The following is a 112,266-nucleotide window of genomic DNA, read 5'->3' as shown; positions in this document are numbered from 1 at the left end:
CTGCACTCCCTTGAACAGGCATTCATTTCGACGCATCCAAATAGACCATAAGACTGCTAAAGGAATGGCTCTCAAAATTTTCCTTTCCAGCTTCTTGAAGCACCCTGCATCACACCAAAACAACAAACTCTCAACTGTCCCAGGTAAAACCCATTGAATTACCCACCATGACAGCATGGCCGACCAAATTTTCCAACTAAATGGGCAGTGTAACAGAACATGAACCACTGATTCATTCTCAGCCTTGCAAAAACAGCAAAGAATAGAGGCATTGCTACTAAGCACTCCAATTCTCTGCAGAAAAACAGCAGTCTTCACTTTGTGTTTCCATGCCAACCAAGGTTTTAAAAAGTGGTTGCGGTTGCCGTAATGGTTGCGGTAACCCAGTAGTGGTTGTGGGGTGTAAAGGTCGTAGCGTAACGGTTATGGTAACCGGAACTGTGATTTTTTTATTTTTCGCACAATTTGAAAAAAACTTACCGATATGCATATTTTTTTTTTTTTTTCAAAATCACATTTATTGGGATTTAAAATAAATTTTGATCAAATTTTGTTAATTTTTAAGTAAGATCCAATATATTTCATATTTTCAAATCACTATAAAATAAGCTTTTTACATTTTATTTTAATAGTTAATGATTTTAAAAATAACTGATTTTAAATATTTACAAATTATTTTTTATCAATATTTGAACTAACTGAATAAAAAATATTCACAATTATTAAATGAAAAGATTATAAAATAAAATTTGTGCCATAAATTTATTATAAAAAAAAAAGAGTTTGGATCACTTGAATATTTGTTCTTTTTTTGTAAGGTTTTTTTTTTTTTTTTTTTTGAAAAAAAAAGCTATTCAGAATATTGTAAAAGGGTGTAACGGTATCTAACGGACTGTTACCGCTGTTATGTAACACCAAAACGGCCGTTACACATGTGAATTTCTGTCATACCGCTATAGCGGCCGTAACGGGTAATGGTAACCACCACAACCAGTACGTAAACGGTTGTGGCCACTTTTTAAAACCTTGATGCGAACCATCCAAAACCTTGAACTTTGGGGGGAATGGCCTATCAGCAAGCTCCAGCAGTATTGGAGATGCTGAAATTAAGAGGTTTGAAAGCCTTGTAACCTCCAAAGACATTCAAATAGATCTCTTCTGAAAATCATACGCAGCCTTATAACAAGCACAAGGATAGAAAGCAAGAAGCTAACTAACAACACTGTCATCAAACAAAAATCCTTGGGAAATCACATCAGGAAGCTATATTATTCCACTCTTAGATTTGATTATCCTAACCTCATGAATATAGAGCATCAAGTCAGTGGTGGACAAGCAAGAGAATCCCGAATTTGTCTTTGTCCAAAAGGCCACTTGAAGCTTCACACCATCAATAAGTTTTTCCCAGCAGATTTGTTGCTAATTGAAAATAAGATTATTTCTAGCTTTCCATAGGTTCCAGCAAGCACTGAGAAAATTTTTACGTTGGATTGGATGGGGCCACATTCTTCCGAAGAAGTTTGCAATTGTCCTTATCACCACCTAGAGCAGATTCAAAGTGCTTGTAGAAAGATTTAACAGAGAAAATACTAAACTTGTCAATTTTCCACTGAAAACTATCACTACTCGCAGGTTGGGGGAGAAAATTGTTTAAAAGAAGGAGAAATTCCTGAAGCTTTTCATGCTCCCATACAAGTAGGTTCCTCTGGAAGAGAAGGTTCCAAGATGGGCCAATCATACGATTGCTGAAGAGAGGGAGAAAAGTAAACAATATAGCAAGTGATCTGTTACTAGTCCAAGTATCAGACCAGAAGAGAAGATTTCTAAAGTCCTCATTGTTAGAGAAAATGCTAAGAATGCCTTTCCAAAGTCTAGAACAGTTAGAAGAGTACTGAAGGTCAGTTGGGAACCAACTATTGATCCTCAAATTATTCTTCTGAATTACCACTTGCTTTCATAGTGTTTGTTTAGTCATAGGGAATTCTGCTGAATTGTTCTCATACTTTAGTGATGGAGCTCCATTTTACAAGATGAAGTCTTCTTCTCTCATCATTCCCCCCCTTCCCAACAAAAATCTCCTTTGTAGCTTTTCTAACTCATTGCAAACAGATATTGAGGTTTGCTTATTGAGTTATTTATAGTTTACTAGTGACAATGTACATTGCACGTGGCATATAAGCTGATTTGCAAATTGTTGGCGTTTACTTGCCCGATTAGAGCAAGAAATTAATTTTGAAATGTTAATTCTCCATTCAAAAATAACTTACAAAAAACCAAAAATAAAAAAAAAACTCCATGAAGAACAAATGGTTCATTAACAATTTCAATTTTTAATCTTTACAAAAATCTATCTTGTTTAATGTCAGAATTGAGATTTTAAGATTATTGCAAACTCCACCATGTAAAGTCATAACAATCATCGTTGTTGTAGCAAAGATATCCCTAATAAAATGTGGGAATACATTTGGCGACAATTTCTTATTCATCACAACTAATTGTGAATTACTGCCTATATTTGAATCTAGAAATACTTGGATTATTCATATAATATAATATATACACCAATCGAGTCACAAATTTACAAAATTACACATAAAAACGATGATGTATAATATCAAAAATCCATCCACATTGTCTAAAGATTTCCACTTCGTCAATCAACCCATTCTAAATTCCATGGAATATGTAACATCTGCATAGGGTGTAAATTTGGCCCAGCCCACCCGGACTCGGGCCCGGGCCGGCCCATGTTGAATCTCGCTAGCTCCCACCAAAATTCGGGTCGGCCCACAGGCCAAAATTTTAGGCCCAGACCCGGACTCGGGGGGTCTTCTGGCCTTGGGTAGGCCGACCAGTGGACCTAGGCCTAAGGCTTGAGCTCGGGCTTGGACAAGGCTTAAACATTTTTTTTTATTTTTTTCACCAAAAAATTATTTTTTTTCCACCAAAAATAACATTGGGTCTTGGACAGACTGGGTGTCGGGAAGGGTTTTGAGCGGGTCGATGGACCGGGCCCACTAGCCGGGCTTCAAAATGATGGCCCAAGCCTGGGCTAAGGATCCCATACTGGGCTAGGGCCCATGCCTAAGCCCAGGGTCCCAGGCTGGGCTCGAGCCCGGGCGTAATCAGGTCATGCCCACCCTGAGCCGCGGACAGGTTTTGGGCCGCCCACAGGTCGCGTGTCATTTTTACACTCCTACATTTGCACATGTAGTAATCTAAGCTAGGATATAATATAAACATGATGAGATTAAACAAGAAAGAAACATCTGAACATATCTATTTATAAAAAATATGACTTAATGATATAATGAAATAAAACTTGACAAATACATTAATAATTTTTTGGTTTGTTATAATTGAAATTTATTGACCAAAAAGCCAAATCTATTAAAACGTAAAATATTTTGTTTAGTTGCCAATAACTTAACAAATTCCGTTCACGTTGGAGATTAAATTGATCTAACATAAAAAAATACATTTTAAAAAAACTCATATAGTGTCTATACTAGACAATAAAATCAAAATCTCTGTAATCTTTAGAAAATATTGACTTTAGTTAGAACTGTTTAACCCTCCGTTGCACCTACAGAAATATTTTTAGGTGGCTTGTCTAATTGACATTTAGGGTTTTAATCATGGTGAGGCAACCGACCCATACGAAGGGAAAGAATGGAGAGGAAAGGCCATTAAGTAAGATGGATTTTTTATATATATTATTATTAGAAACCAGTGTAACACAATGAAAAATTAAATTACAAATTTGAACTTTTTCTCTAGAATTATCAATCTAGATTTTGGTGGGTTGATTGGAAACACGTTGGAAATTAGAATATATTGCTTCACGATGAATCCTTGTGAATTTTGGGCCAATTATTTCGTTAAAAGCATGATGTAAAATAATATTTTGTTATAAAATTCGGTGATATAAAACAATAAAAAAAATTATGAGGAGTAGCAATTTTTTTTTTTTTTTGCTTTACTTTTACACATCTTTAAAAGGTGAACTCGTCATGCAGCCAACATCATTCTAACAAATTCCTTGTAATCAATCAGACCATTACCATCCAAATCAGCATCGCTAATCATCTGCTCCACCTCTTCATCAGTCAGCCTCTCTCCTAAGTTGAACATTACATTTCTCAACTGCCAACAAAATGAGAAAAACATAATAATTAATAAGAAAATACAAAGTAGGTAAAATATGAAATAACTTTGCAAGTAAGTGAAAAGAGTTCAAAATAATTCCAAAAATATAAAGGTGCAAGTGCTCTTATGCTCTTACGCAAGTAAAATTTATTATCTTAACAAATGTTGGTCACCAAGGGAAGAGATCCTTTGCGGAGGTGGTGGGCGGGACGAAAGCAGGATCGAACACAAACTGTATCATCAAAGCTTATGAGGAAGGCAATGGATGGTTATATGAAAATGTAATAGCAAGGCTAAAACCACTCCATGCTGTGGAAGATTTTAAGGCAAAACTAGTAAGAAGAGAGTTTAGAGAAATAACAGTAAGAGCTGGTGGTGGAAGACATCTGGTCTTAACATTCCAATCAAAGGAGATCATGGAGGAAAAACTTTTGATTATGAAGAACTGGCTCAAGGAATGGTGTGACTCAGTCCTCGAATGGAACCAGGGGATGATACTTGACCAATAAAGGCATGTTTAGCTTAGCTACTATGGAGTTCCATTAAATTTGTGGAGCTGCCACACCTTCAACAATATTGGCAAGGTATGGGGCATAGTGACCCGTTTGGATGAGGATACTTGTAACCTAAACCATTTCCAATGTGGAAAAGTGAAGATTGCGACAACATGTATGGAAACCATTAACCAAATCATCAACTTAGAATGCAGGGGTACTTTCCATCCAATTAGGGTATCTGAGAAACAAATTATTGTCATTAATGATATGAAGATGCATGGTCTTTGCAATTCATTTGAAGGGAACTATGATGGAAGTGGAAATGTTAATCTTGAGGAGGATGACAATCAGATTACAGACAAAGGGAGTAAGCATGAGGAAGGTGATGACCATGTAGGCATCCTTGAGGTGGACAAGAAATGATAGCACATGATTGCAGTAATGACATAGCAGAGGATGCTCTGCTCAGAGACACTTCGGTGGTAGCTGAATCAGTCATTCAAAATGTCATGTCAGAAGAAAACGGCTATGCATGCAAGGAAAGCTCATCAAGGCTGCTAGTAAGTTCCAAGATGAGACACGTTGATGGAAGTGGAAGGGTCGATTGTGAAATTCAAACATCTAGCTTTATCAAAAGCTTTAGTGGAGCTGAAGATATGGGCCTAGGGATTAATTTAGTAGTGGCCCTGCAATCGGCCCATGAGTATAATGTATCAGTTGTGGCTTCAGCTATTGACCATTTGGTCCTTGGCCTAAGTAGGCTAGACAATCACATTGGGTTGGACCCTATGGATCTTTGTACCCCGCTACCACATACTGCACCAATTATCCCAAGTGTTGGAGATTTGGGTCATCTTCAACGATGAGGGTCACTAACTCAGCCCCAACTAGTTTGACTCCATTACACTCAAAGAGGAAAGCAATGAAAACCAAGCAGCAGCAGATAAAAAGTATTCAGAATGGATCTTCAAGATTTGGAAAACCACCATTAAACCTAAGAAAAGGAGCTATCTTCAGATCAGCAGTAGCTGCAATTTCACTCTCAATGGCAAGTAAGTCTAGCAGAGGAAAGCTTGTCCTGTTTGAAGCAAAAGTAACATTCGAAATAGGCAAAGCTCTCGGCATTGATTTTGAATGGAAGGATGAGGAAGTAATTAGCAAATTGAAGGAGCTTGAAGGCAATGATCTGGAGAAATTTAGAGCAAGGGCTGGGGATGCCAACTAGGTAAACACTGCCAGGGGACTAAGTGTGCAAACCTTGTCTACATGAAGATACAGTCATGGAATATGAGAGGGATTAGCAGACCAGAGAAAAAGAGAAAGATTAAGAAAAGTATTTCAGAACGAAAAGTAGATATCATCTTAATTCAAGAGACCAAGAAGTCTGAGGTCAACTTAGGTCTCATAAGATCCATTTGGCCTAGTGATCATTTTGAGTTCATGTCAGTTGATGTTGTTGGTAGAGCTAGGGGTTTATTGTGCATTTGGAATCCAAAGATCTTACAACTTTCTACTTCCTGCTGCAATCACAATTTCTTGTTGCTGTCAGGTACATTATTCTATAGTTTTGATTGCGTCATTATTAATGTCTATGGTCCTAATGATGTGGCAAAAATAAAAGAGCTATAAGATGGTTTAGTAAAGCTTAAACCCAGATTCCTAGGGCCTTGGTGTATGGGGGGGCCATTAACGAAATTAGGAATTTAACTGAGAAAGTTGGATGCTCCAACAGAGATAGAGGCATGAGGGACTTTAACACTATGATAGAACAAATGGAATTAATAGACATACCTATACTTGGGAGGAAGTACACTTGGTGCAATTCTCAGGATAGAGAAAAAATGAGTATAATTGATAGATTCCTAGTTTATCATAAATGGCTGGAAAACTTTAATCGCAAACTCTGGGGTCTACCTAGGCAACTGTCAAATCATTGCCCCATTATTTTGATGGAGAATGATAGGGATTGGGGCCCTCGACCATTTAGATTTCTTAATGCTTGGATTTTACATCCTAAGTTCCTCACTTTTGTGAAGCAAAGCTGGTCTGAAATTAATGTTCAAGGGTGGGCAGGTTATAAATGTCTCATGAAATTTAAAGCTCTGAAACAGTCATTAAAACAATGGAATGTAGAGGTGTTTGGGACGATTGAGTCCAGGCTTAAAAGTATTGAGAAGGAAGCTCATGGCCTTGATTTGTTAGCTGAGGAAAGACCTTTACTGGCCACAGAAATTAGTAGAAGAAAGGAAGTTAAAAGAGAAGCTTGGAGATTGAGTAAAATATTGGAATAGATCTGGTTGCAGAAATCTAGACTAAATTGGGCTCTCAAAGGTGATAGAAACACAAGATTTTTCCACATCATGGCTTGTAGCAGAAATAGTAAAAACACCTTGGGCTCACTGCTTGTTAATGGTTCAAGGATTGAGGAGCCAGTGGATGTGAGGGCTGCAGTCCCTAATGATCATTTTGTCAAGCTTTTCTCTGAATCTTGGGGTATCAGACCCAAACTATCTGGCCCCTTTAAGAACAAGTTGTGGATCATCTACAGGGTGAATTCACTAAAGAGGAAATCAGGCATGTCATTATGAGCTGTGAGGGTAATAAAGCCCCTGGGCCGGATGGATTTAACTTGGCATTTTTTAAGAAATGTTGGAGTATTGTGAAATCTGATGTGCTTAATTTTATGAGTGAGTTTCACCGGAATGCATGTTTTGTTGCAGAATTAATAGCTCATTCATTACTTTGATTCCTAAATCCATTAGCCTTTTTTCCCTTAATGACTTTAGACCAATTAGTTTGATTGGTTCCTTATACAAAATTCATGCCAAGATGTTATCTAATAGATTGAAAATGGTTATGCCCATGACATTGGTGAGGTGCAATCCGTTTTTTTAGGTGGAAAGAACATACTTGATAGGGTTTTGATTGCCAATGAGATAGTTGATGAGTGGCGAAAATCGAAGAGTAAAGGTATAATTCTCAAATTAGATTTTGAAAAAGCGTTTGACTCAGTTAACTGGGAATTCTTATTTCCCATGCTTTCCAACTTTGGATTTGGTGATAAATGGATAAAATGGATCAAAGCCTGTGTGTTTTCTGCCAAGATTTCAGTACTGGTCAATGGATTACCAACTCCTGAATTCCATCCACAAAGGGGTTTAAGACAATGTGATCCTTTGTCACCTTTCCTATTCAATATAGTTGTTGAGGCCCTTAATATCCTGATGTCTAGAGCAAAAGAGTTGGGTTTTTCAAAGGGAGCACAGGTGGGATCTAATGGTTTTGCTATTTCTCATTTACAATTTGCAGATGATACCATCTTGTTTTGTGAAGCTAGTTGGGAGGAAGTGGTGAACATCAAAAGAATTCTAAGATGCTTTGAAATCCTCTCAAGAATTAAAATTAATTATCATAAGAGTATAATCAGTGTTATTGGGGTGAATGAGGGATTGTTGAATAATTTTGCTTCCAGACTTAATTGTCTTCATCATAAGCTTCCCTTTAAATACTTAGGGCTGCCTTTGGGAGCAAATCCAAGTAGAAAAACCACTTGGAAACCTGCTATTGAGAAGATCAAGTCGAAACTGGCCTCATGGAAGAAGAGATTGCTCTCCTTTGCTAGAAGGTTGACCTTGATTAAATCTATTTTTGTCCAGTTTGCCTACTTACTATCTTTCTCTGTTTAGAATACCTATTGGAGTGGCTAAGGAGATTGAGAAATTGCAATCATCTTTCCTCTAGGGTGGATCTGATTTAAGAAGAAAAATGCACTTGGTCAAGTGGGATGTGGTCACATTAAACAAAAGATTTGGTGGATTGGGTGTGAGAAGAATTAGTATTATGAATGTTTGCCTTCTCCTAAAATGGTTGCGGATGTTTGGGGCTAAAAATCACTCTTTATGGAAGGAAGTAATTTGTAACAAATATAATTTAAGAGGTAGCAGTTGGTTTCCAAGTTTGGATGGTAGTGGTTCCAGAGTTTGGTCTGGTATAATCAACACTGTACTATCAAAACCAGATATCCATAACTTTTATCTCAATAATTCCTTAATTATGCTAAGTGATAGAATGAGGGCTCTATTCTGGTGGGATAAATGGGCAGGCAATGTATGTTTAAAGGTGGAATTTCCTAGGCTTTTCTCATTATCAAATGATAAGGTGGGTGTTGTTCATGACTATTATCAGAAAAGAGAAGCAACTGATAACTGGAATCTTGGCTTTAGAAGAGCTTTACTGGCTTGGGAGGAGGAAGAGGTGAATAGGTTGTATGCTTCCCTTAGAAATGCTCCTGCATTATGTAGAATCAAATCTGTACGAGCACGAAATAATCTTCTCGTATAATCCTGTTGATCAAGTTTGCAATCCTCTAAACGTCGTCGCTTTACTCCCTGAAAACAAAAACATGAGCTAGTCGGCAGGTGTGTGCCGGATACCTCTCCGATGCCTAAGTCAGAAAAATAGACAAATGGTCAAAAGCTCTATGTATTCGAGGATCAAATTTATGTTACCTCTCCATAGGTTATGTTGTGAGCTTTTATAGGTTTCGCGTGGCTCAATCCTAGTAGGACTCTTGTTCCTCCACTTAGAGTCCTCCTAGGAATCACACTCCTAAAAGATAATGTTTATCCTTCAACACCCCCCTCACTACTTAAACCAAGTGAGATGGTTTTACCACAGTTTGGACAATAGTATGACCGAGCTAACACTATCTCTTTCATACTTAACCCAGTGCCTCTATATGCCGCATGTAGCTCGGCTCATGTTCACTTGTACCTCGGCTTTCTTCTATTTGGATCAGGCTGACTGCAACAAGCCTTGACCGAGCTAAAAAGGTGAGGTCTAGCTTAAGAAGCCCAAGCACCTCGGTTCTGAATACTATGACCGAGCTAATAATCACCATCCCAACCGCGGTGACTATAACCACTTGGACCGAGCTAACCACTCTAACACCATGGTCCACTTCACTAAGCCATTTTTACCTCGGCCCACAAAACGGCCCATTACTACGCCTGGGCTTAGCTCGGCCCTAATGCACATATAAAACTCCCTCTCAATTGCCCCTTAATTCTATCTGCCAAGCATGATTTGGGATTACCTTTCTACCTGCCAAGCTAAAAAGTAGCCTTCAACCGAGCTAAATTCACGCCGGGCTACTAATCTGTCCAATCAAAACGTCTTTTCAGCCGTTGTATAACTGAATTGTTTTCTCTTCCATGGACACGTGGCTAGTTCTCATTGGCCCAGTGTAGCTGTCACCGCCGTCTTCGTATTCTGAAAAATTTGAACAGTCCCGCATTTTTCCTTCATTTTATACAAAAACCCTATGTTTTGAACCCCCCATTTCCATTATTCATCTTCTCTCCCTCGTTCGTTTGAGCCTCCATTTTTACAATCACAGTACCTGCAAATCCTGTGCTCTCATCACCATCTTCGTGGTTTCTGATCTACGTCCTCCCGTCTTCAAAACGTAAGTAGCTCAATCGTCTATTTCTTTCCATTCATTTCGCTATGTATTGTAATACATAGGATAGTATATATGTTTTTCAAAAACATTTTCTTGTAGTTTCCATGGGAAATGACCACTTTGTTCCAAAAACCATGCAATAGACCCACTGGATCCACAGTCAATCTGAGAAATGACGTTTTTTATCCAAAATATTATGTCAACCGAACTAGCAATCTGTTTGCATTTAAGGTGTGTACCCAGCCGAACTAGATTAAGTTTCAATCGGTCTAAGAACCTTCTGTTTCACTTAGTCGTGCTAGGGAACTGTATTAGGCGTGCGTACTACCAAACTAGAAAGCCTTAACCAATGACCGGGCTACCACTTGGGCCCAACCAGCTCTCTGAATTAATTAAAACCGAACCAAGAATGTCGTATCCTAAGCTTCAACCGGGCTAAGAACCTCTCGTACCACTTAATCGAGCTAAAGTCCTTCGCTTTAATCCGAGCTAAGGACGGATGATATCCCATGTAGCCGAGCAAGGACTCCATTTATTTTGCCTTTGTTTCTTTTAACAGGGTCCAACGATCCGTGCTTAACACTTTTCCTTTTCACTTTGCAGACTTAGGTTAGCGAGGCACACCTTTGCACGCTCAACTGAGATACCGAAGGTCATCTCAACACCGAGCTAAATTATACATAATTTAAGTCCACATAAGGAAGTACCAATTTTTAGTGAACTCTCTAGGGGCCATAGCCGAGTTCCGAAAGGATTACCACATTCCAGATGACGTCCATCTTTCCCTGGCCGAACTAGACACAACCCTATGGGGAAAATCGGGCTTCTTACCTTTTACCGTGCTATCCATTGTTGAAGCCGGCCTCCGATTCCCAGTTCAACCACTCTTGTGCGAATTCCTTAGGCAAACTAGGATATGCCCAACCCAACTTAGCACCAATTCATACAAAATAATAAACGGCATCGCCGAGCTACATCGCCGGCTTGGCCTCAACCAGAGAAAATAATAAAAAACACCCCAGACAAAGATGTCAATGACGACGACTTTTTCTGGGTCTCTGGTAACTTCGAAGATCAGGAAGCCCAAATACCAGGAGACCGGATCAACTGGAATAAAGGAGTAGCCGGTATAATTACCTCGGCCTAATTTTGTGCTTTTTTTACTATGTTTATAAGTTTTGCACCGTGCTAACCGTTGCTTTCTCTTTATGCAGATTTGAACCAACTAAAGCAGCAATATCAATACCCCAATCTTGAAGCACTACATGCCGCACTCCGGTACCGCAATCGAGGTTGGGCCGAGCTACTCAATTTTAAGCCGACCTACAAATATAACAGCAGGAGGAAAACCAGGGTGACAGATTTCCTTTTAGAGCCATCACCTGAACCTGATCCAACCCTTCCCCAAATCAACCTCATCCCATTAACTGCAGAACAAGAAATGGCCAAGAAGAGAACCGTTAGGGCCCTTATCACCGAAACAAATCAAGCCAAGGTACCACAAGCCGGCCAAACACAAGAGGTCGTGGTAGCCCTTCCAACCGCTCAGCCTTCATCATCTCGGCCCAGCAAGCGTGCTCGGATTTCCACAACCGAGCCACGCCTTGTTGACGAGGATGAAACCATGCTTCCTCAAACCACACCACCAAGCCCACAACCTAAGCGTTCTAACCGGGCTAGCTCCTCTGAGTGGGCCCCGAAATTATCATACCAGAACCGAGCCATTCGAGACACCGATTCAGTGGTGGCAGACAAAGACCATACGCTTGCCTTCAACCTGGCTAAGAGCGTGTGCCTGCCCCCTGACATGGAACACCATGACTATCTCACCGAACTTAAAGCCATCCGCTCGGCCACCAAATCGATGGTGCTGGTGAGTACACTTTCCTTCGTTTTCCCATTTTGTGCATCTGTTTGCTCGATTTTCACTCGAAATTGCTTACCGCCCTCTTACAGGCTATGTAGAAGAAACATATTGCACATAAGCATGTGCTAGAGCTGTGCAAGATGACAAGGCTGGTTGTGGCTGAGGCCGATAGCAAGACGGCCGAGCTAAACGAAGCCAAATAAAAAATGACCAAGCTTCAGTCAGAAGTCGCCCGACTCACTGGGCTAGTAGATTCAGCGGAGCCGGACAAACAAAAGGCCTTGACCAAGCTGAAGGACCATTATCTGCGTGAGCTTGCTAAAGTCAAGAAGAAGAAGAACGCTGAGATAACCGAGCTTGAGAAGAAGATGGAAGACGCGGATGACCGCGGTTACAAGAAAGGCGAAGCCACATACATCTTGCAGTGCGAAGCTGCTAAAGATATTTTCTTCAAGTGTGGGTGGAAGGCAGCGGTCTTGAAGCTCGGTCAAGGGGATGAAACCAAGGTATTCCAGAATCCCCCTCCTCACTTCATCTCGAGCTACATGGCGGAGTATGCTAACGCCATTCAACAAAAACTTCTTCAAGTTGAGGAAGAAGAAGCATCTCCTGAACCCAACAATGCCCCGGTTGTCGCCAATGATCCCGTTGTTCAGACAGCTCAGGTGGCGCCTCCGGTGGAAGACTTGGTTGAAAATGTAACTATGCTACCTATTGAAACCGGGCTTCGAGTTGATCTAAACGCGGATCTTGACGACCTTTTTGCTTGATCCTGTATTTTCTTCTTTTTACTTTTGGAAAGAATGTGTAACCGGGCTAAAGTCCCACTTCTTGTAACTTGGACTTGAATTTTGAATGAAATCTTCCTTTCTTTTGTTTGGTCTGTTCCATACCTGCACTTATTTTTCAACTGTAATTTGTATTCAGTATAACATTTTCTGGCCGAGATACTTACCTCAGTCCTAACCTTGTAACCTATTTGGTCATACATGCCAACCACTTCAGCGCAGGTTTTTATCTCGGCTGAAGAGTACTAGAAGTTAGTTATTCCAGCCAACCACTCTTCTGCCTAGATCCTTATCTCGGCTGAAGAGTACTAAAAGTTGGTTATACCAGCCAACCACTCTTTAGCCTAGATCCTTATCTCGGCTGAAGAGTACTAAGTGTTGGTTTTTTCGGCCAACCACTTCAGCCTTGATCCTTATCTCAGCTGAAGAGAGCTCAAAGTTGGCTATTCCTGCCAACTTAGAACTAAGTGTTTGGCTATCCCTGCCAAACTTCTTTAACCTAGATCCTGATCTTGGCTGAAGAGAGCTCAAAGTTGGTTATTCCTGCCAACTTAGAGCCAAAGTGTTTGGTTATCCCTGCCAAACTTCTTCAGCTTAGATCTTGATCTTGGCTGAAGAGAGCTCAAAGTTGGTTATTCCTGCCAACTTAGAGCCAAAGTGTTTGGTTATCCCTGCCAAACTTCTTCAGCCTAGATCCTAATCTTAGCTGAAGAGAGCTCAAAGTTGGTTATTCCTACCAACTTAGAGCCAAAGTATTGGTAATTCCTGCCAACCTTCTTCAGCCTAGATCCTGATCTTGGCTGAAGAGAGCTCAAAGTTGGTTATTCCTGCCAACTTAGAGCCAAAGTGTTTGGTTATTCCTGCCAAACTTCTTCAGCCTAGATCCTGATCTTGGCTGAAGAAAGCTCAAAGTTAGTTTTTCCAGCCAACTCCGCTTTCATTACCCCTAGCTCACTAAGACTATTTTTACAGAAGAAAACAATTTATGCCGAAAAGAAAACTACTTGTTTTATTGAAAAAAGAAAAACTACAAGTATGTTTAAAGAAAAGCTAAAAATAAAATAGTTTGAGATTGGCTGTGTTCCATGGCCTGGGAATGGCCTCGCTGTCTCTATCTTCCAAGTGGTATGCCCTCTTTCCTGGTAAACCAACCACTTTGTATGGACCTTCCCAATTAGGTCCTAGCTTGCCATCTCCGGGTACCAGAGTATTTCCCATTACTTTGCGTAGCACCCAATCTCCAATCTTGAATTACCTCAGATGTGCTGTCTTGTTATATTTTCTAGATAACTCTTGCTGGTATGAGGCGATGTGAACCAGTGCGCTTTCTCTTTTTTCTTCTGCAAGGTCGAGCTCCAATGTTATGGCTTCTCCATTTAAGTCTGGGTTAAAATTTTCACTTCTAATAGTGGGGAGGCCAACTTCCAGTGGGATTACTGCTTCCATGCCATAGGCCAAGGAAAAAGGTGTTTCTCCAGTAGACCGCCAAGGTGTGGTACGGAAAGCCCATAAAACATGCGGGAGCTCCTCAACCCACTTGCCTTTTACTTTCTCCAGCCTTTTCTTCAATCCATCTAAAACGACTTTGTTTGATGCTTTCGCCTGGCCATTTGCTTGGGGGTATGCTGGTGTAGAATTGTAGAATTCTATCTTGTACTCTTCACAAAAGCTTCTAAAAATTTTGTCATCGAACTGAGTGTCGTTGTCTGATATTAAAACATTGGGTATGCCGAATCGAGTGATGATATTCTGCCAAACAAATTTCTTCACATCTTTCTCTTTTATTGAGGCGAGTGCTTCTGTTTCCACCTATTTTGTAAAGTAGTCTGTTGCTGCAAGAAAGAACTTTCCGTTGCCAGGCACCGTTGGAAGTGGTCCCACTATGTCCAAGCCCCACATTGTGAAGGGCCATGGGCTAGTCAATGGTAGAAGCTCTCTAGCTAGTTGATGTATTTGGTATGCGAACTTCTGACACTTCTCGCACTTCTTGACATATTTCTCTGAATCTGCTTGCATGTAAGGCCACCAATATCCTTGCGAAATTGCTCTGTAAGCCAATGATCTTCCCCCTTGGTGGCTTCCGCATACGCCTTCGTGTATCTCGAACAAGAATGCCTCGACCTTACTGGGATGGACACATTTCAAGTAAGGTCCTGTGAAGGATTTTTTGTACAAGGCCATTGATAGAAAGAGCCAAAATCGCTGTGATTTTGCTCTGATCTTGTTGGCTTCTTTGTTCTCTTCAGGTAAGACGCTGTCTTTTAAGAATACTATAATGGGATCCATCCATGAAAGGCCTAGTTCGGCGCAATATACCTCAGTTACTTTGGGTTCTTCAATGCTTGGTCTTCGTAGGAAGTCGATCAGTAATGGATGTGGGATGGATGTATCTGTCATCGAAGCAAAGCCTGCTAGTTCGTCTGCTCTACTGTTTTCTTTCCGACCGATCTGCTCTATTCGCACCACTTCGAATTTCATGATTTCCCTTCTGACTAACTCTTGATACTTTGCCATCCTCTCATCTTTTGCTTCGTAGTCGCCTGAAATTTGGTTTACTACCAGCTGGGAGTCACTGGAAACCATTAGCTCAGTAGCCTGCATGAAGAGTGCTTATTTTACGCCTGCTAAGAGTGCTTCGTACTCTGCCTCATTATTTGATGCTGAGAAGCCAAGGTTGACTGCTTGTTCCACTACTAGGCCATCTGGTGAGATGAGGACTATGCCAAGTCCTGCACCGTGCCTGTTGGATGCTCCATCCATAAAGAGCTTCCACATTTCTCCAATGAATAACTTCCAGCAAGTTGAGGGGTTAGATGATGTCTTGGGGTCATGCGTGTTGTTTTCTTCCAAGTCCCTAGTTGCTGTTGGGGTTTGCTTTTTATTATCTGGCTGCCCCAAGTCTTCACTTGTCAATGAGTCCTTACTGGGAATGGCATGGTTTCTTCCTCCCTCTTGATCTTCAAGCCTGTGTGGTTTGCAATGTGGATAGGTATCCTGAATTAGGGGTTGCGCATTTCCTGCGGCGCTTTCCGTCTCTATTCTTGTCGTACTAGTCAAGTCAACTGGGCAGATGTGATGACTTCCTGGTGTGAATTCTGCCACAAAGTCTGCCAAAGATTGGACTTTTATTGCGGTTCTGGGTTGAAACTTGATATCAAACTGTCCCAATTTCACTACCCATTTCAAGATTCGCCCAGAAAAGTTCGCCCTCTCAAATAAGGCTTTTAAGGAAAAAGCAGTTAGGATGATTATGGTGTGGGCATGGAAGTAATGTGACAGCTTCCTTGAGGCCATCATCAAGGCTAAGGCCAGTTTTTCCAATGGTAGGTACCTGGTTTCTGCGCCTAGCAAGGTCTTGCTAACATAAAAGATGGGCAGGTGTTAGATTCCTTCCGCTCTGACCAACACTGCGCTGACTGCGTGCTGTAAAACTGCTAAGTACAAAAAGAGCTCTTCTCCAGGTATTGGGGTTACTAGCAACGGTGGAGAAGACATGTACTCTTTCAGGCTTTCTAGGGCGCGGTCGCATACTTCATCCCACTCAAACTTGGCCTTTAGCGCTTGGAAGAATGGTCAACATCTGTCTAACAACCGACTCATGAACCGGTTGAGTGCGGCTGCTAGGCCAGTGAGATGCTGCACCTCCTTTACTGTGTTGGGCCTTTCCAGGTCTTGGATTGCTTTGATCTGAGAAGGGTCTGCTTCTATACCTCGGTTAGTCACCAAAAAGCCTAGGAATTTGCCCGATCCTACACCGAATGCACACTTGGATACATTTAGGCGCAACTTGTTCTTTTTCAGAATCTGGAACATCTTACCTAGGTCCCTGAGATGGTCCTTCTCATCCTTGCTTTTGACCACCATGTCATCTATGTAAGCCTCAATTATTCTGCCTAACAATGGTTCAAACATCTTGGTGACCATCCGTTGGAATGTTGCCCCTGCGTTTTTTAGGCCAAAGAGCATGACCTTGTAACAATATAATCCTCTAGGCGTTGTAAAGGATGTGACCTCCTGATCTGGTTCATACATAGCGATCTGATGGTAGCCTCTATACGCATCAAGTGACCTCCTGATCTGGTTCATACATAGCGATCTGATGGTAGCCTCTATACGCATCAAGGAAGCTAAGTCGATTGTGTCCTGCCGTCAGGTATACCAGTTGGTCCATCCGTGGTAGAGAAAAACTGTCCTTTGGGCATGCCTTGTTGACTGTTTTGTAGTCCACACAGACACGCCATTTTTCGTTCTTCTTTGGCACTACTACGGTATTAGAGATCCACCTGGGATAGTGCACTTCTCTGATAGCTCCTGCCTCCAGCAAGTTTCCTACTTCTTCCACCACTATCTCGGCATGGTGGAGTGCTAATCTGCGAGTGCACTGTATAATTGGTCTGGCAGTTGGGTGGACGTTCAGTTGGTGACAGATGAAGTTTGGGTCAATGCCATGCATATCACACGGCGTCCAGGCAAACACTTCGATGTTAGAGGTTAAGAATTCCATGACCTCTATTCTCTCAGTGCTGGACAAGGATGAGCCAAGCAAAAAGAAATTTTCTGGGTCTTTTTCATCTATTCTTACTTGTACCAAGTCTTCCACTGCCTTTTGTTCAGCTGTCTTGCCAACATCCGGAAATAGTTCATTGATTTCTGGCTCTTCGACCATCTGTACAAACCTTTTTGCAGCGCGGCTACCATTTACTGTGACGATGCACTGTTTTGACATAATTTGGTCTCCAAAGACCTCTTCAATTACTCCGGCTTCGTTGGGGAACCGCAATACTTGATGGTAGGTTGACGCTACCGATCGCATGGCATGTAACCATGTCCTTCCCAAAATTATATTGTAAGCGGAAGGGACTTTCAATACCCAGAATTCCACCTGTTTTGTCATGGTTCCTACCTTAATTGGGAGGATTATCTTGCCCACTGGCCACTCTGGCATTGAGTTGAATCCAATTAGGGGAGATGTTGCAGGTGCCATGTCTTTGTCCTCCAGTTTCAGTTGTTTAAAGGCTTCGTAATGCATTATCTCACATGAGCTTCCTTGGTCAATCAGAATACGCTTAATGTCGAAATTCTTGACGCGTAGAGTGACAACCAACGCATCATTGTGCACTTAATACCTGCCTCAAGTGCTCAGCCTTTTTGATCATTTCCCTGAGCTCACATACCCACTCAGGTTCGAATACCCCGTGTATTACATTAATCACGCCTAGAGGTGGAGTGTCGACGGGCATCCCGTTTGGGTTGTTGTGGTTCTGGGGGGCTGGCTGCATCCCTCCTTCTATGTATTGGTCCAGGTGCCCAGCTGCCACTAACTCCTCCAAATGCTGCCTCAACGGCATGCAATTTTCAATGCGGTGCCTCTTTTCATCATGGAGGGTGCAACGGGACCTCTCATCATAGTCTTTTTGTGCTTCTCCTAACTTAGCTGGCCATCGGACGAAACGTTCGTCACGTATCTCACTTAGGATTCGGTAGATTGGTTTCTTGAACACTGTAGTAATGGCTGTGCGAACTCTTAACCTCCTTTTGTCTGGGTCTTCTTTGTTAGCCCGTCTGTCTCGCCCATTCCTGCTTGTTTGTTCTACTGTGTTGACTTTTGCTGACGTCTTTTTATCTGGTATTGCTGTTGTGCCAGATTTCGCTGTAGCACGGGCACTGTCTTCCTCCACGCGAATATGTTGGTGCACTCTCTCCATTAAGGCCTCCATCGTGAGGGGCGGCGTCATTGTAATTGAGTCCCTTAATTTATTACCGACTGGCAGGCCCCATTTGTATTGTGGTATGGCGAGGTTTGTAGGGCAATCCCCAATCTGGTTGAAGGTTTCCCAGTAGCGACTATTGTAGGATCTCAATGTCTCCTTGTCGCCCATGTCAATGGAGAGTAGCTGGTCGATCTCTACTGGTGTCTTAGTGTTCGTTCTGAACCTAGTCACGAACGCCTCTGCCAATTGTGCCCAAGAGGCGATGCTGCCTTCTTGTACTTTCGAACCAGGTTAGACTTAGGTCGCCAACGCTGGATGGGAACAGGATACACATCAAGGCCTCATTCCGCCGGTATACTGCCATAGCTTGGCGAAAGTGGCGAAAGTGCATGTAGGGGTCCGTCTTCCCCTCATAAGTAGTAAATTTGGGCTGGTGAAAGCCTGAAGGTAGCGGTGCGTTCTCTATTGCCAGAACGAATGGCGAGCTTTGTAACCTTGCTAATACTTTGTCCACTGGTTCATAAGCAAGGCGCGGCATTGGCATTCCTACCTCAACGCTTCCATGCGTCCGAGGGGCCAGCCGCTGAAGGGCTGAAACTCTGCGCGGGTTACGTTCCCTGGTATCCTCCTTCTATCGAGCCCTTTCCTCAAGCACAGTTCGTAAGTCAGATGATCTAGGCAACTCTGTGTGCCTAGATGACGTCTGGTGCGTGTGCGAGGGCCTATAGGTGCTTCTCTCAGTACACGACCTCTCAGTTCTCATCCTCTCAAACCTGGAGTAACGAGTCCTGGTAGTCCGTGATTGAGTGTTGCTTGTTCTAAGACTCCTACTTTCTGCTTGCGATGGTGTGGTATGCCTACCACGATCTTCCAAGTGGCGAGGAAGCGTGTTGTCTTTACGCTCATCTCCTGCCGCCACCCCTTTTTCCTTTTATCTGGTGCTTCATTGACTCCATGTCTATCGCCATCTTCCTTATTAACTCATCATGTTCCTTCACGCGATCCTCCAGAACTTGAGGGTCCATCATCCACCTCTGTCTTTCAGAACTTTGAGAGAGACGGGGCTGTTAGCCTGCCTCCCCCTTGCATCCCTCCGGGGGTTCTGTCGCTGGGGTTCTAAATCCGCCATGGGAGGGATAGAAGGCAAACCTTTGCGCCTCCCACCCCCCTCTGGGGTTTGTCCGTCGATAGCGGATTGTGGCAAATCTTTATTGTACGCCATTGCTTCCAGTTAGAGAGGAAAAACTCAATCAAGAGGTTTTGTTCTTTCTGGAATTCCCATAGACGGCGCCAATTGTACGAGCACGAAATAATCTTCTCGTATAATCTTGTTGATCAAGTTTGAAATCCTCCAAACATCGTCACTTTACTCCCTGAAAACACAAATGTGAGCTAACCGATGGGTGTGTACCGGATACCTCTCCGATGCCTAAGTCAGAAAAATAGACAAATGGTCAAAAGCTCTGTGTATTCGAGGATCAAAGTTATGTTACCTCTCCATAGGTTATGTTGTGAGCTTTTATAGGTTTCGCGTGGCTCAATCCTAGTAGGACTCTTATTCCTAAACTTAGAGTCCTCCTAGGAATCACACTCCTAAAAGATAATGTTTATCCTTCAACAGCCCCCTCACTGCTTAAACCAAGTGAGATGGTTTTACCACGGTTTGGACAATAGTATGACCGAGCTAATGCTATCTCTTTCATACTTAACCCTGCGCCTCAATATGCAACATGTAGCTCGGCTCATGTTCACTTGTACCTCAGTTTTCTTCTGTTTGGACCAAGCTGACTGCAGCAAGCCTTGACTGAGCTAAAAAGGCGAGGTCTAGCTTAAGAAGCCCAAGCACCTCGGTTTTGAATACTATGACTGAGCTAATAATTACCATCCTAACCGCGGTGACTGTAACCACTTGGACCGAGCTTACCACTCTAACACCATGGTCCACTTCACTAAGCCCATTTTACCTCGCCCACAAAACGGCCCATTACTACGCCTGGGCCTAGCTCAGCCCTAATGCACATATAAAACTCCCTCTCAAAATCAGATAGCTTATTTTGGAATGTTGATTCTTCAAGACTATTCAGTGTGTCCTCAGCATATCTTTGGTGGGAATCTTCTCTTGGGTATGCTCAGTGCTCAACTAATATCTTATGAAAGAACTACGCCCCTCCCAAAGCCCAATTTTTTGGATGGTTAGCTTGGCATAGTAAGGTTAAGACTGCCAGCTTCCTCTGTAGAATTGGGATTCTAGGGGATAATACCAATTAGACTTGTATTTTTTGTCGAAGTGAGATTGAATTTGTGGATCATATTCTTTTGTTTTGCCCATTTGATTGGCTGATTTGGTCTAACCTTGTAAGATGGTGGTGCTTTCAATGGGTCATACCCGGTTCTGTGAATGGGTTACTTCAATGGTGGTTTGGTTGAAGGATGAAAAAGCTATAAAAGAAAATCTGGTTGGCTATTCCTTTTGCTGTCCTCTGGTCTACTTGGAAACATAGAAACGAATGTGTGTTTAAAGGTTCTCAACCAAATCTAGAGGTGCTCTGTGATCTTGTTAAGGTGAGAGTAGCATTGTGGGTTAAAACTTCATCCCCCTCTCTGGTGTTTTCTATTAATGGCATGGTGTCAAACCTGCAACAGGTTCTGTTTTGCATTAGATATGGTGGCTGAGCTTGTGTGGAGCTGACTGGAGGTGCTATTTCTTTTTTCTTTTTTGGTTCCTTTTGAGGCTGCTGGCGAATAATTGGATGGGTTTCTTGGTGCCAACCTCATTGGGAAGAATTAGCCCATTGATGCTCTTTGCTCTCTCTTTGCTTTATTGATGTTTTGTGTATACATCTTGTACCTTTCATTGCCATCAATATAGTCTCTTTTTTGCAGATCAAAAAAACGTAATATTTTTGTAAAAGAAATATGAAGAAGAATTAACCTCATTGGGCGATATGTAACCATCTTGATCCTTGTCAAATACTTTAAAGGCTTCTTTTAGTTCCTCTTCTACTTCACTTTACTATAAATATAAACAATCACAATTAGACATTATTGTTGGCTGCATATTTTGTACAAGCCAGTTACAATTTGACGCGTGGCAAAGTAAGGGTAATATGGGGAGCCATTCAAGTCTTCGATCCTGATCGTACACGTGGCAGTTGATATTGGTTGCTATGAGATCTGAGTAGCAGTGAATCAACAAAGAGATGCAAAGTGGTGTAGCTTCAACGGTTACTCATATTCAAATTCAAAATCAAGAGGGAAGCCTAACTACAAGTGATGGCATAGTGGAGCTAAGTATAAGGCAACATGATCAGCGATCATGGAGGAACGATTCGACGGTTAGAAGTACAGTTCGATGGTCATCCTTGAGAAGTATAAATAGCAGAGAAGGCCCCAGAAAAAACCCCCAGACTCAGATCCAAGAAACCAGTCTTACTTTACATATTTCGTTCCAGTTTTTATATTTCCTGTTCTTTACATTCCTGTACTTTAAATTCCTGCACTGCACTTCATTCATAGGAGTAGTTTCAAGTAGATTGTCGCTGTAAACCTCTACGAGGCTGAGTTTGGATCATTGTAAGTTTTTTATACTAATGAAATGCTTCAATTGCTCTTTATTTAACTGTTCTTGTGCTTAAATTCTCCTAAATCAAGCTACCAGTAAAAGTCCTCTTCATTGAGGCTGAAAGAACTACAACACGATCGTCTGATAATTGGTTGGCAATCAAAATTCTGTAAGGACTGATTAATCCTTGCTGGCACGCTCATGATTACAAAAATAACCTTCGAAAGCCAAAAAGCCAACATATATTTTTGGCACGCCCAGTGGGACGCATTTAAAATGGCTAGACGTAGAAGACAAGGAGAAAATGAACGCTTGGAAGAAGGCGTGGAAGGAGAGGTAGAGATACCTAATCTAAAGGATAATGTGATAACACATCCTGTGGAAACTCCTATTTTATCGGAACCTCTATGGTCGAACAGACCAGTACTTCAGAGCAAATACCATTTGTTCATAATATTGGACGAGACCAAGGAATTGGACCATCCACTGTCCCATCAACTCAGCCAGTGAATCCATGGGGTGGCCTAGTAGATGCCATGGGACAGCAATTAATAAACACAATGGAAAGGTGGGCAACATCCTTTTTGGATCGAATGAATAACCACCAACCAACAAATGCAAGACACATGGAGGAAGTAAATGTCCTTCAGCAAAGATTGGCTAGAGATAAACAGCCTATGCAAGTTAATGGACATTGTAGACGTCCCCGAACGCCCCGGGAGGGTTGGTCCCGTTCTGTTCATTTGGGGTCACTACAGTTCGGACTCTTAAATGTCACGGTTCTTAATCTGAACCAAAGAGTCCAAATCCGGCAAATTGTTTTGAGAAACTGATTTTTGAAAAAGTGCCAAACATGGACTGCTTTGCCAGATACAGAGTCGCCACCTAAATATTTTATTTTGGGAAATTTAGGAAACCCTAACTCGGTGCCAAAAGGCCACGTGTCCGTCATCACCAAAGTTGCCTCGGCTCGGGAACTTGGGTACGATTGGGGAAGGTCACTTCGTGAGCACCCCCGCTCGCCCGGTCATAGACCGGCCTCTACTAACCATGATATCAATTTTTGAAAACATTGTGAGTTCTTATTCCGGTTATTAGCCTAGGTTACTATGTGATGCGCACAGCATACAAGTATAGATCGGGTCGCCTGAATTGGAACGAAAACATTTCATGTTTGTTTTTGAAAGAGGGTTTGCTACCCGCAGGTAGGCTTTAAAACTTTTGATGATTTATTCCAATTTAAGTAACCCAACCTTCACCCACAGGCATTCAGGCAGTTATATCAGATAAGCACATAGCCTCATGGTAAGCATGCTATCATGGCATTCACTCACACGCATGCAGGGATGCTAAAGCATAAAAACTCACCGAGTACTCCAAGCCAAAATAGACACTTATTAGAAATCATGCATGAATCCTAAGTATACAGAAATGCCTAATGCAACACATGCAAAATGCAATTATAGTAGGCTCGGCTATTCTAAGATGGCATATGAAATGTTACAACTATCATGTATTCAATTTTGAAATTGAAAGTACAATGCAGTTAGTATGATGCGCCGAGCCCGGTGCATGCAATACAGATGAATGATGCAAACATGTTGTCATACTGTATGCTAATTTAAACATGCCCTAATCTAACCATCAAAAGCGGATAAATAAAAGGGAGAAAGACGTGGGGTTGGAAGACATACATCACACTCACCCACACTTATTACAGTTGTGCCCTCACTCGGAGGGTCCGAATAAATATACATTCCAAATATTACAGTCCCGAATAAAAGAATATTACAGTCCAAAATATTACAGTCCGAATAATGTACAAATTCCTACTTAATTAATGAATTAACTAAGAAAGCTGTAAAACTGGCGTGCAAGCCAGGGACTGCCTCGCTTCTGACATATGATGTATGTTAGGCTGCTTTGTGCGGAAATCCACCGGGATGCCCCAATTAGCCTCTGTTTATACCTTTTCTTGAAATGCTCGCCAAGTCCCGAAAAGTTGCTGATTCTTCGTTTTGCTGCAACAGAGAGCAGGAAAGGGGCATAGCAATGTATTTGCACAGATATATGCATGTCTCGATCCTCGTGCCACCAATCACGCATACCGAGGTATGATGGCCGAGGAGTCGAATTGCACAATTTAATATAGGATGAATGCGCATGAAGACAGCTAAAACCTAACTCCATCATGGATAATCCGGAGTGTCGGTGACTGGGGAATTGAGACACATTCCGTCACTCGGAGTACGAAATGTACCTCGTTTCCCGTGCCCGGGCTAACTCCTATTCCGGACACGATGCAATATGCATGATATGCATGAAATGCAACTAAGATACAATCCTAGTAAGCACTATGCTATGGAATGACAGGCCTCGAAATGCGTGCACACGGGCACGCAAACCGAGAAAATGATAGAATGCAATCCAAGATACAACCTAGTATGCACTATGCTATGAAAATGAGATGCCTCGAAATGCGTGCACACGGGCACGCAAACCGAGGTGATGGAATACGCAATGTAAATGACTAAAATGGCATGGAAAAGGGAACATGGACTTACACTAACATGAGAGAGCCTCAGCCACACTCACATAAGAAGCCGGTTGATGAAAATGAAGTGCCTCGAAATGCGTGCACACGGGCACGCAAACCGAGGCGATGACATACGCAATGCAAATGACATGAAAACATGATATGGGCTTATACCAACATGACTGAGCCTCAGCCACACTCACATAGGATGCCGGCGGATAAAAATGGGGTGCCTCGAAATGCGTGCACACGGGCACGCAAACCGAGGCGATGATAGAATGCGATGTAATGACATGGCAACATGATATGGGCTTATACCAACATGAGTGAGCCTCAGCCACACTCAGATAGGATGCCGACGGATAAAAATGAGGTGCCTCGAAATGCGTGCACACGGGCACGCAAACCGAGGCGATGATAGAATGCGATGTAATGACATGGAAATGGCATGCAATCATTCTAATGGAATTTCAGCACTAACATATCGGGGAAAACAGTCCCGAAATGAGGCGAAATGATACCAAATGTATGGAATTGTCCCGAAATGCGAATTTAGGCACCCGAAATGGCCTATAGCTATGCTAAACATGCACAATATGGACATGCAATGCAAAGACAGAAGCTAGACAGTCCCAAAAAAGGCACTTTCACAGTTATAAACATGGCCAAACAGCAAGCATAGGTATGGCAAAAATGGCATGCAAGAATAGGGGCCAAGATAGGGGTAATGAAGCAAGTGATATAAAAAAAATCCAAACTGAAAAATTCCCTTCTACAACACTGAAGAGGGACCAAAAATATGAATATTTACAGTTTATGGCAGCCTCAAAATCAGTATACAAACGTGATAGAAATGTGATGCAAAATAAGGCTCAAAAGTGGCTATAACATGAGGTATGCAAAATAATCACCAAACAGCCAAAGACCCTTGATAAAACATGTAGAATGGGCCAAAATAAGCACTTTTTCAGAACTGTAAAATGGCCAAAAACAAAATCATGGTAGGCTAACTAAACATGCAAGAATGGGGAATAAAAGAGAGATATAACATGAAGTGGCATATGGAGGTCCCAAACCATGAAATGACCTAAATGAAAAATTAAGAATGGACCAAAATAAGGACATTTTCAGAACTGTAAAATGGCCAAAAACATAAGCATGGTAGGCTGCCATTGCATACAAGAATAGGGAATAAAAGAGAGATATAAAGGTAGGTATAACATGGAAGTCCCAAATAGTGTTGAGCCCTTCTTCAATGTTGAAGAGGGGCTCAAAATAAGCCTAATATCAGTTTACAACATGCTCAAAAACAGATTACTCATGGGCAAAAAATAGCATGCAAAATTATGACATGTAAGAGGATCAATGAAGCAAGTGTATAATGAAGCAAGTGTATCATGGAGGGCTCAAACAGGGTTGAGCCCTTAATGAAAAGTGAAAATGAGCTCAAAAGAGAGCCCTTTTCAGTTAGGGCCGGAGCTTGAAACAAAAAGCAAGTGGGGCTTACAAATAGATCGAGAAAAAGGGTCAAAGTGAAGAAATGTTACTCACCCTTGAAGACTAAGACTTTTGTTGATTCTTGGACCAATTTGCAGCTACTTTAGCCTTTGAGATGCCTTCCTTGTTGCTGGAAATGAGGTGGTGGTGGTAGAGCTTGGTGGTGTAGAAGAAATGGTGCTTAGGGACTTAGAGATTTTTCAAGAAATGAGAGGTATGGAGATGGAGTTGTGTATGGAGGCTTGAAGACCAAATTTTCTAACCCCAACAAATGATCTAGCTTGCTTGTTATAAGGGCCAAAGAAGGGGTGTAAAGGTGGGGGAAAAGGAGAGTAACTTTCCCCCACAAAATATCCCCCGGATAAAGATCTTTTCTGGGGGATAAAGCTCCACAGCTGTAAAGTGCACAGTGCAAGGAGCTCGGCCGGCCTGGTACTTTTGCTGCAGGTGGCCGGCCGGCCACACCCCCTAGCCGGCCGGCTAGGGGTCAAAAAGGTCAATAATATTTTCTGGCCGGCCACCAACTGGTGGTGTCCTCCTATCTGTGTACAACACAACCCCGTGGTTAAAAGTCCAAGAAAGTGGGTCCAAGGGGTTCAACATTAGCTCGGAAAGAGGGGTTCAAAAGGGTCAGGTGGAATTACTGGCCGGCCACCAACTTTTAGGGTCCTCTCATGTGTGTACATCACAAATATGTGGTTCAAAGTTCGAGAAAAAGAGTCCAAGGGGTTCAACATTAGCCCGGAAGGAGGGGGTCAAAAGGGTCAAGTTGAATTAATGGCCGGCTATGAACTTTTAGGGTCCTCTCATGTGTGTACATCACAAATATGTGGTTCAAAGTTCAAGAATGTGGGCCCAAGGTGTTCAACATTAGCCCGGAAGTGCGAAAAACGGGGGCCGGAGGGCGTTGGAGGATGTATAACTGGTTGCTGCAACAATTGCTGGCCTCCCACCCTTCAGTGACCTCCCCGGTGATAAAACAGAGGTACCTGCCAAAAATGAACGAAAACCGTTGTAAAACGAATGCTCGGGGACCAAAACGCGCAGTTCGGGGTCCCGAAAATGGGCTGTTAAGCACCGAAAGTGGCGTTCGGCCACGAACTGGGTTTCTCAGCCCCCAGTGTCCCTCAAAAGGGAGAAAATAGGAAGTATGCCAAAAATTAGAGCAATAGGAGATGGTTAAGCGGTCCCGAACCAAGGCACACGGCCTACGGTCCCGAAAAACCGGAAACCGGACTCCGAAATGGGCAAAATGGCCTGCGGCCACAAAATGTAGCCTACGGACATTGAGAGATGGTCTACGGGACCTCTCCCTTCCCTCAGGAAAAGAAACAGAGAAAACCGAGTCTGGTTCGCAAACCGAGACAAGGCACAGAAGAGGGTTCGGAAGTCCAGAGGCAGGGCTCACGGCCGCGACTCTAAAACTTCTGAACAAGCACATTATGCAACATCACCAAGCGCTCAATCGGTGACGTCTGAGTCTTAAGGTCGGTCAAAAATGGGGTGTCTACAGTTGCCCCTCTTTGACAGAACTCGAAAGTCACAAGTGACGGGAGTGAATGTCAAAGCCCAGAGACGACCCATTTTTGACAAGGTCGAAGACTTAGACAAACATACGGGATAAACAGAGATGTGCCCGCAGGCATGCCCGCAGGCAGGGGGCAAAATGCAAATGATACGCAAAGAGCCGGAGGTAACCCAATGATCATGCAAATGCAGCAAGCTGTAATGAAGCAAGTATTCGCAAATAGATGCAACAGTTTTAAGCAAGAATGCAAAGCAACAACTACATTTCATGCAGTTAAGAATGCGGAGGATTATTCAATCCCCGCCATGTCTCACACGGAGAAGATACGATACCTGCGTGATTCGTCTGGTCGCACCAGTCTCAATTGAACCGTACATACAATATCGTGCCTGCAAAAGAGAGAAATTGCAACAAGTACAATATGCTACCAACATATATTTAATGTGATTCCGAAGTTTGACACACGCAGTGCCGGCAAGTGAATGCATCGCAATGCAAGAGTGGAACATGCGTGACAACGTATGCTCAAACATAGAGGTATGCCAATATCAAGAAATGTGCATGTTAATGCAGGTATGCTCATGAGAATGCAAGATAATGTGACACGAGCATGAATCAGGGTGCCCGTTTGTCATGAAACAACGAGTACGGAAATGCGTGTTTCGACGAAGGTAACTCAATCGCGGCCTCCTATCCGTTTCCCGGAAAGGCTACAACTCATTCAAAAAGGATACACTTTGATTTCGATGAATGATGGTGAGACATATGTCAGAACTTGAAGCTGAAGTCCCGGCGGAGCTATTTCGCGACCGGAAGTGTACTTTTCTTGAACTTTTTCAGGTCTCGGGAACTCCGATCTTCCTCAAAATTTGCAGAGAGCTAGGTGGGCATGTGGGGAACATGGCCGGCCGTTCATCTTCCCAAGGGGAGGTGGCCAACCGGTTTCTCATAAAGCAAATAGCTGGCCGGCCAGCTTTCCAAAAAGCAGATAGCTGGCCGGCTAGAAAAGGGGGCCGGCCGGCCATATGCCCAGATCCGAGGGCAGTTTGGTCTTTTTCACCTCCTTCCTTCATGCTTCTCCAACCAAGACCTTGAGCCTATAAAAGGCAGCCGAGGCCCCTTCCTTTCTTGCCTCCTACAACATTTTCTTCTTCAGATCTGAGTTTCACACGCATTTTCCAACGCCCCGTGCAAATTGTTTTCGCAAAAACATTCAGTTTCAAGCACTTTGAAGCGATTAAATTCCGGTTTCGGAGCTTCTTTTTGCATTTTCGCCACTTGAGGTAAGTTTGTCTCAATATTTGGAAGACTTTCTCGGGAGTTGACTTTTGTTGACTTTTTATTTCCCGAGAGTTGACTTTTGTTGACTTTTTCCAATTTTGGCTCATTTTCGCTCATTTTTGCTTCTTTTGCAGATTCTTTGAAAATGGCGGGCAATTCTCCCCACGGCGGAGGTTTTCCAGGTGCCGGAGATGATTTCGATCCCATGACTCTACCCCCGAGGACCCGACCTTTTATTCCCGGGAGGTACCGTCCGCCAGCACACGTCCTCCCTCGTGCTGTCTTCCGTCACTTCACTAACTTTGACGAGCGAGCACCCGTGGATCTGCTTCTCCGAGAGCCGGAACATCACCTCTCTCATGAGGCCCGAGAGGTATTTACTTCATTTTCTGTATTTTTCCTAGATTTCGCACCTTTGCCATGCTTGAACACGCAATTTAGCTTATGACATAGTACTTTGCTTGCATCCTGAACATGTAGTTTCAACACTCGAATTTCTGAACACTTGGCTCATTAATTAATTGCGAACACACAGCCCACATTAGAACACACGGCTCAAACACTGATTTGTCGAACACACAGCCCGAATTCGAAAGTGAACACACAGCCCACACTTTACATTTTCTGAACACACAGCCCAGATTAAATAGTGAACACGCAGCCCACACTGATAGAAAGTTGAACACGCAGCCCAAACTTCAAATTTTCTGAACACGCAGCCCAGATTAAATAGTGAACACGCAGCCCACGCTAGTTAAAATTTGAACACGCAGCCCAAACTTAAAATTTTCTAAACACGCAGCCCAGATTAAATAGTGAACACGCAGCCCACACTGATAGAAAGTTGAACACGCAGCCCAAACTTCAAATTTTCTGAACACGCAGCCCAGATTAAATAGTGAACACGCAGCCCACACTGATAGAAAGTTGAACACACAGCCCAAACTTCAAATTTTCTGAACACGCAGTCCAGATTAAATAGTGAACACGCAGCCCACACTGATAGAAAGTTGAACACGCAGCCCAAACTTCAAATTTTCTGAACACGCAGCCTAGATTAAATAGTGAACACGCAGCCCACACTGATAGAAAGTTGAACACGCAGCCCAAACTTCAAATTTTCTGAACACGCAGCCCAGATTAAATAGTGAACACGCAGCCCACACTGATAGAGAGTTGAACACGCAGCCCAAACTTCAAATTTTCTGAACACGCAGTCCAGATTAAATAGTGAACACGCAGCCCACACTGATAGAAAGTTGAACACGCAGCCCAAACTTCAAATTTTCTGAACACGCAGTCCAGATTAAATAGTGAACACGCAGCCCACACTGATAGAAAGTTGAACACGCAGCCCAAACTTCAAATTTTCTGAACACGCAGCCCAGATTAAATAGTGAACACGCAGCCCACACTGATAGAAAGTTGAACACGCAGCCCAAACTTCAAATTTTCTGAACACGCAGCCCAGATTAAATAGTGAACACGCAGCCCACACTGATAGAAAGTTGAACACGCAGCCCAAACTTCAAATTTTCTGAACACGCAGCCCAGATTAAATAGTGAACACGCAGCCCACACTGATAGAAAGTTGAAAACGCAGCCCAAACTTCAAATTTTCTGAACACGCAGCCCAGATTAAATAGTGAACACGCAGCCCACACTGATAGAAAGTTGAACACGCAGCCCAAACTTCAAATTTTCTGAACACGCAGCCCAGATTAGAGTTTGCATGTAGCTTATTTCACTTCATCAGCATACAGCCCATTTCATCTCATTGGCACACAGCCCATTCATTTCATCGGCACACAGCCCATTCATTTCATTATTGACACATGTATTCATTCTGAATGCAGGTTGGTTCCCGCAGCGTGTGGGGGTATGGTTCCACCATCGCGCGGGATTGGTACGCCGAGCTCCCGGAGGCCGTCCGAGACTTGGTAGATTTGGCAGGATTCGGGCCTTTCTGCGTCGGGTTGTCACGTTGTCCTGCCAGGAGGACACTGATGGCAGCCTTAGTAGAGAGATGGTGGGACACCACCAACTCTTTTCATTTCTCTGCTACCGGGGACATGACTATGACCCCTTTTGACTTTGCTGTGTTGACTGGCTTAGACATAGGAGGTTGGGCCATCCCCTACGATGAGGATATGGGCGAGTGGGAGGCCGCTTGGATGTATCTATTGGGGGCTCGCCCGCCCGTTGACAGGGTTTCTGGGAGAGTCCGATACACTTGGTTCTCTTCCCACTTCCGGCGGGCGGAGATGGTGCCTGAGACTCCCGAGGAGACGGAGCAGTATGCCCGTGGTTTCCTGATGTTCCTCTTCGGGACTACCCTGTTCGCCGACAGAGGGAACACAGTCGGGCTATACCTGCTGAGCGCTCTGGTTGACCTATCACAGGTCAGTCGATATGACTGGGGTGGCGCCGGCCTGGCTACCCTTTACTTTTATATGAGCGCGACCTCCCGCGGGCGGGGCGATTTACTTGGCGGCTACTGGAGAGCCTAGGAGGTACTTTTCTGTCCCCTTGATTTACATTTCTGCTCTTCATTACTTGTACATTGCACACACAGCGCACTTTTACAGTCTGTATTTTGCTCTCAGCATTTCGTACTTACATTCTGTACTGTTTTTCTCAGCTATGGGTCTATGTATACTTTCCATCATTAGCCCCAGAACTGGAGGTGGCAGGGATTCTCATGACCCTATACTCACTGGTGTTCGAGGGCCCGCACCGGCCGAGACCTCGAGAGACCCTCCTTAACCTGCGACAGTACTTTGACACTGTGCGACATTCAGAGGTACCTCAGAACTTTCAGTTCCTTTCATTTTCACCTTTGATTTGCTCTGTATATTCTCGATTTCTGATTGGTTTATGCATTTATCATCCGCAGATCACATGGCAGCCCTGGGTGTCCCTGGGTGATGGTCTCCGACTTCAGTATACCGGAGCGTCGGACATCTCCCAGTATAGGGTCCTGCTCGAAGGGCCGGTTGGCAGGGCATGGTTCCTGGGGGAACGCTTTCTGCGCCAGGTATGGGGATATCTTTCTCAGGATCCTCCCGCAGTACCCCCAGTCAGTATGCGGACTGCTGATAGGCTCTCTTACTCGGAGGTAGTCGGCGCCATGCTGGGTAGTGATGCTTTACTATTTATTGAGGAGGGGGACTACGCCACTTACCGTCACATATATTTGATGCCTCCATTGACGGGAGCTCGTATCCCGATGATGAGACCTGCCGGTATGTCATCCTCGGGCCAGGCCCGGGCTCGGGCTGCAGACGCCCCTTCTACTAGCAGGGCTGGTACATCTAGAGGTGGGAGTAGACCGGTTCCTCCGACTCCGTCGATTTATCCTCATCCTGGATGGCCAGATATGCCTACTGAGTTGATGGCGTGGCAGTATGGGGCTATCTCTCCGACCCCGATCCCGCTAGAGCCTCCGATGCCCAGTGATCGATACGCCATTGATCCTGACTCACCGCCGGTATGCTCCACTGTTTTTCATTCATCGTTCAGATGTTTAGACATTCTTTTGTTCACTGATGATTATGAACTCATTTTTGCAGCCATCGCGAGGGTACATGGAGGAGGTGGTTGGACTGGTGGCCACACTCGAGGGCATGGTCCTGCGTAGGGAGGCACAGTTGTCTGTCGCGGGCATTCAGGTACCCTTCAGTTTTCTGGCATTTATCATACTTCTGATGACATGCTGATTTCTACTGCATCGATAGACTACTTGTGTAGAGCACATCTGACACACACCCCACTTGTACACTGTATTTACATGCACCCACTTCATGTAGCCTTTGCTTGTATCTGCGTCTGATGTATATATTTGGACTGATGTATTTGAATTGAACTCTTTGTTTTCAGATGCCTTCATGGTCCGGTCAGCCGCAGGCCAGGCCACCTGGGCCTCATTGGGGAGCTGGGCCATCTGGGCCTTTTCATGGAGTTGGGTCACCCGGGCCTTTTCAGGGGGCGGGGTCATCTCGGCCTTCCCGAGGAGCCGGGCCATCTAGGCCTTTTCGAAGAGGGTCTGTCCGCAGACGCAGGGCTCACGTTGTAGAGGTGGAGCCTGATGAGGAGGAGGAGGATGCTGAGGAGGAGGAGGAGGCTACCGATCGTCAGTCAGAGACATCTGCTGAGGAGGGGGGCTCCGGTTTTGGTTCGGGGAACAGAGGCGAGGCTGAGGGGGATCCTGAGGATGACAGCTCCAACTCAGATGATGATGATGATGGTGCGGAGATTGTCCCGCAGAAGAGGATGAGGAGTGCTTCTCGTTCCCGCTCCCGAGGACTTTGATGCTATTGTTTCCTGTTTTATTTTTCTTTTACTAGTAGTTTGTAGCACTTTGCACATTGTTAGGCAGTTTTATTTTTTGTAAAACTTGTACCTTTGTTTGTTGTAAAGCATGATGGAATGAAATAGCTTTTGAAAAGGTGTTTGTATTTTAAACTTTAGCATCGTATCGCATCAATTTATTTCGCACAAAAAAGAAATTGAATGAGAATGTGCATTGTGTAATCACCAAGTCAGGTAGTGAACCGACACAACAAACTAAGCAACTCAACTTACTAAGATATAACAGAACCTTTAGCAAGTTTACAACTCGATAAACAAAATGCAACAATGCAAATAAACAAGATTTTAAAAAAGATTGCTTGAACAGAGCGCAATGACTCAAAAACACGAAACACGTCCGCTCGACAAACAACTCGATAAGCAAAACAACAACTCGATAAACAAAACTCAACCACAACAAAGTGTACTTCTGACGATCTGGGCATCGGAACGCATCCGAAACGGAGGGAGATGAAGGTCTTTGACTCTCCCGTTGCATGGAAATGCTTGAAACTTTCCCTCGAAGAGTAAAACAGGGCCAAGGGGATACACTGCAGCATTGCCGGCCCTCTTTGGGAGCCGGCCGGCCATTTTTGTGGAGAGAGACAGCTGGCCGGCCAGTTTTGTAAAAAGTGAATGGCTGGCCAGCCAGAAAAGGTGGCCGGCCGGCCACTTAGTCCTGCAGCCACCAGATTTTTGACACGTGTCCCCGTGAATAGTGTTTTTCCTTCTATAAAAGCCTCAACATCGGGAATATTCATTTCATCTTAGTTTTAGACAAAGATGGAGGCGTTTCTCGCAGAAAATGTCACATCTTGGATCTCTTCTCTAGATGGCTCGGAAAAGCTGAATTTTCGGGGTTTCGGCTTGAATGCACTATTCATGCTGAGCCGTACTCCGCTACAGCTTCCTTTTCTCCATGCCGTGGCAAGGTTCTGGAATCCAGTGACGCACGTTTTTAGCTTCGGCGGCCAAGAGGTATGTCCCACTTTCGAAGATTTTCAGGTTTTGATGGAGTCTGAATGCTCTGAAGTGATCTTGCCCCAACTCCGTTTTGGCCATGCTCAGGCTTTAGAGCGGATGTGTGGGCTCACGGCGCATGACGCTCGATCTCTGATTTGCAGTGGGGAACTGGACATCCTCGGCTTGATCCATCGTTTTTCCGACGCCGGTGACCGCAGCAACCATTATTGGCAGGGTTTCCGGCAACACGCCCTCTGCTTATGTTTGTTGTCTCACTTTCTGCTTTCCTCGGGCTTCGGCGGGGCTAGCATTCGCCTGATTGAAGTCGCCCAAGGTTTGAGAGAAGGGAAGAGCTGTATTGCCATGACCTTGGCCGAGACACTGATGGGCTTAGATTCTGTCTATCGCCGGGAGGCGACTAGGTTTGCTGGGAGTCCACTACTGCTGCAGGTAATGTTTCCCACCCGACCTTACATATATATTTGCTCACATCACTCGGCCCTCAGGCTCGGTTTTTCTCACAAAACCCTTGTCTTACTTTTCTCTCATCGTACATCTCTCTGTTCTTTATTCTCTCATTTTCCATCCCTCCCCAGGTATGCTTAATGGACAAGTTGCAAGTTGTGGACTCTTGCCCGGCCTATTCAGCTCGAGGCTATTTCTTTCGGCAACGCCTAGTCAATGCTCTTGACGAAAGGTGGTGGTTCGATTGGATGTGCAATTTGTCCGCAGACGGCATTGCTTGGCGTTGTCCTTGGCTCAACCTCCCGGCAATGAGTTATAGTATGTCCCGGCTGATTGGGATCCAATTGGTTGGTCTAACCCACTGCGTATTCTATTTTCCGTTCCGGTTCCTGCGTCAATTTGGCCATGATCAGATCTGCCCACCGGAGGGGATTGAGTACCCAGCCGATTTCCCGATCCGGGGGGCACAGCTTGCCCGATATGCCACAGCATAGAGGACTAGAGAGCTCCTGGCCCCTGCTTCCACTTTCAGTTGCACCTTGTCCGATGAGTGCTTGGATTGGCTCAATGAGGAGGCACAGGTTGGGCCTAGCTTGGCATCAGATGCTTCATCCAGCTCTGGGAGGGGACGTAGAGATACTTGATTCAACTATGCCCCAAATTTATTGCTTATTTAGCATTTTCAAGTTTTCTTTATGAATGTACTAAAAAAAAGCAACCTCGATTGTAATGCAAGAGCAGGAGAACTCAGTTTTAAAATCAATGAAATTGAAAGTTGTGGTACTGAAAATTTTCCGCTTTTGGTCCAAAAATGGTCTTAGTCGTAAAAAGATTAATTTGAACAAAGTCGGCTTTTATTAAAACTTTTCAAAACTATTTTCGATGTGGATCAGAATTGGACACGCCGAAAATTTGTCACTGAGATGCACAACCCCAGATCCCTGCAACTGGAAAGTTGCCCCTAGTCTGAAGAACAATGCGGCACTGCAAAGCAACGGAAAGTTGCCCCTTGTCTGAGTAACTTTGCACCGTCGCGGCAACGGAAAGTTGCCCCTAGTTTGAACAACACCGTACCGGAGATCGCGATAAATGCTGATGGATAAAGATGACTGAGATGATTAAAATGGACAGAGTTGATCGGGGAAGAGTTTATGGCTGAACTTCAAGGTGAAGTTGCCTACGTATCCCAAAGATGGGAATCAAGCCTTACGTAGTTCAGGCTCGGGTTCACTCGAGTATTTTCACTCTCCTTTTGCGCTCTAACTTTTGCCAAGGCCGCCCTTTGCGGGTTTTCAACCTTGCGAGCTCAGTTTTTATATTTTCTATTTTTTGTGCCCTGACTTTTGCCTAGGTCGCCCTTTCGGGTTTTCGGCCTAGCGAGCCTCTCAAGGATAGTATTTCTTCAACTTGTCCATATTGATCGGTTGTGAGAACACCAAGCCATCTAGATCCATCAGAACCACAGCCCCACCTGACCAGATAGCTTTGATGATGTAAGGACCAGTCCAATTGGGTTTGAACTTGCCCCTTGGGTCGTGGATGGAAGCTCGGTTGTCTTTGAGCACCAAATCTCCTTCTTTCAGATTCCTGGACTTAACCTTCTTGTTGAAAGCCCGGGCAATTCTGCGTTGATAGCCTTGGATGTGGTACAGTGCTTTCAGTCTTCTTTCATCAAAAAGCATGAGTTCTTCGAATCTGCTTTGCTGCCAATCTGCTTCGGCTATCTGGCATTCAGCCAATACTCGTAACGACGGAACCTCAACCTCAATGGGTAGAACAGCCTCCATTCCGTAGACCAATGAATATGGAGTTGCTCCAGTAGAAGTTCTGATTGAAGTCCTGTAGCCCCACAGAGCAAATGGCAGCTTGTCTGGCCAATCCCGATAGGTTCCCACCATCTTCTGCAGTATATGCTTAATATTCTTGTTGGCGGCCTCAACTGCTCCGTTGGTCTGCGGCCGGTATGTAGATGACTTATGGAAAGCCACATTGTATTTCTCCAACAAGTCTATCACTTCTTTCTTGAAGTGGGAACCATTATCTGAAATTATCTCGTTTGGTACCCCGTAGCGACAAATGATGTTGTTTCTGATGAACTTTGCGACGTGCGACGCCTTCAACACCGCGTATGATTGGGCCTCGACCCACTTTGTGAAATAATCTATCGCTACCAGGATAAACTCATGCCCGTTTGACCCTTTCGGGGTAACAGCTCCGATCACATCAATTCCCCAGACTGAAAAAGGCCATGGCGAAGTCATGTTGTACAGTTTTGACGGCGGGATGTTCATGCGATTTGCATGAATTTGACACTTGTGGCATCGCCGAACAAAGCTAATACAATCCTCCTCCATGGTTGACCAGTAGTAGCCCTGTCTGAGGATCTTTCTGGCCAGCATTACTCCATTCATGTGTGCACCGCACTCCCCCCCATGGATGGCTTCCATCAGGCGTTTTGACTCTTCAGCTTCTACACAGAGCTTATGCATTCCCAGATGACCCCTTTTGTAAAGCTTACCCCCGCAGATAATGAACTGAGCAGCCATTCTTCTAACAGCCCTCTTATCCTTGGCATTTGCCCCTGGTGGATATGTCTCCTTTTCCAAGAAGTTCCAGATGTCGTAATACCAGGGGTTGCCGTCTTGAACCTCATCTATGGCGGAAATCGACTCGTATGCTGGCGCAAACTTCTGATCAATAATGACTGGACGCATCCGGACTCCGGGCGGGATGTCTATCATAGAAGATAGAGTTGCTAGTGAATCTGCAAACCTGTTGTTCTCTCTTACGAGGTGGGTGAATTTTAGCTTCTCAAACCGAGGAATTAACAGATCCAAGGTTTGGTGGTAAATTATCATCCTTTCCTCCTTGACTTTCCAATCTCCTTTTGCTTGAGACACAACAAGGTTTGAGTCCCCAATGACGTCCAACCGTCTTGCCCCTAGTTCTAGGGCTGCTTCCAGGCCAACAATACATGCCTCATACTCTGCTTCATTGTTGGAAACTTTGAACCGGAGCTTAAATGCTAAAGGGATACGGGAATCATCAGGTGCTATTAGCAACACCCCTATCCCATACCCATACTGGTTTGACGCTCCGTCAAAGTACATCGTCCAAGTTTCATCTTCGACGTGCAGAATGGCTTCATCTGGAAATAGACACTCAAACGCTTCATCCCCTTCAACCGGGTGGTCGGCAAGGAACTCCGCTACCGCTCTACCTTTTACTGACTTGCGCGTTACATACTTCAAATCAAATTCGGAGAGCAACAGCAGCCAACGAGCTAGCCTACCCGTAAGTGCTGGTTTCTCGAAAAGATATTTGATGGGATCCAAACGCGAAACCAACATTACAGAGTGGGCTAACAGGTAGTGCCGCAGCTTCCTGGTTGCCCATACCAAGGCCAAACAAGCCTTCTCCAGCGGTGTATAGCGGGTCTCGTAATCCAGCATCTTTTTGCTCAGATAGTAAATAGCTCTTTCCACTTTGTCTTCTGACTCCTGCGCGAGCATGCAGCCCATGGTAGTCTCAGTTACCGAAAGGTACAGTATCAACGGTCTCCCTGGCTCTGGCGGTGACAACACGGGCGGGTTCTGTAGATATTCTTTGATCTGCTCAAAAGCTGCTTGACATCGGCCGTCCCATTGGAATTTCTTTCCTTTCTTCAGGAGACCAAAAAGTGGTTCACAAGTCAAGGTTAATTTAGAAATAAACCGTCTTATGAATTGCACTTTACCCAGAAAGCCTCGCACCTCCTTTTCAGTCCTTGGTGGTGGCATTTCTAAGATGGCCTTGATTTTGGAAGGGTCGACCTCGATGCCCCTTTGTGTAATCAGAAACCCTAGCATCTTCCCTGCTGTAACACCAAACGTGCATTTCTGGGGATTCAGTCGCAGCCGAAACTCTTTGATCCTTTGAAAGAATTTTTGTGAGGCGGTGTAGTGGCCCTCTCTATCTTTGGACTTGACAATCATGTCGTCCACATACACCTCGACCTCTTTATGGATCATATCATGCAATATTGTAGTTGCTGCCCGTTGATACGTAGCTCCAGCATTTTTCAACCCGAATGGCATCACTCTATAACAATATGTACCCCACGGGGTAGTGAACGCAGTCTTCTCCCGGTCTTCGGGTGCCATCACTATCTGATTATAGCCTGAGAAACCATCCATAAATGAAAGCAAGGCGTGTCCTGCTGTGAAATCCACCAATTCATCAATGTGTGGCAAGGGAAAGTCGTCCTTCGGGCTGGCCCTGTTCAAATCTCTGAAGTCTACACAGACCCGAATTCTGCCATCCTTCTTTGGCACCGGAACAATATTGGCCAACCAAGTTGGGTATTCAGATACCAGCAGGAACCCTGCGTCAATTTGCTTGGTGACCTCTTCCTTAATTTTGAGGGCCCAGTCCGGGCGAATCCTTCTGAGTTTCTGTTTGACAGGGCGGGCCTCGGGATCAAGAGGGATCCGGTGCTGTACAATCTCAGGATCAATTCCAGGCATGTCTTCGTAGGACCACGCGAAAACATCTTTGAAATCTTTTAATAAAGCGACTAAGCGCTCGCGCTCCTCTGAAGACAGCGTGGACCCGATCTGGACCAGCCGCGGGTCCTTCTCAGTACCAACATTCACAGTAGTGATTTCATCCATTAAAGGTTTGACAAATATTTCCTGCTCTTGATCAATTAATCGTTGCAAAACTGGGGGAATTTCTCCCTCGCTGTTTTCATCAAAATTTTGAAAATCCTGATTTAAGCAATAAATCAAAGGCACAGAAAAATACTCGGAAACCACATCCGTATCATTCTCATTAAATATTTTCAAGCCGTCAGATTCCTCTGTTACAACAGACTCAAAAGAAAATGAAAAAGACGACCTAGACAGGACTGTGGTATCCGGGTTATCACCCCCAGGAATACCGGACTCAGACTCAGTCGAGCTGGAATCTGATTCCGACGCAGAAGATTCGGTAGAATCAGATTCCGGCTCACTACCTGACCCGGTGCTGCTAGATAAAAATCCTTCTTCATATTGCCAGATGAGAGAAGGTGCGATAGATGCATCCAAGATCGGCGCTGGAAAGCCCGCAGCTATTTCATCTCCAATCACAGAAACCGAAGAGTTATCCCCCAAGCACTCTTGGCCGATCGGAGGATCTGATAGTAGACTCGCCAGTGCTACCCCCATTTCAAGCTCTGTGCTCTCAGGATCCACTGCTTCACATTGCTCAACTTCAGTTGGTGGGTCTGTCTGCGCTTCGGCAACGTCATCCCCAGATAATTGTATGTCGAAGAAGATTTCAAAACCAGGCACGCGCATCCCCTCCGCGTTTAGCCATGGCTCCGGGAAGCCGCAGAATGGAAAATCTTCCCCCTCCCGGACGAAGCGTCCGTTTAGGGTACCCCAGATGGGCCTGTGCATTAACTCAAATGGCTTCCCAGCCCTCTTTGCCTTGGCTCTTCCGGCCATTTCTTTTCCTTTCCTCAACCAGTCCTCTTTGGTGGGCAGATAACCCAGTCCAAAGGCGTGAGGGTTGTGTGGCACTTCGGCCAACACTGAGACGCCCTTCCGGCCACTTCTCCCTAATCCCATCCCGGGGGTATGTTTTAGCTTGTTCATGAGGTAGATAGATTGAGCACTAACATACATACCCTCATTTACAGCCATGACATTCTGCACCACTTGAGCCTCGGCCAAAGTGAACCCCGACAAAAACACATCCTCCGTGCCGTGCTCGATCTCCAAGACAGGTGTAGACACTTCCGGCGGCGGATGGATTGATGAATTCCCAAAAACGATCGCTACCCCTTTCCCATGAGGGTACTTTAGCATCTGATGTAGAGTGGAAGAGACTGCTTTGACCTGGTGTAACCACGGTCGCCCCAAAAGTAGGTTAAAGGTTGCGGGAACGTCCAAGATATGAAATTCGATGCTGTGTTGTCCTGGACCAACCTTGGTTTGAATTTTAACAGTCCCCATCACTTCTCTGCTGGTATTGTCATATGCTCTGATCACTTGGGTAGTTAGGACGAAGTCCGCGGGTTTTAACCCGATTGCATATGCCGTTCTGGTTGGGCAGACATTAATCGCAGACCCGGTATCAACAAGTACCACCGGTATGCACTTATCTCTACATTCCACAGAAATATAGAGAGGTTTGTTATGATTTGTGCCCTCAGGCGGTAGTTCCTTGTCCGAAAAGGTTAATGTCGGGGAACCTCCTCCCGGAAAAACCAGCCCAACCAGCTGTTCAGGCGTGGTGTCTATGGAGAGCTTGGACTTGTCCATAGCAGACAGGACAGCTTCCCTATGTACTCGTGATGCCATTAGCAGTCCCCAGATGGAGATGTCTGCTTGTATCTTTTTTAACTGTTTCAGCACAGCTTCATCTTCAATCTGCTTCTCCTTCTGTTTCTCCGCTTCTCTGTCTTTCCCGGATGCCTCGGGTTGGTCTAGGTGTGGGGGCTTGAAGTACCGCCCACTTCTTGTCATGTGATCCACTTCATCAAGATACCAAGTATCATCCGGCTGGCCACTTCCCCAGTCTTCATCGGTGTGGGCAAGACACAAGTCGTCATCTTCCCACCACATTCCGCTGGCAGCCAACAGACACCTGTCTGGCTCCGGTCCACTCGTACTCTCAGTGCTCTCTGTCCATATGCTCGCAGCATTGTCTGTCTTCGTGCACACAGCACTTTCAGTCCCCTCAAGGCCCTTTGCCTTTCTGGGTCTCTCAGCAGCCTCAAACTTTTCTTGTTCCAACTGCATCAGTACAGCTGGTTGTTTAACAATTCCTGTATCTACAATGCCCATGTCTTGAGCGGAATTCTTAACACCGGCGCTCTCCGGCGATACAATTTGACTTTCGGCCATTCCGGCCACAACTGATATCTCTGCCCCTGCCGGGCTCTGTTTTGGTTGGGCTTCCCCCACTACATCTGGTTGATCCTCAAGCCATCCAGTGGCCTCCGCCGATTCCTCATTGTCGAACCAGTTGATTGACGCATCCCCTGGTTCTTGGTCATTGAAAAATTGCAAGTTGGCAAAGTCCTCCTCTACGGCTGTCAGATCATCTGCCCATAGCCCAGATCCATCCCCTCGGATCATGCACAGTTCTCCTGTCTCGGGAAATTCTACACTTAGCCCAATCTGGCTTGTTGATAGGATGTACTTGCTTGGATCATAGGCTCCCATAGCAAAACTCTGCCCAGTCCCAGATTCAGCAATCTCATTCTCCTCCAAAATCTGCCCTGCCCTGTCTTCGATGGTCACCACCATCGGTTCTGGTTGGGTTTTGGAGATGTCCACCATGCACAAGAAGTCGGTGCAATCGGGGAGGAGCACCTCCGGCTTGGGTAGGTGGGTGGGCGTAATATAGATGCTAGGATCGTAGGATGCGACCCCAGTCTGGATAAAATTAATTCTGTTAGGAGGGGGAGGTTGGTTATGTGGTGGGAGAGGGTTGGTTGTGACATTGGGTTTATCAGGAGACGCTATCACCTGTTTGTCAATAAGATCTTGGATCTCATGACGCAATCTATAACAACGGTCGGTGTCGTGACCGTGTTGTTGGTGATAAGCGCAGTACTTTGACGGGTCATAAGAGGGGGGGAGTGGATTCGGTAATGGCTTTGGCTCTAGGGGTTTTAAATGACTTTTTCTAATCAATATTCCCAGAACCTTGGTCAGGGGCATGTATAGTGGGGTGAAGGTTCTTTGGCCCCGAGGTTGGAATCGGTTGTTTTGTGTGTTGCTTCCGGACGCGCCGGAGAATGGTGTGGCAGTCATGGGCCTTGGAGGGGGAGGGGGAGTGGTGGTGACCATACTAACTTCCGAGGCTCTTGTATTTGCAGCGCCACTCGGGCCCGCATTGTTGTTGTGGTTGAAAGTCCTCCTCGGTTGTTCCCTGTCGTGGTCAAACAGCCCTTGTTTCATTGCGTCTTCGATTTGCACCCCCATATCATGTAAATCTGCGAAAGTAGGGAAGGGGACTACAATCATCCTCTGCATCAACTTGGGGTGGAGATTGCGCACAATCATCCGGATTGGATCTTTGTCAGTGGGCCTTAGAGTCATCGTTGACGCCTTTGCCCTCCATCGGATCACAAAGTCCGAGAAAGATTCCTTGGGCTCTTGCCTTGTCGTTTCAAGATCACGGGTTGTGATCTCGATCTGAGTGTTGTACGAATATTGCGCGACAAAGGCCTCAGCCATTTCATCCCAATTCTTTTTCACTTCATCTTGTAATCTTGCGTACCAATGGGAGGCCACACCCGACAGGGTTCGGCCGAATAGTGAGAGCTTCTGTGGTCGTGTTAGGCCCGTTGGCCGCAAGACATCTGCAAACAGTCGGATATGGACCATGGGGTCGCCGGTCCCGTCAAAGCGGTCGATTTGTGGCATTTTGAACCTATCGGGGAGTGTTACGGCCTCCTCGGTATATCCATCTTCGATATCCGGCATAGCCTTGACCCCTTGGGATTTCTTGAAGAGTTTCTCCAGTTTGCTCAATTTCAGAGCTGTATGATCAACCTCGACCTCAAATGGAGAGTCCGGGTGATTGGGTGTATGGACCTTGGACAGTTGTGGTGGAATCGGGGGCGGAGCTGGCCCCGTTGGAAGACTCGTGTCCTCTTGTAAGTTTTGGATGGTCGGCACAGTATTCTGGATATTTGGAGGAGCGTTCTGAACAGCAGGTGTCTGCTCAGGTAATGGAGCCCCTGCCGGAGGAGGAATTTGTTGTGAAGCAGATGCCTCACTCTGTTGTTACAGTCTAGTAATCAGTTCAGCCTGTTGGGCCATGATTGCGGCCTGCTGTTTGGAGAACTCCGCTTGACGGGCGGCATCATCGTGCATCTGTCTCATGCTTTCCTGCATTTGGCGCATTAAGGCCTCCATCCCTGATGTATGTTGCTGATCCATCTGTCTAACTGGTATGTCTATTTCTATAGCAGTAATTGAGACCTCAGTCCTACAGTCCTCTGATGAAGTAATCCACTGTTCTGACAATCGCTGTTCTGACACATTGCGCTTCCTCGGCTTTCTTCTGGTTACGGGGGGTAGAGAATGGAACACTGGCTGTCCGTCGATTAGATCCTCAGATCGATGGAGTCGACGACCTCGTATCCAAAGTGCTTGGGGAATGCCTGTTGGGTTGGAAGCAATTGTGCTAGAACTGACCTAGCAAAAGATAAGTAAAGCGAAAAGGAAATAAATAAACAGATAAACGGACAGCATAACAGCTTAAAATAAAATGCATGACACACAGTCGGGCATAATCAACACACAGTCAATAAGCTGAATACACACTGTCCTCAAACACTGATTATTATCCCTGTATCACTGTCTCCTAAAACAGAATCTGATATCCGCAGATAACCAATTTTCAAATACTGGCTGATGCCCGCAGGCCTGATACCGAAACTCATGTACTGAACTAATGCCCGCAGGCCTGATACTGACGATACTGAACTGATGCCCGCAGGCCTGACGCTGTCAATACTGAACTGATGCCCGCAGGCTTGATACTGTCAATACTGAACTGATGCCCGCAGGCCTGATACCCAAACTCATATACTGATACATGCATTCCTGTAGAGACGCACTCTAAAGCACATAACAGATAAGTGAGAGCCAAAACACCCCTATGTTGGGGGAGGGTTTCCCTGTCCTATTTTGTCAGGAGCTAGGGTTTCACTACGCACGCAGCAGTTTTAAACAACCTATAAACGGGTAAGCAACCTGTCCTAATTTGGAATGGTCACTATGGATCCGAATATGCACTAGGTCGAATGGTCAAAGAGGGTGCCCCGGTAAGACCGGGGTTTGTGTTCCCATACTGGCAGAGCCCACAACTGGTCAGCCTTATGGTCATGCCTTGACAAGACAAGCCTCCGGCAAACCGTTCAGGAATAGCAGATGGCAAACACGGTGTCCTAGGCGCACCAATGCAAATGCAATGCAAAGAAACACACAAGTGTAGTCAAAAACAGATATCATGAGTTCGAGTCAAGTTCTCTAAATCCCCAGCAGAGTCGCCAGAAACTGTAGACGTCCCCGAACGCCCCGGGAGGGTTGGTCCCGTTCTGTTCATTTGGGATCACTACAGCTCGGACTCTTAAATGTCACGGTTCTTAATCTGAACCAAAGAGTCCAAATCCGGCAAATTGTTTTGAGAAACTGATTTTTGAAAAAGTGCCAAACATGGACTGCTTTGCCAGATACAGAGTCGCCACCTAAATATTTTATTTTGGGAAATTTAGGAAACCCTAACTCGGTGCCAAAAGGCCACGTGTTCGTCATCACCAAAGTTGCCTCGGCTCGGGAACTTGGGTACGATTGGGGAAGGTCACTTCGTGAGCACCCCCGCTCGCCCGGTCATAGACCGGCCTCTACTAACCATGATGTCAATTTTTGAAAACATTGTGAGTTCTTATTCCGGTTATTAGCCTAGGTTACTATGTGATGCGCACAGCATACAAGTATAGATCGGGTCGCCTGAATTGGAACGAAAACATTTCATGTTTGTTTTTGAAAGAGGGTTTGCTACCCGCAGGTAGGCTTTAAAACTTTTGATGATTTATTCCAATTTAAGTAACCCAACCTTCACCCACAGGCATTCAGGCAGTTATATCAGATAAGCACATAGCCTCATGGTAAGCATGCTATCATGGCATTCACTCACACGCATGCAGGGATGCTAAAGCATAAAAACTCACCGAGTACTCCAAGCCAAAATAGACACTTATTAGAAATCATGCATGAATCCTAAGTATACAGAAATGCCTAATGCAACACATGCAAAATGCAATTATAGTAGGCTCGGCTATTCTAAGATGGCATATGAAATGTTACAACTGTCATGTATTCAATTTTGAAATTGAAAGTACAATGCAGTTAGTATGATGCGCCGAGCCCGGTGCATGCAATACAGATGAATGATGCAAACATGCTGTCATACTGTATGCTAATTTAAACATGCCCTAATCTAACCATCAAAAGCGGATAAATAAAAGGGAGAAAGACGTGGGGTTGGAAGACATACATCACACTCACCCACACTTATTACAGTTGTGCCCTCACTCGGAGGGTCCGAATAAATATACATTCCAAATATTACAATCCCGAATAAAAGAATATTACAGTCCAAAATATTACAGTCCGAATAATGTACAAATTCCTACTTAATTAATGAATTAACTAAGAAAGCTGTAAAACTGGCGTGCAAGCCAGGGACTGCCTCGCTTCTTACGTATGATGTATGTTAGGCTGCTTTGTGCGGAAATCCACCGGGATGCCCCAATTAGCCTCTGTTTATACCTTTTCTTGAAATGCTCGCCAAGTCCCGAAAAGTTGCTGATTCTTCGTTTTGCTGCAACAGAGAGCAGGAAAGGGGCATAGCAATGTATTTGCACAGATATATGCATGTCTCGATCCTCGTGCCACCAATCACGCATACCGAGGTATGATGGCCGAGGAGTCGAATTGCACAATTTAATATAGGATGAATGCGCATGAAGACAGCTAAAACCTAACTCCATCATGGATAATCCGGAGTGTCGGTGACTGGGGAATTGAGACACATTCCGTCACTCGGAGTACGAAATGTACCTCGTTTCCCGTGCCCGGGCTAACTCCTATTCCGGACACGATGCAATATGCATGATATTCATGAAATGCAACTAAGATACAATCCTAGTATGCACTATGCTATGGAATGACAGGCCTCGAAATGCGTGCACACGGGCACGCAAACCGAGAAAATGATAGAATGCAATCCAAAATACAACCTAGTATGCACTATGCTATGAAAATGAGATGCCTCGAAATACGTGCACACGGGCACGCAAACCGAGAAAATGATAGAATGCAATCTAAGATACAACCTAGTATGCACTATGCTATGAAAATGAGATGCCTCGAAATGCGTGCACACGGGCACGCAAACCGAGGCGATGGAATACGCAATGTAAATGACTAAAATGGCATGGAAAAGGGAACATGGACTTACACTAACATGAGAGAGCCTCAGCCACACTCACATAAGAAGCCGGTTGATGAAAATGAAGTGCCTCGAAATGCGTGCACACGGGCACGCAAATCGAGGCGATGACATACGCAATGCAAATGACATGAAAACATGATATGGGCTTATACCAACATGACTGAGCCTCAGCCACACTCACATAGGATGCCGGCGGATAAAAATGGGGTGCCTCAAAATGCGTGCACACGGGCACGCAAACCGAGGCGATGATAGAATGCGATGTAATGACATGGCAACATGATATGGGCTTATACCAACATGAGTGAGCCTCAGCCACACTCACATAGGATGCCGACGGATAAAAATGAGGTGCCTCGAAATGCGTGCACACGGGCACGCAAACCGAGGCGATGATAGAATGCGATGTAATGACATGGAAATGGCATGCAATCATTCTAATGGAATTTCAGCACTAACATATGGGGGAAAACAGTCCCAAAATGAGGCGAAATGATACCAAATGTATGGAATTGTCCCGAAATGCGAATTTAGGCACCCGAAATGGCCTATAGCTATGCTAAACATGCACAATATGGACATGCAATGCAAAGACAGAAGCTAGACAGTCCCAAAAAAGGCACTTTCACAGTTATAAACATGGCCAAACAGCAAGCATAGGTATGGCAAAAATGGCATGCAAGAATAGGGGCCAAGATAGGGGTAATGAAGCAAGTGATATAAAAAAAATCCAAACTGAAAAATTCCCTTCTACAACACTGAAGAGGGACCAAAAATATGAATATTTACAGTTTATGGCAGCCTCAAAATCAGTATACAAACGTGATAGAAATGTGATGCAAAATAAGGCTCAAAAGTGGCTATAACATGAGGTATGCAAAATAATCACCAAACAGCCAAAGACCCTTGATAAAACATGTAGAATGGGCCAAAATAAGCACTTTTTCAGAACTGTAAAATGGCCAAAAACAAAATCATGGTAGGCTAACTAAACATGCAAGAATGGGGAATAAAAGAGAGATATAACATGAAGTGGCATATGGAGGTCCCAAACCATGAAAGGACCTAAATAAAAAATTAAGAATGGACCAAAATAAGGACTTTTTCAGAACTGTAAAATGGCCAAAAACATAAGCATAGTAGGCTGCCATTGCATGCAAGAATAGGGAATAAAAGAGAGATATAAAGGTAGGTATAACATGGAAGTCCCAAATAGTGTTGAGCCCTTCTTCAATGTTGAAGAGGGGCTCAAAATAAGCCTAATATCAGTTTACAACATGCTCAAAAACAGATTACTCATGGGCAAAAAATAGCATGCAAAATTATGACATGTAAGAGGATCAATGAAGCAAGTGTATCATGGAGTGCTCAAACAGGGTTGAGCCCTTAATGAAAAGTGAAAATGAGCTCAAAAGAGGGCCCTTTTCAGTTAGGGCCGGAGCTTGAAACAAAAAGCAAGTGGGGCTTACAAATAGATCAAGAAAAAGGGTCAAAGTGAAGAAATGTTACTCACCCTTGAAGACTAAGACTTTTGTTGATTCTTGGACCAATTTGCAGCTCCTTTAGCCTTTGAGATGCCTTCCTTGTTGCTGGAAATGAGGTGGTGGTGGTAGAGCTTGGTGGTGTAGAAGAAATGGTGCTTAGGGACTTAGAGATTTTTCAAGAAATGAGAGGTATGGAGATGGAGTTGTGTATGGAGGCTTGAAGACCAAATTTTCTAACCCCAACAAATGACCTAGCTTGCTTGTTATAAGGGCCAAAGAAGGGGTGTAAAGGTGGGGGAAAAGGAGAGTAACTTTCCCCCACAAAATATCCCCCGGATAAAGATCTTTTCTGGGGGATAAAGCTCCACAGCTGTAAAGTGCACAGTGCAAGGAGCTCGGCCGGCCTGGTACTTTTGCTGCAGGTGGCCGGCCGGCCACACCCCCTAGCCGGCCGGCTAGGGGTCAAAAAGGTCAATAATATTTTCTGGTCGGCCACCAACTGGTGGTGTCCTCCTATCTGTGTACAACACAACCCCGTGGTTAAAAGTCCAAGAAAGTGGGTCCAAGGGGTTCAACATTAGCTCGGAAAGAGGGGTTCAAACGGGTCAAGTGGAATTACTGGCCGGCCACCAACTTTTAGGGTCCTCTCATGTGTGTACATCACAAATATGTGGTTCAAAGTTCGAGAAAAAGAGTCCAAGGGGTTCAACATTAGCCCGGAAGGAGGGGGTCAAAAGGGTCAAGTTGAATTAATGGCCGGCCATGAACTTTTAGGGTCCTCTCATGTGTGTACATCACAAATATGTGGTTCAAAGTTCAAGAATGTGGGCCCAAGGTGTTCAACATTAGCCCGGAAGTGCGAAAAACGGGCGCCGGAGGGCGTTGGAGGATGTATAACTGGTTGCTGCAACAATTGCTGGCCTCCCACCCTTCAGTGACCTCCCCGGTGATAAAACAGAGGTACCTGCCAAAAATGAACGAAAACCGTTGTAAAACGAATGCTCGGGGACCAAAACGCGCAGTTCGGGGTCCCGAAAATGGGCTGTTAAGCACCGAAAGTGGCGTTCGGCCACGAAGTGGGTTTCTCAGCCCCCAGTGTCCCTCAAAAGGGAGAAAATAGGAAGTATGCCAAAAATTAGAGCAATAGGAGATGGTTAAGCGGTCCCGAACCGAGGCACACGGCCTACAGTCCCGAAAAACCGGAAATCGGACTCCGAAATGGGCAAAATGGCCTGCGGCCACAAAATGTAGCCTACGGACATTGAGAGATGGTCTACGGGACCTCTCCCTTCCCTCAGGAAAAGAAACAGAGAAAACCGAGTCTGGTTCGCAAACCGAGACAAGGCACAGAAGAGGGTTCGGAAGTCCAGAGGCAGGGCTCACGGCCGCGACTCTAAAACTTCTGAACAAGCACATTATGCAACATCACCAAGCGCTCAATCGGTGACGTCTGAGTCTTAAGGTCGGTCAAAAATGGGGTGTCTACAGACATTCTAATGGTCAAACTAGTAATCAGAGTCATGAAATACCACCACCTCAGTCTTGGTACGAACCCATTTCGAGGCCTAGAGCAGGCCAAAATGCCTCAATGTTCAACAGTGAAGCCATGTAAGTTGGTGGATCTGGCCCAGTACAAGAAAATGGCATAACAATGGTTCCAAATCCCACATTCGAAGCCATACCTGGCACTAGGGGGTACAATAATCCCTTATTCAAATTTATACCTGAGGGGTTGGACGGTTTTCCCACAAATGGAAGGGATACAACACCTGTTCCAGCACCTTTCGTAGGTCCCTTCGCAGGACAGGCTCAAAGAGGTTACCCACACCCCCAACAGCAACCTGTACCACAGGGACAACCAGTCCCAAATGTACCACCCTATGGACCAAGAGGACCACAAGCACAAGTTTGTCCACCAAATCCTGTGTTTGTTCCCCCAGTAGTGGTTCAGTAGGCACAAAATATGGTCCCTAGGGACCAAATTGCTGATATAGTTAGGGAGATGTGTGGACCAATGGCTCGGGGGGTCCAAACTCCCTGTGTACAGAAAACCATACCCAGAATGGGTCGACAGGGTACATGAATACCCAAGGGGTTTCAGGATACCAGATTTTGTCCTTTTTTGTGGGAACGGAAACCAATCAACAGTAGAGCATATTGCTAGGTTTGCTACTCAATGTAGTGAATTTACCAATTATGACTATATGAAGTTGAGACTATTCCCAAACTCTCTAACTGGGGGAGCATTTGTATGGTACATTAACCTTACACTTGGTTCCATCCAGACTTGGCAACAAAGAGAAGAGGCATTTCATGCCCAATTCTTCCAATCAGAGCCAGAAGTTTCTATGGCAGACTTGGCAAGATTGAGTCAAAGGCCTGAAGAGAAGGCTACTCAGTTTAATGCCAGATTTAAAAGGGCTCGAAATAAATGTAGGGTTATCTTGCCAGAGCCAGAATTCGTAAGATTGGTCCAAAATGGCTTAGAGTTCAGGCTTCGAAAGAAGTTTGACTCAACCGAATTCAGAGACCTGATGGAACTGACCTATAAGGTGTTTAGATATGAAGCATTACTAGAGGAGGAACAAGATCGAAATAATGCATCGTACAAGACATACTACAAAGATCCTAACTATGAAATTGATGCAGCAGAGATTGTAGGGAAAGAGCCTATGATCTGTGAAGCATTAATTCATAAGGATACGACAATTGACCAGCAGTTTAAAAAGAAAGATCTCCACAAGAAGTATTCTTTCGATTTAACTAAAGCAGATGACATTTTTGATCATTTGCTTGCGGCCAACTTCCTTAAGTTACCAAAAGGGGTTAAAATTCCATCTCTTGATAAACTTAAAGGAAAAGTATATTGTAAATGGCATAATTCTTAGTCTCACTCGACTAAAAACTGTGTTGTTTTTCGAGACAGGATCCAAGAATAAATTCGGAAAGAGAGTTTGAAATTCCCCGCCAAAGTTGAAAAAGCCATGGGGATCGACAGTAATCCATTTCCAGAAATTGGAGAGGTGGCAGCCAATGTCATTATGCCAGATTTTCAGAACTTGTCTTTGAAAAAATTGGAAGAAGTCAATGTACAGATGTATGTGGCCAACCAGACAGCAATCAAGAAAGATACTAGAAATCTACCAGCTATTGGACAAGATTTCTCACACCAAAGGGAAGACTCTGATGAAGAAGCACTGGATGATGACTCCCTAGAGGCAGCCGTAATGCAGAGGATGTGTCCCAGGTGCAGACTGAGTTATAAGTAGTTGAAAGGCCTTCCAGTCGATGGGAAGCAATATTACAGGGATGTGCAGAGGCGTCCCAAACCAACCAATGCTTATAATAAAAGGTTGTATCCAACTAATGTTAGGCAGCAGCCAATAGTGGTTGAGCCTGCAGTTGATAGAATGCATGCTAAAGGCAAGAGGCCCTTATATGAGTCCAGGCCACCTAACTACTACAGAATGGAGAGCAGTCATTCTAAAAAAAGACTGGAGAAGAGTTCAGGTTTTAGGATCAAAGCCAGAGATTGGCCCCTTAGACCAGCCTCACGGAGGGTAGAAAATGATCACCTTCGTCGAAGGCCTGAATCAGGCTCGAAGCTTGAAGTCAGGGCCAAGCAATTGCCTTCACAGTCAGCTTCGAAGATGGCCTCGAAGGAAGAAAAGGACAGCTCAACATCTGGGTCAGTAAGTTCGTGGGTACCTGGGGTTCCAGATTGGTTTGTGATGCAGAACAAACCTAGAGGAGTGCCTACCCAAAGGAATGTTGGAAACCAAGGTAGGATGGTTAAGCCTCCTTTAGTAGCCCCCAACAAATGGGTATTGCTGAAACACCCAAGAACGAAGGAACCAGATATGGTCCTCGTAATTTCCAGATCACAAAGGAGGAAAATTCAGCGTGGGTACACCCAGTACCAGCAAGACCTGAAAGAAAGTGGAGAGAGTTCTTCATTGATCCAGACCGAAGGAAAGAAGAATCCAAAGTCAGACCATACTCCAAAGCCAACTCTACAAAGCAAGGTGGGTTGCAGCAGAGAACAGTTGGCTAAGGTTCATTCTGAACTAAGAGTCAGAGAGAAGGCTAGCTTAGCAGGATTGGAGAAAGCTCTGATGGAGAGTGGTAGCGAGACAGAAGAAGAAATTGGCATGAGCCAAAAAAAAGAAATGGTGGAAGAAGAAATGTTCGAAGCCTTCATGGCCGAGCAAACATTTTTGGTTGAAAAACCAGACAAGGAAAACCATTCGAAGGAACCTGTTAGCAATGAAGTGCCAGAATGCAGCATGCAGGATACTTCTGAGGTAACTGCCCAAGGTAGCCAAGAGGGGAAACAGGTACAGCCAGTCATCCAGTTTGGCTCGTTTCCTCCAGTATCAGTAAACATGGTACACATACTACCGCATGAATGCCAAGCTGGAGATGAGAATCAAGAGGGGCAAGAAATTGACCCAATTCCAATCTCTAGTGAAGACTCATAAGCGAGTATGGTACAAGATAATTCCGGAATGGTTACCCTAATGGAAACTGAGTATGAGAGTGAAGAAGTGGTAAGTATTAACCTCTCGTATCCTTTTGAATATCCCTCGAATTCTATGACACAGCATGTTAAGCCTTTGTATATTAAAGCCTTCTTCGATGGGATACAGTTAAACCGAGTCTTAGTGGATAATGGGGCAACGGTGAACTTACTACCAAAATCTTCTTTGAAGAAATTAGGAAGAAAGAAACCCAGGTTGATCCCAACCAGTACAACCATTGCTGGTTTTGCTGGGGACAAACAGATGGCCCAGGGAATTCTACCCATCAACCTGAGTGTGGGAACCAGGGGCTGCATGATGGCGTTTTTCGTCATCGACAGCAATGCAAAGTACAATGCTTTACTTGGTAGAGATTGGATCCACGCTAAAAAATGTGTGTCTTCCTCTTTACATTAGAAAATGATAATGGCTCTAGGCAATGGGGAGATGGAGGAAATTGATGCAGATCCTCAACCTTTCATAGCCTGCGCAGACTTCGCAGAAGCCAAACTGTATATTGAGGGAGTGACACCGCTCAGTATACTGATGAAATTTGATGGCTCAGCCGAAGTAACGGCTGATGAGGAAGTGACACACCTAAAGCACTTAGTCCAGGAAAGTGCTGATGAAGAGGTGGTCGTTAAAGATGACAATGATGCCTGGTTATAGGCAGCAAGATGAAGCATCAGAAGCCAGGCCTTTGGCTTTAATTAAGCTTTTAATATTGGATGTAAAGTCAATAGTCCAAAAAGTACAGGAGCAAGAGAAAGAAGTCATGATAATTGGCTACAAGCAGGAGCAGCAACAAGTCAGAGTTTTGACCCTTGATAAATACTGTGCATTGGACATAGAAACAAAAATCCAAGAAATACAGGAAGAAGAAGCCTTGTGGACAGACTTTGTCTATGAGGAGGAGGGTAAAGAGGTTGAATCAAAGAACCTGGGAATAGAACGCAGCAAGGAGATTGCTTCGAAGCCAGAGGTAATCAAAGAAGGAGTTCCAGTAAGTACTCAAATACAAGACCCCTTAAAAGAAATAAATTTAGGGGAAGGTTCTGTACAACAACCCATTTATATAAGTGCTTGGTTGAATACTCTTGACAGGAACCAGTTGTTAGTTATTTTGAGGAGATATAAAGATTGTTTCGCATGGTCTTATAATGAACTACCAGATTTGGATAGGTCATTAGTGGAACATAGGCTTCCTATGATGCATAACTTCAAGCCATACAAACAAAAGCCAAGAAGAATGGGTCCAAAAGTGATCCAGAAAGTTAAGGAAGAAATTCTTAGACTACTCAAGGCAAGCTTTATCAGGACAGCCAGGTATGTTGAATGGCTATCTAATATTGTGCCTGTAGTTAAGAAGAATGGCAAAATTAGAGTATGCATCAATTTTAGAAACCTAAATCTAGCGACTCCAAAAGATGAATATCCCATGCCTATAGTAGATTTGCTGGTGGACAGTTCAGCAGGGCATCAAAGTTTATCAATGATGGATGGGCACTCTGGTTACAACCAAATCTGCATTACGGAGGAGGATGTTCACAAGACAGCATTCAGATGTCCTGGGAATATTGAGACCTTCGAATAGGTTAAAATGCCATTTGGCCTAAAGAATGCTGGGGCCACATATCAAAGGGCTATGAACACTATCTTTCATGACATTATTGGAGGGTATTTAGAGTGTTATATTGATGACATTGTAGTTAAATCTCAATCCATGGAGGAGCATCTATTTCACCTAGAAGCAGCCTTTGAAAGAATGAGAAAGTTCAAATTGAAGCTTAATCCTCTTAAGTGTGCTTTTGGCGTATCATCTAGAAACTTTTTGGGCTCTGTAGTACACAAGAAAGGAATACAGATTGACCAGAATAAAGCCAAAGCCATCATTGAAGCCAGACCTCCATCAAGTAAGAAAGAATTACAAAAGTTCCTTGGACAGATTAATTTTCTTCGAAGATTCATTTCTAACACTGTAGGGAAAACTAAAGTATTTTCTTCCTTATTAAGGCTGAAAAATGAAGAGGAATTTGTGTGGACAGCGAAGCATCAAATTGCTTTCGAAGGTATCAAAGCCTACTTGGCCAACCCTCCAGTGCTGATGCCACCAAAGGGTGATAAGCCCTTGAAGTTGTACATAGCTGCAGCAGATGATTCATTTGGAGCCTTTTTGGCCCAAGACAATGAAGAAGGCAAGAAGCAAGCTGTTTATTACCTTAGTAGGTTTCTAAATTCTTATGAATGTAAATATTCAGCTGTTGAAAAGCTGTGTCTTGCTTTGTATTTTGCTGCAATGAAATTAAGATATTATCTTTTACCTACAACCGTCTTGGTAATTGCAACCACAGATTTGGTTAAGTACATGTTATCTAGACCCATGTTGAGGGGAAAAATTGGCAAGTGGATCCTAGCCTTATTAGAGTTTCATTTAGAATATGTTCCCCAAAAGGCAGTAAAAGGCCAAGTTTTAGCCAATTTTTTGGCAGACCATCCATCTCAAACAGAAAGCCAAGAGATAATGGAACTCGGAACAGCTAGTGTTGAGCTATGGCAAATGTGGTTCGATGGATCAAAAGCTAATGGTTTAACTGGAATTGGTATTGTGATTAGGTCACCACAAAGGGTAGAAACCACACATGGTTTCAGAGTGGATGAAGCTACCTGTTCCAATAACCAAGCTAAGTATGAAACCTTAACAGTGGGACTAGAAATTCTTATTGGATTACAAGTTCATGCAGTTAACATATTTGGGGACTCTCAATTGGTGGTTAATCAAGTGAAGGGATTTTCAAGTGTCAAAGCATAAGCATTTTGCCATATTATGTTGTCGCATTACATTTGCTCTCTCAATTTCAAATAGCAAATGTAACTCATGTTCCAAGATTCTTGAATAATAGAGCTAATGGCGTGGCTTAGAAAGCCTCGAATTTCAAGAGAAAGGATGGTACCCAACGAGACATAAGCCAAACAATATACCAGAAATCTATACCACCCTTAGATAAAAGGAATGTTGTCCTGGAAGTCAATCATAATGATTTGCAGGAACAAGATTGGAGGCATCCAATAATACAATACTTGGCTGGCCCATCCTCAAAGGCCAGCAGAAGAGTTAAATTGCAATCTATGCAATACATCATATATAACAATGATCTCCATAAAAGGGGGGGAGATGGTCTATTGTTGGAATGTTTAGGACCAAAAGAAGCATTAACAGCTATGGCTGAGGTTCAGGAAGGCATCTGTAGTGCATATCAGCCTGGTGTGAAAATGAGATGGCTGCTTCGAAGACATTCCTACTATTGGCCAACTATCCTTAAAGACTGCATAGAATATGCAAAGGGTTGCCAGGCATGTCAAAAGCATGGCACAATAAGGCATGTGCCCATAACTGACCTGCATGTAGTAGTAAAGCCTTGGCCATTTAGAGGATGGGCCATGGATATGATGGGGAAAATACACCCACCCTCTTCGAAGCACCATTGTTTCATTCTAGTGGCTACCGATTATTTCACTAAGTGGGTTGAAGCTGAGCCATACAAAGATGTAGACCAGACAAAGGTTATTGGGTTCATTAAAGATTTGATCCATAGATTTGGCATCCCACAAACTATAACGGTTGATAATGGGACTATTTTTTATAGGAAAATGGTGAAGTCTTTTGTGGCCGAGTTTGGAATTAGCCTTGTTAATTCCACCCCATATTATGCACAAGCCAATGGTCAAGCTGAATCATCCAATAAGTCCTTGAAGAAAGGAATACAAAAGGTTGTGGAAGATAATCCTAGGGATTGGCATAACTTATTGTTGGATGTATTGTGGGCTTACAGAACTTCTCCATGGTCAAGCACAGGAGTCACTCCTTATGCCTTAGTTTATGGGCATGATGCAGTATTACCTGTGGAGATCAATGTTAAGTCCTTGAGGGTAAGATGCCAAGACCAATTGGATCCTGAGCAGTACTATCAGAGTATGTGCTTGGAGTTAGAAAGCATAGATGAAGCTAGAATTCTTGCATTAAATAGCATTCTCTTTCAGAAGAAGAAAGCAGCCAAAATTTATAATAAGAAAGTCAAACACGTTAGCTTTGATGAAGGTGATTTGGTATGGAAGACAATACTTCCAATAGGAATTAAAAGCCATAAGTTTGGCAAATGGTCACCTAATTGGGAAGGACCATATCAAATTCATAGAGTTCTGCCTTTTGGAGCGTACCATTTGAGAAATTTGAATGGTTATGTGCATCCCAAAAAGATTAATGGCAGATATTTGACGCCTTATTTTCCAACTATTTGGGAAACATAAGGAATAAAATAAACACTAAGTACAAGAACACAAGATTACTCAAATGATAAATCAAAATTTGTTTTTCTTCATAAAGAGTTAAATACATTCTGCCATAAATTGGCCCAAAAATCATTACAATGCCTTAATTGTTCTTTTACAACAGACTTCCTATTCTTAAATGAGGGAGCCAACTGAATGGCCATGGTCATTTCTTGCTTTCGATCGGCCAATCCTTGGTTGGTGATTTGCAGTTTTACAGACAGCTTCTCCTCAAGTTGAGCTCTCTTCTCCAGTAATTGAGTTCGAAAATAGGAGACAGAAGAATGTTGTTCCTTCAGCACTGAGACTTCAGAATGTACTGCGGAAACAAAGCTCTGATCTCTCGCTAATCTCTCCTCTGCAACCTTGGCAGTATGACAAATGTTGATATAAAAGTTAATAGTAGCTGCTGCCTGAGATAGGTGACTTGAGACATTCATGCCGGACTGCTCAACAATTTTGCAGCACTGAAGAAACCCATTCCTGATTATAGGCCTTTGTAGAGCCTCGAAGGGAATCCTCGAAAAGGAGATTAACAGTTCCAGGCAGGTGTCCAAATCTATCAAAGGTACAAAAGGCTTACTGCTGGAGAAAGAAAATCTCTCAAAAATTTCTAGCAAAGAGTCAACCAAAACTAATGGCTCAGCTTCCTCATCGAATGTTGGAGAAGTAGAGGGGATGTCGAAGAGACTAGTTAGTCTTGCTTTGAAGACATCAACCTCATCATTAGACATAAGTGGCGCAGAAAGAGTTGTGGTGGAAGACACAGAAGACTGCATAGGGATAGGAGAAATGGGTGAGGCATCTTTAGCAGTCTCCATGGTCCTAGCCACCAATGAATCAAGTGAAGAAGGGCTGGAACTAGGTAAAGGTGATAAACCATGGGTTGGAGAGCTGCTAGCACCCTCAATAGGGGAATCAACTGCCATCAGAGATGGGGTAGCAGTTGGAATTTCCTTGGAAGGAGGAGGAGGAGCAAGGCTCGATAGAGAAGTAAATTGAGGAAAGTCGAGGGTCAGGTGAGAAAGATGTGGAGTCAAACCAAGAAAAAGAAGTGCAGGAATGCTTGGCCTCAGGAAAAATACAGGAAGTGTAGACCTTGGAAGTGGAAGTATGATCTGAATAGCCCTCATATCCTGCATCTGATCAACTTCAAGTGAAACTGAAGGAGGCCTCACTAGAAAGATGAACTCAGTAGTTGCTACTGCAAGAGGAAGAAATGTAAAAGCAATGTTAAACTTCAATACTAAAGGCTGACAAGGGAAAACAGCAGAAATATGAAAGAAATTACCCGCTCCAGAAGTGTCGGCAATGATGGGAGAACTACGAAGGGAGTAATGTCTGGCAGTTTGTTGCCTTCTTGCAGTTTCCCTTTGTAGTTCATCAGCAGCAGCAGCTTCATCTCTCAGAAATTGTTGCTGCCGTCTCTTCTCAACTCTCTCAAAGACAATTATGGCCTTGGAATGCTCTCGTTCCACTGCCTTAGCAGCTGCCTCATGTATAGGGTCTTCAACAAAATCAGAAGAAGAGACAGTCATCTTCCTTTTCTTTTTTCTTTGTGCAAGCATTGAATGTTCTTCCTCAACTTCTTTCTCTCCAGTTTGGGATTCAGATTCTTCAGAAGTAAGTTCCTCCACTCTGACCATTGTCTCATGCATGGGATCTTGAACCAAGCCAGAAGAAGGGACGGCCACTCTTTTCCATCTTTTCAAGAGAGACTCTTGCTCTTGGGTTAACTCTTCTTCTTCTTCTTCTTCTTCTTCTTCTTCTTCTTCTTCTTCTTCTTCTTCTTCTTCTTCTGCTTGCACCTCAAAAACTTCCTTCTCAAGCTCAAGTAAAAGTCTCATTTTCTTTTGTTGCTGTTTACTTTTGAGGAGATTTAGAGCTTGAATCTTCTGAGGAGAATCTCCCTATAAGGTACCTACACCACCGTCACAAAAGGAAGAACTAAAGATAAGACTGAAAGCATTATAAAGAAGGTAAAAGAGAAGAGGTGAGAGTATATACCTTTCTTCGAGGTGGCCCGAGTAACTCTAGAAGTAGAGGCAGACACAGGAACTGGAGTGGTCAGAACAGTGGAAGAAGTAGCAGCTCCAGCTCCTTTGGGCTTGGGTACATCTAACACCGTCAGTAGGTCTTGAGGGGGAATGGCCAGGTACACTTCCATATTGGTCACCCACCAATTTTGGTATCTCTTCAAAATGTTACCTTGGGGAAGGAAGGGGATATACTCAAAATCGATCAAGTCTTGTATAAATTTGGAAGTTGTCTCTTCCAGTCTAGACCTTCGAACTTTCACATCCCTTGTAGTAAGACTTAGATTGGTATTACTACAGAGAGGTATTGGGACCCCCTGAGTGAAGCCAAATTGTCTAGCAAATTGGGCAGGACAATAGGGCTCAACAATGCATTTGTAAGCTCTGGGGTTCATGGTCCCAATGAATAATTCTCTGGGAATTAAAATGGAGGCCCATATATCCTTGTGAATATGTGAAGCACAGAACCTATCATTTAGGAAATTCTTCAACCAAAGTGGGCCAATATTAGTGGGTTCGAAGGGACAAAAGCAGTAGAAAAGAGGAGAGGCTGAGAGTTGGTGGAAGAAAGAGAAGTAAAAAGCAAAAGTAGAAGGATGAAGAGAAGCATTGGCTAGCCTCATGCCATGAGTAGGAGGGTCTGGTTCAAAAATTTAAGGCATTTGGATTGTAACTCGGGGAAATAGGCAAAAAGCCAAAACTGAAGAATCCAAATCGGTCCTCCTTGATTGACATCTAAGGGTTTCTCACAAAAAAGAGAGCAGGCTCTGTATACGTGACCTAGAACGTATGGGGCTAAAGCCACCCTTTTCTGTAACACGAGGGCTTTGGCAAGAGGGGCAAATTCAAGCATAATTCTTTGAGAAGAAGTGCAGAAAAGGAACTTGCAAAGCCAATATAATAAGAAAGAAAAGAATTCCCTATCGGTCACAAGACCCTCCCTTCTATTCTTAGCCTTGACAAAGTCACTATAGGATGAGTTAAGAGAGGGGAGGGAAAAAGGGACTGCTAGGTCAGGATAATCTGGTCCAATGGGGGTTCCAATGGGAGATAATCCTAAAAGATGGCAAATGTCAAGCACAGTAGGGGCCATCATCCCACATCTGAATTGGAAGAAATTAAAAACAGAATTCCAAAAGCACAAAGCAGCAGGAACTAAAAAGGGGTCCTCTGAAATGGTTAACCTGGATAGCCGAAGGGCGTCGAGAAGGCAGAGTTCTTGAAGGTCCAGGGTCCTACTAGGGACAACTCGATCATACCATTCTTGCCACTCCGGTCTCACCGTGGGCCAACATCGGTGGGGGCGATTCGTCTTCCAGTTACTCCAGTCAAGGCCACCTTCGTAAAGGAGACAATGGTCTTCCAAATGAGGGTATAGAGCTGGAAGCTCAATAGGAATCTCCTTGAATATGGGACCAAGCACATAGTCTTGCTGCACATGACGATGAGGAATGAAGATGCGTCCGTCAATGGCACTTTTCTCCCCAGCTTTGTACTTTTCACATTCTGCATCAATGAACCTTTTTAGGGCTACAGAAGGGCTCACACGCTCTACAACTGGCAGTTTTAATGAAGAGGAAGCCATTAATAAAACACTTTCTCAAAGGACGAAGCTGGAAAAGGGAGTAGAAATAAGTAGGAGGCGAATAGAAGCGAATAGAGGCGAAGGGTTTTGTATGTTAAGCGAGCAAGTGATTTTAGAATGTGGAATAAAAGGATTTCAAAAGCCTTTATATCTGAAAGATACATCGCGTAAATTCGTTAAGTACTAAAAGTACGAATACGAAGAATTTCCTTCAATATTGATACTCTTGGAGGGAAAAAACATATCTCAGATGTTGATAACAGTTTCGAAGTTGAATGTTTGGCTTCGAAGCCAGATTTTGGCGCCAAAAGACAAATAACAATGGCTTCGAAACTAAGAAGCCAGCTTCGAAGCACACTCCATGCTTAAGAATGTAAGAATACTCAAATATTCATTCACTTAGAAAGGGATTAAAGACCTGTTTTGGGCTTCTTAATGAAAACAATGACCTTCGAAGTCAAACTTGTGACCCCGTGAGGATGGAAATTGGTGATCAAAACATAACACACTAGATTTCGGCGCCAAAAGACCAATAACAACGGCTTCGAAACTAAGAGTCGGCTTCGAAGCGCATTCCGTACTGAATGGATACAAGAATGCTCAAGTATTCGTTTACTTCAAAAGGACTAAAGACCTATTTTAGGTTTCTCAATGACAGTGATGTTCTTCGAAGTAAAGTTAGAAATTCCTTGGGAAGGGAAATTGGCATTCGAAACATCGAAACCCATAGTTGGTTTATATATATATTCAAAAAAAGTTGACTTTTTGAACTAAAACAGTGCAGCCCTCAAAAGGAGCTCCCATATTTTTGAAAATATGGACTGTTGTTCAAAACGAAAAAATCAATTTAGAACTGATTAATCTGCATTCCCCAAATTGGAAAAGTTCATGGTCGTATTGTTAGTATTCATTTTAAACAATCGAATCCAGGTTCGAAGGAAAAGATTGTTCAGTTCGAAACTCTGAAATTGCTTTTAAAGACAAATAAAGACAAGATCAAACCATATCAAACAAAGAGAAGTCTTGTGTTAAAGCAAAAGCAGTTACATCGAATGGCCCTATTTGGGCACAAACTCAAGCTCATAAAAATAAGGAATGGAATAAATAACAAGATCATGAAATTTAGTCCAGCTATAATCAATGAATTTCTGTTCTTTCTTTATTATGTCCTCTATGTCTTCTAACATTGGCTGCATGAGTGGATGAGCTCTCACTTCGTAAAAGAGTTCTTCAGCCTTTATTTCGAAAGCTGTTTCTCTCAATCCTTGTTCCAATTCGTCCATCTCTAAGTCATCCCAGTACGTAGAATCTTTGTTCTTAAAATCATCGAATTCTTCAATGAAGTTTTCTGCTTCGTACTGGGCGTGAATTCGAAGGGATGAAAGTTGGTCTAAAGATCGTGTAGTGGCCATAGAGGTCCGAAGCCAGTGGAGAAGTAACGGAAGCTGGTCCAAAAATATGTAAAGTTCTGCTTGGGCAAGGGGATTGAGAACATGACCCCGAGTCAGAATATCACGAGCCCATCGAAGGTTCTTGAGAGGAACTTCGTCCTCAAGAACATTGAAAGGCAAATGAGAGAAAGCCGCGAGCAGAAGTAGAGCTTGTTTCCGTTCAGCAAGAGTGGGGGAAAGTAGAGGCTTGTAAGGTGGAAAGATCTTATCTACAGAGAGGACAAGCCTTAATCTCTCTATCCAACAAGGATTGGGCAGGGGAGAAGGTGTGGATGCTTCTATTTCAGGAGGTGGAACAAGGGTAGAAGGAATAAGGACATTAATATAATCAAGCCAGTCAGAAGAACAAATCTTCGCCTTCTGGGCTAAGAATGATGGATTGTACCCTTGTGCCTCTTCTAGGCGTCGGGTGGCATGCACTATCTTTGTAGGCATGGAGGATGTATACCATGCCACAAGCAAATTCTCCTCCAAACTGCGTCGATGATCAATGGGCACGTAAGGATAGACCACCGAGCTTCGTGCATAAGAAGGGAACTCCAAAGGGTCAGTAAATTCGACAGAGTGATGGTTAATTTGTTCCCTCAAATCATAAGACTCAGGTTTTGACCAACTTGTCCAGTCGAAAGCACCAGAAGAGGAAGAAGTCGCAGCCTTGTCCCATGCGGAGAATTGTGAAGAAGAATTTCCCATGTCCATATTTGCAACTTTCTGAATTAAAGGATTGAGGGCAATTTGTTCGTAGTCTAAGGGTGAGACAGAAGAAGAACCTCCCATGTCCATATTTGTGAGTTTCTGGATCGAAGGATTAAGGGCAATATGTTCGAAGTCCAAGGGTCGATAATTTGCAAAGGCATTCATGACCTGAATATAGAAAGGTGGGTAAAGGTGGCTAATAAATGCATGGGCGTTCTTTCGAGGAGGAACAGCATCGACATATGACTCTTCGTGTGCTCGATCGTTGGAGGAAAAAATTAATTCGGCCATGAAATGTATGAGTCTGTTCGAATGCTAAGACGGTGGAAGTGTTTAAAGGATTAAATGAGAGTTTAATACAGATGGTGAGTGACAGTTGCATTTCTGGGAAGATGCAAAACCCATGCACGTTCTAAGACGTGAGAAAAAGACCTTGCTCCACTAATATCACCAAGTCTTGGGTATATTAGTGCAGGGGGTAATGTTGGCTGCATATTTTGTACAAGCCAATTACAATTTGATGCGTGGCAAAGTAAGGGTAATATGGGGAGACCATTCAAGTCTTCGATCTTGATCGTACACGTGGCAGTTGATATTGGTTGTTATGAGATCTGAGTAGCAGTGAATCAACAAAGAGATGCAAAGTGATGTAGCTTCAACGGTTACTCACATTCAAATTCAAAATCAAGAGGGAAGCCTAACTACAAGTGATGGCATAGTGGAGCTAAGTATAAGGCAACATGATCAACGATTATGGAGGAACGATTCGACGGTCAGAAGTATAGTTCGATGGTCATCCTTGAGAAGTATAAATAGCAGAGAAGGCCCCAGAAAAAACCCCCAGACTCATATCCAAGAAACTAGTCTTACTTTACATATTTCGTTCCAGTTTTTATATTTCCTGTTCTTTACATTCCTGTACTTTAAATTCCTGCACTGCACTTCATTCATAAGAGTAGTTTCAAGTAGATTGTCGCTGTAAACCTCTACGAGGCTGAGTTTGGATCATTGTAAGTTTTTCATACTAATGAAATGCTTTAGTTGCTCTTTATTTAACTGTTCTTGTGCTTAAATTCTCCTAAATCAAGCTACTAATAAAAGTCTTCTTCATTGAGGCTGAAAGAACTACAACACAATCGTCTGATAATTGGTTGGCAATCAAAATTCTGTAAGGACTGATTGATCCTTGCTGGCACGCTCATAATTACAAAAATAACCTTCGAAAGCCAAAAAGCCAACAATTATACTGAATATTCCTATAGTTTAGATGAGTACATTGACTTCTCTTTTAATAAGATTAAAACAATTGAAACTAATGTACATAATGTGTAAACACATGAATAAATTGGGTAGCTGATAAAAAAAATTTGGGTAGAATATATATACATTTCAATGTAAAAGAGATGACAACATCATTTTTCTATCTATATGACTAATAAATGAAAAATAGACCAAGTATTACGTGAATTTATGTCAACTTTGTGAAACTTAATGTATTTTCTTCAAACATTAAGAGAAATGTAATTTATCCTTGGGCATTCTTATGAAAAGTTCTACACGTAAAATAGCATAAATTACAATTTTTACCCTTTGAATTTTACTTGAATTTCATTCTAATTTTTCACTTTATAATTGTAAATTTGTAACAGCTAAGTTCTTAGACTTGAAGCCAGGTTTTAATCTAATCCTCTCATCACCCCACAGGTCAAAATTCGAGTGAAAGTTAAAACATGAGTACCAAAGTAAAATTTAATTGAAAACTGAAAGGTGGATAGTGTAATTTTTTTGGTAATATTTTTCTCTGATGCTGCCGAAACGTACTCACGTGGCTCTTACATGCACACTTTCTGTCCAAATTCTTAACAATGAGTGTGTGGGTGATTTTCCGACCACACTGCCCGCCTAGTAATCAGCTGTAGAGCACTGGCAGAATAGATGGCTTTAGTAACCTGTAACAGAAAGAAAAAGGCTCCGGCGATGGCTCATCCACCCGGGGGCACTCCGACGATCAAGTCAGTATATCTCTCAAAGATAATCAAGTGCTAAACTCACAAGCTTGAGTATAAAACTGAGTACCTTAGACCCACGGGGGTGCCTCTCTTTTATAGTTTACTAAATCCAAGTCCCACTAGAAGTCTGACTTCTATGGACTCCAATTTAGTACTCACTTTGGATTCCTCAAGAGATAAAGATAAACTCCCTTAGAGATTTATCCTTATCTTAGTAAAGTCTTCTCTTTTCTCCAGGACTCTTAACCCTTATCCGCTTATCTCGGATTCTGATATCTTCGGAGGCAACCTCGGCATCGCCAAGATAACCTCGGCACAGCTACCACGACATGTGGCACCTCGACTGACACGTCGGCGTCACCATGCCACGTGTTGGTACTCAGAAAATATATCCCCACAACTGCTCCCTAGGTTCTATTACCTCGACATTCTGAGGTGATGGAACCTATATCTGTATTTTCTTCTATTACCTCGGCGTAAGAGCTCCTTGGCCGAGATCATTCACGTTAGGCCCACATGTCTTCATCGGGGAATAAGAACTTCAAATGAATCCCTTTATGCGTATGAGCTGTCATACATCACTTTTCAACCGTTTTATTCACGCGTTACATCCTTATTGGCCCGTGTTCGCGACGCGCCTGTAAGCTGTCTTTCGTCCGTCTGCGCCGTCTGACGCACGCGTTCCTCCAGGCACAATAAATGCCGTGTTTTTGTCGCCGTTTCGAGTTTTTTTTTTTTTTTTTTTTTTACAAAACTTTTCTTTTCATCTTTACTTCTTTACTTTTGTATTCGGCTTTCTGGCTTTCTCTCTCTCTAAACTTTCTCAAAACCGCCATTGATCTTGCTCGAAGCTCTGCAACCATCTTCATTCCTCCATTCCAACGAAGCTTTCGTTATTCCGTCATGTCTGCAACCGCTGCCTTACCTCAGCGACTCTTATTCCGGCATCTTTTGTTTTGGTAAGCCTTCGCTCCTCTTATTCCCAATTTCTTCTATGTGCTTTCGTTTACGTACTGGCATTACTGCTCTGTTTCAAACCTTTGATTTACTGAACTATCTATTTGGATGTGTCTATTCATGATTTCACCCATATCTTGAACACTTGCACTGTTTTCAACACTTTTCTTGCCACTGTTCTTGACCTTTTACTTCTGTATTTTCTTTTCTTTTAAGAACCGTACCTCTGTTCTTTGATTCTGAAACGTCGTTCTTTGTTTTTTGTTTTCTGTTTTTCCATTCCAGATCTCTGCTTTTAAATCTTCCTTTCAATCTTTGCCTTCATAGATTTAGGTTTGGGTTCTGTCTGTAGAGCCTTCAATTTTTAGGAAAAAACTGAAACAAGCCTTATCAGTCCTTACCTAGGGTTTTGCCGAGGTCCCAATAACCCCTTGACAACACTTTCTTTCTGAAATCTAGCCCTCTGATTTTAGGCCGACGTTATGGGCATGTGGAGACATAGGGTCGATACCTCGACCAGACTTGAGTACTTTAGGCGGGAGTTTTCTATTCCTGCCGATGTCCATCTGAGGCTAGCTGAGGATGATGACACTATCGTGCCCACAGATGATTCAATGCCCTTCCCTATAGTAGCTTTTACTGAGTGCGGACTCCGGCTCCCATTTAACATTCTTTTTCGCGAAATTCTTCACTTTTACAAGTTGAACCCCATGCAACTTACCATCAACTCCTATCGCGTGATTAATGGTATCATAGCCCTAGCTAGGCAGGAGAATGTTAGGATCACCCTTGCCGATGTACAATACTGCTATACCATGTGCCCCCTTAACCTGAAGGAAAGAGGTTACGTCTACTACCTCAAGCCGAGGTCTACTGAATTTAAAATTGTAGCCGACCTCCCAGACTCCAACAAGGGAGCCGGGGATGACTATGTCATTGCTTCGGGAAGTTGGGAATTTGGCCCAGACGAAGATGTTCATCTCTACCCTCTTCCTCGAACAGTTAAAGAGGGCAAGGGTAAGAGCCCAGCGTCAATACTTAGTTGTTTCTTTTCCAAATCTTCAAAACTTTGTCTGTTTTTAATGTCCGTTTGTCTGTCCTGTAGATCTTCATCAGCCACCAAAAAACTTCCGCCAATCCTTCTTCCCAGGAAAAGATTTAAAGAAGCTCCTAGCTCTTCCAATCCACAAGCGCAAGGCTCTCCTGTTACTGAATTTTATTCCGACATACAAATCCACACTGCCCGACGTCCCAAAAAGAAAAAAGAAGAGACTATCTCCTCCCTCTGCTACCATTCTACAAACAGTATCAACATCTCGGGCTGACCAAGGGTCAACCTCTGATCCAACTGACCAACCATCAACTTCTGGTCCATACCTAATCCCAATACCAGAAAGAAAATGTCGGCGAAGACTCGTAAAAACTGCCGAGATGGGTCGCCCAAAGCCTATTGCCCAAGATCTCCTAGCCGACCTTCCTACGGATGTTGACGCTCAATCGCCGCAAACCATGCCCCCACCAAAGCCGAAGAGAATTAAAAAGGTGCAGCCCAAGGCCAAACCTACTGAGGCTGAGGCTGAGGACGCTCTGCCCATCTCACACTTGGCTGAGAGTAAAAGAACTGCTTCTACTTCTACAAAAAGGTCTGCTGAGGCCCAGCCATCGGAATCCACCCAATCAAAGAAGCTGAGGTCATCGTCAGCGACGACCTCGGTTTCCAAAGTACCAAACGTCCCTTGGAGACCAGAAATTACTCTGGAAGATAAGCCAGTCCTAGCCAGCGACAGTGCCGATGACATAAACATCGGCGTGGCCCTAAGTACTGTTTTACTCCTCCCAGGCGATCTTGAGCGAAACGCCAAGATGAGCGAGTATGAGAATTACGCCTTTATGCTGCAACACTCTGTCCAAGTAAGTGCCTTTGTGTTGAAATTTGTTTTCTCTCTTAATTTGTAAAGGTTTGTAACAATTTGTGCCTTGTGTCCTTTCAGGCCATCCAACATGCCCACTCCTTCTCCATGCAAGCTTTTGAAACAAGGGAGAAGTTGGCCGACATGAAGAAGGAGGTTTCTGCTCTTAAAAAGGAGAACAAAGCTGTTCTGATAAAGATGAAGAAGCTGGAAGATCAGGTCGAGGCTGCCACTAAGGCCCAACAGATGGCCAAAGAAAAAGCAGAGTCTGCTGAAGCCATCAAAAAAGTTGCTGAGGCCGAGAAGAAAGATGCCGAGGTGAAAAAGGCTCAAGCCGAAAAAGAGCTCGAGGAGGCCCTGGCCACTAAAAACGCCGAAATTACTGAAGCCGATGAAAAAGCTTACGCCCAAGGAATGGCCGATGTTGCTGAGGATTACAAACTGCAAGTTAGGCAGGCATGCAACAGGGGCTTTTCCCTTGGTTGGATGTCCCTGGCCAAAAAGCTCAATGTTCCTGAAGATTCCCCTCTGCTCAAGGCTGAAGCTATTCCTCTCCCATTCCCTCCTCCTGCTCCATCTTCAAGTCAAGCTGAAGATGGGTCAGAATCTGAGGCTGAGGATGAAGATAACAATGAAGATGAGGCCTTGGTGAGGAAATCCAAGGATGCTACTGAGGCCAAGTCCCTTCCTCCAACTGAGCAAGTCATGGACTTAACCTTGGATGAAGAGGGTGATGAGGTTGGGGAGACGTCTAGGGAAGCTGTTACAGGGCAATTATCATCCGACCTTCTCTTAGCTGAAAGAAGTCTTGACAAAACGCTTGCGAAGATTGATGCCGAGCTGGCTGCAGAGAAGGCTGTCGAAGTAGTTCCCCAGGAATCTTCCGAGGTCCAGACCCAAATCGCTCCTGAAACTAAAGAATCATAACTTGGATGTCTTCCGTACTCTTTTTGTTTCTTTGGATAATATAAGCTTTTCTGTACTTCTGGTTTTGAAACAATGTAAGCTCTTCTAGTTAGCTGATGTATCTTCTGCTTCTGTTGGATACAACTTTATTTCTGGTAGGCCGTAGTGCCTTCCTTGTATACAACAGCAACTGCTTTAATCTTTAATTTCTCTTGATTGCGTTTGTATGATTCTATACTTGGAATATTTTGCATGCCTTTCCATTTTGCCTCCTTTGTGCAATCTTCTCGAGGTTACATACCTCGGGTATAATAACGTTTTACTTCGGCAAGATACAGACCTGCAAACTCTTCATAAATTCCAACAAGTGTTTAACATATACTATTTAATGTTAACTTTGCAAGCTTCTTCTCAAGTTTCAATAAGTATTTAAACAGTGATCTCGGTCTAACCTACTTGTAAATTGCTACAAATTTCAACAAGTGTTAACATATACTGTAAATTTTTCTCAAGTTATAACAATGATCAACTTGTAAATTGCTACAAATAACAAGAGTTTAAACAATATACTTAGCTTTTGCTTCAACCTGAAAATTGCTGTAAATTTCAACAGATGATCACATGTCGGCTTAACATTATCTTGTAAATTGCTACAAATTTCAACAAGTGTTAAGCATCTTCTTTGGTTGGATCAACCTGTAGATTGCTATAAGTTGCAGACTATAACCTCGGCTTCACTTCGACTTGTAAATTGCTACAAATTTCAACAAGTGAAGAGAAACAGTAATCTCGGCTTAACTTCAACTTGTAAATTGCTACAAATTTCAACAAGTGAAGATAAGGAATCAGCTTAACTCCAACTTGTAAATTGCTACAAATTTCAACAAGTGAAGATAAGGAATCAGCTTAATTCCAACTTGTAAATTGCTACAAATTTCAACAAGTGAATTAAGGAATCAGCTTAATTCCAACTTGTAAATTGCTACAAATTTCAACAAGTGAATTAAGGAATAATCTCGACTTAACTTCGACTTGTAAACTGCTACAAATTTCAACAAGTGAAGATAAGGAATCAGCTTAACTCCAACTTGTAAATTGCTACAAATTTCAACAAGTGTTAAGGAATAATCTCGGCTTAACTTCAACTTGTAAATTGCTACAAATTTTAACAAGTGAAGATAAGGAATCAGCTTAATTCCAACTTGTAAATTGCTATAAATTTTAACAAGTGAATTAAGTGTCTCTGTCTTCTCTCTGCCCCAATGTGAACCTAAGTTCTACTTGGGTTCTCATTATTTATGTCTCCAAAAACACCAATATGTAACTTCATCAAATATATGTGTTTTAAGAAAAGGGAAAAGATTTATTAATGACATCGGCTAAAAATACTGCACATCTAATGATAGAAGAATTTCAAATTACAAGTGTTCCAAGGTCTTGGCAGTGCTTTGCCCTCGTTATCTTCTAGCCGATAAGCTCCCTTGCCTAATACCGAAGTAATTCTGTAGGGTCCTTCCCAGTTTGGGCCAAGCTTGCCTTCTCTGGGATCCTTCTTGTTGCCGACGACTTTTCTCAGGACTAGGTCGCCGACTTGAAAATCTCTTGGATTGACCTTCTTGTTGTAAGCTCTGGCAAGCTGTTGCTGGTATACTGCGAGCTGAATTGCAGCTTTCTCTCTTCGTTCTTCCAAAAGATCCAGATCTCGGGCTAAAAGTATGTCGTTGGTGCCATTCTCTACTCCCTGGGTCCTGATCCCTGGGATGCCGATCTCCAATGGAATGATAGCTTCTGTGCCATAAGCCATGGCAAAGGGGGATTCCCCTGTTGATCTTCTCGGTGTAGTCCGATATGCCCAAAGCACGTTGGGCAATTCGTCTACCCACTTTCCTTTTGCTGCCTGCAGCCTCTTCTTTATTCCATCCAAAATTACTTTATTGGATGCTTCTGCTTGCCCATTACTTTGGGAAAAACTTGGTGTTGAAAAGTAATTCTTGATCTTGAATTTCGCGCAAAAGTTCTTGATGAGTTTGCTGTCAAACTGTGTTCCGTTGTCAGCAACTATTGCTCTTGGAATCCCAAATCTGGTGATGATGTTTCTCCATATAAAGTTCTTGACGTCCACATCTCGGATTTTGGCAAGAGGTTTTGCCTCTATCCATTTTGTAAAGTAATCTGTTGCCACCAGCAAGTATTTTCTCTGCCTAGTTGCCTGGGGAAGTTTCCCAACCAGATCCACGCCCCATTGGGCAAACGGCCAAGGGCTGGACACTGGGTTTAGGTCAGCAGCTAGCTGATGTATCAAAGGTGCGAACTTTTGGCATTGTTCACACTTCTTTACGTAGGCTTCAGCATCCTTTTGCATGTAGGGCCACCAATACCCCTGGGTAATGGCCCTGTGGGCTAATGATCTGCCCCCAGCATGGCTTCCACAGATTCCTTCATGAATTTCATATAGGAAATCTTCAACCTGCAAAGGGTGTACGCACCTTAAAAGTGGTCCAGTGAAGGACCTTCTGTAGAGATGTCCATCTTCTGTTAGATTGAATCTTGCAGATTTCATTCTGACTTTGTGTGCCTCCTTACGATCTTCTGGCAGCTTTCCTTCTTTTAGGAATGCAACAATTGCATCCATCCAGCTTGGCCCCATGTCCACACACATTGCTTGCTGCTCTGTGCTCTGTGGTTCTATGCTCGGGCCCGACATATAGTCGATCATAATTTTCCTTGTTTTTCCCGTCTGTATTGAACTTGCCAGGTTAGCCAACGCGTCGGCGTGGGTGTTGTCATCTCGGCTAACTTGGAGTAGTCGGCAGTTCTGAAATAGGGCTGCCAATCTAATGACCTCTTTTGCATATGCCGACATCCTTTCGTCCCTGGCTGCAAATTCACCTGTTGACTGGTTAACAATAAGTTGTGAATCACAAAAAACTATTACCTCATCTGCTTCTGCTGTTGCTGCCAGTTTTAGCCCTGCAATTAATGCTTCGTATTCCGCTTCATTGTTTGAGGCCTTGAACCCCAAACGGATGGACTGTTCTATTATTTCTCCATCTGGAGATATCAGTAGTACTCCTGCCCCTGCTCCTTGTCGGTTCGAACTCCCATCGACGAACAGTCTGAATGAGTCACCGATGTAGATGCTGCAGGGTCTGAGCTTTTCCTTCCTTTGATCTTTTGCGTTTGGCTGGGATTCTCCTTGCGTGCTGGGACAATGCTCATCCTGGCACAACGGAGCCCGATGTTCGATGGTTTCAGGCGTGAATTCTTCCACGAAGTCGGCTAAAACTTGGCCTTTAATTGCCGTTCTTGGCCTGAACTCCAGGTCATACTGACCCAGGGCTACTGCCCATCTTGCTATCCTTCCTGTTAAGTCTCCTTGTTGCAACAAGGACTTCAGTGGATGCTCTGTTAGGACCACTATCTTGTGCGCCTGAAAGTAATGGTTCAACTTCTTTGAAGCCATTACTAAGGCTAGCATTAATTTCTCCAGTGGTAGATACCTTGTTTCTGCTCTGGCCAAGGTTTTTCTTACATAGTAGACCTCCTTTTGCTCCCCTTTTTTTTCTCGGATTAGTACTGCACTTACTGCGTGTTCTGAAACTGCCAAGTACAAAAACAGTTCTTCCCCTGGTTCTGGATTGGAAAGAACCGGAGTTGTAGTCAAGTACTTCTTTAGGTCAGTTAGAGCGGCTTCGCATTCTTCTGTCCACAGAAAGTCTGTGGCTTTTTTCACCAAGTTGAAGAAGGGTCTGTATTTATCTGAGCTTCTGCTGATGAATCTGTTTAGGGCTGCGGCCCTTCCAGTAAGCATCTGAACCTGTTTTGCCGACGTCGGGCTCTGCAGCTCTAGGATGGCCTTGATTTGGTCTGGGCTGGCTTCAATGCCCTTTCTCGTTACCAGATACCCTAAAAAATTACCTGATCCAACTCCAAACGCGCACTTTGATGCGTTGAGTCGGAGCCGGTATGTTTTGAGTATATTAAAGACCTCTTTTAGGTCGGCGAGATGACCCTTAGATTCCTTGGTCTTCACGACTGTAGACACCCCATTTTTGACCGACCTTAAGACTCAGACGTCACCGATTGAGCGCTTGGTGATGTTGCATAATGTGCTTGTTCAGAAGCTTCAGAGTTGCGGCCGTGAGCCCTGCCTCCGGACTTCCGAACCCTCTTCTGTGCCTTGTCTCGGTTTGCGAACCAGACTCGGTTTTCTCTGTTTCCTTTCCTGAGGGGAGGGAGAGGTCCCGTAGACCATCTCTCAGTGGCCGTGGGCTACATTTTGTGGCCGCGGGCCATTTTGCCCATTTCGGAGTCCGGTTTCTAGTTTTTCGGAGCCGTCAGGCCGTGTGCCTCGGTTCGGGACCGCTTAACCGACTCTGTTTGCTCTGGTTTTTGGCGTACTTCTTATTTACTCCCTTTTGAGGGACACTGGGGTCTGAGAAACCCACTTCGTGGCTGAACGCCATTTTCGGTGCTTAACAGCCCATTTTCGGGACCCCAAACTGCGCGTTTTGGTCCCCGAGCATTCGTTTTGCAACGGTTTTCGTTCATTTTTGGCAGGTACCTCTGTTTTATCACTGGAGAGGTCACTGAAGGGTGGGAGGCCAGCAATTGTTGCAGTAACCAGTTATCTCTCCTCCGGAGCCTCCCGGCGCCCGTTTTTCCAACTTCCGGGCTAATGTTGAACACCCTAGGGTTAGTGTTGCCAACTTTCAACCACATATCTGTGATCTACACACATGAGAGGACCCTAAAAGTTCATGGCCGGCCATTAATTCAACTTGACCCTTTTGACCCCTCCTTCCGGGCTAATGTTGAACCCCTTGGACCCTTTTTCTTGAACTTTGAACCACATATCTGTGATCTACACACATGAGAGGACCCTAAAAGTTCATGGCCGGCCAGTAATTCAAATTGACCCTTTTGAACCCCTCTTTCCGAGCTAATGTTGAACACCTTGGACCCACTTTCTTGGACTTTTAACCACATGGTTGTGTTGTACACACATAGGAGTACCTCCCCAGTTGCTCGCCGGCCAGAAAATCTCATTGAACCTTTTGACCCCTAGCCGGCCGGCTAGGGGGTGTGGCCGGCCGGCCACCTGCAACAAAAGTATTAGGCCGGCCGTGTTCCTTGCACTGTGCACTTTACAGCTATGGGGCAATATCCCCCAGACAAGATATTTATCCGGGGGATATTTTGTGGGGGAATTTTGCTCTCCTTTTCCCCCACCTTTACACCCCCTTTTGAACCCTTATAACCAGCTGGTGGCTTCACTTACAAGGGTTAGAAAAATTGTTCTTCAAGTCTCCATACTCAACTCCATCTTCTTCCTTCTCAATTCTTTGAAAAACCCTAAGTCCCTAACCTTCATTCCTTCTACACCACCAAGCCCTACCACCACCACCTCATTTCCAGCAACAAGGAAGGTTTCTAAAAGGCCAAAGAAGCTGCAAATTCATCCAAGAAGCAACAAAAGTTTGAGTCTTCAAGGGTAAGTAACACTTTTACCCTTTTGACCCTTTTTCTTGATCTATTTCTTAGCCCCACTTTCTTTTTGTTTCAAGCTCCGGCCCTAACTGAAAAGGGGCCTCTTTTGAGCTCATTTTCACTTTTCATAAAGGGCTCAACCCTGTTTGAGCCCTCCATGACACACTTGCTTCATTGATCCTCTTGTATGTAACAATTTTGCATGCTATTTTTGGCCCATGAGCAATTTGTTTTCGAGTATGTTGTAAACTGATATTAGGCCTATTTTGAGCCCCTCTTCAACATTGGAGAAGGGCTCAACATTGTTTGGTGTCTCCATGTGTCACTTGTAGTTATATCCCTTATTTGACCCCATTTTTGCATGAATTGGCAGCCCCCTTTGCTTCTGTTTTTGGACCTTGGTCCGAACTGAAAAAGTCCTTATTTTGGTCCATACTTCATGTTTCATTTAGGTCCTTTCATGGTTTGGGGCCTCCATAGGTCACTTCTTGTTTTATCTCTCTTTTATTCCCCATTCTTGCATGTTTAGTTAGCCTACCATGCTTTTGTTTTTGGCCATTTTACAGTTCTGAAAAAGTCCTTATTTTGGTCCATACTTCATGTTTCATTTAGGTCCTTTCATGGTTTGGGGCCTCCATAGGTCACTTCTTGTTTTATCTCTCTTTTATTCCCCATTCTTGCATGTTTAGTTAGCCTACCATGCTTTTGTTTTTGGCCATTTTACAGTTCTGAAAAAGTGCTTATTTTGGTCCATTCTACATGTTTTATCAAGGGTCTTTGGCTGTTTGGTGATTATTTTGCATACCTCATGTTATAGCCACTTTTGAGCCCTATTTTGCATCACATTTCTACCATGTTTGTATACTGTTTTGGCCATTTTACAGTTCTGAAAATATTCATATTTTTGGTCCCTCTTCAATGTTGTAGAAGGAAATTTTTCAGTTTGGGTTTTGTTTACATCACTTGCTTCATTACCCCTATCTTGGCCCCTATTCTTGCATGCTATTTTTCCCATATCTATGCTTGCTGTTTGGCCATGTTTATAACTGTGAAAGTGCTAATTTTGGGACTTTCTAGCTTCTGTATTTGCATTGCATGTCCATATTGTGCATGTTTAGCGTAGCTATAGGCCATTTCGGGTGCCTAAATTCGCATTTCGGGACAATTCCATGCATTCGGTGTTATTTCGCCTCATTTCGGGACTGTTTTCCCCCATATTTTAGTGCTGAAATTCCATTAGAATGATTGCATCACATTTCCATGTCATTTGCATTGCATCTGTCATCGCCTCGGTTTGCGTGCCCGTGTGCACGCATTTCGAGGCACTTCATTTTTATCCGCCGGCATCCTGTGTGAGTGTGGCTGAGGCTCACTCATGTTGGTATAAGCCCACATCACATTTCCATGCCATTTTCATTGCATTTGCCATCGCCTCGGTTTGCGTGCCCGTGTGCACGCATTTCGAGGCACCCCATTTTTATCCGTCGGCATCTTGTGTGAGTGTGGCTGAGGCTCACTTATGTTGGTATAAGCCCACATCACATTTCCATGCCATTTGCATTGCATTTGCCATCGCCTCGGTTTGCGTGCCCGTGTGCACGCATTTCGAGGCACCCCATTTTTATCCGCCGGCATCCTATGTGAGTGTGACTGAGGCTCACTCATGTTGGTATAAGCCCATTTGTCATTTCCATGTCATTTCATCACATTTTGTCACCGCCTCAGTTTGCGTGCCCGTGTGCACGCATTTCGAGGCACTTCATTTTTATCCGCCGGCATCCTATGTGAGTGTGGCTGAGGCTCACTCATGTTGGTATAAGTCCATATCATGTTTCCGTATCATTTCATCACATTCCATCATCGCCTCGATTTGCGTGCCCGCGTGCACGCATTTCGAGACACATATCATCGCCTCGGTTTGCGTGCCCGTGTGCACGCATTTCGAGGCACCTCATTTTCAGCATTCCGTCATTTTCTCGGTTCGCGTGCCCGTGTGCACGTATTTCGAGGCATGTCATTCCATAGCATTGTGTATGTTAGGATTGTATCTTAGTTACATTTCATGCATGTCATGCATATCGCATCGTATCCGGGATAGGAGTTAGCCCGGGCACGGGAAACGAGGTGCATTTCGTACTCCGAGTGACGGAATGTGTCTCAATTCCCCAGTCACCGACACTCCGGATTATCCATGATGGAGTTAGGTTTTAGCTGTAGTTTCATGTGCATTCATCCTACATTGACTTGTGCAATTCGACTCCTCGGCCATCATGCCTCGGTATACGTGATTGGTGGCACGAGGATCGAGACATGCATATATATGTGCAAATACATTGCTATGCCCCTTTCCTGCTCTCTGTTGCAGCAAAACGAAGAATCGGCAATTTTTCAGGGCTTGGCACGCATTTCAAGAACAGGTGTAAACAGAGGCTAATTGGGGCATTCCGGTGGATTTCTGCGCAAGACAATCCGGACATGCATCATCCATCAGAAGCAAGACAGTCCCTGGCTTGCACGCCAGTCTTATTTATTTTCTTAGTTAATTCATTAATTAATTAGGATTTTGTAATATTTTGGACTGTATTATTCGGGACTGTAATATTTGGACTGTATATTTATTCGGACCCTCCGAGTGAGGGCACAACTGTAATAAGTGTGGGTGAGTGTGATGTATGTCTTCCAACCCCACGTCTTTCTCCCTTTTATTTACCCGCTTTTGATGGTTAGATTAGGGCATGTTTAAATTAGCATACAGTATGACAGCATGTTTGCATCATTCATCTGTATTGCATGCATCAGGCTCGGCGCATCATACTAACTGCATTGTATTTTCAATTCAAAGTTGAATACATGGTAGTTGTAACATTTCATATGCCGTCTTAGAATAGCCGAGCCTACTATAATCACATTTTGTATGTGTTGCATTAGGCATTTCTGTATACTTAGGATTCATGCATGATTTCTAATAAGTGTCTATTTTTGCTTGGAGTACTCGGTGAGCTTTTATGCTTTAGCATCCTTGCATGCGTGTAAGTGACTGCCATGAATAGCATGCTTACCATGAGGCTATGTGCTTATCCGATATAACTGCCTGAATGCCTGTGGGTGAAGGTTGGGTTGTTTAAATCGAAATAAATCATCAAATGTTTTAAAGCCTACCTGCGGGTAGCAAACCATCTTTCAAAAATAAACATGAAATGTTTTGTTCCAATTCGGGCGACCCAGTCTATACTTGTATGCGGTGTGCATCACATAGTAACCTAGGCTAATAAACCGGATTAAGAACACACAAAGTTTTCAAAAATAGATATCATGGTTAGTAGAGACCGATCTTTGATCAGGCGAGCGGGGGTGTTCACGAAGTGACCTTCCCCAATCGTACCCAAGTTCCCGAGCCGAGGCAACTTTGGTGATGACGGACACGTGGCCTTTTGGCACCGAGTCAGGGTTTCCTAAATTTCCCAAAATAAAATATTTAGGTGGCGACTCTGTATCTGGCAAAGCAGTCCATGTTTGGCACTTTTTCAAAAATCAGTTTCTCAAAACAAATTGCCGGATTTGGACTCTTTGGTTCAGATTGAGAACCGCGACAATTTAAGAGTCCGAGCTGTAGTGACCCCAAATGAACAGAACGGGACTTAACCCTCCCGGGGCGTTCGGGGGACGTCTACAACGACCATGTCATCGATGTAGACTTCTACCGTTTTGCCAATCAGGTGCTTGAACATTTTTGTTACTAACCTTTGGTAAGTTGCTCCTGCGTTTTTCAACCCAAAAGGCATTACCTTGTAACAATATAGGCCTTTAGGGGTGATGAACGCGGTTTTCTCCTCGTCTGGAGGGTACATGGCAATCTGGTGGTACCCCCTGTATGCGTCCAGAAAACTCATTCTTTCATGCCCTGAAGTAGCGTCTACGAGCCGGTCAATCTTGGGCAGAGGAAAGCTGTCTTTGGGGCAAGCTTTGTTGAGGCTGGTAAAGTCTACACAAACCCTCCATTTGCCGTTCTTTTTCTTCACCACCACTGTGTTGGATAGCCAAGTTGGGTAGTGAACTTCTCGAATGGCCCTGGCCTCCAGAAGTCTATCTACTTCTTCTTCTACTGCTTCGACGTGCATTAACGTCGGTCTTCTGGCTCGTTGAATCACAGGTTTTGCCGACCTGTCGACATTCAGTCTGTGGCAAGTGACCTCGGGGTCAATGCCAGACATCTCGTAAGGTGTCCAAGCGAACACCTCAATGTTGGCTCTCAAAAAATCTTCCAGTTCTCTTTCCTCTTCTTCGGCTAAGCCTGAGCCGAGAAGAAAGAAGCGTTCTTCGTCGCCCTCCTGGACAAGGATTTTCTTTAGTGTCTCTTCACTCTTTTCGGCTGGCTCCTTGCCGACATCATCTAGGACCTCCATGTCCTCGTCTTCAATCTCTGCCTCTTTTGGCTCCCGAATGCAGCAGGTAGACTTCATTGCTGCCATGGAGCAACTTTTTGCCTGCAGTTGATCTCCTCTGACTTCTTCAATCCCATGCTCTGTTGGGAACCGCAGTAGTTGATGCAGTGTTGAGGGAACTGCCCCCATTGCATGCAACCATGGTCTTCCCAAGATGATGTTATATGGCGAGGGTGTGTCAATCACCATAAATTCTGTTTTAATCTTCTTAGTACCAGCTTGTACTTCCACGCTTACTGCGCCCAGTGGCCATGTCGGCGTTCCATTGAAGCCGACCATAGGGTTGCTGGATTGTTCCAGGTCGTCTGGGTGAAGGCCCAGCTCCTTGTAACATCTGACGTACATGATGTCACAAGAGCTGCCTTGATCTATTAGGATGCGTTTCACTTGGTATTCCCCAACCTGGAGGGATACTACCATGGCATCATTATGCGGATGTTGGACTAGCTCCAGGTCGGCTTCAGTAAAGGCTATCACCGGCCCTTGGCACTCTTCTGGCCGATGTCTTTTTTCCCTGATTTGGTAGACATGCTGTAAATGCCTTACCCTCTGGGTCTCTCATCTGACTTCGTTCTCGTTGACCCTTGAGTGGATCACATTAACCACCCTTGGTCCTCCTGCCTGTGGTTGCTGTACTGGAGGTGGTGGAGCTGTTGGTGCTTGAGGCAATCTTGCCTGTTCTTCTCTGGTCCTGGCCTCATCAACAAGGTCCCTCAGATGGCCTTGCCTTACCAAGTCTTCTAAGTGTGCTTTTAGGGCTCTGCAACCCTGGGTTGGGTGCCCTTCTTCATTGTGGTAAGCGCAACGTCTACCCATGTTTCTTCCCATGAATTCCCCTGGTGCTCTTGCTGGAGTTCTGAAATAGGGTTGGTTTCGTATTTGATCCAAGACTTTATGGATGGGGATTCGGAACACCGTGGTCACTGCCTGTTTACCCTTCAATTCTGTTTCTTGTTTGGTCGGTCCGTTGTTACCTCGGTCTCGCTTCGGCGAGCCGTTTCCTTTCTCCTGCTTTATCTCTTTGTTTCCCGATGTATCTTCCTCGGCTCTGGCTTACTTCTCGATTCTTGCCATGAGTTCTTCCATGCTTTTTGGCAGTGTTTTTGCCAAAGACTTCCGTAGTGGGCAGTCATCTTTCAGGCCGTTCTTGAACGATACGACCGCCACTTCTTGGTTGCATTCGGGTATTCGATTGAACACCTCGTAGTACCTCTTCGCGTAGGCCCTAAGGCCTTCTTCCTTGGTGATTCTTAAAGCCATCAGGGTGTCGACCCTTAAGGGCTGTAGTTTGTTCGTCACAAACCTGGCCACAAACATCTCGGCCAGGCCTTCCCACGTCTTTACGCTTCCCTTTGGTAGTTTATGGAACCAATCGGATGCAATTTTCCCAAAGGATGAGGGAAATACTTTGCAGAGCAACGGCTCGTTGCCACTGTATAACGCCATTGAGTTCAGGTATAGTCCAACATGAAAGTTGGGATCTGTCTTACCATCATAAATTTGGAACCTCGGCATACTAAATCTTTTTGGTGCTTTAAATTTGTCGAGTTCCACCGAGAATGGTGTTCTCGGCTTAACTGCGGAAGTCACCTCGGCTTCAACATTCTGCTGCCTCCTTTTGAGGTAATCCCTCAAGTCTTCCTTACTCCTCCCTGGAGCTCGGCTATCTCTGGACTTCAATCTTTTTGGCACACTACTTTCGGCCTCGTGGTGGGCCCGTTTCAATCTTTCTCCATGGGTTGTGTCAAAGCAGAGTGCTTGACCTTGAATATTCCGATGTTCTTTGGGCCTTGGGTCCTTCATGTGATGTGTCCTTTGGGACTCTTCTTGCCTTGGCTCCTCTCGTCCGATTTCCCTGGAAGGTTGGTGAGAGTGCCTTCCACTCCTGGTGTGCTGAGGGGCTTCGGGGATTGCTTTCCTTCCTCCCTTCTGGGCATTAATTGCTGGCATCGGCGTATCTTGCAGCGGGTATGGTGGCTGCATAACATTGTTTTGCATCATGAAGTTGACCACTGACTGTAGGTCCGCCAACTTGTTTGCCAAGTCTTTTACTTCCTCATCACTCCGTAGGCACCTATCCCTCCATACCTGAAAGTTATTTTCATTATAATACTTACTTTGGTCTGTCCTCTTCGAAGCGTTGCCCTCCTGGCCGACGTCTCTTTCTCCGTGACCCTGGTCATGATTTCTTGTACTGTGGTTGTCTCCTTCAATGTCAAGGTCAATTGGTCTACCACTCTCAGCAGGAGTGTTGCCTCCAATATTTTCCCCCTGTCTGTTACTGGCCATCTATTCTTCTAAGATTTCCCACAGACGGCGCCAAATTGTGTGGGTGATTTTCCGACCACACTGCCCGCCTAGTAATCAGCTGGAGAGCACCGGCAGAATAGATGGCTTTAGTAACCTGTAACAGAAAGAAAAAGGCTCCGGCGGTGGCTCTTCCACTAGGGGCACTCCGATGATCAAGTTAGTATATCTCTCAAAGATAATCAAGTGCTAAACTCACAAGCTTGAGTATAAAACTGCGTACCTTAGACCCACGGGGGTGCCTCTCTTTTATAGTTTACTAAATCCAAGTCCCACTAGAAGTCTGACTTCTATGGACTCCAATTTAGTACTCACTTTGGATTCCTCAAGAGATAAAGATAAACTCCCTTAGAGCTTTATCCTTATCTTAGTAAAGTCTTCTCTTTTCTCCAGAACTCTTAACCCTTATCCGCTTATCTCGGATTCCGATATCTTCGGAGGCAACCTCGGCATCGCCAAGATAATCTCGGCACAGCTACCACGACATGTGGCACCTCGGCTGACACGTCGGCGTCACCATGCCACGTGTTGGTACTCATAAAATATATCCCCACAATGAGTAACAAGAGGGCCACATTAAAATACAGAATAAAATTTGATAACTTAATTGTTACAAGATGAATGCCAAAGTGAAATTTAAATAAAAATTAGAGCCTAGAAAATATAATTTACCCAGTAAAATAACATAACTGAGAACATGACAACTGAAAGAAGAAGAAGAAGAAGAAAAAAAAAAGGTAGATGACGTTACACCTTCATCTTTGTGGCCATGAGATGCAAGAACTCCCCAAATTCTATAGTTCCATTACCATTGACATCAACTTCACTGATCATGCTCTGCAATTCTTCTTCTGTTGGAATTTGATCAATTGATTTAACTGCCGTGGCCAATTCTTCAATGGTGATGCAACCTATACATATTATACCGTCGATATCAGTACATATCCCGATATCATTATTGAAAATCATAATTGGAAGTTAAGCATATTAGGATTTTGGGGTATGTTCTGCCTTAATGTTATGCACTTTTGTGAGCTCACTCTGGATTCTTTGATCCGAACTGATCCGAACTGTTTATATAATCGTTTTTCATGCAAAAAAATCAAGTTAATCAATTACCGGTAGCCAAATATGATCCAATTATGTGGCTATTGATATCTAATCATTTTATTTTTTTTTGCCTAAACAATCTAATCGACGTATTGTACAAGATAACGATTCAAATCATATTAACATATCTAGATTGAACCCCACCAAAAAGCACAACAGACACCCAAATCCAACCCACCATGTGTTTATTTCCAATATATATATATATATATATATATTTTTGTGTGAACCAAAAAGGAGAGAGAAAAATAAAGAGAAACATATGCTTACCATCTCCATCTTTGTCAAGCAAGCAAAAAGCTTCCTGAAACTCAGCAATCTGTTCTTCACTCAATTCATCTTCCTCATATTTCATCTTTGTTTGCTAAATGATTGCTATGAACGTTATTTAGTCAACTTTTTGCACTACAAAACACACACACACACACCCCAGAGAGAGAGAGAGAGAGAGAGAGTAGTTGAGAATGCCCTAATATTATTGCATTAACCTTCAACACATATATGCAAGGAGTATACTTTGAAAGAAGGGTAGATAAGTGTTGTTCCCTTCATTTTTTTTAATCATCAAGAAAGTTACTTTAACTATCAAACAAATGCTTGCTTATAACTCTATTAAGAATTTTCTGGATGGCCGGGACCGCCGTTTGCAAGTCTTGGATGGGGTTAGACTTGGACGGCATTGCTTAATTTCACTGTCTTTAAATCTTATGTTTCGTTATTTCAAAATATTGACATTCATTAAATTTTGTCTTGAAATTATGGCACTTCAAAATTTTAAATCATCTAGAATAGTCGTGAGTGTTTCGAGGTAGATAGATAAAGAAATTTGAAAAAAAAAATTCTTAATATAATTTCATAAATACTTTCTTGGTAAATTACACTTTATTCCTTTTATGTTTAGCCATTTTTTCACTTTGGCTCTAGAAATTTTTTATCCCTTCATGTTTCAAATTTTTTCCAATTTACATTAATACTAACTTATGTTTAAAATTAAATAGAAAATGTCATGTAGTTGGCACATTTCACCCATCTTTTATCTTTTTTTAAAAAAAAATTTATGAACTAAACACATCAAGTAATACATAAAAAATGTAACATGGTATACCAAAATTAGATAATAATTTTCCTAGAAAGAAAATCCCAAAATGATCAATGTAATACATTGGACACGGTATCGACTGTGAATAGGATGCTTCCAAGTTCGGTTTAGTTAAATAATTGATGTCACTTGGACTCTATTTTGTTGCCACACAAACGACTTTAGTACTTTTTGTTTATTTGTTTGTTTTCATTTATTAAAAATGCTAAAATAATCACCTAATGAATCATAATAATATAGCATAGCTTCTTTCAACTGGGTTGGTGGGGCTCATTATAAATCCAATTCCAATAATCTTATTTATTCATTTTATCTTCTATATTTACTCCTATCTATCTATTTATACTATTATATATGTGATGGTTAAAGTTAAGATTGATGTCTCAATTTTTAAATTTTTCCAAAATGTCCGTGTAGTTGTTACATAGGCAATACCCTAAATTCAAGTTTTTTTTTCCTCCAAATCTCTCAACTTCTTAATTTTCCAAATTCAATTCAATTTTTATGTTTTAAATTCAATTATATGGTTTAGAATCTTCTTTTTCTAAAATTAAATGATCATATGCGTACACATACCGTCACTTATAGTACATCTCTATGTATAAATCATTCATTAAAAAAATATATATTCATCGAATAGTTGCAATTATATTTTTTCTAAAAAGAAATGGATGGTAAAAATGATTTTAATAATAAGTCATTTAAGTAGCGGAGTCACCATGTGACTAGGGGCGTCACGTGCCCTCCTGGATTATTATTTTATTATTATTATTATTAGTAGTATTATTATTTACATATGTATATAAGCTCACACAGCTCCCAGATATCAGACTACACTCCCTTGAACACGCATTCGTTTCGAAGCTTCCAAATAGACCACAAGATTGCCAAAGTAATGGCTCTTCAAATTTTCCTTTCTAGCTTCTTGAAGCACCCTCCATCCCACCAAAACAACAAACTCTCAACTGTCCCAGGTAAAACCCATTGAATTCCCCACCATGACAGCAAGGCCGACCAAATTTTCTAACTAAATGGGCAGTGTAACAGAACATGAACCACTGATTCATTCTCAGCCTTGCAGAAACAGCAAAGAATAAAGGCATTGCCACTAAACACTCCAATTCTTTGCAGAAATACGGCAGTCTTCACTTTGTGTTTTCATGCCAACCATCCAAAACATTGAACTTTGGGGGGAATGGTGTTTTTCAAACCATTCTACTGATTCTGAGATAAGAACCAAGGCCAGCAACATAAGACTTGTACATGGAGGAAACAGAGAACATACCCGATGATGAAGGAGCCCATTTTGGCCTATCAGCAAGCTCCAGCAGTATTGGAGATGCTGAAATCAAGAGGTTTGAAATCCTTGTATTGGAGAACATACCTGATGATGAAGTAGCCTATAATAAGCACAAGGATAGAAAGCAAGAAGCCAACTAAGACACTAATAACAACACTGTCATCAAAAAAATATATATATATTCCTTGGGAAGTCACATCAGGAAGCTATATTATTCTACTCTTAGATTTGATTTTCCTGACCTCATGAATATAGAGCATGAAGTCAGTGGTGAACAAGCAAGAGAATCCTGAATTTGTCTTTGTCCAACAGGCCACTTGAAGCTTCACACCATCAATAAGTTTTTCCCAGCAGATTTGTTGCTGATTGAAAATAAGATTATTTCTAGCTTTCCATAGGTTCTAGCCAGCACTGAGAAAATTTTTACTTTGGATGGAGCAACATTCTTCCAACGATTTAACAGAAAATACCAAACTTGTCAATTTTCCACTGAAAACTATCACTACGCTCAAGTTGGGGGAGAAAATTGTTTAAAAGATGGAGAAGTTCCTGAAGCTTTTCATGCTCCCAAACAAGCAGATTCCTTCGGAAGAGAAGGTTCCAACATGGGCCAATCATACGATTGCTGAAGAGAGGGAGAACAGTCTTGGAAACAATATAGCAAGTGATCTGTTATTAATCCAAGTATCAGACCAGAATAGAATGTCCACGCCCAATCCAAGTTTTAGTATCAGATTATTAAGGAGAAGACTTCTGAAGTCCTCATTGTTAGAGAAAATGCTAAGAATGCCTTTCCAAAGTCTAGAACAGTTTAGAAGAGTACTGTCAGTTGGGAACCAATTATTGATTCTCAGATTATAATTCTGAATTACCACTTGCCTCCATAGTGTTTATTTAGTCATAGGGAATTCTTCTGAACTGTTCTCATACTTTAGTGATGGAGCTCCATTTTACAAGATGAAGTCTTCTTCTTTCATCATTCCCCCCCTCTCCAACAAAAATCTCCTTGGTAGCTTTTCTAACTCATTACAATCAATTATTGAGGTTTGCTTGTGACAATGTACATTGCACGTGGCATATAAACTGATCTGCAAATTGTTGGCCTTTACTTGCCCAATTAGTGCAAGAAATTAATTTTGAAATGTTAATTCTCCATTCAAAAATAAATTACAAAAAACCAAAAAAAAAAAAACTCCATGAAGAACAAATGCAATATGTTCCTAATAATTGTAGAAACACATCCCGATATTGATATTGTTAGGCAACATTTGCATAGGGGTGTAAATTTGGCCCAGCCGAGCCCACCCAGACCCGGGCTCGGGCCGGCCCATGTCAAATCTCGCGGGCTCTCACCAAAATTCGGGCCAGCCCACGAGCCAAAAATTTAGGCCTAGGCCCAGGCGCAAGGGGTATTCTGGCTTTGGGTAGGCCAGTAGGTGGGCCTGGGCCTAGGCTCGAGCTTGGATAGGGCTTGAACATTTTATTTATTTATTTTCATTAAAAATGACATTGGGTCTTGGGACGGGCTTTGAGTGGGCCTTGAGCGGGCCGGGCCGGGCCGGACTTCAAAATGATGGCCCAAGCCTAGGTTCAAGGTCCCAAGTTGGGCTTAGGCTTGGGCCTAATAAGGTTGGGCCCACCTCGGACTGCCCATAAGTCGTAGGCCATTTGTACACTCCTACATGTGCACATGTAGTAATCTAGGCTAGGATATAATATAAACATGATGAGATTAACCAAGAAAGAAACATCTAAACGTATCGATTTATAAAAAATATGACTTAATCATATAATGAAATAAAACTTAACAAATATATTAATAATTTTTTGGTTTCTTGTAATTGAAATTTATTGACCAAAAAGCCAAAATCTATTAATAATTTTTTGGTTTCTTGTAATTGAAATTTATTGACCAAAAAGCCAAAATGTATTAAAACGTAAAATATTTTGTTTAGTTGCCAATAACTTAACCAATTCCATTCACGTTGGAGATTAAATTGGTCTAACATTAAAAAAAAAAATGCATTTTAAAAAAATTCATATAATGTCCGTGCTGGACAATAAAACAAAAATCTCTGTAATCTTTAGAAAATAGCGACTTTAGTTAGAACTGTTTAACCCTTCATTGCACCTGCAAAAATATTTTTAGGTGGCTTGTCTAATTGACATTTAGGGTTTTAATCATGGTGAGGCAACCGACCCATACGAAGGGAAAGAATAGAGAGGAAAGGCCATTAAGTAAGATGGATTTTTTTTTATTAGAAACCTGTGTAACACAGTGAAAAATAAAATTACAAATTTGGACTTTTTCTCTAGAATTATCAATCTAGATGTTGGTGGGTTGATTGGAAACATGTTGGAAATTAGAGTTCATTGCGTCACGATGAATCCTTGTGAATTTTGGGTCAATTATTTCATTAAAAGCATCACCATCATTCTAACACATCTTTAAAAGGTGAACTTGTCATGCAACCAACATCATTCTAACAAATTCCTTGTAATCAATTAGACCATCACCATCCAAATCAGCATCTCTAATCATCTGCTCCACCTCTTCATCAGTCGGCCTCTCTCCTAAGTTAACCATTACATTTCTCAACTGCCAACAAAATGAAAAAAAAAAAAAAAAACATAATAATTAATAAGAAAATACAAAGTAGATAAAATTTGAAATAACTTTGCAAGTAAGTGTGAAGAGTTCAAAATAATTCTAAAAATATTAAGGTGCAAGTGGTCTTATGCTCTTATGCAAGTAAAATTTGTGTTAGTAATATTTTTGTAAAAGAAATATGAAGAAGAATTAACCTCATTGGGTGATATGTAACCATCTTGATCCTTGTCAAATACTTTAAATGCTTCTTTTAGTTCCTCTTCTGCTTCACTTTCCTATAAATATAAACGATCACAATTAGACATTATAATGTATAATTATACTGAATACTCCTAAAGTTTAGATGAGTACATCGACTTCTTTTTAATAAGATTAAAACAATTGAAATTAATGTACATATCACATGAATAAATTGGATAGAATAGCTGATCAAAAAAATTGGGTAGAATATATAGGGTGATTATTCAGTACTCCCGGAATATGGACACGTGGTACTCCATAAGGTTTTGATTGGTGGAGATGCGCACGGGCCCACGATTTATATTGGGGATGGGGGAACAACATGAGGCTAAGTAATTGGTGATTGGCTTGGAGTATGAACATGTGGTGCTCCGAAAGTATTGAATAATTTTCCGAATATATATACATTTCAATATAAAAGAGATGATAACATTATTTTTCTATCTATGTGACTAATAAATGAAAAATTGACTAAGTATTATGTGAATTTATGTCAAACTTGTGAAACTTAAATGTATTTTCCTCAAACTTTAAGAGATATTAATGTCATTTATCCTTAGGCATTCTTATGAAAATTTCTACACGTAAAATAGCATAAATTACAATTTTTACCCTCTGAATTTTACTTGAATTTCATTCTAATTTTTCACTTTATAATTGTAAATTTGTAATAGATAAGTTCTCAGACTTGAAGCCAAGTTTTAATCTAATCCTTTCATCACCCCATAGGTCAAAATTTGAGTGAAAGTTAAAACATGAGTAACCAAAGTAAAATTTAAATGAAAATTGAAAGGTGAATAGTGCAATTTTTTTTGGTAATATTTTTCTGTAATGCTGCCAAAACGTGCTCATGTGGCTCTTACGTGCGCACTTTCTGTCCAAATACTTAACAATGAGTAACAAGAGGGCCACGTTAAAATACAGAGTAAAATTTGATAACTTAATTGTTACAAGATGAATAGCAAAGTGAAATTTAAATAAAAATTAGAGCCTAGAAAATATAATTTACCCAGTAAATAACATAACTGAGAACATGACAGCTGAAAGAAGAAGAAGAAGAAAAAAAAAAGGTAGATGATGTTACACCTTCATCTTTGTGGCCATGAGATGCAAGAACTCCCCAAATTCAATTGTTCCATTACCATTGACATCAACTTCACTGATCATGCGCTGCAATTCTACTTCTGTTGGAATTTGATCAATTGATTTAATTGCTGTGGCCAATTCTTCAATGGTGATGCAACCTATACATATTATATCGTAGATATCAGTATATTTTTTTTTTATCAGCAAAGAAAAATTTCATTAAAAAGCATGAAATTAAAGGTACAGAAAGATGACAGAAATCGAGAGAGATTCGAGATAATACAGACTATCCCTACTACTGCTACTCGCAACCATCTAACCAACCCCTCGACCTCACGATATATCCCGATATCAGTACATATCCCGATATTAATATTGAAAATCATAATTGAAAGTTAAGCATATCAGGATTTGGGGGTTATGTTCTGCCTTAATGTTATGCACATTTTTTGAGCTCACTCTGGATTCGCTGATCCGAACCATTCATTTTATATAATCGTTTTTCATACAAAAAAAATTAGGTTAATCAATTACCGGTAGCCAAATATGATCCGATTATGTGGCTATTGATATCTAATCATTTTTTTTTTTTGCCTAAACAATCTATTCGACGTATTATACAAGATAACGATTCAAATCATATTAACATATCTAGATTGAACCCTACCAAAAAGCACAACAGACACCCAAATCCAACCCACCATGTGTTTATTTCCAATATATATATATTTTTGTGTGAACCAAAAAGGAGAGAGAAAAATAAAGAGAAACATATGCTTACCATCTCCATCTTTGTCAAGCATGCAAAAAGCTTCCTGAAACTCAGCAATCTGTTCTTCACTCAATTCATCTCCCTCATATTTCATCTTTGTTTGCTAAATGATTGCTATGAACGTTACAACTTTTTGCACTACAAAACACACACACACACACACCAGAGAGAGAGAGAGAGAGAGAATAGTTGAGAATGCTCTAATATTATTGCATCAACCTGCGACACTTATATATATGCAAGGAGTATACTTTGAAGGAAGGGTAGATAAGTATTGTTCCCTTCATTTTTTTTTAATCATCAAGAAAGTTACTTTAACTATCAAACAAATGCTTGCTTATAATTCTATTAAGAATTTTCTGGATGGCCGGGACCGCAGTTTGCAAGTCTTGGATGGGTTGGACTTGGATGGCATTGCTTAATTTCATTGCCTTTAAATCTTATGTTTCGTTATTTCAAAATATTGACATTCATTAAATTTTGTCTTGAAATTATGGCACTTCAAAATTTTAAATCATCTAGAATAGTCGTGAGTGTTTCGAGGTAGATAGATAAAGAAATTTGAAAAAAAAATTCTTAATATAATTTCATAAATACTTTCTTGGTAAATTACACTTATCCTTTTTATGTTCAGTCATTTTTTCACTTTAGCTCTAGAAATTTTTTATCCCTTCATGTTTCAAATTTTTTCCAATTTACATTAATACTAACTTATGTTTAAAATTAAATAGAAAATGTCATGTAGTTGGCACATTTCACCCATCTTTTATCTTCTTTTTTTTTTTTAATTTATGAACTAAACACATCAAGTATTACATAAAAAATGTAACATGGTATACCAAAATTAGATAATAATTTTCCTAGAAAGAAAATCCCAAAATGATCAATGTAATACATTGGACACGGTATGTGTTAGTGCATTATATTGTTAGTGTATTCTATGTTGTTATTAGCTGTAAAGTGTGTCCTAGCTGATCATGATGTCTTTGCTTTCGGTTGCTTTTTGGTGCATTGTTTGTAAACTTCTCCTTTATAAGGAGCTCCTGAACCATTGTACAAATTACATTCAATACATAAATCAATATACATAATTCATTCTCTCTGTATCTCTCTTTCTCTATCAATTTATCTTACATGGTATCAGAGCTATAAGATTTAGGCCTATACTCTTTTCTTTCCGGCGGGCAGCCGGCCGGCAACCTTGCCTTCGCTGCCCGCGGGAGTTTTTCAACACATACCTTACACATACCTTGGTTTCACTAACAAGGCCCGCTATGTTGCTATACATTCATCACCTTAAGATCAGCTGTGATTCATGATCCGACGGTCCCCACCACCCATCGAAGCCATAGCAGCAAGCAACTCACACCAAGACACCCTTTATGTTCACTCCAATCGCCAGTTCTACATCAACTGCTTTATTGCAGGGACTGTAGATTTCATATTCGGCAACGCGGCGGCGTTATTCCAAGACTGCGACATCCACGCTCGGAAACCCGACGCCGGCCACATGCTCACCGCGCAAGGCCGCATCGACAAACAACCAAAACACCGGAATCGTAATCCAGAAATGCCGAATCGATGCCACTGCCGATCTCACACCCGTCAAGACCAACTTCCCTACCTACCTGGGTCGCCCATGGAAGGAGTATTCGAGGACGATCTTCATGCAATCAACGATCTACTGGATGATTGACCCTGCTGTCCCCATTCTCTCCTCTCCTAAAGATCGACCGAAAACATGGCCTCCGCCGGAGGAACCGTCGTGGACGGCGGCCCACAGCTCTATTTCTGCTACCAATGCAATCGGACGGTCACCGTCACTCCCTCTCCCAACACCGACCTTCTCTGCCCTTCTTGCGATGGCGGCTTTCTCGAAGAATACGAAGATCCAAACCCTAACCCTAACCCTCATCTACCTCTCGATCCTTTCTCTCCCTTCTCCGATCCTCTCTCCGTCTTCCTCAGTGGTTTCAGACCACCGTTCTCTGGCATTCTCATGGCTGCTGTGGGAGGGTGAGAGAGAGTACACTGCTATTATTTTTTTTTCTGAACTCACCCTTCCACCACTTTTATCTTTTATCTATTTTTTTTATTTTATTTTAGGAGTTTTCTTAAGTGTGCAAGTGCACACCATGTGCCACTTACACAAAAAGTGTAAGTGTAAGGTGTAAGTATAAGTATAAGGTGTAAGTGTAAGTTGTAAGTGTAAGGTGTAAGGTGTAAGTAGGTTGCACATGGTGTGCAACCTCAAAAAAGGTGTAAGTGTAAGGTTTAATTTTTTACAAAAGGTGTAAGTGTAAGGTGTAAGTGTAAGGTATAAGGTGTAAGGTGTAAGTTGCACACCATAACCAAACCCTTTATTTTATTCTTCTACAACACACCAAGCAACCCACGTGTACCACCTTGGAGCATGAATCTGAGGATAAATCAAACCCCAATTCAAGCATCCTCCCACTTACCTTTCTTTTTCCTTTTTCTATTATTTTACTCTCTCTTTTGAAAACCACTTAACTTTCTTTTTCTTTTTTTTTATTATTTTACTCCCTCTTTTGAAATGACACCAACAACACCACCCCCAAGCAACCCACGTGACCCATTATTTTTATTATTTTTATTCTTATTATATCTATATATATATATATATCTATTTTTTTCTTTTTCATCCCCTTATTTATTTCTTTATTTATTTTTTTATTATTATTCTTTCTTTTTTTTTTCTCGATTCTTTTCTTTTACAAAAAAAAAAAAAAAAAAAAAAAAAAAAAAACTATTCCACCATGCCGAATGCATAGCCCACTCCATTTCTTTATTTTTTCTTTTACTTTCCAGACCACTCACCGACACACACATTACTGTGCCCATGTATATCTCTTTTCTCTCTCTCTGCCACTTTCAAACCCTCTTTATCCTTTCTCTATATCTATCTTTATCTCTTTATTATACTATATTCCCAAACACTCATCACACGCATGCGCATGGCAGACACCACTCCATTTTCTTTCTTTTATTTTATTTATTTCTTTATTTATTTTTTTTTCATTAAAAAAAAAAAGAAAAAAAAAACAGAGGAAGAAGACGAACTGCACACCACCTTATTTTATTCATGTCGGGACTCACCCCGATCACCATTTTACACCAAAAAAAAAAAAAAAACAAAACAAAAAAAAAAAACAAAAACAAAAACAAAACCAAACCAACACAAATCGGCACAGTGGGATTTTTCTTCTCTACTCTGCTGCCGGTCTCTTCTTCTTGCCTCCGTCCTAGACGGCCCTTGCCGGTGTTGCCTCCGTGTTTCCCACACCACCGAGCACATTCACTCCCCCCTGCTCCTCCACTGCAGCATATGGCGGACCTCCAAATCGGAACATCACGGTGGCCTTCCGCTTCAACTCCTTGTTTTCCGCCTTCAGCACACTTATCTCTGCTCGCGCATCCTTATACATGCGTTGGAGCAGAGCCAGTTGGAAGTTTAACTGCTGCACCTCATTTGTCCTACTCTGCAGCCAGTTCGACAAGTTTGTAACCGTCGTCATGGTTTCCACACATGACTTCAAAGTATACTGATTGGCCTCCACATCCGTCTGCACCGCCATTTTTTGCTCCACAGACCGCATCGGAAAGTTCAGCGGAGCAAACCCAGCGGTGTTTGGTTGAGGTTCACTGGCCACCGCACCAGTTCTCTCTCCTGTGGACTCGTTGAGGTCGGGAAAGAGGGTAAGCAGCCCGCGGGAAGACGAAGCCATTTTCTGGGCAACAGAGTATTACAGACTCTCTCTCGCAACAGAGTGTTCCAGACTCTCTCTCTCAGCACAACGAGGAGTTTTTCAGAGAAATTCGCAGGTTTTTTGTCTCAGCCTCTGCCTCAGCCTCAGGTTCAGTCTTGGTTATATAGCCGAGGCAGCCACGCGCATCGCGCGCCTCTTGACGCCGACAACCTGGCACGCCTTTTCATGGCACGCCTTTTGATGACTCGGGCACGCCTTTTGATGACACGCCTTTTGAGGGTGCGGGCACACCTTTTGAGGGCACGACTTTTGAGGGCTCGATATCTACATCCATGTATATCTTTTGGGCAACCTATCTACACACTCATACAGTGTCTTCTACACCAGTCAGCTTTATCAATCCCTTTGTTTCAACCTCAAATAGGTTTCTATCTTCACACCTATTTGAGTTTGAGGGGGGGTTATACACAGTATCATGTATAAGTCGCCCATGGCGCACTCCTTAAGTCACCCCCTTGGTGCACCACCACAATCTTCTACAACGGTCTGACACGACCACACAGTGTCTGCTACATCGGTCCGGCATGACCTCGTAAACTGTCTTCTACAACGGTCCGACATGACCCCATAAACTGTCCCGACATTGATTCCGGTCAGCTGCTACATCGGTCCGACATGACCCCGTAAACTGTCTTCTACAACGGTCCGACATGACCCCGTAAACTGTCCTGCTACACCGGTCCGACATGACCCATAAACTGTCTTCTACAACGGTCTGACACGGTCACACAGTGTCTGCTACAACGGTCCGACATGACCCCGTAAACTGTCTGCTACAACGGTCCGACACGACCATACCGTGTCTCCTACAACGGTCTGACACGACCATACCGTGTCTCCTATCCTGTTTTATTTTATTTATCAGTTTATTTTTCTATTTTGTTACTCTCTTCAAACTCAAGTTGGCTAGTGCCTATCCTCCTTGAGTTTGAGGGGGGCTGTTAGTGCATTATATTGTTAGTGTATTCTATGTTGTTATTAGCTGTAAAGTGTGTCCTAGCTGATCATGATGTCTTTGCTTTCGGTTGCTTTTGGGTGCATTGTTTGTAAACTTCTCCTTTATAAGGAGCTCCTGAACCATTGTACAAATTACATTCAATACATAAATCAATATACATAATTCATTCTCTCTGTATCTCTCTTTCTCTATCAATTTATCTTACAGTATGAATGAATGTAGTCAAAAATACATTGGACACGGTATCGACTGTGAATAGGATGCATCCAAGTTCGGTTTAGTCAAATAATTGATGTCACTTTGACTCTATTTTGTTGCCACACAAACGACTTTAGTACTTTTTGTTTATTTGTTTGTTTTCATTTATTAAAAATACTAAAATAATCACCTAATGAATCATAATAATATAGCATAGCTTCTTTCAACTGGGTTGGTGGAGCTCATTACAAATCCAATTCCAATAATCTTATTTATTCATTTTATCTTGTATATTTACTCCTATCTATCTATCTGTACTATTATATATGTGATGGTTAAAGTTAAGATTGATGTCTCAATTTTTAAATTTTTCCAAAATGTCCTTGTAGTTGTTACATGGGCAATACCCTAAATTCAGGTTTTTTTTTCCTCCAAATCTCTCAACTTCTTAATTTTCCAAATTCAATTCAATTTTTATATTTTAAATTCAATTATATGGTTTAGAGTCTTCTTTTTCTAAAATTAAATGATCATATACGTACACATACCATCACTTGTAGTTAGGGCTGCAAACAAGCCGAGCCGAGCCGAGCTTTGGTGTGTTTGGGCTTGTTTATTAAGATTTTAACGAGCTTGAGCTGAATAAAAATTTAACGAACCGAGCTGGAGCCGAGTTGGCTTAGGCTCGACTCGAGCTCGAGCCTGTTCACGAACCTTAACGAGTCAAAAAATTTATAAATTCATACTTTCATGTGAGACTAAAGTTACAATTAAAACTTTGATTATACAATTATATATACAATATATATAAACATACTAAAAAAAAAGTCTATATTTTACTAAAATAATAATATCTACTATCACTATTATATAAATATACTATCTATAGTTAAGTATTATTTACATTTATATTTTTAAATATATAAATAGCATATTTCTCTTATTTTTTATACATAATTTTATATTATTTAATATATAAATAATAAATATTGAACGAGTTAGCTAACGAGCCGAGCTTACGAGCCGAGCTTACGAGCCGAGCTTTAGAATATTTGGACTTGTTTATTAAAAATTTAACGAGCTCGAGCTCGAGCTCGAACGGCAAAAAAAAATTAACGAATCGAGTTCGAACGAGTTCTTACCGAGCCGAGTTCGAACTTGTTCATGAACGGCTCTGTTCATTTGCAGCCCTACTTATAGTACATCTCTATGTGTAAATCATTCATTAAAAAAATATATATTCATCGAATAGTTGCAGTCATATTTTTTCTAAAAAGAAATGGATGGTAAAAATGATTTTAATAATAAATCATTTAAGTAGCGGAGCCACGACGTGCCCTCCTGGATTATTATTTTATTATTATTATTATTATTATTATTTATATATGTATATAATAATATTTTAAACAAAAATAATATTTAGAATAAAATGTCAATGGCATTTTTAAATTTATAAAATAATAGTGATTGTTTTATTGAAAATGAAGTGAATACAACAAATTATATTTTTATGTATGAAAATTTTGTGAAAAAATCTCAATATAAAGGTAATATTCATCATTATTGATATGCAAATATAATTAATCTCACTATATATATGAAAAAATTAGTAGAGTATTAGTTATATTTGTATGTAGAGTTCACCCTTCATATGTTGTTTTACTATTGGTTGATGATATTATATGTCAATAATAACGTGATATCACTATTATATGAAATTTTTACTCAAACTTTGTAAAAATTTGATTTATCTTACCATTATATAATTTATATTAAAACTTAAATATATTAATTTTTTACATTGTCCGTGATATACTAGTTACACGCAATATTTTCTTTTTTATTTTATTTGAAATTAATTGTAAAATTTTATGTGAAATAATTTTGTAATAATTTATTTAAGTTTTTGTACTTAATATTAATTCAAAATTTATTATTTTCTTCTTATTGTTGGCTATATGGAAGGAAAAAAAATTAAAGTTGTAATCAATAAGTGCCTCTTCTGATTTAGTTTCTTGGTTCCGCCACTGAGTCATTTCATTTTTCTTTTTTTTTCCCCCCGAAAACAAGTGTAATAATTGCAATAATTATAAGATCAATTTACTTTATTTTTTAGGAATGTACAAAATGAACAAATTAAATTATTAAAGAATCGAATAACTAAAAAACAAAATGCAATTCCTTCAACACTAGGTTGTATGGAAAATGCATTGGACCCCTAGTGGGTGTTGGGGGTCCTTGCTGATTGGCTGGAAAATAATTTTTTTTTTTTTTTTTTTTTTGGACTTCAGCCACTGACAGTGTGCCATGTGGCACTGGGGGGTGCCTAGTTTCCAGCATCACCCAGGTTGTATCCATGTAATTCCTTCAATTTTTTAATTCTCAGCCACTTGACATTCCATAGCATGTAAGTCTTTGCCATTTTCATTTCAGAAAAATTTTCTATTATAGTTTTTCTTCTCGGTGCGAAAATAGCATCTTTTCTTTTGACTACGTATGCTAGTTTTATTATTATTTTTTATTTATTTATTTTATTTGGATAGAAAATGGGAAATGGGCTTCACTTTCGACCCTAACTTCGGCTAATTTTTATTCTTTTACTTGAAAACCACTAGTAATACAAAGTACTATTTATCAAAAAAAAAAAATTAAATAAGAAGTTTGAAAAAGAAAAGAGACTATCGTCCACATCACTCCCAAAAAATATATATTATTAAAACTTTATTTATGAAAGCATTTTTTTCTTTAAAAAATAATTATTTAATTTTTTTTTTTAAATCACTATCCGAATTAAAATACTGATTTGTATAATAAAAACTTGGACACATGTTAGGTAACTTTTACTTTTTTGTTTATGTTTAAAAAAAATTATAAATTGGTTTTTGTTTATTTTAAAAAAATAAATAAAAGTTACAAACACATTTGATTTAAACAAAATGTTTATAAAAAAAATAAAAATAAATAAAAGACATGTTTGTTAAGATCTAAAATATTTATATTTATATTTTATTATTTAAGAAAAGAAGGATCATATCATACAAGCCATAAGTCCATTTGGATTAAAAATTATTATTGTCTCATATTTAGATAATTAAAAAATAATTGGGTTTTGTCTCTATTATATTTAGATGAGAAAAGAAGCAAAAATATGTGATATATAGGTGGGATTTTTTTTTCTTTGTATTTTAATATGTAATCTCGGTATTATGAAAACTATACAACCAATCAAGTTGTTTCTCACTACATTTCACCATTTTTAGTGAAAATGAAACCCTTAAAATAGGGGAGTTTTTGTCACAACCCAAACCCGCCCCTATGGGTTCAACATCGTAACCGGCAAGTAATCATGAGATTACCGAAGGCCTCTGAGACAGATTAATATAATAATAGGAGCTAGCGGAAGCAAATAACAAATATACAACATCCATTGAGCTGTGCAGACTTATATGAGACAGAAAAATTTTAAACTTTTATATACATATCTACACATCATCCTTACGACATCATATACATACAGACTAGACAAAAAGAGACTTAGCCCTATTTACAAAATAAACGAAACTTGTTTAACCAAACAATAAGACAAAGCTTAAACTTTATGCACTTAGCTATAAACGCTAGACATGTCCGGAACCTCCACGGGAGGCACATAGGTTGGCTGACAAAAAGAAGAATCCAGGCAGCAGCTCTAGGACTAGTCACATGCCTGATCATCTACATACATAAAATAATATAGTGAGCTGGAGCCCAGTGAATAAATACAAAGTAAAGGTTTTTAATGAATGATGTCCATCACAGGGTCAGAAATCAAAGCTTATATCATAAACATATTCTTATCAGAAACAGAGTCTTATGCATATTCAGGTTTCAAATCAGAAATAAATTCAAATACATGTTCATATTCATATTCAGATTCAGATTTTGCATAAGATCATACGTGGTACACCCATTAGCTATCAAATCAACTTGGTCCTGAGACCCACATGTATAGTCGGTACCGACGACCATAAAGGTCCATATCTTGCGCGCAAGTAGCCATGGTATTGTTACCTTCCAGGCAAGGGCCACGTGAATATAGGCCTCGGTATTGTTACCCCCGGGCAAGGGCCACGTGAATATAAGCCACAGTATTGTTACCCCTAGGCGAGGGCCACGTGAATATAAGCCACAGTATTGTTACCCCTGGGTGAGAGCCACATGCATATTGGCCACGGTATTGTTACCCCCGGGCGAGGGCCACGTGAACTAAGGATACCACAAATACATTTCAGAAAAATGGACATTCATTCATAATTCATAAAATAGCATTTCAGAAAACAGATTGTATCATATTAGTCAAAAAATACTTATAATTAAACAGAACTTTACAAAGTTATTACTCACAGTGTTCAGATGCTTGGGCCGTCCTTGTAGCTGACCCTACACAATTCATAATACACATAGAAATCGGGTCACAATATAATTTATTCCGTTCTTAACTTATTTAATTCTCTTTATACCAAATTACACATCAATTTGCAATTTCGCAAATTAATCACAAGTTGCAAATAACATCATCAACTCAACACACTTCTCAACACATATCTCAACACAATCCACCTTTTGCCGACTTACTACAGTGGGATAGCGGGTACCCAATTCATAACACTTTCCACCTTTCGCCGGCTACTATACGGTGGAAAGTGAACTCCCAAAAACTATTTTCTAGAAAGCCATTTTCTTCCAAAAACCATATTTCTCCGAAAACCATTTTTTTCAACTTTTTAACACCATCCCCCACATTTGCCGGCTATAATACGGACGGTCGTGGGCACCGAAAAAATATTTTTTGACTCCCCACGCGAGTACCAACACAACACCACCCAACTCAACTCAACCTAACCCAACCCAACCCAAACTCGACACAACCCAACATGATTCAAACACAATTCATCATAGTTCAACACAATTCAATTCAATATTAGTCAACTCAACTTAATTCAACAACACTATTCAACATAATTAACTTTGTTCAACATAATTCAAAGTGAACTCTTAAACCTTTATTTCATCATTTCACCTCAAGGCCCATGTCATCCATATCATTAATAAATCATTTCCCTAATCTTCCTTTCACATTATAGCATGATTTACAATGTCCATAATAAAAGTTCAATCGCTAATTTTTAATATAATTTTCAAACACCTCCAAAATCTAATTAAACTTGTACATATATAACTCAACCTACCAATTTCATGATTCTACTTTCAATTTGGGCAAAATCATTATTTATCATCATGAATCAACTTAGAGTTTTCAAGAAAATCAAGAATTTCAAGAAAAATTCATACTTCTGAAACCATTACCTTTTTATTCCGATTTTCCCATTGATTATACACATAAGGTTCATAATCCACAATATTAACCCAACAATTGAACCTCAACACTTCAAACCCTAAACTCCCAAATTCCATGATATAACACTATATGCTCAAAAATGTAAATTTTGCATTTATATAATCAAAATACCACAAATCTATCTATTAATGCAAGTATTGAAGAAGAACTAGGACCCTTACCTCAAGAATCGAACAAAAGAGCAAGTTTTGATGAGATTCCTTCACAAATTCGAAAGTCCAATCGGTAGAAAATTTTGATCTTCAAGCCTCTTCACTTTCTTGTAAGAGATCTTGCCCAAAACTTAGAAGAATAGAAAGTATTTTGGGATCAAAAACCTAGGGTTTTCGGACCTAGGGTAAGAGGAATGAAGAGGGGAGATGAAAGTGTGAAGAATGATCTAGAAAATTGATTTTAAAATTGGTTAATTCGCGCGGTCTGCTCGAGCATTGCTTTTCCCGCTCGAGTGTACCTGCTTCCAGCACAGATTCTAAAACTTCAAACAGGTATAACTCTATCATCCGGACTCTGTTCTAGGTTGTTCTTGTGTCCAAATCGAAGCCCCGAAAATAAGATTTCCAATGGTTCTAGCCTCACATCCAAATTCAAAGTGTGGAAAAAGAAAAAGGCAAAAGAGTGACGGCTGCTCGTAAGAAAAATTATCTGAATTAAATTCTTACTCCACTCTTACTTTACTATTATGCTACCACTTTGATCAACACCCCAAAATAGAATAAAGAGGTTCCAAATACACTAATAAAAATGTCAAGGGCAATCTCACTTTCCACGCTCGAGCATCGCTTTCCACGCTCGAGCGCGCAGACCAACAAAGTTGTCTGCTCGAGCGACCACTCCTGCGCTCAAGCGGGAATTCACAACTCTCAGAATTTCAAACCGCCTATAAAAATGTTAGAAAGCTCTTAAGTCTGCTCGAGTGTCAACTCTCCCGCTTGAGCAGAGGAAAAAAATTCGAATCGTTACAATTTTATTTCTCATCATTTCATATAGTTTCTCACCTAACTTATAAATTAAACATAAAATTTTAAAATATATATATATATATATTATTGAGATTCTTGGAAACTTATTCTATTTTCATTATTTCAAATCTGTTGGTTACATTGGTTTATATACTGTATCTAAATCATACAAAATATCTAATCTGAAACTAACTCTAAACAAATTAACTAACTCATAACAAACTAGCTAACCACCACAACTAATTCCACTAGGGTTACAGATCTGTGATGGTGCAGGTCTAACAGACAAAGACAGCTGTCCATGAGCAGATGGTGATGAAACCTGAGTGCAGTGAGCAGAGGACTGATGTCCATGAGCAGAGAATGATACCTCTTCAGCCCCCCTCAAGCGGATAGGGGAAGAAACCACTAGCAGCTTGTCACGAAGGTAATGAAATCTGGAAGGCGAAAGAGGCTTTGTGAAAATATCAGCGACCTGATCCATGGTAGGAATATACTTAAGTGCAATCTGATTGGCAACCACTTTTTCCCGAATAAAATGACAATTGATTTCTATATATTTGGACCGTGAATGGAAAACAGGGTTGGATGCTAAGGCCATGGCAGACAAACTATCACACCATATGACAGGAACAGTAGAAGATGAGACACAGAAGTCCTTAAGTAATTGTTGAATCCAAGTGAGCGCAGCTGTGGCATGAGCTAAGGCTCTATACTCAGCTTCAGTGGATGATCTAGAAACAGTTGCTTGCTTTTTAGCGGACCATGAAATCAAGTTTGAGCCGAGATATACACAATAGCCAGAGGTTGATTTTCGATCAAGACTATCACTGGCCCAGTCAGAGTCGGAGAAGGCAGAAAGAGCAAATGAACTTGGGGTGAAAAAGAGACCATAATGGAGAGTCCCTTTAACATATCTAAGGAGCCTCTTAACAGCTTGAAAATGAGCATTAGTAGGGAGAGACATAAACTGACATGCTTGATTAACAGCATAGGAGAGATCAGGTCTGGTAATAGTCAAATATTGCAGGCCACCAACCAAACTTCGATATAGTGAGGGCTGAGCAAATGGCAGAGAATCAGGTGTAGAACACACAGCTTTAACAACCATAGGAGAGGAACATGGTTTGCAGTCGGCCATTCCAGCTTTGTGCAATAATGCAGCAGCATATTTAGCTTGAGATAAAAAGGAACCATGCTCATCAGACTGAACGGAAATGCCCAGAAAATAAGACAAAGAACCAAGGTCTTTCATGGAAAATGACTGGTGCATGTGTTGAAGAAGTAGATCAATGAAAGCAGAATCATCACCAGTTAATAAGATGTCATCAACATACACCAAGAGCAGAGTGAGACTTGTAGAAGTTTTTCTGATAAAAAGAGAGGCATCAGACAGACTGTTGGTGAATCCTTGAGAAAGTAAGAAAGTTGAAAAAGTGGAGTACCAAGCCCTAGGGGCTTGTTTGAGACCATACAAGGCCTTCTTGAGTTTGCAAACATGAGTAGAAGATTGTTCAAACCCTGGAGGCTGCAGCATATAGACCTCTTCTTGAAGAGTACCATGAAGAAATGCATTGGAGATGTCAAGCTGCTTGATAGACCATTGAGATTGAAGAGCAACACTTAAAAAGATTCGAATAGTGGGTTGTTTAGCCACGGGACTAAAAGTCTCATGGAAATCAATACCCTCTTGTTGTAAAAATCCCTTGGCCACCAATCTAGCTTTATAACGAGCAATAGTACCATTGGAATCTCTTTTAATGGGAAAAACCCATTTGCACCCAATGGCAATTTTATGAGAATGAAGAGGAACAAGGTCCCAAGTGCCTTGTTGTTGAAGAGCTTGATATTCTTCCTGCATGGCTTGAAACCACACAGGAGAGTGAAGAGCATCATGAACAGATGTAGGTTCAGTTTCAAGAAGAGATACTTTAGCAGAAAAACAGTGAGGAAGTTTATGTTTAGATCTAGTAATCATGAGATGTATGTTAGACACGGAGAAAGGAAGAGAAGGAGGAGGTAAATCAATAGTAATGGAGGAAATAGGTATAGGCTGAGGAAGAGGAGGAGGAGTAGGAGGAGTAGACTCAGATCTAGAAGAGGGCTCAGAAGGAGTAGGAGATGAAACAGATGAAGAAGGAGACTGAGTAGGAGTAGCAGATGAAGAACTGAGTGAAGAAGGCCAGAAAAAGGATGTAAGAGTAGATAAATCTGAAGATGAAGAAGAGGAAACTGAGGACTGTTGCTGAGAGAAAGGAAAACATGATTCATTAAAAATGACATGCCTAGAAATGTAGATTTTTCCAGAAAGAGGCTCAAGGCATCTATATCCCTTAATAGTAGGATGGTATTCTAAGAAAACACAAGACATGGATTTTGGTGCCAGCTTGTGAGGAGCATAAGGCTTTAACCAAGGGAAGCACTGGCAACCAAACACTTTGAAAAGAGAAAAATCAGGTATGCTATGAAACAACATTTCAAAAGGTGTCTTGTGATGTAAAATACTAGAAGGCATTCTGTTAATGAGAAATGTGACTGTGGCAATGGCATCAAACCAAAACTTAATTGGAACAGCTGAGTGATGAAGCAAAGTGATGGTAGTTTCAATAATGTGTCTGTGTTTGCGTTCAGCTATGCCATTTTGAGCTTGAGTATAGGGACAACTACGTTGATGAATAATGCCATGAGAAGACAGCAAAGTATCAATTCTTTTATTGACAAATTCAGTGCCACAATCAGTCCGAAGTATTTTAAGAGAAGTCTGAAATTGAGTATCAATATATGCTTTGAATACAAGCAATTTATCATACACCTCACTCTTGTAGTTCAAAGGATACACCTAAGTAAATCTACTGTAATCATCCACAAACAAAACATAGAAACGAAATGGAGCATTATCTACTGTAAAGGGACCCCATACATCACTATGAACTAAGGCAAAAGGACAATTGACAGAAGCATTAGACAATGTGAAAGGAAGTCTATAAGATTTAGACACATTACAATCAAGGCAAGACAAGGCCTTATTAAAAGACAATTTATTTGGTAAAACACCAGCCAAATGCTGAAGCTTTAAAGAGGATGGATGGCCTAATCTTTGATGCCAAAGCAAATCAGACACAGGTGCTGAAGTGCTTGACTGAAACACAGATGCTGGAGTGCTATCAGACACAGGGGCTGAAGTAGTTGACTGAAGCACAGGTGCTGAAGTGCTAGATTGAAAAACTTGAGGAGAAGAACATTGTTCAGATGAAGGAATGAACTGGTAAAGACCATTGATATTAACACCTCTATGCAGAATCTTGTTCGTGCATTTGTCCTGAATGACAAAAGTGTTAGCATCAAAAATAACAAGACAGTTGAGGTCTTTGGTGAGTTGATGCACAGATAAAAGATTTGAAGAAATGGCAGGAACATGAAGAAGATTTGAGAGAGGAAAAGAAAACTGTGGAGTTGGCAAGATACCTTTACCTATATGACTAATTTGTAAGGAAGAGCCATTACCAACTTGAACATGATCCTGACCTTGATAAGGCTGAAATTGTTGCAGATTAGTCAAGTCATTGGTCAGATGATTGGTAGCTGCAGAGTCAACATACCAAGGAGGTATGGGAGGATCAGAAGAAGACTGAGGAACTGAAGCAGCATAGGACTAAGGAACTGAAGCAGCATAAGCCTTTGACTGAGACAGAGAAGACTGAGAGGAAGTGCTGCCTGAGAAAGGCTGAAAATTAGGATCCAGTCGATGCCAGCAGTCAAAAGCATTATGATTCCAACCTCCACAAATCTGACATCCAGAGTTAGAAGCAAAAACTCCTCTGGATCTATTATTATTATGATTATTGTGGTATCTATTATTGAATCTGCCACCTCGAACAGCATTATATCTACCTCTGAAACCACGATAAGAACCTCTACCTCTTGCAGAGTGAAAACCTCTATTAACAAAATTTGAAGAATCATAACCTGATGAAGATGATCCTCGTGAGGCAGAGTAGGCAACATTAAGATCAGTGCCAGTAGACTGTTTAAGTTTCTGTTCAATATGAATGAATTCGGAACATAACAATGAACACAAATGTTCCATTTTGACAGGCTCAGACCGAGTACGAATAGAAGTTTTGAAAGCATCATATTCCTCTGGTAGACCATTCAAAGTTAGGAAAACCAGATCTTCATCATCAACTTTTGCAGAAGCTAGAGCAAGCTGTGCTGCAAGATCTTTGATTTGAGATAGATATACCTCCATTGAAGATGAGTTCTTACAAAGAGTTTGAAGTTTGGTTTTTAGTTGATGAATATGAGACCGTGAAACTGAAGTAAACTGCTTCTCTAAGAATTGCCATACCTGATCACTTTGAGTCAGATGAAGAACAGAGGAATAAATAGATGAAGATAGAGTTGCAGTAAGACAAGTGAGCAAATGTGCATCAATCAATTGCCATTGCACATAACTTGGATTTGAAACAGTTTTTCCAGATTCATCAATGAGTTCTGGAGATGGACATAGATGAGATCCATTAACATGATCAAGAAATCCAGATGCTTTAAGCACATTTGTCATCTGAGATTTCCATATGAGGAAATTGTTGGATTTGAGCTTCACTGTAATGAGAGAGTTGAAATTGGAAATCAGTAAACTGAGATTTGGTGGGAGAGAAGAATCAGCCATTGAAGACTTGTGGATCTTGCTCACGAGAGCTTAATGCTCTGATACCATATTGAGATTCTTGGAAACTTATTCTATTTTCATTATTTCAAATCTGTTGGTTACATTGGTTTATATACTGTATCTAAATCATGCAAAATATCTAATCTGAAACTAACTCTAAACAAATTAACTAACTCATAACAAACTAGCTAACCACCACAACTAATTCCACTAGGGTTACAGATCTGTGATGGTGCAGGTCTAACAGACAAAGACAGCTGTCCATGAGCAGATGGTGATGAAACCTGAGTGCAGTGAGCAGAGGACTAATGTCCATGAGCAGAGAATGATACCTCTTCATATATATATATATATATATATATATGTGTATATTTCATTGCTCTTCATTTCTCATAAAATCACTCAATCCATGCATGGTATTAGTCTCATGATTTTTTTCTCTAACCAAACATACCTTTTGTGGGAACTATGTAATTACCAATCTACTCCCATGACCCACGAATTAAAACTTAGGCATAAAGATGAAAATAGAGCTGAAGATTCTATGAATGTTTGGGATGTTTTGAGTCTTGGGCTTGATTGGTATCATGTAGTAGGGTAATATGCATCTCTTTCGGTGTTTTGTTTACCGTATCGGGTCATTGAGATTCATTTTCTACTCCTATTTAACCTCTCTTAACTTTTCCAAATTGAAAATTTTGAGTTTTGGGCATTGGAACTTGCTTTGATTTGCAAAATCACATTCTGAGTTTCTGGGCAAAATCGTTTGTGCGGAATTAAAAACCGCCCGAGCGAATCCTCACAGAGCTTTTTAAATTTTTCAAGGTTTTCTGGGCAAGAAACCGCTTGAGCGGATTTTGGTGAACTTTTCTGGGCAACTCTCTGGAGCAATCCACCCATGAGGCTAAAATTCTCGCTCATACGAATTGGAAATTCTGCTCAGGTGGATTTCGGTGCGTCTGTCTCGAAGCTCATGCTCTTTTCCTCAAAAGTGATGTCAAAAGTTATTTTATACAAATTTTTCTCTTCTCTCTCTCTCTCTATATTCATCTTTTCTCTCCCTTCTCTTTAAAAACATACCCAAATCCAACTTCTCTCTAAGATCTAGCTCAAACCTTCAAGAGTTTGAGGAGGGCTTTTCACACCAAATTGAAGATGGCGACAAGGGCTACATTTGTAACTAATTGGATCGCGTTTTCACCAACTTTGATTTCTAGGGTTTTCTTCATTTTCTTCTCCCAAGCTTGAGGTATGAATAATCTTTGACTTATATATATGTTTTTACAAGATTGTGCATGTTTTGAGCATTTCATCGTGCTTGAGTTATGATTTTGGGTTATTGAACCTTAGATGATGTTAGAAGATGATTTTATCTACTTTTCCTAAAGCTTTTGAGAATATGAGTATGTTCTAAGGTATGGGTGATGTATTGGAAAAATCTTTCCAAAAATGGAATAAAAACTTTATTTTAATGGAAACCTTATAACTTAGGGATTTTGGGAAAAGGCATAGTATTGTGAAATTGATGCTTGATAATTTTCCATGTAAATAAATGATGGAGAAATTCCTATGGTTGTATCAAATGAGGGAATTTCATAAAGGAAATGAAAATGGTTGATTTTAAAACTTATCATTGATTTATCTTGGAAAACCAAATTTAGAAAATGACATTTAACATGTGGAGAATACATGAATGTTGATATTATTATATTATCTCCTGAAAAAAGATATACCATAATGTTATATTGATAAGAGATATAGAATTTGATTACAATGGAGGATTGTGTAGATGAAGTGAGAAATTGAGAAATTTCAAGGCATTCGCACTTGATTTAATTATTTTTCACCATTCAAATTGGCATTGTTGATATGTTTAAATGGAACTTTATTATTGCATTGAGCACCTGCATAGTCATGCCATTTTTGTCATTGATACAATTGATATTGAATATTGTATTAGAAAAAGGTATTGTTTTGACATTTTATGAAACAAGATCTTATTGATTTGTTTTGGGGGTAAATATGGTGGAAAATCCTGTTAGGGGGTGTAATTTGAGAATTAAGTTGGTGTAAGTTTCTTTGGTGTAAGACTAAAAACACACACATGCGGGTGCATAAGCCCTTCGATTAGAATATGTTTGATTAGCCTACTTGCAGACACTAGCCCTAGGGATTTGCTTGAGTCGTATTTACAGTCCTTTTGAACTACATTGAAAACTATTGAATTGTTAAATTCTCAATATTGCATTATGCACAAAAGTTTCAAAGATAAAGAAATATGTTTTTTTGAACATGGCATGGCATATACATTCATCCCATGAGATTGTATAAATGTATATACTTTGTTAATATTTTCCTGCTAGACTTTGTGCTTACCCTATGGGATTTTGTATAGGAAAGGATATAGTGATCCGGCCGAGTTAGAGGTGTGAAAACTTGTTTTAAGAGCACAAGGCTCTGTTTCTTTGTTGTAATTATTTTGACAAGCTAATGGCTTTATATGTATGGGTTTGAAAACTACTTTTGTGTAACCGAGCTTAGGCCTTGGAATTTGTAACTCTTGAGGGCATTTAATTGTACTTGACTTGTTATGCCACATGCAATGAATTCATATGCTAGGGATGTTGAATGTATAATCGCATATGGAACATTCTTTTGTAAATCTCTTGATAGTTATTAGTACAAATGTTGGAGATTTGAGGGTGATGTTACTATTGAGACTTACTTGTGTTTACATTAAACAATAGAAGTTGGTAAATCTTATTTGTGTTAATTTTCGGGGCGTGACAATGTTACCATTGAAGTTAGAGTAAGGTAAAAAATTAGTTGAAAATGGCTTCAAAGACCATCTCCAATCTTGATATCAACTTTGTTATCAAATTTAAATTTGATAAAACACGTTACTTTTTGGGTTTCAACCGTGGCATCAAATCCATATCACGTGAGAGGAAAACCAAAAATTTTATCAAATCAAAGGAATATTTAACCGTTAATCAAATTTCGTAGGTAACCATTGATGAACAACCAGATGGACAACCGGCCAAACAACCAAGTGGACTATCAGATTAGGGAAGATTTTATGAAAATTTACTCTAGGCCGGACGACCGGCCAAATGACTAACTAGATTTGATGAAACAAGTGGAGTGCATCATATCAAATCAAATTTTTACTCAAATTTGATAAAAAAAAATTAATGAAGCGTTAGAGATGCTCTAACTAGATTCAAACTCTGGCAAAACCTTTCGCATAAGGGAGTCACTTGTGTTTCGTGTTTCTTCACTTCTGTGTTTTACGTTTATAAACCAACATAAACAAGATTTTTTTTAATTTACATTTGTTAGCTAAATTTAAAAAGAGGTTGGTGGGCTTCTCTCATATTAGCCATCTCAGTTTAAGAGAGCATTTGGACTTAATAGATCTATTTTGATGCTAACTTTGATGATCTAAATCGTTTATTTTATAAGACTTATTAAGTGTAAAAATTCAAGATGATCAAATATCGATAATTATATATTTAAATCAAATTTATATAACAAAAAATAGGTGACTATTCTTGAAATTATATTTGTCGTCTATTTTTTAAAAACAAATATGATTCAAGCATATAACTACCGATATCTAATCATCTTATTTTTTGTATAAATATTCTACTCGGTGAGTCCTAAAAAGTGAACGGTTCAAATTATCAAAATCGGTCAAAAAATGGGCATATTAAGTCCAATCTAACTTGAGAGAAACCAAACCCATTTAAAAGCTAAGATCATCAATTTACAAACACAAAAAATTACCAAATAAGATTTTATAATAAATTTTAAAATTTATATAAATATAAACAGCAACTGTAAACATATCAAATAGTATCATATTATTACTTCTAGAAACATTAACATGGATCTCAAGTTCAAATAGTGGGCCTTATTTTTTTATTTTTGTGTTTCTGATCGAATAGTTGGCCTTATTAATAACAGTTCCGATTCGTACCTCGAAATTAGCGTGGCTCGAATGGCCCGACATCAAAACGAAGTCGTTTTGATGTGTTTTTTTTTTCTGCATTTTTCTGCAGATTTTTCTGATGAAGAAGAAGAAGGGTATGCTGGGTCTGCAGATCTTGTTCATCATCTTCATCAACATCAACAAATTGCAACAACATTATCATCATCATCGCGAAGATCAGAAAAAAATCAAAAAAAAAAAATTCTTTGATTGATAGATCTACCAATTCTTTGATTTCTGATTCTTTGATAGATCTACCAATTCTTTGACATCAAGAACAAAAAAAAAAAATCAAGAACATCATCATCATCAACACATCAGCCAACAATTGCCAATAATTTTTTATTTATTTTTTCTTTCATCTTCAGAACAACATCAAGAACAAAACAAAAATAAAAAAATCAAGATCTTCATCATCTTCAACATCATCATCAACAAAAATTTTTTTTTTTTTTTATGAACTAATCTTCAGATCCAGATCAAATCCAGATCAACAAAAAAAAAAAGTTTGAAAGAGGAGATCGGGCTGTCGATTGCCGCCACCATCACAGACCATCACCATCGATCGCCTCTTCTCTTCTCTTCTCTCCTCTCTTTTCTCTCTCTCTCTCTCTCTCTCTCTCTCTCTCCTCTTCTCTTCCCTCTCTGTCTGTGTTCGAAAAAATGAAAAGGAAAGAATGAAAAGGAAAGACAAAAAGAAGAAGAAGAAGAAGAAGGAAAAAAAAAAAAAAAAAAAAAAACACTGCCCAAAACGGGCCATTCGAGCTGAACGAAATTCGAGCTACGAGTCATTTTTCTATTAATAAATCTAAACTTGGATTTAAGTATTTAAGTGATTTAAAACTTTGGACCATTTCATTTTTACTGGGAATAACCAAATAATTAAACATAAAATATTCAACCTTTTTCGTAAACCCATATTATAGACAATGTGAAAATAATAATGATTTAGAGTACTAATTTTAATATTCTAATGGAGCAGTAATGACATGGTAAGGAGAAAAAAAAAAACAAATCAATACTAAAACATCACATCATAATGCGTGAGACCCACTGCCAACTCCTTAGAGGTAACTTTAAAACTCAAGAATTATAGTTCATTTTTCACGTAAAAAAAAAAGCTAAGACCCACTTAACTTTTTCCACCAACAAAAAAAATATTCTTTTTAATATTTATCTTTTTATGAAACTCATCAACTTTTTTATAACATATTTATCATTAAAAGAAAAACAACTAAAAAAATCATTACCAAACCAGCCCTAAAGCCTTTCAAATTGTTTCAGCCCAAACCCATTTTTAAAAGTTACCACATTCATCCGGTTTTTATTTGAAATGATATCGGCCCAAATTTGACTCATGGTATTTGTGCCCATCAATCCATAACTGGATTCAATTATAAGGCCCAATTTGGAAAATTACTTGGGCGGCAATTTAACAGAACATCCAAAGCCTATTAATCTGGAAAAAGGTTGTGAACTCTATCTTTAAGGTGTTTAATTGCTCTCACTATAAAGTCGTTTGTTGTCGAGTGTGAATACACTTTCATCATGCAACAAAGTTACTAAGATGGTTATGTTCAAGAATTCCAACAAACTTCCTCAAGCACTTTTCTATGATATTGTGTGTTTGATTTTGTTGTGAATTATGAGAGAAATATTTTGGATTAATTATATTAAGATCTCCTCAATTATTATCAATAAATATTATCTTACCCTTCTCATTTATAAATTCATACATATTGACCTTATCAACCATAGAAGCTGTACAAATATCTCACTTTTAGGGGTGGTTTGAAAAAATAAAAAAATGATATATTTTTATAGTTAAAATTATTAAAATATATAGGTGATGAAGAGTAAGATAATAATTGCTAATAGTTAAGAAATTTTGATGTAATTTTAGACCCACGTGAAAAAGAAAATTTATGGGAGTTGCTTCTCTAATTAAATAACTAGCACTAAAAATCGTCTTCAAATTAGATGATTTGGTATTTTAATAACAACAATGATTCATCCCCCTTTTCCCCCATCCCCTTTGACCCCCTCTCACTCCCATTGGCTACCTTTTCTTTTTCTTTTTCTTTTTTTTCCTGCTCCTCCAATCATCACCCGCCACGTGGCAAAGGGGGTGAGGGATGACCCCAAAAGGGGTCCCAAGCATTATTCTTTTAATAATTCCTACTTTATTAATTGCAATTTTTATATTTATTATTACCTTTATTGTTGTTCATCCAATAGATGATAGATATTCATGAACTTATTTTCATCGTTGCTATTACCTCACAGTCACCATCATTGTATAACCAATGTCATTTTAAAAGGCCCAATCAAAGCAAGAAAACGTTTTTTTTTTTTTGTGTGTGTAAGATAATCTTCAAATGAATATTTTCTGCCACAAAATAAAAGAAAAAGAGCAATGCTATAGACCACTAATATATCATCACTAACCCCACCACTAATGAGGTGGCAATTGAAAAAAAAAGAAAAAAAAAAAAAACAAGGCACAAAACACATGTGGGTCGGGTGGGACCCACTGCCACATCATTAGAGCCACCACTAATTAGTGGTCTAAAGCATTTTTGTTTAATGTATAACCTATATTTGTTCGGTGGTACTACATATATCAATTAATATATTAATTAATATATCAAAATATGTTATAACATTATTACTTTAAATTTATAATTCCACCCATTATATAAATGAAAAATGCTATAAATCTCAAATAATCTACCAAATAATTTATTAAATCTCTTACATGGGTGTGGGGCCCACACAAATCTACATGTGTGTGGGTCCCACACAAGTTTGATAAATTATTTAAAATTCCTAACATTATTTTATATAAATTACAAATATCTAAAACCTTTAAAATTATGCCAATTAATATACTAATTCATATACCAATATCGTACTTTATCCAGAAGTATACACCACATATATTGTTATTGCATGGAAATTAATGTTAAGAGGTGTTACCTTCACTCTCTCACCTCTTTTATTAAATTTTGCAATTACCTAACAATAATTGGTATAATAAGTATAGGATTGCAAAGAGCCAAGTAATAAGTCGTTTATATTTGATTCAAAAATTTAATGATTTTTGAAATATGTTTAAATTTAATCTGTTTACATAACGAATCAATCTCGCTTGTGCTTTTGATGAGCTAAATATGAAGCAAATTTGAATGGCTTGATTTTTATAATGCATATATGTTTTTGATTGAACTGATTAATAGATCATTCAAGTTTAGTGTAATAATTTAACAAATTTTATAATGTATTTAAATTTGAT

At 41.5% G+C, this 112,266-nt stretch overlaps 2 protein-coding genes across 2 annotated transcripts; both read right to left on the bottom strand.

Moving 5' to 3' along the window:
- Positions 1 to 4,011: 4,011 nt before the first annotated feature.
- LOC114321010 (uncharacterized) lies at positions 4,012 to 82,248 on the bottom strand. Its single transcript, XM_082869926.1, has 4 exons — positions 82,164 to 82,248; positions 81,535 to 81,694; positions 21,409 to 21,484; positions 4,012 to 4,146 (listed from the first exon to the last, which is right to left on the bottom strand). Exons 1-4 carry the CDS (start codon positions 82,246 to 82,248, stop codon positions 4,012 to 4,014), a joined length of 456 nt encoding a protein of 151 aa, XP_082726052.1.
- Positions 82,249 to 86,526: 4,278 nt separating this feature from the next.
- LOC114298433 (calmodulin-like) lies at positions 86,527 to 89,200 on the bottom strand. The gene is made up of 4 exons (XM_082868023.1): positions 89,011 to 89,200; positions 88,230 to 88,387; positions 87,098 to 87,178; positions 86,527 to 86,891 (listed from the first exon to the last, which is right to left on the bottom strand). The coding sequence occupies exons 1-4, from the start codon at positions 89,093 to 89,095 to the stop codon at positions 86,757 to 86,759; spliced, it is 459 nt and encodes a 152-aa protein (XP_082724149.1). The 5' UTR covers positions 89,096 to 89,200; the 3' UTR covers positions 86,527 to 86,756.
- Between the last annotated feature and the right edge of the window lie 23,066 nt (positions 89,201 to 112,266).

This window comes from Camellia sinensis, chromosome 5 (assembly GCF_055761805.1).
Source record: "Camellia sinensis isolate YWXY chromosome 5, ASM5576180v1, whole genome shotgun sequence".
Taxonomy (NCBI): Eukaryota; Viridiplantae; Streptophyta; class Magnoliopsida; order Ericales; family Theaceae; genus Camellia; species Camellia sinensis.
This window is presented reverse-complemented; position numbering and strand designations above follow the sequence as displayed.

Coding starts and splice junctions, on each gene's coding strand:
- LOC114321010 (XM_082869926.1), bottom strand. CDS start 82,248: ATGAAATATGAGGAAGATGAATTGAGTGAAGAACAGATTGCTGAGTTT. Junction 81,695..82,163: donor GCTTGACAAAGATGGAGATG/GTAAGCATATGT, acceptor TAATATGTATAG/GTTGCATCACCATTGAAGAA. Junction 21,485..81,534: donor ATGGCCACAAAGATGAAGGT/GTAACGTCATCT, acceptor TTTATAGTAAAG/TGAAGTAGAAGAGGAACTAA.
- LOC114298433 (XM_082868023.1), bottom strand. CDS start 89,095: ATGAAATATGAGGGAGATGAATTGAGTGAAGAACAGATTGCTGAGTTT. Junction 88,388..89,010: donor GCTTGACAAAGATGGAGATG/GTAAGCATATGT, acceptor TAATATGTATAG/GTTGCATCACCATTGAAGAA. Junction 86,892..87,097: donor GTTACATATCACCCAATGAG/GTTAATTCTTCT, acceptor TTTTGTTGGCAG/TTGAGAAATGTAATGGTTAA.